This window comes from Liolophura sinensis, chromosome 1 (genome assembly GCF_032854445.1).
Source record: "Liolophura sinensis isolate JHLJ2023 chromosome 1, CUHK_Ljap_v2, whole genome shotgun sequence".
Classification (NCBI taxonomy): domain Eukaryota; kingdom Metazoa; phylum Mollusca; class Polyplacophora; order Chitonida; family Chitonidae; genus Liolophura; species Liolophura sinensis.
Window position 1 is genome coordinate 65,733,889 of NC_088295.1, and position 144,179 is coordinate 65,878,067.

At 38.7% G+C, this 144,179-nt stretch overlaps 4 protein-coding genes across 7 annotated transcripts in view; 3 read left to right on the top strand and 1 right to left on the bottom strand.

Annotated features, from left to right (window-relative positions):
* The first annotated feature begins 4,402 nt into the window (after positions 1 to 4,402).
* LOC135481981 (radixin-like) lies at positions 4,403 to 42,907 on the top strand. 4 transcript variants are annotated; one of them, XM_064761785.1, is made up of 15 exons: positions 4,403 to 4,528; positions 25,719 to 25,803; positions 27,799 to 27,882; positions 29,388 to 29,483; positions 32,620 to 32,724; positions 33,549 to 33,718; positions 34,386 to 34,469; positions 36,915 to 37,061; positions 37,491 to 37,587; positions 37,881 to 38,044; positions 38,418 to 38,527; positions 39,330 to 39,490; positions 40,146 to 40,374; positions 41,206 to 41,306; positions 41,824 to 42,907. In XM_064761785.1, exons 2-15 carry the CDS (start codon positions 25,792 to 25,794, stop codon positions 41,986 to 41,988), a joined length of 1,725 nt encoding a protein of 574 aa, XP_064617855.1. In that variant the 5' UTR covers positions 4,403 to 4,528; positions 25,719 to 25,791; the 3' UTR covers positions 41,989 to 42,907. The 4 variants fall into 4 exon arrangements, with proteins under 4 accessions (XP_064617855.1, XP_064617854.1, XP_064617856.1 ...); XM_064761784.1 differs by lacking the exon at positions 4,403 to 4,528 and adding an exon at positions 20,381 to 20,479; XM_064761786.1 differs by lacking the exon at positions 4,403 to 4,528 and adding an exon at positions 20,444 to 20,464.
* A 4,326-nt stretch (positions 42,908 to 47,233) lies between these two features.
* On the top strand, positions 47,234 to 85,454 carry LOC135481982 (brefeldin A-inhibited guanine nucleotide-exchange protein 3-like). Its single transcript, XM_064761787.1, has 34 exons — positions 47,234 to 47,317; positions 49,705 to 49,885; positions 50,274 to 50,407; positions 51,274 to 51,408; positions 52,020 to 52,088; positions 54,116 to 54,232; positions 55,278 to 55,323; positions 55,716 to 55,806; positions 56,403 to 56,513; positions 58,391 to 58,555; positions 59,030 to 59,162; positions 59,917 to 60,029; positions 61,222 to 61,400; positions 61,882 to 62,457; positions 63,250 to 63,416; positions 64,428 to 64,596; positions 65,039 to 65,143; positions 66,658 to 66,876; positions 67,373 to 67,607; positions 68,491 to 68,589; positions 69,187 to 69,378; positions 69,800 to 70,067; positions 70,374 to 70,553; positions 70,962 to 71,217; positions 72,187 to 72,364; positions 72,905 to 73,392; positions 74,197 to 74,367; positions 76,647 to 76,764; positions 77,701 to 77,929; positions 79,042 to 79,175; positions 80,063 to 80,244; positions 81,090 to 81,653; positions 83,079 to 83,368; positions 83,678 to 85,454. Exons 2-34 carry the CDS (start codon positions 49,801 to 49,803, stop codon positions 83,948 to 83,950), a joined length of 6,471 nt encoding a protein of 2,156 aa, XP_064617857.1. The 5' UTR covers positions 47,234 to 47,317; positions 49,705 to 49,800; the 3' UTR covers positions 83,951 to 85,454.
* A 4,414-nt stretch (positions 85,455 to 89,868) lies between these two features.
* Positions 89,869 to 90,924, bottom strand: LOC135462215 (uncharacterized). Its single transcript, XM_064739628.1, has one exon. The coding sequence runs from the start codon at positions 90,836 to 90,838 to the stop codon at positions 89,951 to 89,953; it is 888 nt and encodes a 295-aa protein (XP_064595698.1). The 5' UTR covers positions 90,839 to 90,924; the 3' UTR covers positions 89,869 to 89,950.
* Positions 90,925 to 98,418: 7,494 nt separating this feature from the next.
* The window catches only part of LOC135481984 (uncharacterized), a 48,886-nt gene continuing 3,125 nt past the window's right edge, over positions 98,419 to 144,179 (top strand). The window contains exons 1-5 of the mRNA XM_064761789.1: positions 98,419 to 98,721; positions 138,724 to 138,995; positions 139,926 to 141,006; positions 141,502 to 141,628; positions 142,222 to 144,179. The exon at positions 142,222 to 144,179 is cut by the window's right edge and continues 3,125 nt beyond it. Coding sequence (XP_064617859.1) covers positions 98,442 to 98,721; positions 138,724 to 138,995; positions 139,926 to 141,006; positions 141,502 to 141,628; positions 142,222 to 144,179 — 3,718 coding nt within the window. The 5' untranslated portion in view covers positions 98,419 to 98,441. The remainder of the gene's footprint in view (positions 98,722 to 138,723; positions 138,996 to 139,925; positions 141,007 to 141,501; positions 141,629 to 142,221) is intronic.

Here is a 144,179-nt window from a genome sequence, read left to right on the forward strand (position 1 = left end):
TATGCATGTCACAAGGTCATTTTAAATTGTGGAGGTGAAATGAAGCTGTTAAAGGACAGATTTTGTTAACCTTACCTTTGCCTGACCATCTTATCATGAAATTTCAATGACTGTAAAATCTCCCCTTTATCTGTGACTACCCTTTTAAGATTGTCATCGTGATAAATTATTAGTTCAGGGATTTAGTCCTGGGTACCAAAAAAAGAAAAAACTTTGGCAGAATATTTTACAGTTGCAGTTACATCTCCAGATATAGGATAGGGGTCTGTCTAAATGAAGTGAGGGTAAATTGGTCAACAAAGTTGGAATTTTGCTCTCATTTGTTTTATCCATCCATGTTGAATCATTTTGAATATCTTTCTCATGTTTGATCATGGAAATGAAGTTTATTTGATATTACCTGAAGGAGTTGGGTTTGTTGTCTCTAAAACAAGGTGTATTGTACCAGGAATTCTGCCAGGCATAGCAATGAGAAAATCGCCACTAGTGTCAGAACTACTATCAAGGAGGAGTTGCAGGACTGGACCCGGTTTCACAAAGCTTTTTAAGTTCAATTAATTGCTTAAGTCGTTACAAGTGTACATTAGAGAACACTTTTGCTTGAGCCAAACGATGTCTGAAGTTTTGAGAAAAGGACCGAGGAGCAAATTCACTCTAGCTATTAGTAACGCTTTAAAGTCCGTTTATCAACAGGGTTGTTCTTGTTTAAGTCATTTCGTGTTGACTTCGCTGAAGGTTGGTTGGTTTGGTACTTCAGAAATGTTTAAGGTTTCCCCGGAGCTCAGGCTGGGTTTTCTCCATTGCTAAACTTAGTATCGTATTTAAGTGAACTTTTCTGGACTACAGATTGAGAAAAAAAAATCCAGTGGATAAATAAATTTTAAATAATTCTGGATTTTCATCCAAAACTCCTTGGTGCGGAGTGAAACACAAGATACCTCACAACGACCACAGGTTATAATGACCAATAAGGAACTGGTTTGTGGAGTACATACGTTGGTCTCCACAGAATGCTATCAAGGGAAACATTATGACAAGAAAGACTGAAGGTACTTTCTCTTGGTGGAATTGTTAGTGACCTGCTATGTTCACCTAAACATGCTTGAAGCTCCATGAAGACTGCCAAACCATGAAGGCTGATTTTGTGCACCATAAGTCTGTACTATCAGCTTAGTACTGACCTTCCTTGGATATTCTCCTGCGGGTGTTTAGGCTGGTATAATCTGTGTTAGGCTTCAGTGCAAAAGTGATTCCAAGCCTATGTAATAATCTCTACCGGGCCCGATAAAGCCGATGCAGTAAGTAATATGCATTATTATATATAATGACATAAGTTATGTTGAAATAATGGCGCAGTTCTTCGCTGAACCGAAACGAAACACCGCTGTGATTTTAAATAAATAAATAATGTAATGAGGCACGTGAAACCAATAATGGGCTTGGTGCATACGAATAGTTGCGTTACTTCTCGGTTAGAACCGGTTCAATACGGCATTTCTAGATAGTCTTAAATCGCCCTACATAGTGTAACGGAAATAAAACTTGAAAGAGAAATTAAAAGTTTTACATACCATGAACCAGAGCTGCGACTTTAAAAGTGCGTCCTATGGACACTCATATCGCCAACAGTGACGGAACGGTCCCGCAAATATGTTTCATTCAAAGAATTGATTGATTGATTGATAACAATAGGATGTCATACATCCTGTAATTTTGGGTGCGCATGACCGTAATGATTTAGTGAGGTGCATATAACCCTTGATGACTCACGTCCCTTTTTTATATCTGGACTGGCGCTTGCACAGCGAACATCCAGTTGTAATACTGCCTGAATTGGCATACGCGTGTGGCAAGGACATACAAGTGTTGAGTTCAATTCCAGGCCCGGGCGTGTTCAGGACCCCCCTCCGATTGCGCTGTTTGTTTGTGTTTTGTTTTTGTGTTTTTTTTTTTAGGGATAATAAGGTTGACAGCTACTTTAGTGTCATATAGGTGGTCTTGCAAAGTTTGTTGGAAGTCACTGTTCTTCCACCAGTATGGCTTGTACCTTGAACTCGCTCTTCGGTTGAAACTCAATGCGTCACATGTCGACATAGCTGGCCTTGCAGGTACTTCCCAAAAGCAGGTTGCTTACTCTGGCAATTCGGTTTTCTCCCGTCATGAAACTGTTCGCCTTCGTTCTTGTCAAACATCTCTGTGGCCGGCGATTAGCGTTATTTGAAATGTCCTTCTTGTGATGATGCCAGACCGAGTATAGTGTCCGATGTATATGATGTATTTATGCTATACAGACTAATTAACGACGGCTACAATTTTAATTTTCTTATGTAGCGAACTACGAGCAAGTAGACCTACATTATTGGTAAATTTACAATCGGATCAGTGGCTTAAGCGCGTGTATTAGGTGTTCTACTGACCGATACATACTGGTATATACTTGGAATGTCAACATGTCCGTGCCTGGTGAAGAGAACAAAAAAAAACAAAGCGTCCTACTATACATGTATACATTTTTGCGTAGAATTTGCATGCATACTCGAAGTCAAGCTCCTTATATAGGCCTTTAGCCTGTTTGTGACTATATATATATATATATATATATATATATATATTTATATATTTATATATATATATATATATATATATATATATATATATATATATATATATATATATATATATATACATATGGATAAAACTATATAGCGGTATAATTATCTCCTTTTTCCGCCAAACAACTCTTTTGTTTTTTTTTTAAATCTGATAGACGCTTGTACATGTAGTCTTGTAAACACAGCTTCTCATGCAGTATGAGAGTACCTTTACATATATACTGGTGAATGCAATTCCTCACCAAATATGTAGGTAAATTTAGTTATATACACATTTTAACTCCTAAAATGCGGATGGTAAAACATCATCATGTTACATGCTATAGACAGACCAGGGACATTTTTGCGGAATTCGATCATCATTGTCTCATCTGTCCCACGCGTTCTTCTCGCTCCTGCGAGAAAAACGGCACTGGACCAATGAGCTCAGATCTAAGGCTCAAATCTAGTTGTCGCTGGTTCGTAGGCAGCTTTATGTCAGGGGTGTTTGTCAGCAGCTTAGCTATAAGGGCGGTTGTTTTCTTTGCATGGGCTCAGCCCGATTTCCTCCTGCCACGCATAACCCTGATCGCCATGCATCAGCTACAACTGAAATATTCTCAAATGCGACGTTAAACCCCAATGAAATGAATACTAATGAGTTAAGGAAAGCGAGCAAGTCACAATGAAAACCAGCGCACGTCACCAGTTAGCTACGGCCAACCTGTATAGTAACAATCAAATACTGAGTTTATAACCGTGAAATGGCATTTCCGCAAATGCCATAAACTATATGCATACCAAATGTCATCCAATGTTCTATGGAGTCATGATATGCCCATTAAGAATGTTATACCCAACACACGCTTTTCTGATCAACTTCATTCCAGGCCCAAGTATTATGTTGTTATAAGTACAGTTGCCAATAAATTGATTCAAAATTTCAGAATAATGTCTCTTCATTGCATGATAAAAATTTATTTCATTCCAGAATAATGTTTATTCATTGCATGAAACTCTGAATCAGTCCTGTTGGACATTGGATAAGCTGTCCTCTGCCCTTTGTTTGCTTCTTTTACAAAATCACGACCCTCTCACCTTGTAGCAGGCTAATCTCAACACCAAAATGTGTCGCAGGAGGTCGTATGCTCGAATCCCGCTTCTTTATTTGATTGGTGTTTTAAGGAGTGCCTTAATGCGTGACATAAATTAATAAACTAATATATTTGTCAAGCAAATATATTTATAGTTTTGCATCACTATAAGACCGTGGCAGCAGTGCTGACGTCACACGGTTACCTGTTTATGTACGTTACACTGGGCCACTAAACGTTCCAATCCATCCTGCCATCGAAATCTCTCAGTGTACACGTACATGTACACGTGATACGTGTTCGTTAATTGCTTTATCTGTCTCAATTACACACTATCTCCGGATGTAAGGCTACATGCTTTGCCACGCCTTAAAATAAAGTCAAATAAGCTACTCCCAAACATGCTCAACCGAGCCATAATTTAAGCCCCTTGGTTAAAAACCACATATATACATATATATACTAACCTTATTACGAAAGATCAATGTCTGCAACGTTGTGTCTGTGGACTCATATTAATGAACACTATATATTGCAATATATTTACATCTAAAGCCGTGATAACGTGTTTTCTAGCATGTCCGGGAATAGCTCGGGTCATGCCAACCGTCAGCCCATGTGGCATTAATCGTTGTGTAGCGGGATATACTGAGCAGGAGCACCGGTTGTGGCGGGAAAACTGTCATTGATATATACCACACATATAGACCGTTATAGCCTAAATTCAGGCCTAACGGTAAACGAAAGAAGACGAGGGACTCTTGCACCCCTCCTCAGACGATTCAGAAAAAACTGGGATGTATTAAGATTGACGTAACTGCTATTGTCAGACCACGTACAAACGTAAGTCGATTACCCCCTGTATCTACATGTGTACACTGTACCTAGACTGCTTGTGGGCAAATTTCGGATATTCCGAATTAAGTATATATATGTACACTGTACCTAGACTGCTTGTGGGCAAATTTCTTTTTTATATATGTGCTTTGAATACAGAACATTAGGTCGTGTGCTATACAGGAGCCGTCTTACAATGAATTACATGCCTCTGGATTGGGATATGGATTTAAAACAGAACGCTGACATAAATGTAAATGTTTTTCTTTATTTACCCTTTATTGTGACTTTGTGTCTTCATGTTCATAAACTGTTAGTGTGAAGGTCTACACCTAACTCCTTAGGCTATTCGTTACGTACTCAACCACGTTCCTCCTAATTAAGCTTGATTAGGATAATAACTAGTATTATTTCTCATGTCCCGCACCCACAAATGATGATTTTTCGCACCCATCGTCTGTGTGTATTAGTGACATTTTGTCATTTCAGCACTTTCACAAATTTCAACACTACCATGCAAAGTCGTGTAACATGAGAATCCGCACTGGGAACCTACTAATTTAAGGTCAAGGTCATCATTCATCTTCCATGACAATTCTATGGTTGGTTTTCAGAAGCCCCATTTGTTGTTCCCTGAAGAGATCCCTCTATTTTGTCCTGTACAAAAGTTCCCATTTGTTGCTTTCTGAGAATTAACTCCCCATTTATTGGTAGGCCTATCTGCTGAAGCCCTCAGTTGTTGTTCCATACAAAAGTTTCCTAAGGGCAATTTCAGAGGGGTCCATTTGCTGTTCCACAAATCCCCATGCATTTGCCCTTTTGTTGTCTCAGACAGAAGCCCTCAATTGTTGTCTCAAACAGAGGCCCCCATTTGTTTTCCCAGGCAGAAGCTCCCATTTGTTGTTCCAGACAGAAGCTCTGATTTGTTGTCTCAAGTATTAGCCCTCTTTTATTGTCCCAGACAAAAGCTCCCATTTGTTGTCCTAGGCAGAAGCCTCTATGTGATGTCCCAGGCAGCAGCCCCCATTTGTTGTCCCAGGCAGAGGCCCACATTTGTTGTCTCAGATAGAAGCCCCCATTTGTTGTTCTTGGCAGAAGCCTTCATGTGTTGTCCCGGACAGAAGTCTCCATTTGTTTTTCCTGGCAGTAATCCCTATTTGTAATTCCAGATGTCTCCATTTGTCCATTAGAAACCCCCAATTGTCGTTTTATAAATCCACAAATCTCGTTCTTGAGATCGCCACTTGTTATTCCAGCCGTCCCAATTTGTCATTCCAGCAGTCCTCATGCATATGCTCAACTCGGTGTCCACATTTGTCTTTCAAGATATCTCCATTAATGGTGGTTAAGAACTCTCCTGTTGTTTAGAAAGAAGGCCTCATTTGAATGTCGAGAAGAGGCCCTGTTAGTGCAGCAAGTACCTTGAGAGTTTCGTGTGGTGTATTTAAGGAAGTTCCTTCGATATTATGTAACACGTTGTGCAATTCGGTCAAATTCCGTTTGGAACATTAGTTGTAACACTGTCAAGTACATTTCCTCCCACCATAATGTTAGTCACCATTGTATAAGTGAAATATTCTTGAGTACGGTGTAAAACACCAATCAAATAAATGAAGTTAACATTGCATCAGAATTGTGCACCGATATGCCTGCTTTGCTGGATTCGTACATAGTAACCTTTCTTGCAGCATCTTCTGTTCAGGCTCGTACTCAGGTACAACCCTATACATGGCTTAAATATCGCGTGGTCCGCATGAATTTGTAATCCCCCCACCCCTTCCCCCATGTATATTCCAATCCGATTACTCTATAGGCAGGTATATAGTGACATTATACAATCGAGCCTGACAGACATGCTTCTTTAAATACACTAGACATGGTATGCATTTACAGGTATACAGGAATATAGTTCAGGGTTACGCTGTTCCAGGTGACATCTTACTTACACCCAGCATTATATTACATTACACTAATGGAAGGTAAATTATAACATTCTCAAACAGCAATATGCTGGGGGCCGACAGCGTGCACGCCATTGTATACATTTGCATGAAGTTACTTCTGTGTGCGCACAATCTTAACCTATTTGTTATACCCATATGTACTATAGATATATCCTTGTTTTATAGCAGGTCTCTGTATATAGCCAGTATTGATCAAACACGCGTTGTTTGAACGAAATTTTATAAAGCGGTCTCCTATGTATGTAAGCTGTCATTGACCATATATAGGCTTAAGAAAAGAGGTAAGTGTACTGGTAGGTCCCGTCTCGTTTTTACGCCTTCGTATATAGTTACACTCCCTAGAGCTTTATTCGCGAGCGACCACAACTATATACGAGGCCATATACCTTGCAAGCAATACAGTCCATTAGATTGTTTCAGTCCAGTTCTGCGTGTCTAGAACCAATTTAAAATAGAGTGAGATTTGCATTAAAACTAAAATTTACTTTCTACATGCAGGCGAATAGGTTGGAATGTCTATACTCGGAGTTGAAAGACTTTTACTAATTAATGAAGTATTTATTTGTTTTAAACACTGTGATGGAATATGCCAGCTTGCACGGCACATGTATATACGCATGCACTCTGTATTTAATACATGTATAGTACATGTACATACCACATCCATATCTTTGTATCACTTGCTCACCGAGGCATGCCGGTATAATCTATAGTAATATCCCAACTGACCTCCGTGACCTATTGTGTATTCCGCCCACAAGGATGTACTGTACGCCATATATAGTCTGTTGAACTCGAATCTCTATAGGGTTGTTGATGTGCATTCAGACTACACTCTATTATGCCTATATAGGAGTGTATAATAAGCACCTCGAAGACAAGCAGATTTCAGCCTACGGACAAAATAAAATGCACGATTTAAGTGTGACACTATTTGGGCTTCTTCACAGCTGACCTCATGGGTACTTCGGATGCTCTACACTGTCAGCAACGCGACATCATGGTGCACAATCGACTTATAAGGAAAGGACTAACAAGTAAATATCGTTGAACCCTATAGATAGATCCAATCTATATTTGTGAACAGTGCATGCGCTCATGGCTTCCGGGTAAAGATCGAGGTATATCCCTATATGATTCTGCTACTCCGGTGCCCATCTTGATGAGTTTTTTTTTACACGGTTCGATAGCAGGACGTTTTAAGCACATAAACGTCTGCGGGATTTAGATTTCTTTTGACTTGTACACCACAACATCGTAGAAACTTGGTTTTAGCCTGCTAAACAACTGGAAAATCTACTTCTTAGGCAAGAGTAGAACTTTCTTACTGCTGTTGTCTTTTCACGTCCGACTAGATGGAAAGTAGGATTAAATTTTGAAGTTACATAGCATATATCGGGTACTTCCCGTATGGAGAATCAAGATAGCCATGTGGAAAGTTGGGGTCGCCGTTGCAACGAAAATTAAGGCAGTCTGGATCAAGCGCCTTAGTTACCAAATACGTTCTGTCCGTTTTCGGTCATCGATGTGAGCGGCACATGCATATTTTATATTATTGCACGTTTTCCTTAATCAAGATTAATTAAGATTAATATACCAGATTATGTTAATACACTATATGGGGTTAACACGGTTTGACATGATGCTTGGTCCTTGTCAAAATCCACCAACCCAACAAGTTTACTTTCATCTGGAACCCATACATACGCATCATATACGTCATGTTCACCCAGAAACTATACATCACTCCACATGCTTCTATTCCACTCCACATCTCCTCGTTTGTTCTTTTCTATAACAAAATTTGTTTCGTTTTCCTGAAACCATATAGGTGTACATTACCCCACAGGATGATTATGGTCTTAGTCCTTTGTTGTTCTCACAAAAAACTCCTGTGCAGATGTGGTATTTAGACCTGTACATTGTATATCAGGGCCTCCGTGGCTAAGGGATTAGTGTGCTAACGCAGCACAGTGTCACCAATGGGTCGCTGTAAGTTTGTCTTTCTCTTGCAGGCTCCCTAGGCGTACGCGACTAGGTCCTCCAGCAACCTGCGGATCGTCGTGTTTCCACCGGGCTCTGCCCAGTTTCCTCTCACTATAATGCTGACCACTGTATATCAGTGAAATACATATATATTTAAGTACGACGTAAAACATCAATCAAACAAATAAATATGTATATCATTCAACGTGATTTGTCCTTTTACAAAACTATTATTCTCTTCTTACGCCAGAGAACGTTTTTCTTCACCAAGACGCTATCTACTTCTACATCATTCGACACGATACTTCTGGCCTTAGTCTCGGAGAATTCTGAAACTATAGCTGTGCATCGTTTGAGATGATGTCTTTGGTTTTAACCATCGTTTGTTCTAACAAAATTTGTAGCGTCTTCCGGAACCTATAAACTTGTACATCATTCGACAGGATGCTGTACCAACTTTATTCTTAGTTTATTTCTTCAAACAAAACCTTGTCCTTCTTCTGGACCATATACGTGTATTGTATAGAAAATAATAATTCTGCATGGTCTTGGATGGTCATCGTTTGCACTTCTCTCGGAGAAACTGTTCTTTCGGAAACTATACGGGTATATTACTTGACAGGATGCTTCTGGTCTTTGTCCTAGCTTGCAAGTAACAAGGCCTGTATCTTCATCTTGAACCTAGACATGTACATTCTGAGAGAGAGTTACTGTTTCATTTGGAGCATGCGTGTACATTGAAATGTGGCACCATGTGGAAGGCTCCAATTTAAATCAATATACATGCGTTGGCAACAAATTTAAATATATGCAGCATGGCATTTAAGACCATCTTGGTAGTTTCCTGTTCAGCCTAAGGTTAGTTAATGTAATGTTTAGTTTATACTTCAATAGTCTAAAATGCCCCCCCCCCCCCCTTCCTTAGATGTCTGTATATTTCTAAGGTACATTTCTAAAGGTGGCTATTATTGAACGAACAATACACTCTCTCTGCTCAATACAAAACACGTCATAAAAGTTAGGAACTCAATACAAAGCGCGTCATAAAAGTTAGGCACTTTGGTTTTGGAGAATCGCTTTAAATTGAAGAAGGTCATCAGAAGTCATTTGTAACAAGCAGCATTAAGTTGGAGTAAAAAAAAAATGTGTTGCAGCACCTGTTCACACAAGTGACGTAAAACTATATCTGTATCAAACGGTTGATGTAAAATCCACGAGTAGCCTATGGCACAACCCGAATTAATGCAATATGTACCTATGCGTGTAAGAGGCCCCTATTTGAAAATCATATAAACGAGCTAATGTATGAGGCAACAGCCCAGGATTTACTTAACATACGTAGCCAGCTATATAATAATAGGTGTTATACTCTATGTACACGGGCTTGGAATAATAGCTGCATTAAAAGACTTGATGTTTCTGTGATAACATGAATACCAGTCAATACAGGACTGTTACTTTGACATGTGTGTATTCTGCGCAGTGTAACACTTTATGTACACAACATATGCAGGACACAGATTGAAGTAGAGACAGCGGAAATGAGTGACTGCTTGATTGGTGTTACTGCCATGTTGAAGAATTTTAAGAATTTGTTTCATTTATACAACATTCTGCTGCTGTACAAGCACTCAGTTGGAGTGTTTATATGTGGAGTAGAAATATGTATTGATTTATTTGATTATCTCTATACTCATGCATATTTAACTTATACGAGCGCAGTCACATTTTCCACATGGGTGCAGGAAACAGAAGTGTTCGAAGTAAACCAGAGGCCCTTTGTCTCCTAACTCACGAACTTTCCTACGAGTGACCGGTTTTCACAGAGCTAATGCAAGTTGTATAAGCCATAATGGAGGAAGTATGCATTCTGCATTGAACTTCGTGTAAGATGTCCTAATCGGTGATATCGACTGGCCGTGACTGTGATTGAACCCATACTTAGCGATTGTAAAACAAACATCTTATTCATTCGGCCAAGACCCACCCCGTGCCCCCAAGTAGAAATAGGATGTGACCATCTTGGTAGTATTACTCTATAAGTGGATTATTTAGGCCGCGGTACACCATGTTGGCCTGTGTATATTTTACCCTCAAAACGCCCAGCGTATGTAGGCCTATACAATGATTTATACCGTGTACCGTGAATACATTTCGCCTGACGAAACCACATGGCCAAGTGTCTACAGATCATAATTAGGGTTAAACAGGTTGCATTCCAACGAAATGGACATCATTAACAGACATGTGAACATCAAAGAGAGCGATGAAATACGGCTAGTAAATGGATAGTTTACTAAACAGACAAATCTCTTGTTGCGGATAACGAATCCGCGCGCTCGCTGAATGCTGTCAGCCACGTCAACCAGGTTTTGTAAAAGGATAGACCAGTCTTTAACTGGAGGGGTACATATTTGAAGGTGTATGCGATGTATACTGTGTTTGCCCTAAAATTCGCCCAAAAAGTACATATCTAGAGGCAAATAAAGTTCATAAAATATTTCCTTTGATGCTGAAACCTATAGTTTTTCGGCAGGACATTGTCCTACCTTCCAAACAAACAACAAAGCGCCTGTTTACGATAAATAGAGCCCTCAGAATCAGGCCAAATGAGTAAATCATGGACGAAATTTTAGGTTAAATATACACTATTCACCGCGTCGACCTGGTCACGCTTCACGAAACTCTGGGACTGATTCACTTTCCCTGCACTACAATGTCTTACTTATTACCTGAATGGATTCACCGAGTTAATATATGCAGGCTGTATATAGGGTTACTCACAGTTAGCGAGCAACATAGGCCCATGTTCTCAACAGCGTTAGTTGATGTGTGTATCGGACTACACCTCCCAAACTAAAACTCCCTAAATAAGACGTTACACCGTGTGTGTGTGTGCATTGAAGTGGGCGGATAACTTCTATTCCTTCTCGGATACTCGCTGTCCGCGCTCACCTGTGTCTATCAATACATCAGTTGCCTGGCTGAAACTTTAGATATACTGCGTTTGATTCACAGGTAAAAATATTTTAATTTATATGATATCCATGTATATATTATCTTCTCCAAATATTCTTAACATGTGGCATACATGCACATTCATTAGCCCTGCATATTTTGTCGACTTTTTATAATGTACTTTGATTTTTTTTCATTAAGCTATAGCTTATGAATTGGTTGATATTGTGTTATACTCATGCACAGTTGATTCCATATAAGGGATATTTTTTGTACAAGCATGTGAATTAGTCGCTATGTATGTATGCACGTATAAATACCACACGTGTAGTCTCAGGCATGCACCATAGGGAATCACCACCAGTCTTTCGTATATGTATATGTGCACGTGTCAAAGGCCATCGCTCATATAGGCCTGCATGTGAGGGTTGCAAGGTTGGGTAGATTAACAGGACGATTATTTCACTCGAAGCCGCTCCCCTCTGATATCGCCATTTCGAATCTGCTCCCTCTGTATAACTCGTATATGCATCGACACGGGGTTAATGTCAGGGGTTGGTTTCACATAACGTCCGTAGCATAATATATATACGTGCGCGTGTCTACCGTTGCGCTAAGTGATCGTATTAAAATACTGTACTCCTATGAGTCGATTTTATGTATAACGGTTTCGGTTTCGGTAAGGAAAAGTTATATCAGATAGAGCGCGTTGCACTCCAGAAGAGTCTAACCTACGATATACGCACGGCAGTGCTACGGGTAATTTAAATTTGTTCGAAATTGCCCCCTTTACACTGCTAATCTGCAGAAACACTCGTATATATGTCCGCTTAGGTATATAGACTTACATGAAGTTCGTCAGATACGTTACTTGCCATGCATCCACAAGTGAAACTGTGCATCATATGTAAGAGACGTCGTTTATTGCTTGCCGCAAAATGTCGTTGCAGGGTTTCCCCTGGATATGCATGCACTATGGTTTGCTCAATGCACCTTGCATAAATCTGACGGTCGTCGTATACCGTACCTCTTACAGCGAATGCGCCTTTGTCTACACTCGGTCCTAAAGTCCAAAAGTCAAGCTTTAGGGTTGGCAGTGATGTAAAGTGAGCGTATATAGAGAGCGGTGCATGCAACGTGAGGAGCAAATGCTCACATATTTTTAAGTGCGGCGTTAAATATCAACTGATTTCATAAATAAGAAAACATAAATATATCGTCATGCATGCAATGAACTGTGGTTACAGTATATTGTGGTTATTCCACGTGGAATCTGCGGATGTATAATTACGCAAATTATATAGTGCTATATAATTTATACAGACAGAGAATTTTATTACGAGGTAGGCTTACATATAAAAAGGGTTTGTCGGGAAGTATAATGTATAATAAGTCTATACATAGTATATAACATATCTATCCATAGAGAAACGTATCCATAGAGCGTTGGTGGGAGAAGCTGTATTAGCTTATTATATTTAACACAGTCTAATAAACATGTAAACACACGTTGCATGTGCATGGTCATTAACTTTATGATAAATATATTTCAATATTTGTGCGAGTGAGATATAATTCTACATTCCTGATAAATACACTATAATCTAACCTATCTGGAAGTAAGATGCTCCCGGAAAATGTCGGGAACATGCGCATACAACGTTGTAGTTTACAATGTGGAACAAATCGTATATTTGACCCTTTCAACAGATCACCTTTGAACAGCTGCATACAAATGACAGAAAGAAATGCTGGCTGGGATTGATGCCTTTGCTATTTGGCTTTACCCCAGTACCAAATTCATGGCGTTTTTGGTCATATGCTGAGCGCATGCTGTTGTTGAGACTTAGGTGGTTTTTGAGAAAGAATAATGTATAATGGCGACATCATTCATGCCAAACATTTCACACAGTCGTATAGAATAGGACTACATATATCTGCTGCATACATACTGTCCACATCTAGACCAATCACTGTTGCCCATATCGCATTACCGCATAGGCTTGTATCACGTGTCATGGTTTTAATTTGGGTAACGAGTGTGACTTAAGTGACCGTGTAATGGCCGTTTGATGACATATCAGCTGATATATATCGCACCTTTATATACTGAATATGGAATGTCATTCTGAGCGATAGTTCTGCAGATCATTAACGTGCTTACCAAATGGTGACGAAAGCCGTACGGTGTCATAGACCTACATGCAGACTTGTACTCTTACATTATACCGCCTATACATGTAAATATGTACAGGTTTTCAGGTGTATCAAATAGGGAAAGGCCAATCTTGTGAAAATCCTTTCAGATGCTCTTTCTCTATTTAAAGGCTACCTTATATAATCTGTCCTTCCATGTACTGTATATATAACCCGCAGGGCATATAGGGAACTCTATCGTTCTGCTCCCATACACGGGAAGGTCTGGCAACAACCTGCGGATGGTCGTGAGCTTCCCCCGGGCTGTGCCCGGTTTCCTCTCACCATAATGCTGGCCGCCGTCGTATAAGTGAAATATTCTTGAGCACGGCGTAAAACACCAATCAAATAAATAAATAAATAAATAAATAAAATATACATTGTATTCTTCAATGTTGCTGCAGATGTACGTACCTTTTACATTGGAATTCATAGATCTTTTGAACTGATACATTCTGACCAAATATTTTGTAACATTAGTCATGAGGTATAAGTCTATACATGGTTTAAAGCATATATCATATTTTATTCTTGAATGATTTTTATGCACTCAGACTATCTGCGCGGTTTCCAATATAAGTTTCGGATTTAATGATAGCCTGCTACTGCAAATGTTCATTTATTTATTTATTTATTTATTTATTTATTTGATTGGCGTTTTACGCTGTACTCAAGAATACTGCATATATAGAAAATACATATACATACCTGTGTATGTACAATTATCAGCAAAAACACTATGTCTAAATGTGTACGCATATGTTTGTTATGAAATGGGAATGCGCGTGTTTTCGATGTGTATAGAGGCATTGTCGTTTGTAGACAGATTTGCTTGCTGACTTCACTAGCTGTGTATTCTTGACTATCACCTCTTAGTATATGGTATGGGTCACGCGGACAACTAACAACTCAGTATCACCTATACATGTATAGCACAATGCCTTCTTCAGTGTTACGTTCCCTGCATTTTTCCTTCCTTGTTATAAAAAGATTTATATATCGTTCAAAGAAAGACGTATTGTTCAAGAAGCAAATGTCGGCCGTTAGGTACGTGTAGAGGCGTACATGAATGCAGGCGGTTGTGCACAAGGCCATGTAGAGGCCTATAGTAACCTATACAATGTGTACCTATAGACCTCCTGTTTAAAAATTGTTCAAAGGTTAAATCGTATGCCTCGGTCAATAACCTGTAAAGTTCACAATAAACTACTAGCACAGCCACACTCCCACACCATCAAACGGAAAGAAAATGAACGCATGTGAGCTTCAAGCATAGAAAACAAGCCATTCCGATATTCCAAATGCGAGTCCCCAAAAGCTTGTACATATCAAATACAACCTATAGTTCTACTTAACGTGTATGCACATATGCGGGTATATGTATGTACGAACTAATCACAAGCAACGGCTACACATGCTTGTAACAGGTGAGCAACCAGAACCAACGTCAACACACGTCCAACAGTTTAATGATCAGGACCTGCATTTACACGCATGAGTTTAATAACCAGAACCAAAACCTACACCTATGTCCAACAGTTTAATGGTCAGAACCAACATTTACACGCATGTTCAACAGCTTAATGACCACAACCAACATCTACATGCATGTCCAACAGTTTAATGGTCAGAACCAACATTTACACGCATGTTCAACAGTTTAATGATCAGAACCAACATCTCCATACATGTCCAACAGTTTAATGATCAGAACCAACATCTACATGCATGTCCAACAGTTTAATGGTCAGAAACAACATCTACATGCATGTCCAACAGTTTAATGATCAAAACCAACATCTACATGCATGTCCAACAGTTTAATGGTCAGAACCAACATCTACACACATGTCCAACAGTTTAATGACCAAAGCCAACATCTGCATGCATGTCCAACAGTTTAATGGTCAGAACCAACATCTACCTGCATATCCAACAGTTTAATGGTCAGAACCAACATCTACACACATGTCCAACAGTTAATGATCAGGACCAACATCTCCATATATGTCCAACAGTTTAATGATCAGAACCAAGATCTACATGCATGTCCAACAGTTTAATGATCAGAAACAACATCTCCATACATGTCCAACAGTTTAATGATCAGAACCAACATCTACATACATGTCCAACAGTTTAATTGTCAGAACCAACATCTACACACATGTCCAACAGTTTAATGATCAGGACCAACATCTCCATACATGTCCAACAGTTTAATGATCAGAACCAAGATCTACATGAATGTGCAACAGTTTAATGGTCAGAACCAACATCTACATCCATGTTCAACAATTTAATGACAAGAACCAACATCTACATCCATGTCCAACAATTTAATGATAAGAACAACATCTACATGCATGTGCAAAAGCTTAATGGTCAGAACCAAGATCTACCTGCATATCCAACAGTTTAATGGTCAGATCTACATGCATGTCCAACAGTTTAAAGACCAAAACCAACATCTGATCAGAATTAACATCTGCAAGTGTATTAAAAGGTTTCATCGATTATAAAACTACATATTCGTAGTTACTACATGTATATGTACCAGAAGCAAATATCTCACGTGGCGCATGTTCAATAGTTACACTACCAGAACCAAGGTTCTCGCGTATGTTCTTTAGTGTAGGGATCGGAACCAAGATTCTCGCGTATGTTTTGTGGATTAAGGATCGGAACAAAGATTCTTACGCATGTCCAATGGTTCATTCATCAGAACCAAGATTCTTGTGTATGTCCAATGACCCAATGAACAGAACCAAGATTCTCGCGTATGTCCAATGATCCATTGAACGGAACCAAGATCCTCAAGCATGCATGTCCAGTGAACAGAACCAAGATTCTCACATCTGTCCAATGGTTCACTGACCACAACCAATATTGTTGCACATGTCCAATGATCCAATGTACAGAACCAAGATTCTCGCGTATGTCCAATGATCCAATGAACACAATAATCCAGTGATCACCAGATTCTCACATATATCCATTGAAAACAAGATATTCGCGTATGTTGAATACTTACAGTGATCAGAATCAAGATTCTCACGTATGTCCAATGGTTCACTCACATGTCCAATAATTACAGTATCAGAATCAAGCTGTTGACGTATATGTTTGTCAATTCATTCATTAGCCGGAGCCAAGATTCTCGCGTGCGCCAAATGGTTCTTTGCGGATCAGAGTAAAGTTTCTCGAGCATTCTGAACAGTTTAGTTATAAGACCCAAGATGCGTTCGCTTAATATGCCAAGTGATTGATTTATCGGAACCAAGATACTCACACATGCTCCGTACACCTCACCGATCAGAACCAAGATTCTTATATGCTTATGCCCGATACTCTTGGGGATGTTCAGTGGTTATACATATCTAAACTTATCAATGCTCACTGATGTCCAGTCCTTACACTTAACCTGTCTTGGAACGCTACGCCAAGCGCGTATATTGAAGAGACAACTACAGTCTCTTCGCTGTATGTGGCACCCGTTGCTACTGATTTGCATATCCCCAGTTGACAAACATATGCATATACCCATCTTGTCAATTCTAGGCACATGCATAAGTATGTCCTGAATTTAACCTTAGACATATCCCAGAATATCTACGCGTACATCCAGTATACATATACCACAGACACACTTTGAGGTAGAGTCTAATAGCTTAATACAATCTCTCTCCAATACAACCAACGAGACTGTAAACTGTTCTGTCAGCGATGCATTTGTATGCGTCAAAGTTACGTGTATTTCCACTATCTCATTAATAAACACATACTTTTAAATTGACAGATACACACAAAAATTATGTAAATTTCATACGTTTTCGAAAAAACACTTACTTAATCTTTTTATTTATTTCACGTAATCAAATGCAGTTAGTTTTTGATTTTAATGTGGATGTTATATGGGCCATTAAGATTATATGTGTCGTTAATGACGTCACGCAACTTTTTTTCTACATCTTTACGTTCAGGTCTGAATAAAATTATTATGAGCTTTACTGGTGTGCGTTAGATGTAAATCTGACATTAAATTCCGGTTTTATGCATTGAGAAATGCGACATCATTGACGATATATATTACATACATTATCGGTAAGGTCCATTATGTATGAAGCAAACCTTACTATTCAAACATTCGGCTGCATTTAACTCAGTGAAAAAGTTCTTCAAAGTTTTAAATGATCTTTCAACTTATGTTTTATTCACTTCTAACGATTGTTTCCCTTCAACGTGCAGTGCATGGATATAATTTCAGTTACATGTGTAACCATGCAGCATCATTAATTAATTAATGTGTGCCTTAATTTGTAGCAAGGCACACAGCTTATGAATCCCACTTTTTACACCGTGCGTAAAAAGACACTCATCTACAAACCTGAAGAGATGATCTGAAGCTTTTTTTTCAAATAAGAAACGTTTGTGCACCATTTAAAATGAATTAACTTCTAGCATGCCAATTTACTGTCATGCAGACAGCCAAATTGAACAAGCATGTCTTTCTATATATGCATATAGTGTCATTATTATATCACTACACTGTTGTCCATCCATACGTATAAGTACGACTTCTCTTGTATCCCACCAAATCGAACATGTGCTATTTATATGAGTATTAACTTAGAAACCTTCTAAGCGGTGACCTAATGGTTAGAGCGTCCTACTCTCAGTCGGGAGATCCCGGGCTCCAACCCGGGTCAGGTCATACCATACTAAAAATGGTACTTGCGGCTGCCTCGCTTGGCGCTCTGCACTGAGAGATTAGAGGACGAAAACATGACTGGCTGGCCCGGTATCTAGTTTAATGTGACTGGGTGGGGTGTCATGTCTGGTGTCTTCGGGGTGACACATCTGTGGCGACAGCACTTTGACGGCATGGAGTCACCCTTGTCACAAGAAGTCACGGTACATGTATACACACGCAATGGCTCCTCGTCGTCATAGGACTGAAAAATTGTCAACTATGACGTTAAACCCCAAGCATACATGTGCATACATATAGTATTTAAACTGCGTTACACTACAGGCATTCTAATCAGTAACAATCCAGTGTATCTTGTTAGCCATCTTTTTCGATACATGATGTGAGAACAATAAACGTTCAGAGCACGGGTTATCAATTCAGATCGCATTAAACTCTCTCGGGAAGTTTGATACAGGGGCATGCAGCTGAGCGCGTGGGAGTACATACACGATGGAGATAACCACGTCAGCTATGACGGTGGCAGTTAACTTTTGTCATCATTTTTGGGGTCACTTCCCTCATGGCTGTCCTATGTTGATTAATTAGTCTCAATTGGCTTGAGGATTATTTTCTCCTGTTAACCCAGCCAGTTCATGGTGATATTAGTCACACGATATATACCTCCATGGTTCACACGCTGGCTGGCTGTACCTGCGCCTTACAGACATCCAGTTGACAGTGTAGGACCAAGGCTATATGTACACTCATATATAACTCTACGAATGCCTAATGGATAAGACTGTGTATAAATAGCTGTTTACTCCTGAATTTCATGGACAATATATGGGCCTATATCATCAGCTGATATACAGATAACTGCATTTGCACATAAGAATGCTTTACAAATGATGCAAGGCAATGTTGTTTCACTTTCTTCCAGCAATTATACATATGATGATGATAGGCATATAGTCGTAAGTCCTTGCACTGCAATAGTGAACACTGTATTGCGTCGTTCCACCTGCACTTGTATAGGTTTTAATACTGTTAGCCTGTGTATACCCTAATTCTTCTGAAATTTGGGACAGATATTAGCAGTGTTGAAAGAAGAATATTACAAGCCTATTGGAAAAGTAAAACAATGAGTATGTTGTTCATTGGTTGGTCTAATCATGTGAGTGAAAAGAAAAAACTCAATATTCCTGCTAGAATTACAGATATATTGGCTAAAATGAGCAGAGGAGGTGTTCCAAATTTTAGAAGAAATATGTTAATATTAAATAGCAGAAATGTTAACCCTACAGTTTTGCTACACATTTTTGTCAACTAATTGCAGGCCTACTTTTAAAGATGTATTCCATAAATAACGCTATGCGATACTTGGCTTAAAATTGGCTGAAGTAATGGAAGAACATGCGTAATTTACTTCTATTTAAGCATTCACGTGGACAGTTAGAATAAAACCATAACACAGGTGTAAATTGACACGTGGTCGCATTTCACCGGTTACGTGTGACCATTTGCCGGCTATTACATTACTGTCGTCGTTGATCAGGTTTTACTCTCTATGCTGTTCGTCTTTCATTATAGTATATGTACTTAGACTACACGAGGCGTGTGCATAATTTCGTATATACACAGGCCTATATAACTGTGTATGTATATAACTATATATGCCTATATGGATCAACATTTAAATGGCTATTCGATGAGCAGGGTATCCCTATGTATGTGTCTTTCACATGTTCGATATTCAGTGTTAGTCCGTGCATGCTCATCTGATAAAGAGTGGACTTCGCCCCGAACTATGACAACTGCGGTGTACTGTACGATAACCCCGCGTACAGCGGCTGGCCACTGCCTGGTCATAAATTGCGTATTCCTGTGAACACTATCACAGGTTGTATGACACACCGATGGGCGTGGCAACCGGTACTCGTAGTGGGCGGTGCTCATTCGCACCACTGTGAATGAACGAGATTAGTAACAGTATATATACTGGCTCATTGCGTGGGGCTGACTAAACCAACAGTAAATGGCGGCATACACACATAAAACTGACTAAACACAGGCAACGTATACCCCAGACGTATTTACCCTAACGTCGCCCTAACTGATGAATCTTCTGAAGGAATTACCCAGGCAGTGAGTAGCTAAAAGGTATATATTTATCTCCTGAGTGTACGATCGTGAACGTACGTCTAGGCACCTTACGATTTCTATCATACGCCTCAGCCAGAAGTATTTCCCCTTAACTGACGAAAGGTAGGTTTCAGCCCAACTCCTTCCATAGCTAGTACATATAATATCTAACATAGTTTGAAATATTCGAAGAATTTGTTTTATCGTCTTTGGCACTCTGCCTTCAAGTGTTTGTGCAAATGAGCATATATCATAAGAATTCAGATCAAATGTTTAAGTGGAATTCCTAATCAGATTAACTCCCGGATATCGAATATATTTTCATGATAAGCACGTTTGTATGTTTGGGTATATCCCGTTCTTTATGTGCCCATACATGGTCATTTTATTCTTTGAGGTTTTTTTTACACCTGGAATTAAACAGGGAGTGCATAGAACATGCATATGTACACCTATACTGATTTTGAGGTATACCAAGACCCCACCCCATCCTCACATAATGCTACCACCTAACGCCCAATGACATTGTTAACCAAATTAATTAATATGAAGGAGATTATTTTGGGCTTTGAAGTAGACCTACACTCTATGCAGGATTGGTACATGTAATCAATATTCTCACCTGCTGCTATTTTGTTGTGAACAGCTAGTGTGATTAAATTATTACTGCCTGCAGTAGGCCTATATGTAAGTATAGTGTTTTTTAAAGATAAATGTTTATTGAAATACAGAGGCCTATTGTGCCTTGTGAAAATTGTTTATGACAGCGGAATTCATAACGGGAAGAGAGTGAAAATATATCCAAAAAAGATATAACGCCCCCCCCCTCTCCACCTTAACTAAAACTAAATATAATCTTTTGATTCTCAGTCAAACAATTAAGCACATGTCGTGCATATGTAAAGGTATAGGCTATGTGACAGGGATGGCACACTAGGCGACTGGCGTTTGGAGCTATGAAGACGCACCTGTACTCCAGCTATATGTGGGCCTAATTTAATTTTTCGGCCGACCCAACCAGACTTTATTATGCGTTCTGATCTACCAATCATTTCCCATCGCCCCGATGTGGCTGCAATATTACCGAGGTTGTGCTAAACCATAATCATTCATGCATTTCTCGTGCAAAAATTAGATTAATATTCTTTTTGATGAAATTGTTCGCAGTGGATACGGATAGGCTATACCCAGCATGAATTTTCACAAATAATCTACGTTTCTTGTATATGCTACAGATTCACATGCCTGCAATGATCACCGCTAAGCATATATGAATACAACGGTATATGGTTGAGAATATTCATGCATACCGGACTCGTACAGCATATAGGCCTACTATGGTATATATACCGCTTACCGGTACATGTAACAGCCTTGGCTACGGAACTCTGTATAATGTTGATTTACAACTGCATTTGTTAATTGATATGAAGATCGTAAAGCAGACAGAGTGCTAGAAATAACCCAAGCGTTAAATATAGTATGATTAATCCTCAGCTATGTGTGTGGATTTTCTTTCGTTGACGAGGCGCATAAACTCGATGCTCCGTGTCGCGGTGAGCCTATTTAAAGATGAGCCTACGCATGTACAGGACATGTGAGTACTGTCATCTGCTAGGGGGCGCTGCTCATCGTCGGAAACTGGCGGAGACGGCCGATGAGTTGTCAATCTGCTCCTAGAGGGGGGTACTGAGATTGCGCTCAAATTGCATTTAGCTAGGCTAAACCCCACCCTTCTAATAACGGCCATATTGCTACCGGTTAGCCGCTAGGAAGTTGTACAGTTGAAGAAGGTAAGTTGTCTGCAAAATCTTAGCTCTTTAAATACGGCATCTGCAGCCATTGTATCCGCACGATTGCGTAAGAAGGATCTGATAATCGGATAAATCTTACCCCGGATATGTTGGAAGCTCGAGTAAGTCGGATGTTCCACAAGAGAACAGGCATGTGATAGCATTAGCAAGCCACTTCGATCGCATCGTCACTGCCCGGTCACTGAACGGAGGGTGTTTCCAGTTGTTAAAAAAAGTTGAACTTTTGAAGCAAACACATATCAAAGATCTGATTTTTGTATTGCTCTGGCTCTTTAGTCCTTGTTTACGTATGCGATTGTACAATCAGATATTATAGGCCTATATGTTAAGACTACATTTTAAAAAAAATCACTCTTTGAGTCAGTCTCTAATGTTTTTTGGGAATCGATGTGTTTTTAAAAAAGGTCACAAGTCAATATTCTTTGTTTCTCATTGTAAAATGAGATTTGTCTTTTTTTCTACATGGGAGGAGTTTAATGTATGGAACATTACCAGTGTCAAATTTTCGTACATACCACCAATAACTGGTTGATTATTTTGACATCAACTTTCTTTTAACTCTTCTGGTGGCTTTTAGGAAAACTTGGAAATGCCATTTAGAGTCGGGAAGAGATTCTTATGGATGTACACTATATATTTGCAGACGACATTTCTATTTTCATACTAATATTGTTATCAAGTCTTACGGCAACTTAATATTGGTTAGTATGTAGCACATATGACGTTTTCTGAACCTGTTTTCAAGATTATTCTGCAACCAAAATTATGTACACCCTTATTTCACTGTCAACTGAGCAGTTAAAAATATATGTATCCCATTTTTAATGCTTATCAAGAAATGAATATTTTCTGAAGTATTGTGGAGCATTCTGACAGAAATCACATCTGTTTTCACAAGTCTTCGTAAGTTAACTAGGATGCTCTGTTACACATATCAGAAGTCTACGCCCAATGGTAGGCTTAACCTCAATTTCGAGAGTGGCTTCACCCTCTACAAGCAAACATTTAAAAAATAAAATTTGTGGATTTTCCTTACATTTCTATAGCTGTACCACTAATTATGTAGTTAACTACATGTGAATGTCAGGTCAGAGTATTTGGTTGAACTCACTGCTCACTGTCAAACACATTCCATTGTACAGCAGGGATAATATGTTGTATGCAACTGCCCTGAAAATCATGAAAATGTAGCCAACACATGATCAGATAAAATTCAGGGAAACCGATTTTCTCCAAAATTTATTACACGTGTGTTGAATTACCTTATTTTACACCTGTGGACTCTGCCGAAAGAGGGATATAGAACAGCTAGTCTTCTGTTTTTAACATGGATGGCTTATACTCTTGCCTGGCTACACAGTAATTGCTAAGTATATCTACAATGTAGCATCGTGGTGTACTACTAAACTGATATACCTGACTGGAAAGTAAAGTGAAAGTGTTTGTACTGATCTGTGGGACTTCAGGCTTCAGTACGTATGTATCATATGACTTCTAATCTTTACATGTACATGTTTTATGTTTTCGTTTCGAAAGCAAATGTCCTTGATCACTCTTATTATCAGCATACCCACCCACCCATTCACTACATGGATTTATATACTCTACAGCCAAAGCTTCATATTGCCCCAGATCATTGAGGTTCCATGCCCAAATCTAGCTCCTGGGTACATGTACATTGCTGTTAGCAGATTTGTCAGGTACTTGCTTAATAGTGGTCAAGTGTCTTGGATTTACCCCACCCTAAAACCTGACACCAGTGATCTATGCGAAAATGCACATAGTCGAGCCCCAATAAAATTTAATCTAAAACAACTCACAACCATTATGAATTCTATAGGAGTGTTCAATCTTGCTCACATATGCATGTGTTGTCTATCAACTAGATACATTAAGCCCCTTGCTCTTCCTGGTTAGGTACTAAGTAGACATGGTAATGCTTCAGGAAACTGGTCACACCCTTTCTGACATATAGCCTTGAAATAGGTGACAGATGGCAAGTCTGCTGACATGAAGTATAATTGATTTGTTTCTACTACATGTGTACAGTAGATCTCACACCAGACCATTCAGTCATATAAGTAAAGTGGTGGTGGAATCCCACTGTAGTCGGGTTAGTTCATATACATGTCCAGTGTACAGTAAGCTGGATCAGTCATTGTGGAGGTCAACCATCAAATGAGGTGATTGATCTGCCTAAATGTAACCCAATCCCCTGTTGTTGCTGAGGTTTATCCAAAAGTAACCCTGATGAAACAGCTATACTTGCTAACTGTACCACATGTACAATGTACATGTTTTATTACACTTCATGATACTTCAGTAAATTTACATGTATATACTATTAGTACTACATGGGATTGTTGATAAGGTGCACATGGTAAAATCTTTCTACAGTTTTGCGTTCAAAATGCCCATTGGTTTGTAAAAATTTATGTAACTAAAATTATATTTGGATTAAAGCGCTAATCATAAAGACACCAGTTGATAAAAGTGTGAGCAATATTGAAGAATTTACCTCCCATTGTTTTGTGGTGTGATATTGTGATGTGAGTTGAGTTCTGCTGATTATAATACACACTCTTTGTGTCATACTCAACATGGGGCCAGGTGCATTTATCTGTATCAAATAAATGATGTTTGGAACTTTTTGCAAACCACAAATACTTGATGTTCTGTAAATTATAAAGGCCAGTTATGGATGTAAAAGTGCTAAGTCACTTAATGTAAGAAATTTTCCATGACGATACATTTACTTCACTTGCATATACATACAAGTATTTTATGTACAGTTGAAATCTGAGAAACTTCAGTTAATTCTTTCCAGGCGTTGTGGGAACATGAGACGGTTAAATCGCTCACTCAGTGCTATCCTTTGGCCCATGTGATTATTAACGACATGCACAGCAAATATTGATAGTCTGTGAAACAATACCTAAATTATTCTGGATTGATGACTCATTCTTAGGATGATGTTTGAATTAATATGGGTGTAGGATCGACCAATTCCTGTTACTGCACATGCTAGTTCAAGGGGGTAATCTATGCTATAACCTATCGTATATTCTTGCATTCAGTGGCTGCAGGTCAAAGTAGTGACCTTCTCACCCTCATGGAACAACTGAATTTACTTGAATCTATGAATGCTCCGTTCAGAAGTACTGATCTGTCATATCAGATAAAGTCAGTAGATAACTACTTGATGGATGAGGAGCTAGTTTTATGCAGGGCTGTTATAATCTGTATCACCTTATAGCTCAATAATTTCAGATCTTCCTGGCTTTAATATAGTTTGTTTAAATTTGTCTGGTGGGCAAGATGTTTGGGAAACATGTATTTTACCCTAAAAGTTGGGCCCCCATTTGTGGCACTGTTTTGCATGTAGTATTTTTGTGGTTCTTGATAGATTTACATGCAATGTGATTTGTTTTTCTCAATTTCAGTTGACTAAAATACCAAAATTTGCTGGCTGCTGACAGAAAATCTATATCGGTGTGACTAAGGGAAACCGCCAAAATGGGTAGACCGGTAAGTTTGTATTTTTAATGATCTTGGATCTTAATATGTCAGTGTCCTGTAAAGTCAATTGCTGCTATTGAGAATTTAGTGAATATCCATTTAACAGTGAAAAACTATTGGAGGCAAAAGTAGTAATGAAGTGTTCAGACATGTTGAAAGTTGCAGCCATACTTGTGTGGGCTTAAACATAACACAGATATCTTTGCTGTGCACTGTTAGCTGACGTCAAAGATAAGCTCATTATAACCATTTGTACCATGTGCAAGACGGCTGATGACTTGTACATGTAGGTCAACATGTTCAGCTAACATGTAATCCACCATGAGTTTCAGAGCGTATTCACATATTAAGAATTGCATTTCTATTTTGACTTAAAATAGTACAGTATTTATACCTTAAATACACTTGAAAGTGTATATGGAAGCTCAGATGTTCAAACAGTTGCAGCGATTCGTACTGACAGTAGGACTAGGTCTGTTAAAACATGATTGTGGGCCTGGAAAAACAGTTGAGGGCTTTTTAGTATAGTATGAATCATATATGCTGGAGACAGGAGGCTAGCCTACTGTGCAGAGCTGTTAGAAAGGCAGCTGTCTGTGATAGACCAGCATAACCCATGTGTTCAGGACTGACTCAGACCCGCCAAAATCTCCCTTTGTTATTCACAAGCCTTCAATTAGTTTGAAAAAATTGTTGTAAAGAGTTGCTGGTCTGGGGGGCAAGAGCTGAGGATGGGCGTGCAGTCTTCATTGTTGCATTGAATGTATCTAAACTGATGGCACTTTAGCTAAGTTTAGGTTGAACTAAAAAAGGATGGTGGGGAGTTTTGTCTGTATTATGTCATTGCCATGGATACGGATGGGAGAGGCCCACCATAACCTTAAGAGTCTTTGAATGCTGTGAAGACCATGAGACCTGACCTTGCCAGTAGTGTCTGTTAACATTACACATGTACTGGATATTTACACTCATCTGTGATCTGCCATACATTGTGGTGTAATTAGGGCTGATCATGACAAGCACACAGAAAACAAAACTATCAAAAATTGTCACTCTGACATAACCTCACACCATATACAAATGGGAGGAATTTGAACAAGGAAGTTAGATGATACATGTACAATTACTTGTCTGTGTTAGGTGACTAGCTCTGCTGTTGAATATTTTATGACCTAGATATCCATGTTTAGATGGTGGAAACCATGTTATAGGCCCATTACATTCAGAAATGCCCTGACAATATACATGTAGACTGTGAAATGAAAAATTTAATTACACTATGTATGCCTGATTTGAATTTTCTTATGGAAGTATCTTAAATTGCACAAATATACTTATACTTAATGTTTTTATAATTGTTGTGAAGTTCATGTGTACCCCAAAGTGAGCAATATCTTTTATTCCTCAAACTTGTATGAGTTATGTTTTCAAATTGTTGGAACAGGGCATTGTTTTTGACTCCATATAATGCTGTTTTATATATTTTTGGGTCTTGTACTTGTGGGATTCACTGAAAGATTGCATGTAGTAATATTGAATATTCAAAAATGTTGATACATTTAAGGGAGTTCTATTTAGGCAATATCAAAGGCTCATCATCGTTCCTTGTGAATAAGGATTGTTACATTTTGCAGCTGTTGTGTTGTTGACTTTGTCATTGTAAACAGATGACATTTGGGTCTCTGTTATTTCGGTATGGTGACCTACCAAAGAGTTTTTACTATTCTTTACTATTCTAACACCACACTAGTGGTCACTGGAAGGGTTTTATTGGTAAACCATCATATTACCTGTACTTGTTAGTTTAACAAGTTTGATTACAGACGAAAGTGCCCAACAATTTGGGAGCCCAAACGTTTCCAGAACTACAATGGCTCTAGATTTGTTATGCTGCAGCTGTGTGTCAAAAAGTTTGCTTGGTGTATGGCCAAAGTATAGCGTTAAACCCAATCAGATGTAGAAACATTATGCCAAGTACTCAGTGAATGTCTCTTTCATTTCCAGCTGAATGTGCGTGTTACCACGATGGATGCGGAGTTGGAATTCGCAATCCAACCCAACACCACTGGTAAACAGTTATTTGATCAGGTAAGTCACATTTTCAGCATTACCTAGACCTGTTCTCAGTTGTTTGTAGAGAAGATCTGGTCCATGAGAACTTGTGGAAGAGCATGTGATAGAAAAACAAGACCTAACCAATGTGTAGGCACAATATACGGTACATGCAGGTTTAAAAAATGTATTTCACATAATAAATAAAAACATCGTCCTCCAAATAGAGCTGCTTGTTGTAGCTTAAAATTTGCCCAAACCATACTTTTTAGGTCTTGATACTTTAAAGTTAAATTGGGTGTACAAAGCTGTTCAGTCATTTTTGGGGGTTTAGGTTAATATAAGTGAAGCATTGGAAGTTAATCCATGAGGTGTCTGATCCACTGTCTGGGGTCCAGGGGTCAGTGCCAGTTTAGCCAGATTTATACCAGTGCATACTGTCAAGTTAACGAACCACAGAATGAGGTGTCGTGATTGTTTAATGTTGTTTTTTTTTTTGGCCAAATTTGTTTCTTATTGGCTGTGTATATTACATATTTGCATGTGGCTGAAAGGTTAGGTTGAGAGAGATGAACAAGTCTTCATAATTGATTGATTTTTCCCATTAATGTGTTAAATGGTTTAGTAATGAACATTAGTGGTGTGCACCACAGACTCTGGAGGGAAAATCTGATCCCTTTGGCACTGGATGTGTGTTTGTGTCTTTAGACCATTGCCTGGTGCATACGTGTATTGAGTTGTTCTTTAACGCTCAGTTCATACATGGGTGCCAGTTAACCTTTTCTTTCACATAGACCTGCATAAAAATTAGCACTGCACTCTGCATGCACATGTACACTAGAATTGCTTACACTCAACAAGGCTGGAGAGCCTGTAGGTGCAGGAAGTGAGTTTACCCTGTGATTGGGGATGTGTACTAGTATCATTACCTCAGCTATAGTAGGCCTTGCCAGGCCCAGGTTACCTCTCTAGGTCACAGTGGGGTAAGTAAACTCATAAATATGATTAAAACAAGGCATGCCCAGGCAAGATGCGCTAGATTTACACTCAGTGAGTTAGGTCTGTAAGTCCTCAAGGAGAAAAAGCGCGGGATATATCATTTTATTGGGTGGAAATTTGTCTTAGCCTCTCGAAAGTTCTTCCCTGTCATTGGTAGACATAAGTTCTTAAGTAGTAGCTTGTAATCAATCAGTACAGCAAGCCATTCATATTTTGCCTTTGCCCACAATAAAACTGTTTCTAATGTTTGTCCATGATGGATATAGATTAGTTTTTAAAATTAGAGAAATAAAAGGGTGTTTAAAATGTGTGGAGAACTATACTAGTTGAAATCTTCCTGCTTGAATTTTGTATGGTGAGAATTTAGCTTAGCATGGGATCAGTAAAGCAAAAGTGTACGTGAATTGTAGCCTTTGTAACACCTGATTTATTTATGAAGATGACGAAAGTACATAATGCAGTGGCCACAAGTGAACAGGAAGACAGTGATGGAAATAGCCCCTCAACAGTTATAACCACTTCTTCTGTCTTTCACTTTCCAGGTGGTCAAAACAATAGGACTGAGAGAAATTTGGTTTTTTGGGCTGAAGTATGTGGACAGTAAGGGATACACAACTTGGCTGAAACTGAACAAGAAGGTGAGTATGCACTGCAGTGATGTCTAAAGCATTCTTTTAGAAATTACTGTGTTGATGTGTTATTTATTTGAAAAAAAGAAAAAGAGAAGCCTTGATTTATTGTGTATAACAACATAACCATGTACGATATGTATGGAATGTTATCTGTATAATAGCTTTAGTTGTCTTCAGCAATACATGAGAAGTACTACTGTAAGAAAGACCTACCAGCTGCAGATTTGTACACCTTTGGTTAATGTACACCAACTTCATCATGCTGTTAGTAGTGATTTCTTTTGGATTATGGCCGGAAACGCCCATGGCCAAGGTGGTTTGTTCGCTGTCAGTGGTCCAGGAGCCTCTCACCAGTGTGTCTGCTTTGAGTTAAGTAAAGCTCCTGGTGGCCGTACTTGGGATGGCCTGACAGCAACCTGCGGATAGTCTTTGGTTTCCCCTGAACACTGCTTAGTTTCCTCTCACCATTGCTGACCACCATTGTATAAATGAGGTAATCCTGAGAGAGTACAGTGCACATTGTAAACAGGAATCAATCAATTGATTATGGCCTGGCTCCAGTAATATTCTGTAAATGTAGGATGTGTTAAGTTGCAAACTATTGACAGTTAAAAACACCTGCTTATCACTAGTATGCGAAACATCCATGCGAATGTTGATTTATACTGTATTTACATATACATGCATTAAATGTTCTAAATGTGTCTAGTGGTGTGATGCTGCAGTGTGAAGTTTAATGTCACAACAGAGTGACTTGATCAAGAGGTTCGGATGTTGCTATCACTATATATACATGTAGCTGTATTTAAGGAAAAAAGATCAAAATAGCTTGATTTTGAGTGATTAAATTGTGGACAGCCTTTTGCTGTAGTTTTGTACAGCCGGAAATCTGTGAGATCCTGTAAATGTACTAGGGTAGTCTTAAAAGATAACACACACATAGTGTAGTCGGTGCCCTTCATGTAGTCTAAGATTGCGTAAATACGAAGCTAAGATGTGACACAATCCTTGTAGTTAACAGCATTGTGAAGATTTGTAGCAGTTGTGATGGGATCGTGCATGTGTTCAGGGGGCTTTCAGTCAAGTGTAGTTTAAGAATATCTATAGCCTAGTTTCAACCTTTATCAGTTAGAGCTCTGAAGTCTGTACAAAAAAAGCTGCCACATACTCAGTGCTATGCTGCCCCCAGTTGGTGTTTACTTAAACTCTTGCCTTTGAAAATGGTAGGAAGTATAAAAAAAAAAAAAAGCCTGTTGAGTGTCCTGCTGATTTTGCCTTTTGGGGTTTAAAATGAAATGGAGAGTGCTTCTTTACCGTCTTGGTTTGTTGAGAGAAATTATCTTGGAAGCTACTTTAAGGGTTCCAATATGTCAGCAGCTGTATAGGATATCTTGCTGAGAGTAATTTCTCTCTCGTTTGTTCATCCATTTGTTTCTGAAGTGTTGATGTGGCGGTCTTTTGTGGTTGTGACAACATATTAGGATCAGTGATTTACACCACTTTCAGTGACAGTTGAAGGCCCGGTTGTACATGTATGCACACTGGATGAATGCCATGCATTGGCTCTGGGCGCAACAGGTATATTGGAATGCCATGTGTAATGGAGTATGTCTGAAATACCTGTGCTGTGCAAACCACATTGTCATGCCTGCATTCAGCACCTAATACATCCAGGCCATGTCTTGCACACTTGACTGATCATAGCCCTGCTGTTATCTTAGACAGAATTCTAATCTACAGGCAAGTCTCATGTCGCCCACCTAGTACACCTTGAAGAATAGTTTCATAATAAGGTTAATAAGTATTGACCAACCGTGTGGTATTTAACGTAAGTCAGGGGTATTTAATATTATCGCAAAGGGATGCTAAGCCTGTATTTACACTTATATTTAGATGTTTAGTTGTCACTCTCATTCACACCCGACGTCCCTTTAAAAAATTCCAAAGTACTAGGTAGAATTGTGTTAAACAGACGTGGTGATTATTACAAGATGATGTTAGCTTAATTACTTAAACATTTACAATTGTTCAGTAGCTACGTTTTATGAATCCTTCGAGGGCCATTTGACAGGACCGGTGTCTCCAGTTAGTCCTTGTAAATGTATATGCTGTAATCTTTGTCGTTCTCTAAATACTTAACCCGTTTAAACTCTGTGGATGGATTTCTGTGTGGTGCAGGTTTACATTTAAAGATAGACCGTCCTTCAAGTAGGAGGGAAAAGGGGTGTGTGACTGTGGCATATCTAAAACTGTATTACTTTCCTTGCGTACAAGGACCACTTGAGTTAAAATACTCATGAATACAAATTCCAGCATCTTGAATGAATTTTGCCGGTGTGCATTTGAAACTGCATGATAGAGCTCAGTTGGAAAATCCAGGTTACTATGGATGAAAGCTATATTTAATTTTCTTCATGAAAGAAAAGCTTGATGGAATGGGTAGTGGGACAGCATGTCTGGAAAGAGAGATTGATATAGACGGGAATGCTCAAGTGTGAGAAACAGGTTCCTGGAGACAGTTCAATGTGGGTCAGCTGGGCTACATTGGCTGTTTACCCATGACTACCTTCTCTCTCTCTCTCTCTCCCAACCCCTCCCCCCCCCCCCCCCAAGTTCCCCACATTCACACATGGGCCCCCCTGCCCCTGTTTCAAATGCTATTCAAATGTTAATAGTCGCCCAGTGGTGGGTAAGGTGGTGTCACAGGTCAGTGAGACTAGAACATGGTAGATGTCCCTTGTTCCTGCCTTGGATGTGTCAGTAGAGATTGTCTTGGAACTAAACACTGAGTGCACATAATGAGTTCACCCCTGACCTGTAGCCAAACACAGGCAATACCTGTAGATGATACTTGAGCCCTCTGTTTGGACCTGCAGGTTGTTTGACGACTCTGTTGATACTGCATAAAGTGGTTTATGGAAAACCTGAGATCATGTCAACATAGCCATGTTTACTCTACCCAGAATTAAAATATACATCCAAACATTAGCCATTACAAAACATATTTTTTTGCTCCCGACTGATGAATTAATTGTAAGTAGATTATATTACAGGTGTTGTGAGAGACACACCAGGGAAGGTGGGGAGACCTATTAAATGTTGATTTTCCTGGAGACCCAAGATTAACCCTTTATTTTCACAGGTTCTGAGCCAAGATGTTCGCAAAGAAACCCCTCTTCAATTCAAATTCCGAGCCAAATTTTTCCCAGAGGATGTCTCTGAAGAATTGATCCAGGAGGTTACCCAGGTAATGCGGGTTGTCGTGGTTACAGTGATGTGGTGGGTGGCGCCAGGAAACAATTAGGTCATTCATTAAACACTCCCATTTACATTCTGTGACTAATACAGCCATCCTATAATACTCAAACATTCGTCAGGCACAATTCAAGCAAATTATTCACTATGTGTTTATTTTATGATAGTTTTCAGGGCAGATAATGATTGTGAAAGTGATAAAAAAAGAAAAAAAGTTAGTATCTCATTATATGTAAGTGAGTTATTTGATGATATCTGCTTCTTGAGGGGGAGGGTCTGATTTCACCCACACAGTTGACAATAAGTAGGTGTTGGCTGAATTTCTGAAGTGTATGAACTAAGGCTCTCAGTAAGTACATGCGTTAAGGGGTGTGTGCTTCCAGATTTCTGTTAAGCCTAGTCATGACATAATAAGTGAACATTGTACAGCTTTGCATGTATGAGGTGGATAGTCACGTCATACATGCACAAATCTAATTATTGAAATGTAATGACTGAAATGCTGATAATTACAGGAAATCAAGTAAATAAAAATTTTCTGCATTTATTTGGTGGCAATCCCTATATGAAACTGAAAAATAATCCACTCACTCAGTACCCTGTTGCAGTCTCACAGGAATTTTTGTGTTTATAAACAATGTTGTTCCAAAGGCCTGCATTTAGTTTTCCGTGGGTTTTGATTGCCTATGTAGTATGCACTAACTTACATCGTTTGACTGGTATTATGTAAATTTTAGGCAGTATTACATGTATGAAGTGCTAATGCATCATCTATGTTTTTCCTTTGTTCCTCTGTAAATGTATTGTTTGTTACAGAGAATGTTCTTCCTTCAAGTCAAAGACGCTATTTTGAGCGATGAAATCTACTGTCCACCAGAAACGTCAGTCTTGTTGGCCTCATATGCTGTCCAGGCTAAATACGGTGACCACGACAAGGGAAATCACCCCGATGGCTTCCTGAAGAACGACAGACTTCTGCCACAGAGGTAAGAGTTAAACACTTAATCCCCTCTCCACTGAAAGCAGGGCATGGAGTAAATGTATATTTAGGTTTTTAGTTCTGAGCATGACACATTACACTGGCACCAATAGCACAGTTGGTAGAGCGTCCGCTTCGGGAGCGGTAGACCCAGGGTCATTCCTGGGTCGAGTCACACCTAAGACCTTAAAAGAGGAAGTTTTAATTCCTTGCTTGGCATTCAGCGTGAAGGGGATAGTGCGACTGGTTGACCCATATCAGTATAATGGCTCGGGCGGGGCGGCTTACTTGCCTTCAGTAAGGCGTCTCAGTGAAGCAGCGCTAGATAAAAGAGAGGTGAAATCCATCCTGCAACAAGGAGGCACATGACATGCACTCTAAGGATTCCTGCATTGTCATATGACTGGAAAATTGTTAAGTACAATTAAACCTCAAACACTCATTTACTCACCTGAGCATTACAAGTGAAGTAAATGATTTTTCAAATCTTGGGTTGAAAAACTCTATGGTCCTCTCCCAAAATCAAATTCATTTTGTGAAGAAGAACCCAGTGTGCCACCTTTGACTGTATAAGACACTTCTTCCATTATGCATTGCACTAAATTATTAACTTGCAAACATTGTTAAGTCTATTTCATGGAGAGTATATTTCATGAAAATATCTTTTCTTGCAGAGTTCTTGAACAACACAAGCTGTCAAAAGAACAGTGGGATGAGAGAATTAGTAATTGGTGGGCAGAACACAAGGGCATGTTAAGGTAAGGAATATACTCCTGATCTTTGACCGAAGAGGTAATGGAAAATCACTTCTATCCCCATGCTAAGTATGTAGGTTTTATGTAATTTTACATGGAGTCCTCATCTTTGCCATTTGCTACCAGCTGAACTATGGATGTGAATGTTTTAAGCATTTTGCGTGAAGTTTTTTTGAAGGTTAATCTCAAGTGGGGATTTCTGTATTTGACCTAAAATTTCAGCTATGACTACTGTATTTCACATGAAGTTTGGTATGTAAAAAGGCACTTTCAGAAGCACATAAAATCCTTCGATTTACACTTTTAATGTCAAAACTTCAGTTTTTCTGATAAGAAATTACCCAAGCTTCACAGAACACTTTTTAAGTGGACCTATAAGATGGATGAATAAACCAGAATGAAGCCAAATGTGTCACTAAAAAGCTTAAGGTGAAATACAGTAATTTACATGTTTTGGAAGGTTTTTTAAGATTTGTTAAGAAGGTAGGATGATATGCTCCTTGACACATTCAAGTTTTATAGCCAAAAGTAGTATTTTATGACCCATATCTGCCTTTATAAATGCCTTTTTATGAGGGCAAAGTTTTAGGTCAAATAAATGAAACTTTAATAAACCAAGAAGTTGTATATCCAAAAGGAACATCGTGTCATTTGTGGATCTTCATATTCAAGTGAAGATCTGCAGGTCAGGCACGGGATAATTTGTTCAGACACTTGACGAATGCTGTTGGTTTACTCCAGCCATTTAGTAGTCCTCCACACAAGACTGAGCGCCGTGGGAGAGCATCAGGGGTGGTCAGGGGATTATACAGACAGTTCAAGAATGTAATAAGTTCACGTTTCATTGAGCAGTTAGTCTATGCTCCTACCCCTAGAGTTCATATTTTCCTCAGTTTTAATCATAATAATTTTAGTGCATGCACTTTGCAACAGGTTGATTGTTTTATTATTGTTATTTTGGTACAAATGGGAATTGGAGAGAAAACTGTGTGGAGATTAAACGTGACTACCCACTACCTTTATGCATGTAGAGCGTCATGTCAGATATCCGTTTTTAAACTGCGGGCTTTCCGTATACAAAGCTGTAACAGAATTTAGCATGCCGTGAATTCATAATTGCAAACTAAGCCTACAAGCAGATGAGATGAAGATATTAAATTGCGATCAATGCCACACCTACTCAGGTGCGTTTGCACCACTATAGCTAAACATTTCTTCTTACCTGCCCGGATAGCACAGTTGGTAGAGCGTCCGCTTCGGGACCGGTAGATCCAGGATCAATCCTTGATCGAGTCACACCTAAGACTTTAAAAGAGGAAGTTGTAACTTCCTCGCTTGGCGTTCAGCATGAAGGGGATAGTGCAACGACTGGTTGACCCGTATCAGTATAATGGCTCGGGCAGGGCAGCTTACTTGCCTGCGGTAAGTCGTCTCAGTGAAGCAGCACTAAATAAAAGAGCGGTGGAAATCCGTCCTGCAACAAGGAGGCACATTACACGTACATGCACCCTAATGATTCCTTCGTCGTCATATGACTGAAAAATTGTTGAGTACGACATTAAACCCCAAGCACTCACTCACTCACATTTCTTCTTCATTCTGGTGTAATTTGAAAGACTGTCTTCTTCCGCCCATATTTCGTAAACATGAATACTTCATCTTTCAGATGAAATTTCAGTCACACAGACTTTTGTTTATAAAGCCAGTGATGGTGTTGTGTGAACCCCTAATGTGATAACTCGAACAAATCATGTCTCCTGACAGCCGGTCTCGCACGCAGTGCTACCGAAAATGGGAAAAGTAAATCATGGAAGTTTTCAGAAATGTGGCGCACAGTTTGTTTTCTGTGTTTAATGTGGGTTCCCGATATAAAAACGTGGGAAAAGGAATTCTTCCGTGATAGGAAGACTGTTTTGCCTGTAAAGAAACATGCGCGTTTATACGGACATACTAAATTGGAATTACGTGGACAAGGGGAAGCTGATGATTTTTCTCGGTGAAACTCGCTTTTAGCGAAAATTCATCTGCACTCATATTTATTGCATAATGAGGGCTCTCAGCAGACAAATGTTCACCAGATAACAATGGGACCAAATAATCGGTGTGCCTGCAGTGTACCGTGTGCATGTACATTCTTTGTTTTGGCGTGGTCATGATTTGAGACAGTGTTAGGAATGTAAAGGTTTCTAATAGACATCGCTTGTCTTAATACTTTCTTAGGTTTCATTCATGGGTATATTTGGAGATGTACATGCAGGCCTCACTGTTAGTGACCTTACACAATGTGGCAAGGATTATCAACCAGAGCTGTTAAGTGCCATGCAGGGTAATGAAACGGGCAGGGAGCTAACCACTCTCTTCTGACATGTGACTGCCAGTAACTCACGCGTGAAACTTTTACCGCATTCTTCATGATATATCAGTCCGTAACTTGTTTTGATTTTTCAGAGAAGATGCCATGATGGAGTACTTGAAAATTGCCCAGGACTTGGAAATGTATGGTGTAAACTATTTTGAGATCAAGAACAAAAAAGGCACAGATCTTTGGCTTGGTGTGGATGCCTTAGGACTGAATGTTTATGAAAAGGATGACAAGTAAGTTTCCTTTTATCTGTTTGATTTTATATGTTTGTTTTCTGATTTTAAAAACTAAATGGAGTTGGGTATGGCATGTAAGGCTGTATGTTGTGTGTATGGTTTAGGGTTTATCAGCATCTTGCCAAAGTAAAAATAAAAAAAGCAATGAAATAAACCTAACTGCTTTCAAAATGGAACTGACTGAAAAGCCTGTGTTTGCATTCCAACAAATTATGTTAGTTGCAGTACACTTCACTTCAGAGATCATATTAATACCCCCTCAGAGGTCTATGGGGACAAAGCTTACCTCCTGTACCGTTGTGGATAAACAGTATTTTAAGTATGTTCTGACTAGGGGTGGTGTGTGTTTGTCAAATGCAATTGTAACAAGTAACTTGTTTTTGTGGATATATATTTCGTTTACACACATTTTTTTTTCTACCACAGACTGACTCCAAAGATTGGCTTCCCATGGAGCGAGATCCGAAACATTTCATTCAACGATAAAAAATTTGTTATTAAGCCAATAGACAAAAAAGCACCTGTAAGTACATGAATGTTGATATTCGTCGATTCAATAAATTGGAAAATTAAAGTGAAAAAAAATAGAATATTTTACAGGAGCTGTGTAATTACTGTCTTACTAATGGGATTAATCCATTATTGTTTCACCTGCAACACCTGACAACATTACACTGAGTGGATTTTCATATTCATAATCATTGTTCTCTCTATCTGTTCACTGTGCAGATATCAGGAACTAAAAATGTAATGGAGAGAAGAAAAAAAAAAAACACTCAAAACACTCTCAAGATTCAACCTTTTGATTTTTGCTAGGACTTTGTATTCTATGCCCCTCGTCTAAGGATAAACAAGCGAATCCTTGCATTGTGTATGGGCAACCATGAGCTGTACATGAGGCGAAGAAAGCCAGACACCATTGAGGTGCAACAGATGAAAGCTCTAGCCAGGGAGGAAAAGCTGAGCAAGCAACAAGAACGGTCAGTGTCACATCAGTGTTACAGTCAAGCTTAGACACAAAGTGGGGGATCAGTATTATTATGATCGCTCAAATGAATGAACGATCATGGCTTTATGTCATTATAATCCATTGACAAAGTGTGCTTAGTTGGATGTTAAAGTTTGTAAAAACCAAGTAACAGTGAAGGGAAAAGTCGGTTCTTGTGACGTATGCCATCTGTAGGTGGTGTTAAAACTTTTCAGTATTTTTTGTTTAAGAGTGTATGTAGAAATTAAGTAACATCCTACTTTTTCTATCTCTACCTCTTTACATGAAAATAAATGGTTTTGTTCCATGACCATGAGAGTAAACTTATAATGCAATTTTTCATTTTTTTATGTTTTGCTGTTTAGTGCTAAGTTGGAGCATGAGAGACAGGCCAGGGAAGATGCTGAGAAACAGAAGGCGGAAATGGAAGAGAGATTAAGAAAGTACGAGGAAGAGCAGAGAAAGATTTTCGAAGGTATGTTTATTATTTTTGTGAGCTGAAAGAGCTTTGTAGTGTCCTGTATTGAATATTCTACAGACTTTGATTCTATAGACTCCATGGCTGAGGGGGTTGGCACGGCGCGGCACAACAACCCAGGAGTCTCTAACCAGTGAGGTTGCTGGCTTCTTCTAAGGCCGTACATGGAAAGGTCTGTCAACAATGGTTATGGATTTCCCCTAGGCTCTGCCCAGTCTCCACCCGCCATAATCCTTGCTGCCATCATATAAAAGAAACATTTTTGAGTACGGCGTAAAACACCGATCAAATAAATAAATTTCAATATATCTCTCAAATTCAAGTGGTAAGTGTTGGGTTAAATGGGACTGCAGTCAAGGATCAGTTGGAGTTTTTTTTTTTTTTTTTTTTACAAAGTACAGTAACTAAAAACAAAATATTTGACTTCAGCAACCACTTTGACAGTTTTTGGTGCTGGTGTTTTTCTTCAAAATTGTGTCATGAGCTTATGTTTTCAAATACATTTTAATGGTTTACTCAGTTTGGATTTATAATTTGAAAATAGCTTTAGTACACACGTCCTTTTATTTTTGCATACTCATCAGTAAGACGGCATTTAAACAATTGAGTGATGTTAATTGGGACATGGAATGCCTGAAAAAGGTCCATCCAAGTAGTGTACTCTTTTGTTAATTTCTGTAATAAATTACAGATTTTGTATACAAGTCATTAGGCTTAAAAAGCAAAAGCCTAGTTCACAAGCACAAACACACAATCATTCTTGTTTGTGCTAACATTCTTTGCTCCTGTGGTGTTATAGAGTTTGAGAAGTCTCAGAAGAGGAGTCAGGAGTTGGAGCAGACGATTGAGCGTGAGGAGCGAGAGAGGCGTGAGCTGGAGGAGAAGAGAAGGCAGGCTGAGGAGGATTACCTGAGGGCTCAGCAGGATGTCAACCTGGAGAAGGAGGAGAGGGAGAGGATTGTGAGTACCTGATGATGGTATAATCTTGGTACATGGTTACTCAGTGATATGGTGTCAGTAACCGTCGTTTTGGCCGAGGCATCAGCAGACACGACATTGCCTGCAGGGTATGGGAATTTACACGTCACCCACATGACCAGTGATGTCCAATGAAAAGCAGAGTATTTTGTCTGCAGGATAAATCACTATACCACTATGTCATGTTGTATTTGGAGGTAGTTTATATGGGGTGTGTATCAGACTAAGCTGGGGAAAATTGGGACCACGACTCTTATGCATTGTGCTGGTGCAGAGGCTTGCATAAAATCTGTAGCAGTAATAATGGAAAATTTTTACTTCACAAAATTTGCAAGCAAGGGTATTTTTCTTCAGTTCCTCCACATATAAACCTAATGATCGTCATTTAAATGAAATATTTTGTAGTACAGTGTTGAATCCTGAGATAAATGCTTTTGTTGGATTACTCAAAACAATATGTCTTGCTGATTTGCTTGGGAAAAAAAGGTTCTTTTTAAAAGTAATTCTTGTATTAGAAGTGAAATTTTATAAACCTAAAGTGTTTATGTCAGGGTAAGGGTATTTCAAGGTGTATTGATAAATACAAGCGTCATAAAGCCTCATTGATTAAGACGTGCTTACACGTGTTTGTGTTCAGGCTGCAGCTAGGGAAGCGGCAGAGCATGAGGCTCAGCGACAGGCTGAAGAGCTGAGGCAGAGGGAAGAAGACCTCCTGTCCCTGCAGGAGAAGCTGGCCCAGGCTCAGAGGGAGGCTGAGGAGAAACAAGCACAATACCTACAGGCCATGGCCACACCCCAGGCTCACCACGTCAAGGAACATGACGACCAGGACGAGTCCGAGGAGACGGAAAACAATCGAGAATATGGTAAGATGATCTGCCATCGGGTATTTTCTGCTGGTCTGGGGTTTCTGTTGTCAACTGAGCACTGGTCTCAGTGGTGTGGTTGTGTCCACGTATCTTTGTAACTCCAAAATGAAACATAACATTTTCATTGATTAATTTCATCCATTCCTTTCATTTGAACATTGCCGCCTGTTTCATGTTTGAATCTTATTCTGGAATATTGTTGAATATTTGTAACTTTGGATGAGATTTGTATCTTTGGAGGTATTTAAGTCTGTAAACAACCTGCTCTTCCTGCTGAGGTAAAGGCTTTGTACAAGCTGATGCTTATTATAAACTTCACCTAGGGATGTTTGTCAGAAAGTTATACAATGACCCAGGAGCCTCACCAATGCGGTGGATGTCGGCTCATGCTCACATAATCTCTGGTCCTAGGTTGGAAGGTCTGAAGCAACCTGCGGATGGTCACAGGTTTCCTCCAGGCTCTGCCCAGTTTCCTCCTACCATAATGCTGGCAGCAGTCATTGAGTACAGCGTAAAACACCCATCAAATAAATAAATAAAAATCGACAAGTTAAGTCTAGGTTGCAAGATAGTTAAAACTCCTACAGAAGTCACATTGGTATATTTGACTGACTTTAAGGCTGAAGAATTGTTTTTTAGTGAAGTTTGATATGTCTGAAATAATGGCATGTGAAATATACGACATCCATAAAATTGTCCTCAGTACCCACACTGTGTGTGTTAATCTGAAATCACTCAGTGACTTTCTGTGTATCCGGGTAACTTGTGTATAAATGGTAGTTCTATAGAGATTATTCAGGTAATATGTGCTCTTTCTGGATTTTTCAGATGCCGATTTACAGGTGAATGAGAATGAGGTGGTTCCCCGTCCCGAGGAGGAGAGGATAACTCAGGCTGAGAAGAACCAGCGGCTACAGGCCCAGTTAAAAGTGAGCACTTCTCTAAATGTTGATATTGGGCCCATGTAACAGGGTAGTTATCTCTTTGTATCCAACGCATTTACCAGGGTGACGAATGTCTCTGCTATGCGTTGTTGTGGACGTTATGACAGCTGTGTAAAATGGGCCCCCTGGAGAGCACTGACCACAGTGCTAATCACCATCTTATATGGGAAAAAGTCTTGAGTATAGTGTAATGCAACAGTCAGTTAATCAGTGAAAACATAAGAGTTATTTTGGAACATACAGTAAGTTAGCTAGTTTTTTAACCCTTGATCCTCGCAACAAAATTAAATTCGTTTTAAAAATTTACTAACAAAGTGTGAAGTTTGTAAACGTCAGAATATTGAATAGAAGGATTTCTGAATCAACACAACATTATTTGTATAAATCTAAATTTTGGAATTTGTTGCATGGTTTGTTGCTTTCTCTTCCTGATTTTAAGAAGAGTTTACAACTACAGACGGAATGTGAACATGATTCTATCCTTATTTTTTCTCCTCCACAGAATCTCAGCTCTGAGCTTCAGGAACAAAAAGATGACCAGAAGATGACTACGAATGATATTCTGCACGCTGAAAATGTGAAGCAAGGCCGCGACAAATATAAAACTCTCAAACAAATTAGACAAGGGAACACACGGAAGAGGGTGGATGAATTTGAGGCATTGTAAAAGAAGGTGTGGCTGTGTGTGTAGATATGTTACTGTTTGCTCCACCAGAGGTCGCCACAAGGTCGCTGAAGCTCTGTACAAACATATTACCAGAGACATTACCAAACTGTGGCAGCCAAAAACTTGATCATCTTGTGTCTGATCTAAGGGACTCCAGCAAGCCCGTCAGTCTGATTCCAACCATCAGCCAAGAGAATGTATCTCCCTCATGGATCGTGTATATAAAGACTATTAGAGTAGGCCTTTTACAGCACTTGAAAAACTAAATTTCAAATTATCATTGTTTATCAAAAAATGTCAAGAGCGGACGCAAAACATGCATACATACTATTTTAGATACCTGAAGCACATTGTAATTGAACAAACTCCTGGTCACGGCGAGTCGGGTGGGGTCTGGTGCACTGGCAGGTCCCCGGCGACCTGTTGTTAGTGCCACATCTCTTACTTCAACCAAACTAGATAGGTGGAAGAATGTTCCATTTTTTTTTTGTTTTTTTTTTGTACAAGGATATTATGTACATGTATTTTGTATGCAGATGATGTATAAATTTGCTTCTATCTATCCAAACACAAGTGTATCTTATATTATTGGATATGTTTTTCTTTTGCCTGCTTCCTATTGTATGATGGTATTGACTGGTCAGTGGTTGGGCCTGGCCTGTTGTGACCCCCTGTAGGTGTGGAGGGGTGTTGTGGGGGGAAGGGGATGAGATGTGTACTCGGATTATTGGTACGAATGATATTCCTTGCCAAGTAAGGTGCTATGTGGGCACCTCAATGGGTCGTCACAAAAATCAGCTTTTTGCAAAATCTGCAGAAAATTTATTATTATTCTACTACGATCAAAATGATACTGATCCCACATATCTTTATAAATGTATAACCATAATTTGATGCAATAAAAGGAAGATTAAAACCACTTCAACTCTCGTGTCTTTAGATCAAGAAATGAAGAAAAAGGGATCGGGGAAATGCAGTGCATACTGTTATAGTCTAAGCTGGCAATTACGTAGGTAAGCTTTTTCAGTTATGAACTATAAGAAAAAATGGTTACGTAAAACTTCATATGTATAAGGTGAAAAATAATATTTCTGTGGAACTTGTGGATCAGTGTTTACGGTCCATGCAGTTGCATTTCGTTGACTGGACAGATTCCCATTTTGGCATCTTCTGAGGAACTTAGAGAATCCTTTGAACTGGGTGTCTAACCATGCTGCAATGTAATATAAATGTCTGGAGGAGAAAATAGATGCCTTTGTCATGAGATTCCGTTATATTGAGTCCTCCGGATTTCCACCAGGATATGATTTGAGAAAGGTCTGTAGCCACTCCTCTTCAGGCACGTAATCAGTAATAAGATGTACTGAACACTGTCGAACTCTGCTGAACTCCGCAGGTAAAAGCTTCTGTAACCAGGGTATCTGGGAAGATGCCAGATGGCGTGCTTCCCTATTCGTTCATCACCTCTTCCTGATAACCGATGGTGGCCAGTTGTCCACAGTTCCACGAGCGCTCCCAATCAATCTAATTCCCTAATACCGCATCAGCATATTTGTACCTGATTCTTCATAGCATCGCACCTAAAATCAATAAATGCCTCAATGCAATGGAGCAGTGGTCGGACTTGGGCATTGCTTTTACCATTCACTATTTGTGGTCAACTGGCGAAGTTTGCAGGTGTACGTTGTAGGGCCTGTATTAGACTATGAACTGGACCTGTAGGCTATACATAATGCAGATATACAGAGGTGTTCAGCACGCCCTGTTGCCAGTGGCAGATGTTAGCCTTGGACTACATATGAATTGTAACTCTACTATAGTTACAGGGTTAATATAGAGCTGCATTATCGTCCTCAAGTGGAAATTCCATTGTTCCAGGCATTAAATCATGCCTGTTTTCACAGTACTATTACTGCAGTACATGTAGGCACATAGCGACCAAGCCTTTAGGAAACAGACGTTAATTAGAATATTTTTGAAGAATTTTACCAATCATTTACTAATGCGAGTTCTTCAATGGGCCAGGCAATGAGGGTTGCACAAATGTCTCCTGCACACACACAACTATATGTATCAAACGTCGAACTGTCGGCTGGATTTCCAGTAGTGAGATAAATTTGTCTATAAAGCATTTGACCCAAACATGAAGTCTAGCATTCGCATACCACTCGTAAACCATGAGGGGGCGTGTCCCATATCGATGATTGCAAGACCCATTTTCGAAACAGCATGAAACAAGGAAAGCAGATTCCCGGAAGTCGTTTTTCCTGCAAGATCATAAACCAAAGACTTGAGATTTGTTGGAATCGAACTATAGTCGTGGGTTGATAGATTAATATCTAAATGCTTTTTGACTGATTGCATGACGTATTAACTATGATGATTTCTACTGCCGTACACTCAGAAAACGCTCTGTTCCAAGTACAATGTAACAATGACACCGAATGCATCACACACAAAAAAAAAACGTCAGCTTTCGTGTCCTCGCAGATTTCACTACAATTTACAGCAGGTGGATAAATTAAGACATAAGTGAGGAAAAAAAAGAATAAAACAGAAGATATAATTCATTAGTTTATATAGGCATACTGCTGGGGGAGCGGTTAGTGGTAGACAAGCATCGCCACAGTGCCTACATGCCTTCCTTCCAATCAATAAGTTATATTCTTGAGTAAATTAAAAAATACGTTACGTACGTGGGAAGGTCAGCAACCTGCGGATGGTCGTGGGTTTCGCCCGTGTTCTCCCCTGTTTCCACCCACCATAATGCTGGCCGCCGTCGTATCAGTGAAATATTCTTGAGTACGGCGTAAAACACCAATCAAATAAATAAATTAAATAAATTAAAATAAATTAACCAAGAGCTAATGGGTTAAACTCCACTCTCAAGAAAAATGAATTTTGAGATTCTCACGCTTTATTGTTTTCGGAGGCCTTTGTGGTAGAACCACTGTCGATGGCGTTTCTGTAAGTCTTACATGTCATGCGTGATTATACATGAAGTTTAAAGGAGATGACAAGCCTTTTACAAGCATGACGTATGTCGTATGCGTGGTGACGTATGTGTCAGAGTGACTTCCAAAAGGTCAGTGGTTTAGGCATTTTGGTTTTCTCCACCCATAACTGGCCGCCATCGTATATCGCGAACACTTCTACAGTAGACATGGCGCTAAACAACATACAAATAAACAAGGATCTTCTCAAGCTCGTTGAAAATCTTTACCTATAATCGTTGCGATCAATAGCAGACACATTCTTCACTCCCAGTTAATTCCTGCTAATAACAAGTGGAATGGATCACATGTAAGTTATCAAACTTGATTTTTTTTTTTTGAGCACCTATTCGGTATACTGGTACTAGGCATTGGAGATACATAAACCTATACATAAACCTATATGTAAAGCAGGTACAAATGTGCAAGGCGATGTATCTCCAAGCATACACCTGTTGCAACAAAATTAAGAATAAGGGTTCGATGACTGAGGTTTTGTATCCTGTTAGAATTCTACAGCACTCGTCGGAAGGTTTGCAGCTTTATTTCAGTAGGACAAAAACTATAACTGTCGCGTCACTGAAGTGGAAGATTCTCTGTTGTACCGTCAAACACAAATCCAATAAATAAATTTTAAAAAATGAAATAAAATAAATATTCTACAGCAGGTTTTACGTCAATATGAACCTCTGTATAACAGTTACACTGCAATTTCGAACACAATATACAAAGGAAAATAATATATTTACACGGATGAATTTACATGAATTCACATGGCTTTACAGGGCTTACACTGAAAAAAAAGCAATCGGTTAATTATAAACAGAAAGTCTGTTGTCTGAATGATGCTATATGCTAAAGCATGTACGTGTAGACCTATACATGTACATTGGTTCATTCATACATTCATGCATTTAATGGAGAGGATTTCATTAAGATAAATAAACTGAAATAGTCTGTTCAGTCTATTGAAACATCCTATTGAAACATTCTGTGAACCCACGCGGCTTTCAAGACAAACCGAGTTACACACACTTAGTTAGCCTATATACCTGTAGGACTGCTCCGGAATTCCATTCAGCGGCAGTCCGTTATATTTTTTTGATGTTATGATTTTTGTGTTGAATTAAAACAACATAAGTTGTAGAGTTAGATTTCAACACAAGTGTTTTTTTTTTGGGAGGGGGGGGGGGGAGGTGTAGTTTCCTTGGGGTTCTAGTTGCATGTTCCGAGTTTTATCAGGTAGCGGACCCATTATACCTAGTGTAATTGAAGGGCACTCCTTTTGTCCTCCATCTATATGAACTTGGTCGCCATGATATATAGACACAAGTGAAAAATCCGTAAGCAAGGCGTTAACCTATTAAATAAATAAATACATGGTGGCTATATGCATTGGGTGTCGATATATATATTTATATATATATATATATATATATATATATATATATATATATATATATATATATATATACACACACACACACACACATATGTGTGTGTGTGTGTGTAAGCCTATTTTATGCTATATAACTGGTTTGGCGTGGAAATGATCAGTGGAATGTTTTACATTTTGCATTGAGCTATGTGCAGATCTATCTCTATTGTTTTCTGGCAATTAAATTTCACAAACATTACAGGTGATGATTAACGAAACCTGATTAACACACTGAACTTAATTACAGAAATTATAGTTGGTCACGTCAGTATGTAGGCTAGCTTGTTTAGTGTAACATGTTTCACATGACAAAAGGAAGTAGGCTTATATATCATGAGAATATCTGGTAACAATTACGCACTGGCTGGTACAGTCATGGAGGTACCCTACAGTACCCTACTCATCCAAGCAGCCTACACATGCAGTACCTGTATGTTACAACATTGGTTGATCAGATGTAGGTCTATATTAAACACACAAAGCAAAGCTTTCATACATTAATTTGTACCGTTACATGTGTAGGGTGCAGCATACTATAAAATGTAGCCTACTGGTTTTGTCACATACAGACACACTATAACGAATGTCTCTGATATTAAAACATTAACACTAATGTATGTATGTAAATTTAAGTATCGAATCTGTATTATATACATGTAACATTTTCGCCACCGCCATGGATAAATAGTATATGTTGGCACCTAAGCCACAGTGAGACTAACTTGTAGTTCAAATGAGACTAGTGTAGAAGGGGACATAACTCTTACATAACCACCAACTGATTTGTTATTGATTGGAGTACGCCATGTTGGCAACAAACGCGAAATCTGACAGGTGGCATATGGGGATTATTTTCTTCGATATTCCACTCGCGACTCCTTCATGAGCAGTGATTATGGTATGTATGTGAATTCTCTAACTCTGTTTTTTAATTGAATCAAAATAGATAGTTTATATTTGCGCCTGAATGGTAGAATCAACGAAACAGTAAACACGATGCTGTCAGTGAATGTTGTTGTTGTTCTCCTCATATGTGGCACAACGGACAGCTGGTGTAGGTCTTTGTTATCTCATCATGTAGTAATGGATTATGACGAATTGTAATGAGGTCACTTTTCAGTGTATTTGAAACACATAGCAGTCCGTGTATGAAAGTTGTGAACACTGAAGATATCATCACAAATGTTAGCTTACTTGTTACTGTACAATGTTAGTGTCAGTCTATCGGTACTGTGTCAGTTCTGGACAATAAGTCCCAGTGAGCCTAGCCACACATGTGTTGCTCAACTGATGTGACGATGTACTGACATACCACACAGTACAGTACTCAAACCTGACAGAAATCAGACGGGACTAAGCATACAGCCCGTTGTCACTCTCACATGACTTCGGGATTCCTATGTGATACATCATCAGTTGTCGGAATAAGTGGGTGGTTTGCACTGTGGCTCATACAGGTAACCCAACAACACAAATTATAAATATGCCCTAAAGGGGTAACACCTTTGTGGATAACTCAGACAATTTAGACGAACATAGCGAACATGATAACTTGTGGATACTAGATGAATACTAGGTGGAGATTTCTACTGTAATGCCCAGCTTCGGTCGTATAGACTTCCACGCAGACAATTTCACAAAAACACACGGCTCAAACCCTACCTTATTTTTGCTATCCACCGATTTCCTAAAGCACCCGAAATGTAATATGTCAAAGCCAGTATTGGTAAGTCATCTTTCAACGATAATCCAGCCATTTAAAGTTTCGAATCAGACAACTTAAATCATTGTCTGCCTTGTTTGGAATTTTTGTTTTCATCTTCAGGCAGGGTGATGGGCCTTGTAAATTTTATCCAACCAAACAATCTGTTTACAGGGCATGGAACATTGGGTAGGATAAAATTTTTGCGATCGCTTAGAGCTGTCAGCAGTTCAACGTTACAATCTCAGTCATTTGCGAACATCTTGTCCCTCAGTGAGTTCTGTGTGCAAAATTAGTCTTGCCCTGTGTGGGAAGACCTATGAGCACGTCACGTGACATAACAGAATATTGTGCAGTTATGTTCCCACTCAGATGGAGACCCTGGCAGTGGAAGCACATGGATTTACTGTATGTATTGACTGGAACCTGCAAAACGAAGACACAGAAACGCTCAGATAGATTTGATCTTGTCATTGACATTAGTGCTTGTTATAATGGATTTTGGAGGATTTCTGGCAGGAAACATGTTTTTGTGCTTCCAACACTGTCGATTTCATCCGAGGAGTGGGTGAAGCTGATGTGCTCAGAACATTAGTACATGTACATTGTTAAATCAGGTGCCAGCTACACTCGTTGAGCTGAGTGAGTCAGGCTATATAGCCTAGCACATTTTTGTATCCATTTCACTTTCAACTGTAATTTCACTTACCTATAAAACCCAACCCATCTTAAAGTATTGTATATCCTAAATCTGGCCTTTCTACGCACTGATCTTACAGTCTTTTTAACATCAGTGTTAGAAGGAATGTCAGAAATTTAAAACAACATACAACACACTTGTCCACCTAGATGGACAAATTCTAAGTCTACAAATTATGCTATGGCTTAAAAGATGTCAAAACCTGCACTGTCCAACCCTCTTGTAGCAATAATCCACATGTTGAAACTTTTGAACCAACGTCTGCCAAGCTTTGCGCTCAAATGACCGGCATCTTCAATATATCCAGTCTACAAGTATCCTGCAAATAAACAGTTGGTCAGAATGCAATTTTAACCTCTTTTTTGCCCATTTTTGACTCAAAACATAACAAAAATCTAGAGTATGCAGAAGCATAGAAGTAAGGTAAGAAGTAACTCTCTGTAATCTTCTTCCATGTACAACATGCTTTTATTGTTCTGGCATTGTGAAGTCAGCCTGATCAAGTCATGAAAAGATTCTGTATTGCTGCTACATGTTCCTTGTTTACAAGACGCAATAGCATTTATTCACTTCCAGTTTGGGAGAGATTTTCGTGTTGGCCACATTTCATGTATTGTAACATTTCTATTTGCTATATTTCTGTATTGCTTCTAAATATACCTTGTTTAATAACAATACATTTAATAGCATGTATTCACTTCCAGTTTGAGATAAATTTTGATGCTGGATACATTTCATGTATTGTAATAGGACAACTGAAGAGTAATATTTATTCTTGAGCTGCAACAGCTTGATTGGTTCTTTGCCTTTAGGGACCTTTGATATTTTCCTCAACTACAAGCAGATTGTTTGCCAGATAACTGGAATGTATGTTTGATTGCAGTGTCCATATGGTTCCATAAAGACTGCCACATGTCACAAAACTACATGTATGCTGATACATAAGTAGAGTGGACCAAGGTCCTTAAAATCAGGGACAATGGAGGACCTTCTGGAGAAGATTCGCAGGGAGACAGGCACCCCAAAGTTTGCTCTCATTAACAAGACTTGTCAGACTGCCATTGGTGAGCTCTGTAGTGGGCATTCTAGTATAGCATGGGCAGTGGTATTGTTAGTTTGTCACTTAAAAACTGTATGCATTGTTGCATAGGAGGATGCTTAGCACTGTCAGGTTCATATCTAGAAAAAATTTATTGCAGATTACCTTAGTTTTGGTGCCCAATACTTTGGGAGCCCAAAAGTTTTTTGGAACTAAAATAGCTTAAGAACATCGATCAAATCAACAGATAAATTGTGAGGTGTACATATTTTGCCTTTTTATTTTTCTTTCCAATTTTTCTTTTCTTATGTGAAAATGCTGTGAAAACTATACAAGCTTTTAGCTAAGGTGTGAAGAATTGTATTTATAAAGGTTGTATATGATGTATCAAGCTGTTGGTTTTACATACACAGACCTTCTAAGGAACAAGGAGGCTGTGAGTCAGACCCCTGTATATGAGCTGAGGGAGAAGTGCCTGGAGGCATTCCAGCTCTCTCTGGAGTCCCACAGTAACAAGCTATCCTCACATGCTGTCACCGGAATCAGGGTAAGGGAGAGCCATTCAGGAGCCTTGCCTGTGGTAAAATAAAAGTTTATTCCATAGCATCTGGGATATACTATGCAAGTACATAATAGCATTTTAAGTGTTGGGGATGCTAAACTTTTAATAACTTAAACTATGATAATTGTCGACATGATGATTTGATCATTATTTTGTAAAACATTGTTACGCTAATTACCCAGGTAAACACAACTATCCAGTCATCTCAAAAGTAACAGTTCTTGTACCTCGGGCACTGACTCTTTCGTTCAGACTTAAACTTTGTGCCTTGACTAACATTCTGCAATCCGAAATTCATTTCTCTGTATTTTGAAGAGAAAAAAAAACAACCAGTCAAAATGTATAGGAAAAGATGAATTCAAAGTACTTTTATCAGTGCTCAAAGCACACAGATAATGTTTTGCATCCTCTAGACTTAGATGCAGTTGCGAAAGAGTGTAGGCATCCTATAGCTGTAAACATTTAGTGAACCAATCACTGTCATGTTCTTGGGGGTTTATGTGTTATTTGTGTGATATTAGTTAGAATGAATTCCAGTCAGTATTTCAACATCCTGTGTAGTATGGCTTTACCCTGTTTTAGCAGGTGTTCGATTTTTGTGCATGGTCTTCTGTTCAGAAAATTGTAGTCCTTACATGCACTGTACCCCAGTTTGTAAAATAGCACTGGCTGAGCACATGAGAGAACAGCGCCCAGAAGTCAATGAAAAGTGTGGTTTTGAAGATAAGGCCCTAGAGTAAGACAGTACAAAAGTCGGCATCAGCATGTTTGTAATTGCTAATTTGGACCCTATTAAATGCCATGTGGTTTCTACCTTGTCTATATTCTTGTGATTTTTGTCTTCTGTTTAGTTATTGCTAAAGGATGAGAGGTTCCAATCTAGTATGGAGAGTGAGAGAGAGAATCGCTGGTTACCTATGCAGGTACTCACAGCAGTGTGGTCCTTACCTTCCCTGGCTGAAGAGGCTCAGGTGGAAATCATGAAGGTAAATTGTCAGACAGTGGTTACCTGTGCAGGTGTCACAGTCTGGCCCTCATCTTCCCTGGCTTGAGAGGCTCAGGTCGAACCATGAAGGTAAGCAGAGAGAACTGCTGGTTACCAAGACAAGTGTCACAGTCTGGTCCTTACCTTCCTTGGCTGAAGAGGCTTGGGTGGAAATCATGAAGGTAAGTAGACGGAGAGAACCTCTGGTTACCATTGTAGGTGTCACAGTCTGGTTCTTACCCTGCCTGGCTTGAGGGGCTCAGGTGGAAATCATGAAGGTAAGCAGAGAAAGAGAGAACCCCTGGTTAGCTATGACAGGCGTCACAGTCTGTCCTTACCTTCCCTGGCTGAAGAGGATCAGGTGAAAATCATGAAGGTAAGCAGACAGAGAGAACTGTTGGTTACCCATGCGGGTGTCACAGTCTGGTCCTTATAAAGGTAAGGTAAGATATAAAAGATCTAAAGAACGTTACATACCATGTATATTTAAACCTACTTTAGAACTGAAGTTCAGTTTTATGTATGTTCAGTTTTTGTATGCTTGTTAGGCTTGTATAATGAATGGTATGTATTTATGGTATTAAATGGTCATCATTGATATTCCAATTACAGGTGTTGCTGAACATGAGTTTTACAACTGTATGGTGTATGAATGCCAAAGTCATCATCAAGATATCTGAGGTACAGCATGTTTTTTTTCTTCAGTACAATACAAAGGTTTTTGAGATGTGACATTTCGACAGCAGAATAACTTGCCTTTGCTTTATAGCACAATATTGTCATTCTGCAAATTTGAACACAAAACTAATTAAACAGGAATGGATTGATCTCTGGAATTGTGTCTGTGGGTGGGTTTGGGTATTGATGATTACAAAAATGATGACATTCTACCAGTGGTTTTATCTAATATCAAATACTGGCATGTTAAAAGATAGCCCTACCACACCTTAAAGCGATGAGGTCATTTTTTGCACTGGGACGTAGATCTGTCGTCGTATTTCGGTAACTCTAAAATTATATGTTACCTGAGCATGTTTGAATGGTGTGGATTGAAATGTGTATCTTCTTTACTGAAGTAATGCTTCGCAGCATCATCTACATACATAGGTTTTATCCTAGTGTCTTTTGGTCTCCTCCATAGTAATACTAATTCTAGAATGAAAAGTATATGTATAATATTAGAAAATGAGGGTTGTATGGATATAGGATAACAGTACCATAGTATTATATCTGCTCTTGAAGTTATAATATGGTAGTAGTTGATTCTGGAGGACAGTACAAGGGTAATGTTTTGGGAGAAATTGAATGAGTATTATCTCTATTACCATTCTGTGACAAATATTCTGAAACAGTTCATGTACATGTCTGGCAGTGTAGTCAGTCTGCCCAGGATAAACCATGAAGAAATAACTTTAAACATTTGTTTGACTTCCACTAGCCTATTCTGCATTTTTCTGAGAAAGAAGCTTTGAGCATTTTCTGTGTGGCCTCTAAATGACAAGGTCACTCTAACACAGTACCCCTCTGACCAAACCAGTTTTGTGTGTTTTAATTTAAAGCAACCCATATGTCTTGAAAAGTAGAGTGCGCTACAGAGCCACTACTGTGAAATCTTTACGTTTACCAACGTCAGGTAAACTATGAATTATAAATAAATACAACTACTGAAAGTTAGAGTTGGGAACACGATGACTGTATGACAGCGTCTTTTTTTAAAACTCACACAATCGAGACTTTGCCGTAACATTTTTTTCAGCTGTGTTTTGAAACTCTGTTGAATGGGGCTAAGCAAGAAGTCCGCAAAGCCTGTGTTAACACTGTTACCCAAACCTTGGGGGTGTTCTACCAGCGACAGCTGATCCAACAGGGATTTGTCTCATCTCCCTGTGGGTCAGGCAAGGTAGAGACTGCCTTATTAACCCTGTGTTTGGATTAGGTGGATATGGTGTTGAATCAATCCCGGGCTAAAAAGGTCTTTATGATTAAATATATCCCTACTCTTGGTATCTGGATGAACTACCCACTGGCACCCACACACATGTCTTTGGTCTTTTTGATCATCATAGTATGAAGGGACACATACAGTATTTTCGCTGTAAACCTCGGTTAGATTGTGTTTGATTTCTCTACCACTAAGGCAAAATCACTTGTGAGGGAAAACTTCGGCTGAGATTTTAAAGAACGGTTGGTCCGACTTTTGCATCCCTTAAAGAAGAATTGATGGAATAATGTTTACTTGTTGGAGAAAGAAATTCTGCACCACTAAGTAATAAATATCTTTTTATAGAATTGAGCACATGGTTTGAAATAAACCAGAGTAACAAATGACAAAGAATAAATTTAAATGAGCAGATATTCAACAATTTGATCACATGCATGCAAAAGTTTTGAAAGAAAACTTTATTAATATCATGATGAAGTCTGTATGAGATCAGAACAACTCCATTCATTGGTTTGTTTTCATGCAGAATTATAAAGTTTTAGCTAAGGACCAAGTTTACATCTAAGGCATTGTTAAAAGGAGCTATTTTTATAAAACATTTTTATGCAAAGTTTTGTCTTCACAAATGATATTGCCTTATAGGCTTATATGAAATCTTAAATTATGTATATTTTTGAAGAAGAAAAAACCTGTGTACAAAGCTATTTTAGTCTGTCTGTCTGTCTTGTCTGTCCTGTCTGACCCAAATTCTACCTGCCTTCCCCAGGTGTTGGTTGACACGTACCCCTGCAGTAGTGCCAGTGTCAGGAGTGCCAGTAAGGCCACTATCACCCAAATGTTAGCTAGTTTTGCTGAGAAGCTCTGCAGCACAGAGGAGAAATGGGTAAGCTCGTTGTATTGTTGTTGCAGACATGTGAAACAGGTGTCTATTATAACCTGTAATGGTTCGAGACTTTTCGTCCTTCAAAAAAAGAAAATCATCCTACCTCCAAACAAGTCTCATTACATACATGAGTTCCTTTAATACTGCTTGAACCAAATATTAGATCATTTACCCTAGCGATATTTGAATACAGAGCACAAACTCTGAATGGTGCTAGATTAATTACATGTAAGCTGACATGCCCACGAAACTTCATTCAAACAAATTCCTTCAAAGATTTATTTAAATTATCGAAAGAAATACATATTTTTGGACAAAATAAAAAGTCAATTTCATTGTTGATTCCTTTAGCACATCAAAACCAATAAAAATAAACATGAGCTTAGTTAATATGTGCTTGAGCCTGTTTTAAATGTAACAAGTACTTTTGTTCAGAGTTTGTGCTGTGTGTGTATAAATTTGGAATTGGGGATGGAATTTCCTATGTTGTTTTTTTTCTTTTTGTTGTTGCTTTTTCATTTTATCACTCTGATATCCAGATTTTATGCTTACTGGGTGGTTGATTTATGTTTTAGGTTAACTATTTTACATTCCCCCATCTCAAAACCTGACCTCCATGGTATGAGAGAAAAATTCTTGAGCATGTCATTTAAACACTAAAACAGATAAATAAATTGTGAGAATGTTCGGTTTGTTTTATTTTTAACTTCAAATGTTAACTATGTATTTGTAAAGTGTGTGATCTTGTGATCAATGTTTTGTTAGAATTAATTGTGCCGGATATTGCTTTTACAAATACATGCAGACTTATCATTTAAATGTCATTACATTTGTAAGCAGTTTTGGTGGACCCATTAAAATTGCAGCCTCTATCACACTTGTACCTTATTTTATTTTAACAAGTTATCGATAGATGCATGTATTCATTATAATAAATTTAAGTAAACCTATGTGAATAAACAATTTGCACTTTTTCATACGGGTCCATGCATTTATATTGATATATTCTTGCTCTTTATAAGAAATAGTCATTCTTACTCTTTAGGTTGGAGATGATGCTGATGACATTTTGGCTGATTTCAAAGCAAAAGGTATTGCACATGTAGTAGTTATCTGTAGAACAGCTGCAACACCAACCTGTTGACTTTTGAGAGACAAATTTGTTTGTTGCTAACAAAATATTAGATAAGCATTAAAATAAGTATGCATAAGTGAATTTTCATACATGATATACAAGTGATACGTTCTGCTTTTTTATGTGAGTGCAGAAAAGCTATAATTTGACTCCAAGCAATGTTGAATTGTCCCTGTGTTTTGTGCATATCTGTATTTTTAGGCAGCTTGCTGGTGGTTTACCCTTGGCACTCTAATTTCTTTCACCCATAAAGTAACCACCAAAATTCTTGAGTATTGTAATAAACAACAATGAAACGAATAAATAGAAAACATTAATTGGAATGTGTTTTGTGTACACTTATCTCAGATGAGAAGGCAGGCGCTGTGATGAGCATCAGACAGGATATCGTGTGTATACTCAAGTTCCTGGTCATAAGGTTGTCGTCCAGTTGGCAGGGGTAAGAAAGTTGTTTTATCATAACTTGATTCTCTGGTGGCTGATTACTGGGAAATCAAAATGAAAGAGTCATTCTGTCTTCCATAATAGTACATACTAGTACAGTGGCGTATAAAAGGTCTTCCACTATTATATCTGCAAACGACAGATTTTTTAACCTGCAAATTTCACTCTAAAGTGAGATTTAGCATTACATGGATGTTATGCCACTGTGGCAGAAATTGAGCCATGTAGATAACCCCCGAGGTTATGTGAAAAGGTGAAAAAAATGTGGCCATCAGTTGACACATACATGTATTCTTCACTTAGTCAGTCATAGCAGCTTTCTTTGCAGTTTGAGTGATATTTGGCTGATTTGCACTTTTGGGGAGAAAACCTTAGGTCATTTACTGCATATGTAAAGCTGACTACCTCCAAAACTTGATCGCGCCAGATTCGTCAGAATTCATTGGTTATCGAGTTACATGTGACTTCTGTCAACATATGTAATTGTATCTCAGTACTGTTCTTTGTCCATTGATGATAGTAAAGATGACAGTGATCCAAGCTCACGTTTAGCTTGAGTCCTAAACTCAGAATGTTTTCTTGTTTTAACAGTGGCCCTCAGAACAAGTTAGTGATACCCCTGCTTCTGGAGGGCATACATGCCATTCTTCATAATGTCCCCTCGTCTCTGGGAGAGTTCACTGACTTCTCAGACCTTGTCTGGTAAGGAACTAACATTGTCACAGAGATTTTCCTATTTTTCTTAATTCTGCAAAGACTACATGAATCTAGCTTTTTCCAAGTGAAATTCATAACTGCTACCTAAACATGTATGTTCGCTTTACACTTTACTGCCATCATTAGCAGATTTTGTACAGATGTGCTAAACAGTGCCAAGGTCACGCCAGTATCGTGGGACACATGATGTCAGAAAGTATGATCATTCCATCTCCACTTTTGTTTGTATTAACACATACAGTTTATGCATACGCATTCACTTTTCATCAAAGCTTGCGCAATAAAAATTCTGCCACCTTAAGCGTTTTAATGGAGGAGGGTTGATTACAGGTCCACACAGGGGTATTCTTGAAAAGCTTTCCATAGCTAATCCTCACCATTCTGCTTATACATTGTACAGATTGTACATGCTATGGGATGGAATATCACGGAATTTAAGGTTGAGAAGTGATGTTCAGTGAGTGTGGAGCACAAGTTAAACATCACTTGTTGAGACTTGAGAACTTGTGATATCCCACGGCATGTGCCAATCATGTTATTATACCAACAAAATAGTGTACCTGCTCACTTTAAATCACTAAATTTGTATGTCAAACTAGGAGAACTAGCCATCATCCATTTGATTACGAAGTAGATGTCAGAGGAAACAAAGGGAGATAACTGCAGTAGAATAGGTGCACATGATTATTGGATGTTAGTGAGAGTTCTTGGCTATTGCCTAGTGAAGGTGGGATATTATTTTGTGAGCTTTATCACGCTTTGCTTCAGTGCCTTATGATTGTACATCATAGTCACATACCATGTGACTACATGTATATCAACCAACTGAAGCCAAAAATCATATATCATATTTCACCTAAAGTTTGATCTGTAAAAATGCACTTTAAAGCAAACAAAGGCTTTAAAGTGATGCTTTTGATGCCAAGGTTTCGTACACAGTTAATCAAACTTTCCCAAAAAACTCTTTAATTGTTCCTGTAAAGTGGATACATGTAAATCCTCAGACTCAAGCAAAAGGAATTCAAGCACTTGAAAAAAGCTAAACTTGGAATGTCATAATAATTATGGATGTCTTGACAAGGCTTCACTGTGAATAATGTTATTCATATTCTACCCCGCTGTGTGCAAATATACATATTAATTAGAGATGACCTTTCAAACAACATTGAGTTTGTCATGCATCACACCGGCTGGTACGTTTACCTCCCCGAGAAACACCATTTCATGCTGTTTATGTTGACAAATAAAAGAATATGAGCTTTTTTAATTTGTGAGATTTGCTACCATCGAAATTTCTTTCAGTGATAGAGTGTTATTTCGCACAGTTTATAAATATCGCTTTTGTTTTTACATTTTTTATATTTTACACCCAGACGGAATGGCGTTGAAAAATGAACATTTGTTTGATGATGCTCTAAACTGAGCTCAGCAGTACGACGTCATGATACATGTACAGTAAACTTTTACATTCGTACATCACGCAACAATAAGACACGACATCATACATACGCAGCTTTGGTGTATCTAGGTCAACTGCCATGACTTAAGCTTGCCGTTGATTGGTCTAAAATGCATGACCTCTGTGAAAGGAGTAAAACAGACTGGCGGCATGAAATATGCAGTTTTGCATTTTCTTCAATTTTTGGGGTAAAATAGACTTTAACCCCTTTGGCTTGGTGTTTGTTGTGTAACCGAACACCAACGTCAAATCCCTCGAACGCTGTGGGAATTCTTGGGATTTGACTCAGTACAAAACAAGGTTCAGCTGTATCAGGTTATACAACAAACATCGCTACAATTGTGTTAAAGCTTTAATCCCATATTTGTGAATAGGTTATACCCTTGATTTGTGTCATTTGCAGGCAACAGCTGTGTCCAGGTATCATCGGGCTTCTGGGCAACCCTAAAGCTGAGGGGACGTTAAGTCAGAAGTCTGGGGGTCAGGTTCATGATGACAGGGGGAGGGGCTCTGGTACCTCTACTGCAGCACCGTCTCTCTCCCTACAGGCTTCTCGTGTGGTCTACAGGTAATCACATCTCACAAACATATTTGCCCGCACTTCTCACCTTTACTTCAGGAGGTTTGTCAGGTACCTGATGGGGCTTTTCTCTCCAGGCTCTACTAAGTTTACTCAACCATGTAATGAGACCGAAGCCTTTCCTCACCACTATCAAGTGATGAAGTGAAAGAGTTACTTTTTTTAAAACAAGCTTTAATGCCAATCAAATTAAGAAGTAAATAAATGTCATCTTTTATTCACATTATGAGAAAACTGTGATTCAGTTTTCTGTGTTTCATTTTTTTATTCCAAATTTCAGTAGTAATGGGCTATTATATTTTGAAACTTCTAAATTGCTTAAAAGTGATAAACATGTCAGAGCTTATTTTTAATTTTAAAGAATGCATCACTTTTCCTTACCTCTTATCAGTAATAAGTTGTTGCACAATTTGTGATATAAATATATATATATGCATACAATGTGTTTTGACATGTTTTCAGTATATCTGTGGAGTTGGTGCGTTTGGTAGGAGGAAAGCTGTCACTGCGACCTGTTCTAGAGTCACTGTTTCATCGTATGTTGTTATTTCCTCCCCCTCAGTACAGACATGAGGCCCTCAAGGCTGTCAGACAGGTGAGTTAGTGGATCAGGTAGGAGGGAAGTTGTCACTGCAACCTGTTCTAGAGTCACTGTGTCACTATATATTGTTATTTCCCCCCCCTCAGTATGGGCATGAGGCCCTGAAGGCCATCAGACAGGTGAGCTTGTTTATACAATCCAGCACTGTCCCAAAAAGCCAGGGATATTAATTTGGGTCCGTCGATTTGTCTGTTTTTCTGGTTTTTTTTAGTATGGTTGCATTTTATCCACGTTTAACTTGCAGGGTCTTAATTAATACTCAAGAATTTATATAATGACAAACAGGTAATGGTGGAGGGAACTGGAGTAACATACAGAGCTACAAAGTCACCTCGATTATAACTAAATCAGCTTTTCTAGTGATACTTAATTTAGATGTGGAAAGAAACATATAATTCAAGGTTGATTGTTGATTACTCTACATCGTGAACCTTTTCTACATTTAAAGAACTTTTTTCAGGGAAATTTTTGCATATAATTACTGTGAAAAAAATGATTACCAAAAATGATTTGTTTGTGTCACTTAAGATGTCAGCTTCATGAAACTGTACAAATTTTTTTTTGTACACCCCATAGTCACGCAATGCTTCAAAATGTTGGTCGCAGTGGTGGTTGAAAAGGTTGAAGAATTAGGGTAAAGACTGCCAAAGCACATTTAAACATTCTCTGTTGTGGAATACTTAAATGCAGGTTTGAATGTTATTGTTATTTTGATCAACAAAAATAATGAGTGACTGTCTGATTTCAGATGGTCAGTAATTTAGACCTTGTGGTCACACTGGTCTTACCAACACTGGACAGTTCAACAGAGAAAGAGAAGCACCCAGGAGGTCACAAGGCAGACATTGGACTCCTCAAACTGTAAATATTGTAGCCTTTTTCTGCATGCATTTTTATTTGGGTGTTTACAAGCCAACGACATGAGACAAGGTGGTCTCAGCTTTTGTGTTATTTTTAAGATATTCAAAAAGGTCATTTACAGTAACTTGTTATTTGGTTGATGCGTTACTTGATAATGATCTGAGAAAATTCATGGTCAACTAGCTTTTTGCTCAGTCATTGTGTTTTTGTTAATGTGATGATCACAGATTAGGGGTAATTAAGAAAATGTGCTGGATATTAATTTGATTCATGAAACAACTTGATTACTTAACATAGTGAATGATATAAGAAGTTTTTGTATGTACTTAAACTTCCTTGTGAAACCAAACGATATTTTGACCCAATGTGAGTGGAATCTATTTTGTAGCTAATATGGAGTGCCAGTCTGTATTTCACAAGTGTAAAAGTAAAAAATACTGGAGTACCTTAATTCTTCTAATTTTTTGCTCTTTTTATCCAAGATACATGTAATTGAAACAGGGATGTTTAGTTTCTTTGTTTTCACATTGTTAGTCCATCTTAGCAACAACATATTCATATCTTTACCTTTCATCACTACTAATATCTGTCCTAAAAATTAGAAAATTAGTGTACGACATTGAACAATCAGCATTCAGTCATTGAGTCTGATAGGTAGCAGGTAGATTTTTTTTTTTCTATCTATTAAGGCCACACTAGTTTTAATTGTTGTTTTGCGGGCAGGATAATTTTTTTTCTAATATTGGTGGAGGAGGGTATAAAAATAGAAATAAATCTTGAAAATCATCTGATTTGTGAAAAATGTGGACTGTCTCAGCAAGTTTTCCTGTTGAAGACATATTTACGTGATCAGAAAGATTTGAAAACAGGAAAAGCATAAAAAACATCAAGATTAGACAAAATGTACATGTAAAGGCTACATTAAAATATCAGTTTAAATTTTTATTCCATTTTTGGATTTTCTATATTGTTGGCTTGCCCATTCCCTTTCCATTTTTCATTAATACATATTATAAGACAATATCAGTTTGATCCAGTCATGTGTGTAGTGTAGTGTGAGATGTTGTCACATGCAGTCATTTGGTATTTCACTGGTTAATTTCTTGGATTTACATGGCTGGTAAAATATTAGTGTGTGAATGCATATTATATGCATTGTTGTAATGTATTAAGAGACGTTTTATTGTTTCAGAATGATTGACTCCCTGAAGGAGTGTTGCCATTGTACAGACTCTGCTGTGTGTATCACCAGTGTGGAGTGCGTCAATCTCCTACTCAGAGGACTTGAACAGCTCTGCGTAGGGGAAGGCTTAACACCAGAAATCACACAGCGCATACTCAGATTGAAGCTTCACATCTATCAACAAATAGGTAAGAAAACAAAACTGGTTTCTGTTTGAACACAACAAAGACCAGTGTGTTCTTCAGATAGGTGCATGTGGACATGTAATGTTATTGATTTTGCAATGCAAAGACAGGCTATATGTGACCAAGCAGTTAAAATGCTTGTTTTTTGCTTTTCTTTCAATGTCTGGGACACTTGAGGTATAGGTCAATCCCGTCATTGGCTGAAATTGTTCTTCCACAACATAGAATCAGTGGTCAAAATTTTATTAATTTGACAGATATATATATATATGTAGGATTTGACGTTGTAACACATGTTTTATCTTTTATAAACGGGCCGATGTTTGTTCTGCTGGTTTATTTAGCTGTGTAAGCCAGAAGGTTTGTCAGGTACCATAATGCTGGCCGCAATTGTATAAGTGACATTTTCTTGAGCATGGTGTAAAACACCAATCAAATAAATAAATAAATAGATACATTCTTAACTGGTAATGTTTGTGATCAGGTCAGAGCGAGCGTATTTCAGTGGGAGACATACCTGTACCACTGATCAGAGTGGAGACTGCCAGCATCAGCGATCAGCCCACGGAAGTTACCTGCCATCCACCTGATCAGACAGATGAGCACAGAGTTAATGATGATAAGGACAGTGACAGCGCCAGGCCTACCCCCACAAGTGAGGACAAGAAGGACCAGGACTCCCCCCGGGGTGGGGATGAGGTACTACCCAATGCTACCTGTCCTCAGACTGTTAACTTACCTATTGATGCAGGAAACAGTATTACAATGACAAAAATAATCGGCGATGTCAGCGACGAGGATCTTGAAGAGACGTCGGATGACAGTTCATTTCAGAACCCGAATGTCCACGAGGCAATACAGCTTCAGCTGGACGAAGAAAGACATCTCCAGATTCAGCTGAGGGCCGAAATGTTCAAAACTAAGTTTGAGGACATGGAACGTCAGAGTGCGAAAGATTTTTCTCAGGTGCTGTCCAAGTTCTTACCTGTCCTGTTACAGGAGTACTCGGTGAGGGATGTGGATAATGCCTTGGTCAAGTTTGCCTCCAACTTCTGCCAGAGTAAGTCCTGTAATACTGATACATGCAAGTTTGTCATTTTGGTTAACTTTCAGGCATATTTGTTTGTCACATGGGAAAAAGTTTGTTTTAACTTTAATACCAAAGTTTGGTGGTTTATCCCAGGCATTCCAGGCAGTTTCCTTTCAGTTCACCAATAAAACTATCAGCCATCTTATATATAAGTAAATAATTCTTTGTTTATGGAGTTTTTGTTAAGCAAGAAATAAACACATGAATAAATAAATTTCTATGCCAGGCATGTGGGAAATTGTGTTAGTTACTTGCCATTGACGAAGTTTACAGGTTTACTTCTAGTATTGCAACTTTCCCAAAGCTAGAAAACTGATGGCCTTCATATACGGGTGAAATATTCTTGAGTATGACATTAAACCTCAAGCAAATGAATAGATTTTAAAAAAAAATAACAACTGATATTCCCATTAAACAGTGCATAAGAAACTTTCCTATTTTGTGTGGGAATAAAAATTAACACTGTAAGCTGTGAAAAATCAAATGACTTTCTATGTGTCTGTGGTCTTGTATATTAAATAATGCAAAATGGCAATAATTTTTCAAATTCTTTTTCTTGCATAGCTTTACACAATTTTCTATAGGTTTTTAATGCTCTGTGAATGTGTCAGAAGTATCATATTTAAAAAAAAAAAATGGCACAAAATTATCCTGGCAAAACAGAGAAACCTTTTCCTTTGTTCATAATGATGAAACTGCATGATCCTAGAGATCTTCATTTTGCTCGATGACGTCTTAATGACAGCATTTTCTCTGTTCTAGATTTATGTTCTCAGCAGTCATGGGAGGAGAACACAGACCAGTCACATGTGATACTGAACGCTGATGGTGTTTACATGGCCACTATATCAGCGTTATGGCTGAACCTTAGACTGTCTCTGTCAGGCTTCTATACTGATACAGAATCCTCCATACCACCGATCAGTGAGGTGAGCTTTATTTATACTTGGCCCTTGTAGCTGCTGTTGCATATTAAATAAGCAGCAAGAATGTTTGATTTTATTTGCCTGCAAAATCGGCGTGGTCAACAAGCTCATCCAATCTGACATTAGGAAAATACATAGAGCCATGGAGTTTCTGATAAACGTCAAATCCTAAGAGTGTCCCCAAACCAGCAGGAGCAAGCTTCAAACATTTGACTCCACTGGACAAGGTTTTGTTCCCTTTTGGATGAACACTAGGGCCACTTTCACAAAACCTCAGAAATCCAATTTCATGTAATTTTTGGAGTATGCCAAGTGAAAACCTTGGTGTAAACAAAATTAAGGTCCTTGGTGTAAGGTAATTGAAGTCTTTGGTGTAAGCTAATGAAGTCTTTGTTGTGAGCTAATTGAAATATTAGTTTATAAAGCTAATTGAAATCTTTGGTGTGAGCCAGTTGAAGTGTTTGGTGTAATCTAAATGAAATCATTCAAGTAAGCTAATTGTAATCTTTAGTGTAAACTAATTGACATCTTTGGTGTAAGGTAATTGACATCTTTGGTGTAATCTTATTGACATCTTTGGTGTAAGATAATTGACATCTTTGGTGTAATGTTATTGACATCTTTGGTGTAAGGTAATTGACATCTTTGGTGTAATGTTATTGACATCTTTGGTGTAAGGTAATTGACATCTTTGGTGTAATCTTATTGACATCTTTGGTGTAAGATAATTGACATCTTGGTGTAAGCTAATAGAGATCCTTGGTGTATTGTACTTAAATTTTTTTGTGTAAGCTAACTTAATTCTTCAACATTTTTCAACCACCTCTATTTTGAAACATTCTGAGAATACTATGGGATGTAGAGAAGTACTTGTTTAATGACACAAACAAATGATTATTTTCATTATGGTAAAAATAAATATCACTGAGAAGAACGGCATAAGAGGTTGAAAGGGTTGAAGATTTGTAGTAATTGAAACCCTTGATGTAAGCTAATTGTTATGTTTCCCCTTAGGATTGGTTTGTGGACAGTGTCCTGGGGACAGGGCTGCTGTTATTCCTCTCCCCCACCTGGCTGTCAGAGCTGTACAGACTGGTCATCACCACAGACTTCCTGGTGGAGGCTGGGTATGTTCCTGACATTGAAGCCACCAGAGACGTACCCCTAATTAGCTTTCTCACAGGTCGGTATTAGTTATGGTTTGGGTTAGACATTTTGAAATGGGGATTTTGGATACAATTGAGAAAATGTGAACCTTGGTATTTCTAGTAGTGAAATTGAAATCTCTCAATTTTAATATTGGAAATTTTATTGAATGAAGATATTAAATTCACTGCCTTGGATCTGTTTCCTGGTTATTTATGCAGAGGTTAAATTAAACCTAACTTGAATCTTGACTCTACTCTTTCTATATTATCATATAAAAAAATGTGGTTATTATTGTAATGTACACTGTAAGAAATCAAAGGAAAATTTCATCTTTTGTTATAGTTCTCATCTTTGCATATGTTAGAATTGTCGTCTTTGTTACTGTGTTAGAAATGAGTCATTACATCTACATGTGTTTCAAAATATATGTATTTGAAACATTTACGTATCAAAGGACATGTGACATACATTTTCAGACTTGGATGGTTTGGGAAGCCATGACAGGGGCAGACAACTGTTGTGTAATGAACAATGTGATGAAATCATCCCACCTGCAGGAGACAAGAGACAGGTAGAAGCAGGTGTGTTCACGATATTGCTTCGTAGGATAACTTGCTTGTGTCAGAAATGTGGAGTGGAAATTTGGCCAAAGATCTCTAGGATCATGCAGTTTCATCATTTTGAACCAGGGAAAAATGCACCTGTGTAAAAACTTCGTGCTAGTGAGGAAACTACTGAAAACATTTTGCCAGAATAATTTTTTGCTTTTTTTTAATGTGATACTTTTGACAAATTCATTTAAAGAGCATTTAAAGTCTTTTGAAATTTGTTTGAAGCTATGCATGAACAAGAAACTGAAGAATTAATGCAGTTTTGAATTATTTAATATACAAGATCACAGACACTTCTTAAGTTGTTTGGTTTTCCACAGGTTACAGTGTTAAGCACATGAAGGTAAACCAAAGTTTTAATGTTAAATGGTAATGAGGGATGACAAGAATAACAGCACATTTCAGGAATTGTAAATTCAAGTTTTTAATGTGGTAGACAGCTCATCCACATGTGCTACAATTATGTGTACATTTAACTTTATAATCATGATACAGAGCCAAATTTTCCAATGCATGAATGGCCCACACAATCTGTGTACTAAACCTTTGTCAGTAGGTCAGGCTTGTAAAACAGTGGTTTGGGGAATGCTGCACTACTTCAACTTAAATATTTATTTATTTGATTGGTGTTTTACGCTGTACTCAAGAATATTTCACTTATACGGCGGCCAGCATTATGGTGGGAAGAAACCCACGACCATCCGCAGGTTGTGGTAAACCTGCCCATGTATGACTTGACAGGAAGCCAGCATGAGCTGACATTGACCGCATTGGTGAGAGGCTCCTGGGTCATTGTGCCGCACTTGCATGCTAACCACCTTGGCCATGGAGGCCCCCTCATCTTAAATAGCCAGCTTTGATATTGAATCTAATACTGTCAAGCTCAAATGTTTGGGTATCCCTCTTAAAAAGAGAAATGGTAACTATTAACCTAACTTATGCATGTAATTATAACTCTTTGACTCAATAAATACTTCAGGATATCTGAGGTATGTTTTGCTGTCACATATTAGAAAATAGACAAATAATTCAAGTAATAACTAATGAAATATTAAATGTATATTTGATGGCAGAAAACACCACCATTATTTATAAAATATTAACCTCTGATGATAATATAGATGTAAACAATGATATTATTTCCAACACTTATACGTGTATATATTTAACAAAATATACATAGACATGTGTATATGTATCGAATCTGTAATATTCTTGAATGCGGCGTAAAACACTGATCAGATGATCAGATATCAAATCCATAATCTGTAAACTGTTACAGGTACTTTAAAGTTTTCTATATGCTTTCTGATATGGTTTGTATTTCAAGTTTAAATCTTGCAGTGAAAATATATGAATGTTTCCAGTTATGAAAATTATATACATATGTGAATTAGATGTAATCGTATATTTTTTGAAAGCTTGAATCGATCAAAGAGCAGTGCAAAAAACATGATTTAAAGCGTTTTTAATATTCCCCACAGGTAAACTGTTGTCACGGTACATCTTGACCTCATGTTGGGATGGTATCTTGGATGTGATGTCTGTTCTGCTGAATGGGGATAGCTCCTGTGGCATCTCCAGTAGCCTCGGATTGATGTTGGGCATTGAAGGCGCTAAGGAGGAAAGTCTCAAGGCTAGGGAGGCCATATGTACCAGCCTGGAGGGTCTACAGAAAGCTGCCAGGCTCTGCTGCTCACTAGGTACAGCTGGTGTTCAAGTTTATGGTTTCAAATACTTAAGTATATGTATATGTTTACCCTTGTTTATTATTCCCTGTGGTTATTTGCAAATGTTTGTTTTCTAACAATTTTGCTGGATACATTGTACAATGTATATTGCATTAGTGCAAATATGAGCTTTGATGCATTCTTTTTTTACCTATGTTTTGTTTTCTTTTCTTTGAAAGTTTGATATTATGTTTTCAACTATTTCCATGTATAGGACATCTTAAAAGAATTCATTGTTAGGCATAATTCATCCCTATTAGAAAAAAATTGATAGATCTGTAGAAAATTGTATTTTTTTTTCAAAATTCTGACCAATGATAAAGGATAGGGATTCTAAAGAAATTAACATTGAGAGAAAAATAAAAATGAAACTTCTATCAAGATCTCAATAATGAAAAATGATCCAGTAAATGAAAAAAGGCAGTTGTTCTTGTTTTATGTTTGCTCATATATATTCTCCTCTGTCCAGGTTTACAGGGTCGATGTGGCAGTGTGTTTGCCCTATTGGCTAACTCCTCATGTGTCATGGACGATATTCTTCAGACACCCCAGGGGGACAGGAAGGGTCCCAAGCCCCCAGGGCTCCCAGTCAAGCCCAAGCTGGTTCGGCTCCATGCAGCACATGTCCTCAGCATGGATGTTGTCATGACCATGGGACTGGAGATGGGCAGTCATTCTGCAGACTGCTGGAGTCATGTCTTTAGGTAAGTCACTCTGCAGACTGCTGGAGTCATGTCTTTAGGTAAGTCACTCTGCAGACTGCTGGAGTCATGTCTTTAGGTATATGTTTACCCTTGTTCATTATTACACCAAGGGGACGGCTGAAGTCATGTCTTCAGGTAAGTTACTTTGCATACTGCTGGAGTCATGTCTTCAGGTAAGTTAGTCTGCATACTGCTGGAGTCATGTCTTCAGGTAAGTTACTCTGCAGACTGCGAGAGTCATGTCTTTAGGTAAGTCACTCTGTAGACTTCTGGAGTCATGTCTTAGGTAAGTCAATCTGCAGACTGCTGGAGTCATATCTTTAGGTAAGTCATTCTGCAGACTGCTTTTGTCATATTTTAGGTAAATCACTGCTAGAGTCATGTTTAGGTAAGCACAATTCAAGTGAAATTTGGAAAGCCTGGAATTTGAAAGTACATGTAACTTTCCCGGGCCTTGGTCATGTCTGAAAATTAGGTTTTTTAACAGTTGGGCCTTGGAAATCCTTGAAATTAGGACACATTGTCTTGTGAAAATTTGGGTATCAAAACATGTTGGAAATGGCTTCATGCACTGCCGTGTATACAATGTATGGGAAAGACTCAAAGTTTACTTAATTATAAAGATTATTTTCATTGTTTTAAGTTTGTCAAGATGTAGAATATTCATTCCAAACAGACTGAAAAATGTGAATTTTGTTCACCAATTTTGACGTATTTAATTTGTATGAACCATGGTGAATCATTCCATAGTTTATACCTGATTTATACATTTTTATGCTATTCTTAATCCACCTGGTGTATTCCAAAATCAGGACTTAGTCCCTGTGTGAGTACTGCTACATGTATTGTGTAGCCATGGTGATAAGTGTTTATTTGGTTTCAGATGCTGTGCTCATATATCTGAGCTAGAACACAAGTATTTCAGTAGCGGTAACAACCAGAGCAATCTGCCCAAAGTGCTACCAGGACAGGTCATTGAGAGGTATGTGTACTGAGTATTCAAAGTTTCTCCGCTGACTGGTATATATGAATAAATGAATGCTTGGGGTTTAACGTCTGTTACCCTAATAGATATTAGTTGTGCTGAAAGCAAAATATTATGTTTCTCTCCCAGTTTTTGGAAAAGTAAAGATATGAAAATTTTGTTCATTAAATGGACTAACCATATGAGAAAAAAGAAACTAAATATTCCTGCTACATGCATGCTGGCTAAAAAGAGCAGACCAGGTGTCCCAAAAATTCAAAGCAATAGGGTATATGTGACTGATAATTTACAAACATACATGATGGAAATTTATACCCTGACATGTTTATTGACTTCATTGATTGCATGTTTTTATTAAAATATTTATTTATTTGCAAGGCATTTTATGCTGTACTCAAGAGTATTTCATTTATATTTCACCGAGAGGTAAACAGACAGAGTGCAGGGGAAACCTACGACCTATTAAAATAAAATAAATATTATTAAAATGGAATGAATCATAATAATGATGAATAATAGTTAATTAGCTACATTTAGGTGACCATGAGCAATAACTGTGGTTTGTGGACTCATGTATAATTTAAATTATTTCAGGGAGCCTGATTTTATGTCAGGTTTTTTGATGCAGACAGTTCCTGTAGCAGTGGCACCCAGAATCAATGTGCCTGAACTCATTAAACAGAGTGGTATAGAGGCAGGTTGGGACAGTGCATTATCAGGTGGAGGGGTGTTGAGTGCTTCCCAGACTGCAAAGGCTCTGTGTGGACTGTCTCAGGAAGTGGACAGGTAGGATCTGGATGCATTACATGGATACATGTGCAAAACATAGATTCTGGCAATAGAAGTTGACATCTCTCACTGTTTGTAGGCTGTTATAGCAATACATTTACATCTCTGTGCTTGACGATGCTTGCGTGACCATTTGTGCAGTCTAATGCCTTGTGAAGACTCTTTCCAAACAAATATGGTGTGTATATATGCATGTCACACATGAGAAAGTTTGTCTTGCCAAAGGTTGGAGATTTACGCGGAGCACCCATGAAACTGGTTGCCATCGTATAAGCGAAACAATCTTGAGCATGCATTGGACAACAATCAGATAAAAAAAATAAATACAGTACACCAAGCACAGATTGTTTCATTTTCGGCTGAGCTTGTTTAAAGGCCGGTTGTGGCGTAAGTTGAAATTTTGTTGTGTATGTTACAGGTTGTTTGAAGATGCTGCCAACAAGTTGAACATGGGAGCTCTGTTGGGATTTCTGGGAGAGCTGTGTGATGCCAGTCAGATCCAGCTCTCTAAATCTCGAAGGCAGGAGGATGGTACTGAGGGGGTGGTCCTAGCTGCCAGTCATCTACCCACCAACGCGCTCCATCTATACCGCCTACAGGATGTGATGATGAGGCTACTTCACAGTGGCAGACCACTACTCCACCTACTGAGGGCTTGGACAGTAGTCTCCCCTTATCTGGCAGAGGTAAATGGATGCAAATTTTGAGGATAACAGAATGTGAAATAGTTAAATTCTTAAAGAAAAGTCTTTAAAACTGATGCTAACTTTTGAATTTCTCATGTGCGTATGTTATTGCTTTTGGTAAGCAAAACTGAAAACTTGTTTTGTTTTGGGTCCTAATGTCTTCATGTGTTTTACCTGTGTGTAAATGTTGACTACCAAGATCATATTAAATCAGTAAGTATGCTACATTTTTTGTGCTTCTTTGGTCAGGATAGTCGGGGGAAAAATTTTGTATATATAGCTTACATTGTGGTTTTTACTTTTCAGGCTGCAGGTCATATCGATAGGAACATATCTAAGATGGCTGTCAGTTGTATCCATGGTTACATCACTGCCATGGTCAGTAACTCTCCAGAATTACCCCATTTCCATGTGAATGAGCTGCTGTGTAAAACACTGGAGACTCTGCTGTGTTTAGATCTGTGTGATGGAGATGTGCAAGACCAGGTGGGTACAGGACAGAGAGTATCCTGAATCTGTTAGTTGTTAAATTGAACTAAATTATAAATGGAATGGAGATAGATGTTTATTCTGATCATATACTTGCTTTGGTAGAAAATATGGGCTTTTGTAATGAGCAGGATATCAAATTTTTTAAATGTTTTTTCTTCTGTTTTTGTTTTTTGTTTTTTTTCGTAAAATAATTCCTTGGCCAGTAGATCACATTTTTCCACTTGGTGTTTGGTCATTTCACTTTAGTACTTAGTGCAGTAATATAAAATACTTCCACATGATCAAAAACATTGAGACCTGCCCTGACTTTGTGTTGATCCATTCCCTGCAGGTGCCGAATTACCAGTGATGTTGCTTCTTATAATAATATAATTGTAGAGCACGTTATATTATTCGTTGCAGGTTGTATGTTCTATATGTGAGTTAGTGGAAGCTTGTACCGCTGAGATACGCTCGGGCTGGCGCCCTTTGTTCGCTGCACTCCGAGCTGTCAAAATCGAGTACACAGCCAACGAGGAGGTGAATGAGGCTCGTCAGCGTCATGTGACTGCAGTGTTGGATGTATTTGATGTGTTCCTGTCGACAGATAACGTGCATGTGTTTGCTAATGCTACTGTCGACTGTATCCTCTGTCTGCTGAAATATGTTAGGGGACCAGGTAGGGCCTGGATCTTGATGTGATTGAATATATACTATAATTCTTATGACAGTTAGGACAGATATTAGAAGTGTGGAAAGTATAGCTATCAAATCAATACAATCAGTACAAATAATTTTCTAAAGTCGGGTAGATTTATTTATTTATTTGATTGGTGTTTTACGCCATACTCAAGAATATTTCACTTATACAACAGCGGCCAGCATTATTGTGGGTGGAAACCGGGCAGAGCCCGAGGGAAACCGATGACCATCTGCGGGTTGATTGGCAGACCTTCCCACGTACGGCCGGAAAGGAAGCCAGCATGAGCTGGACTTGAACTCACAGCGCTAAAGTCTGGTAGACAATCACAGTGTAGTACTGTAATTTAACTTATTTTATGGACATTTTAGAGTATTCAAGTTTTACTTGGCCTAAGACTAACTGGAGTAAATGTACAGATCAACTTCATTTTTACTCGTATTAAACACAGATTTCTTGTGATAATTTTTACACTTGTACGTATGTGGCAACTGTTACAAAATGGTATAATCTTTCCTTGCTGTTATTTCTTATTTGAAGTTATAAATGTGTATGGTGAAATATGTATGGTGTTTATAACTTGAAATGAGAAATAACAGCAAGGAAATATTATCCAATTTTGAAACAGTTGCTAGAATTTTATGTTTGGAATACAAAATACAATGAATATGCTATCTCTGTTAGAGCATGTATTCCTTGGGCTTTCTTTCATTAAACTGCAGGACACAATTTTCCCTGCACATATCTCATAAGTGAATTTTCGATTTAGGATGTCACAACAAAAAGGAAGTTTTGTTAAAAAATATGAAGAATTTATTTCACATATTTTGTGAAGTGATGTTAGGAACATTACAAACTAATCACTTGTAGACTATAATACGTAGTAAACTGACAGTTTTGTGAAATCCTCCTCCTGAAAGCTCCACCTTTTTTCTCCTCCATTTTCAGGAGAGTTCCAGGCTGACCTGGATGATGATTCAGACTCTGGCAGTGATGCTGGGTTAACAGAGCCAGGAGCAGATGAGAACCTGGCAGAACCTGCCCTCAAGTACCTGGAGAAGTGTTGCAGTATTCTGTCCTCTATGTGGAAGATCCCGGTCTGCCCCGCCTTCAGCGGGGCTCACAGGTAAGGCTTCAAATCTCGAGCGTTTGGTTCTCCACATGAACATTAGACCATGGGGAAACAGCATATTTTTTAACCCTGTGAGGTGGCACTAGTTTGCAGCAGGACGTTGAGCTGTAGTAACATCAAGAATGGATTGTTGCATAACGTTTACACCGTTACAGTGTATAAGTTTCAGCTGTAACGTTGTATTGTCTTTAACATGACATCATCATAATGAGACCCACAACCATCCAAAGGTTGCTGGAAGACCTTCCCACGTATGGCTGGAGAGGAAGACAGCCTGAGCGTCCGCATTGATGTGAGACTCCTGGGTCATTGTGCTACCTTGGTGTGCTAACCCCCACAGCCACGGAGGCCCTTGGCTGTGACTTTAAGTTATGAGGTTTGTCAGGTACCTGCATTATTATGTGCACTGGTTTCCCCTTGTTTCTTCCTGGTCATTCCGTACACCTGGTTACCGTTGCAGAAGTGAAATATTCTTCAGGGTGGCATGAAAGCCTAGTCAAATAAACAAATGAATCAATCTTACTTGTTTGACAGAATTCACTCTGGCAGTTCCCCTACATTGGTGGATCCTTCCATCCCCAACATAGACTTTGATGGGTTTAAGAGGGCATTTATAGAGGAGGAGGATGAAGGAGACAGGGATGGTGAAAGAGACAGAGACATGGAAGACTCTGACGAGTCAGGGGAAGGAAACTATCACTCCATCACCATGGCAGAGTTTGAGGCAGCTGAGGACGGCAACCCTGCACCGAAAAGTCCCAAGGACAAGGCACAGCTGGAAGACAAGTCACATCAGAAAGTCTCAGATAGGAATCGTGCAGGGTCTGAGTGTAAAGCCAGCAGTAAGGCAGCAGTCACCCTGGTGAATCTGGATGAGCTGGACAATCCCACGGGGATACTGCATGTGTGGTACCTGGTGCTGGAGGGACTGGCTAGTGCTATAGCTGTCTGCCCCAAGTCTTATCAACCTCAGACACTGGAGATGCTGTTTGAACTGCTGAGGTCAGCAGCCAATGTGCCAGGTTTGTGTACTAGAGGATTTTAGTTTGTTTGGTAGGGGACATTTTACATCCAAAGGTGATTGATATTAAAGTCGCTTTGTAGTGTCGAATGATGCCGTACTTTGGAAATAAACATTTCTTCGTCTTATAATAGAACTTAGAAAGCTAAACATATCACATATTTGACATGCTTAAATGTTTTACTGAATGTTTCGGTACATTTTGTTTTCAGAACTTTTTTCATGCATTGGTAGTACTAGATCATACAATTCTGAAAGATTTTTTTAAAATGGAAGAAAAAAAACAAAAGTTAGTATCAGTTAAAAGAGTATTCTTTTCTTAATTTTCTATGGAGTTATTTTTGACAGAAAGGCAAACAATTAAATGTTTGATATCTGTGGCAGGTTTTATGGATTGTATTGATAATGTTGGAGGCATGTGGTCTGAAGAATAGCAGTTTTTTTTATTCATTCATTTTCACCTTTATAGCGGGAAATTCTGAGGAGTCTTCTTTTGCTATGTCTAGTTTTGCATAGAAATGGCTGTTTTAACTTTGTATTTTAGATACCAAGTTGTGGTGGGTGTGTATTTTAGGTCTAGAGTTTGCCTTGTTTTGTGTGAACCACCGAGTATTACCCATGTTTCTGTGATGTGTGTGTGTGTGTGTGTATTTTAGGTCCAGAGTTTGCCTTTTTTGTGTAAACCACCTGATATTACCCATGTTACAGTGATGTGTATGTATATTTTGGGTCCAGAGTTTGCCTTGATTTGTGTGAACCACCTGGTATTGCCCGTGTTACAGGTGTGTGTGTGTGTGTGTTTTAGGTCCAGAGTTTGCCTTGTTTTGTGTGAACCACCTGGTATTGCCTATGTTACAATCATGGCTCCGCCGCTCCACCAGGCTGTATGGGTACTGGGAAGGACCCGTGGCTAACTTCAAACAGTGTTGTGGGCTGTGCACAGACTTGGTGGTGGAATTTGTTGTGCTGTTCTCAGGTAAGATTTGCAAGAGACATGCATGCACAGGATTCATAGAAGTCCTCTGGACGAGCTTGTACTCGGTCCGTCCTTTGAATAAAAAGCTCAATGACTGGTTATACTTATTCAGTTTGAGGTTGTTTTTTTTTTTCAAAGACATATTAATAATTTTACATAAACTAAATTTGAAGATGTCCAAAGTTCTGCGAAGCAGCGTGTTTGCATTACGAGGTATGTCCCTATTATGAAAATGTTCATAACCCTCTGCAATTGATTAGATTTAAGAAGGGAATTTTTAGAAGTGATATTCCAATTGTTCCGTTTTGACGCTAGTGTAGTGCGAGTGACTGCATGTTAACGCATGCAGAGTGACTGGTTTTCTCCCCCTGACATCAGGTGGCGCTAATATATTCAGCTCCTTTCCAGGCAAGCATGCAGTTTGCCTCAAGGTTTCGTTTTCGCGAGTCTGAACTTTGATGAATGGCTTATAGCTGGGAAATTAAAACCTTATCTGCCAGATATGAACAATTACCTGCAACATCGATTTGCTATGAAAACATGTTTTTTGTTCAATTACTGAACACCAAGTTGTGTGCTGCTTTTTCAGGCCGTTGAAATCCAGCCGTGTTAGTCATGGAAAAAGTGACAATTCATTGATACATAAGCAGTGTATTTTATCTCTCAACATTTCCATTTAAAGATCAGTATAATTAACACTCCATGTTTGTGGAGTTTCTAACTATTTGTGGGTCTCTTAATTTTCTTATTACCTGCGACTGATTTTCATGGTAAATTTCACATTAGTACCCTCTCAGTATGTCAAATCAGACTTCATTTTGAACTGCTTTTGTTGATTGAAATCTTCGTATATTTTCTATAAGTAAGGATAATATTTCAAGAAAATTGAAATAATGCACAGAACATTTATCTTAATGCACTATTCAGATTATTTTCTAGTACACATGTAAGGTGTTATATGTTTTTTAATTTCTCAAATGTGTTTTCTTTTTCTTTAGATGATTTTTGACATTTCCTATTATAGACTGAGTGACAACCACATATTCCATGAGCCATTAATGCATGACCATTCTGAATATTTTTTAAAAGTGATGTCAAGACGAATTGCTCATGTTGCTGAGTTACAGTCAGTCTAGACTTATACTCTAAGTTGTAAGCTTTTTGGGCAGGTCTTCACCTGCACTGGTATCCTGAAATGCATGTAACAATTATCAGTTTGCAGCATCAACTAGGAGGCCAGTCTGAGTCCATATATAGGCAGTGATGAATACTTTAATCAGTGAAGGACAGTAAAGTACAAAAATGTTCAATTTTAGTATCTCGGACGGTTGGTTAAAAGAAAAATAAACTGAATTTGGCCCTGAAAATGGCCGTCGGTATGTGGAAAAATGACTTCTGTGAACACCTGATGCATCTATGTTAGTGCATTCTATCTGTGATAAGATAAGGATTTAGCTCTTTTATACAGGCCTGTGTAAGGCAAGTTGTATTATAGTATTGTGTTCCTTGTTCATCCATCAGTCTGTTCATTCGCAAACTTATTGGTATTACAACTATAGGTACGTATAATAAAATTTGTTTCTTTTTTGTCCCTACCGCCGCAGCGTAAGTGTGTCGAGTAACATCACGTTATGACTTACAGAACTGTGCCCTTTTGTGATGTATTGGTTTTTCGCTGCTTCTTGTTTGATAAAGAGCGATCATTTGTATTTTGATTAGAAACACCAAGCCTGATTATCTGATGTTCATTCTGCCATGACACATATGTTCAGCTTCTGAAAGCCATGTTTAACTTACTTATGACTTGATTGGTATTTACGCTGCACTGAAGTTAATTTAATGTCATGTATATGTAAGTGGAAATAACGTAACTTTGAGTACTGTCTAAATGGCCATTCAGGGCAGGAAACAAATCGATAAGGTTTTGGGTATACTAGTATAAAGAATCAGTTGTACAATTTTGTCATGTAAAAACATCAATACATGTACAAATTATGGGAGGTGGGGGGGCTTCGTGGCTCAGTTGGTTAGCGCAGCGTAATTGCACACGAGCCTCTCACCAATGCAGTCACTGTGAGTTTGAGTCCAGCTCATGCTGGCTTCCTCTCCGGACTTATAGTCATGGGTTCCCGTCGGCTCTGCTCGGTTTCCTTCCACCATAATGCTGGCCACCATCAGATAAGTGAAATATTCTTGAGTACAGCGTAAAACATGCAGTAAAAAAATGAAACAAATTATGTGCCCATACACAAATACATGTATATATAATTTTGTTTCAGACAAAGGGGCTGTAGACATCCAGCTGGACCTGATGTTGAAGCAGCTGTTAGATGTACTGATTGAGTGTGTGGCTTTACCAGTGGAGGTCATCTCCAGGCTTGGCTGCTCCTGTATCAAGTAAGCTCACTAACATTCAAGTGGTATCTTGTGAATCTTAGATGCTTTGTCAGGTAGGCGCAGTAATATGCCAGTGGTATTTTGAGAAACTAAAGGTCTGTAACGAGGTCTGTGTCAGGTAGTGTGAATAACATGGCATTGGTACGGCTCGGTTGCCCAATGGTTAGAGCGTCTGCCTCAGAGACGGGTTATACCAATACTTTAAAAGTGGTATTTGCTGCTGCCTCAATTGGCGCTCAGCACTGAGAGGTTAAAGCAAGGAAACATAACTGGTTGGCATGGTGTCAGTATAATGTGACTGGTGGAATGTCGTGTCTAAATGTCTTTGGCATGATACTTCAATGAAGGCAACACTTTGGTGGCATGGACTCTTCCTGCCACAATATATATACACACTCCTAATGACTCCTCATTGTCACATGACTGAAAAATTGTTAAGTACAATGTTAAAACTCCAGCATACCTACACTCATGGCATTGGTGTCTTGTGAAATTTTTGAGTATGTGTTGATTTAACATGCATGTTTTTTAGTCATGTGGTGTTTATTCAATCCCAGTCTTGGACAGGTACTTTGTGGAGATTCCCAAGTATCCATTGTTCTTCATTCTTTTGAGGTAGTCTTACACAAATTTCCCAAGAGTTTTAAGCATGTTTTGCGAATGAAAGTCGGGTGTGGGAAATTTTGTCATTTCCTTACTATAAAATTTCGTGGTTTGCCCCTGGGTCTGTGGTTTTCTCCACCCATTAAACATAATTTATGCAGTCATAATCTTCTTGAAAATGGTGTTAAACAGCTACCAATTCGCAGTAACTATGCTCTTGAGGAAAAGCTAAAAGCCTGCCAAAAATGTGCTAGTGGTAAACTACCATCTTTTCCTCTGAAAACCTCTACCATTCCAGCACGAGTCATGTTATTTTCCTTTTATATGTGACAGGCATTTGTTACTGAGCAGTGGTCCTATGTTACCTGAGCCCATGTGGCAGATAGCTGCACGGGGGATGGACAGAGCTATTGAGGTGACAACGTACAGGGTGCGCCAGCTCATGCTGCTCTTCCAGGCTAACTCTGAGAACTTCTACGGAGACATTGGACAGGTGAAAGTGGCTACGAGGAAAGACTCAACAGTGATGGAATGCCAGAGATTACGACATCTGGCTCAACAGGTCAATCTTTTTGATGTTTTACAATGTGTTCTGTATTTTCAAAGTTTCGGCTGTGCATGCTTACCATTCTACGTTATATCCCTTTGAAAGAGTAGAATTTTATAACTCCTATCTTTGGACCCCTGCCGAAAATTACCTATAAATCAATCTAAAGATGAAGTAGAAGGAATCAAAATAAAATTAGCAAAGAATCCATTTTAAAAAAAAAATTCCCAATGAAAGTCAACTGCTCTCTCGGCAGGTATTTAAAAAAAAAAAATGAAGTCACTCCGCTCCATTACATAGGCCTACATGTAAGCAAACAGATAGTTTACTCTCTAAATCGGGACCAAAGACTCCTACAGTACTGCTCGACCCTATCCTAAAAATGTATCTGCCACATGTGTGGGTCAGAACATGCACATAAGGAGGGCATAATATTGCTGGAAGATGTTCACATCATGCGCTGATCATACGCCAATCATACGCCGATCATACAGCCACGCCATGACAGGTGAATCATCTGCGTAGGATGGGCACAGGATCTGACCATCATCACCGTAGGGTTTTGCGACATACATTAAGATTTGCACATAAACTCATCTAACTTTTAACAAATGCCACATTCTTTGACACCAAAAGTGAAAGTGCCTTAAAATGGTCTTAACGAGACTTTATGTACCGACTGATCAAGATTCATGTAAGATACGATGAGGAACATGCCAACAGTAGGATGATAGGCGTAGAGTATATCATTAGGATCAGACAGTACTGTATCTTTCCAGTCATGTCATGAAACTGTCAACAGGTGTATTGTCCCATTTAGTTAGTTCACTGTAGGAAATTCACATCTCTGTTAGGTGAATTGCTCTTCTCACCCATTTAACTATCATTGTTCTGTCATTGTGAAAACAGGATGGTAACATTGCAAAACACTCGCATTTAATCACTCATACTGTAAATGTATGTTTTGTCAGGTTGATTTATTTATTGGAAATAGAACAGGAGTAATTAATTCTTTTTACATATTCTTGAAATTTTCTCATGACAACCTTAACTCTGCCATTTATCTGTCTTTCATCTTTGTTAGACGTTGTCTGAATTATCTAAGTGATGTGTGAAATGTTGTGCAGGTGTTTCTGCTGGACAACCAGATGACGTGTGTGGGTCAGATGAGCTATGACCTAGAAACAGACAAATCCTATGTGTTTCTGCTCTACCCTCCCGGCTGTGAGACTAGCCTGAACCCTGATGATATCCTCACCAGGTATGCATCACCTCTCATATTACAAGAGTTTGGCTTTTTGGAGGTCATTTGCTGGGGCAGTCATCTATAGTGTGCTCATTTCCCACCACAAGTCCATGGTTGATCAGATTGTGTGTTTGAATTTAGCGCTGGGCCTTAAGGTTTTCGTCTGGAGGTTTGTCTGATGTCTTCTGAGGCCTTCTGGTTTGTTCCATGCAGTCAAAACAGTAAATTAACAAATAGGATGCCAACATCAATATACCATATAATTTTTGCCTTATTCCACCAGTTTGAAGCACTTTAGCCTTATCAAGACAAGCTGTAGTTGTTTATTTATGTATTTATTTGATTGATGTTTTATGCCGTACTCAAGAATATTTTACTTATACGACGGCGGCCAGCATTATGGTGGGAGGAAACCCGGCAGAGCCCGGGGGAAAGCCCACAACCATCCACAGGTTGCTGGCAGACCTTCCCACATACGGCCGGAGAGGAAGCCCGCATGAGCTGGACTTGAACTTACAGCGACGGCATTGGTGAGAGACTCCTGGGTGATAACGCTGCGCTGGTGCACTAACCAACTGAGCCACGGAGGCCCCCAGCTGTAGTTATGGTAAATGCTTGTAATAGGATGCAGGCAGATGAAAGTGGCAGATGTAATCTATAGAAACTGAGGCTTTTAAACTTAAAGACTTTTACATTTATTAACATAATTGTCAAGTTTTTTGCATTTTTATCAATGCATTTAAATGGACAAAGATTCATTAGGATTGCATAGTTCATTTCCTTTTCCTTCCTGGGGACAGTTGTTTGTATTAGGAGACATTAAAGCCTTATATTAACTGTAGCCCAGATTAAGATGTCTTTTGCTTTGCAATCATATGGGATTGGTATCTGGTGTATTGTAGAGTGCCATTCCACAGTGTGGTGGTAGGCCTGCTGTCTCATCAGCTCTTGCTGCAGACCGTGGGCACAATCCTTCTCCAGGGTTCTACTAACCCTGCCCTGCAGGGACACCTCCAGATTCAGCTCTCCCCCTCCCACACTAAACCTGGCCAGAACAAACTCAAAGACAAGGGGAATATGCCAGGTAAAATATTTGGTGAAAATGAAAGAGGCTTGCAATACTGGAGTGTCCACAGAACATAATCAAGGTGATGTCCCTTTATTCCTTGATGGTGGGGCTGTAGGACATAGCCCTAGACATGTAACATCATGGCACAAAACCACGTCACCATAAAGCATAATGCCAGACGTCTCATAGTTTTTAACTGCTTTTTTTACAGCTTTAATTCCAGTACTTGGAATTTCTTCTCTCTCTAAATTTTTTGTACCTCTAAAATATTGGGGTTTTTTTTTTCAAAATTTTTTTTTATGCAATTTAACTTCATTTCTTATTGATACTACTTTTGAGATGAGAATGTCAGTGTTTTCAATATGCAATCTGGGAATGCCAATTGCATTGTGTAGTAGATGAAGTATCCATCTGATCTGAAATGCTAACTTAATGTTGTGAAAGGGAACTGCACATTTTTGCTTTGGTGTTCACTAGCTGACATCTTTGTACATTGTATCTAGGAAATGCTAGCTCAAAGTTCAGTTTATACATTGAAATAATATATCAGCATGAAAATGCCGTTCGTACTTGAAAGAAAGGTCAAAATGACAGTATGTGTGCATGTATGTGTCAAAAAATCAAGTAAATACAGTAAATGACGTGGAAGTTTGTTCTTGAAAGTGCATTTTTAGAGACAAGTAAATGTTATAAAATTTCACTTTTCATGCTGAAACTAACATTTTTCCAGTGGGTTATCAGCCAACCATCCAAACATACCTTTCTAAGGTCATCAGAACTCTCAGTATCAAACAAAAAGAACAACTTTTAGGTTGAAATTTTAGGTTGTTTACTGTAGGTCATGTTCTGATGTTCTTCAGGTCTGTTACACCACCTCTCCACACGAAATGTCCTACAGCTGCTGGACACTCTCCACTCCTCCTACACGGTGGCACGGGACTTTGACCAACGCCCTGGCCTCAAATTCCTCGTACAGAAGGTGGCCAACACGGACATGGCGGCAAACCTGTACAAACAGGCTGTCACCAGTATGACTTACTACATCAGCACGTTGGTGGAGATCTGCTCTAACCTCCAGGGTGGGACTACGGAATCCACTCGGCTAAGCCTGGATGGAGGGTCTGGCCTCCCGGAGGGGTCACAACTCCAGGGTCCGATAGAGTCCAACCCTGCAGTGTTTTACCAGTATTTGCGCACTGCCTGCGATGATGTGAGTGAGACGTACGTAGCACTGGTGCTGGACAAGGAAGGGACTTCAGCTATGGACAGGATGGCAGAGAAGCCGCTGTTCTTCCTAATAGCCCAGGCAGAAGAGCTGCCAGAATTCAGTAAGGAGAAACGCTGGAGGACTGTCCTGGAGGAAAAGCTGAGGCAGAGAGAGCTTCAGGCGGGATCAGCTTTCTCTGCCCCAGTCCCATTAGAAGGTATGGTGTGTTTATTTATTTGGTTGGTGTTAAACATATTGCTCAGGACATTTTAGCTTGCTTGTTAGTGTCCAAATTACATGCCATACCCTGAGCATTGACATTGGCAGGCAATAACAGGGAAAGTAATGTTAAAGTACATGCAAATGTTAGGGGTGGTAGTGATTGATGCATATTAATTACTGTAAATTACGAGATTCGCAACTTGAAGTATTGTGTATCAGAATCAACGTTAGGTACAGGTAATGTAAATGTTAGGGGTGTTACTACATGTATTGAGCTGAGGGTTTACATACATGTAAAGCACAGCAACACAATTGGAGTGTTCCATTTTTGATGATCTGTGTGCGTGTTTATTACTGCAAATTACAAAAATCACAATTTGATTACTTTATCTATTAAGTTGAAATTTTGTATTCACGTATCATGTACAGGCGAGACCAGTGGTAGCCTAGCTACCAAATCTATGTTCATTTATTTGATTTGTGTTTAAAACCGTGATCAAGAACTTTCGTGTATGTGACAGCAGTCAGGTTGATGTGTGGAGGAACCTAGAGAGTATTTAGACCACAACAGCTGACATTCTGCCTGAAAGATTGTGGCTTTGCACAATGAGATGAGAAGGTTTTCTAGGCGATTTGTCATCATACAAGTGAAATGCTGTTGAGTACGGTATTAAACATTAGCCAAATTAGTAGTTACCTAAATATTCCACTGTATACATGTAGGACCTGTGCTTGCCAAACAAATGTGAAAACTTTATAGTTTGTCACCTGCAAGGTCATTCACGCTGGATGTCCAATTGATAACCAGTTGGGCAAAGGGGAAAGATAAATCCCCAGAATTGAACTGCCCAAAGCTACAAAGGTTTTTCTGGAATTTGTCTTGATAGTTGCAGGAATGCACAAGTTACACATATGCATTCAGTACACAAACAATAAATGTTCTTGTACACTTGTGCAAGGATATTTATTAAAGCAAGTTAAATATTGATATAATTTCATACAGAAATTGATTTGGTGAGGTGTATACAGTTTTGACATCAAGGGACATAATTAATCAAAAATCCACACCAAAATGTAAATGGTTAGAAATATCAGTACTTCTAAAAAACACTTATACCAATATCTCCTTATCTGACATGGAATGCTTGCACCTGTAAGCAGTTGTCACTCTGTAGGGCTTTTGGAATCTCTTTCAATGAAAGGGTAGCTACTTAGCAGAAAATTAAATGAAGTGAAATAGGATCTTTGGTAGAGATAGATATCTAGATATTAAGTAGATATCTACCTGTTCAAAATTTTACTATAGTAGATGGCTACAGGTAACTGGAAGCTGCCTTCTCATAAACCGCCTGTTCTGTTCGCCAAATTGTATTGTTCAGATATTTTCAACTAATAGCTTCATGCACACTGCTTACCACAGAACAAGTAAAGCCAGAGACTGATGAGATGGAAGACCAGAGTTCTCTCCCCTTTGATGCCGAGACGGGAAGTCCTGTGAGAACGAAGAGTAAACGTGAGTCACGGGAAGAGAAGGAGAGTAAGGTGTACACAGTGGCCACGGATCAGACCATTCGCAGTCTCATCACGCAGTACAAGAGGCGCAAACAGCAGAACTCCATGCCTAACCTGGCTAAGGGAGGTAAGCGGAAAAGTGCTGACAAGTCTGTGGAAGAGTTGATTGAAGAGGAACAGCAAACCTCTATCATGAAGGTAAGGGAAAAGAGGAGGATACCAGTGTGAAATTTTTTGCCAAAAAATTTGGGAAGCTTATAAAAAAATTAACATGGGCAGACGATATTTTACTGACCCACTTTCTTGTGGTTATCACTCATTTTGTGTAGATATCATTGTAACTACTTATCCAAATTCACTGGTGGCTCCCCTGGAAGGTATTTGAGTGTGGTTGACGCAAATGAGCTTTGACCTACTTTGCCAGAATAAAGTTCGTGCATGTCTTGTTTCATCCAGTGAGTAAACATATTGTTATCATCGAAACCTCAAATCTGCTTCATTTTGCAGGACAGTGAAGCCCACCTGAAGGCCTGGTCAGAGCTGCTGGTGACTACCCTAAAGTTATTCCAGTCTGTGTCAGATGAGAAATTTCTAGCTCTCCTCCCCAGTGTGTTTAATGCAGTCAACCTGCTGATCTGTCGGGCAGAGGACTCCAACCTGAGAGAGGCCATGGGAGACTGGTTCCACCGTGTCGGCAGTCTCCTACACCTGACCCCCAACAGACCCTCGGCTCATCTGGATTCGGCCAACCAGATCTGCGCAAAACAGGCAGACAGCTGATGTCATCCAAATTCCTGATATTCTGTCACAAGCTGAACATAACACAAAAATCTTTCCACTTTGCTGAAGTTTTATCCTTAAAACTAAACAGAAAAATAAACAAATTGAATTTGTACTTAATTCAGAATATTACTTAATTCAGAACAGTTTTAGCCAGCTTTCAAGCGGATTTATCAGGATGTAAGATGTATTGGGGGCTCACACAACTCATGGGATTCAAAAATAAGCGTTTGAGTGGTTGTTCTAAGATTAACACCGTATGCCAAAATGGCTGTGTGGAACCACCTGTGTCTGACATACAATTCACCGAATGCCAAACTTAAAAAAGATACAGCGTAACAGATACTTGGACAATACTTTGTTCATGTGTCAGATGCAAGGTATTAGGTTATGCAGGTTGAGTTATAGGGACTGGGTGTAACACCCTTCTTTAATGCCTCCCTTGGGGTAAATTTTATGATATTATTCATGTTATTTCATTAAAAAGATATTAAATCTTTCAAGTAACAAGTGCAAGTACACACAAATAAAACTCTGTCTGCAATCCACTCTTCATTTTTGCAATCTGCTTGATATAACCAAAGATGAAGGAGCATAAAATATTTTATGCGCAGAAATCCTCAGCAAGTGAGAGCGGCGTGACAAAGGAATTCCTCATCTTGATTGTTTCTGACCATTCCAAAGTGTCCCTGTGACAAAATATGTCAAAATGTACTATACGTATACAGAGTGTCTATTTTATGGCTTTTGTCCATCTTGTCAACATTCTCCTTCTTGTGTTTTACTTGACTTGTGCAATCATGACTCACGCATATTAAATTATTAGAAATATCAATATATATATATTTTACAATTTTGGCCGCACATTCTGGTCTGGAAAAATGATGTTGTCCTGTTTCTTTGAGCTATCACCTGTTCATTTAACAAGCAGACTATTTTTTTAGGGCTTGAACTGTCTTAGGTCAGTGAATACGGTTATTAATGTACTTAATGGAATTTGAACTGTTCTAGGCATACTCATTTTGTGTCACAATATTTGAAATGTGTTGTGCATGCTTACATTTCAGTGCAAATTGCAGTCTCTCATGGACTATGCTGTATGATGAGTTGTATATGTTCCTTTAAATATAGATCTAGTAAAAATTATTGCCATAAATCTCAATGAAAGTTGAGGTAAATTATGTACTTTTTTGGAGGGCCACTTTATTTATTTATTTAGTACAATTTCATTTTACATATATTGTTTTACAGCTGACTTCTGTCTCAAACCAGCATTTGGATTGAACTTAACACTGAGTTTTACATTTGTAACTGTAAATATGTTTCTGAGGTGTGACCTAGAAATTTGTAGGTCTATACAAGCTGTAGTATATACTTATAAGTTGAAAAGTACATGAAAATTCCCAATGTTAATTGTTCAAGTTTGCCTAAGATGTTTATTACATGAGTGGGTGTTTTTACATCGTTATGGTGCATTATTTTCATCTTGTTGACTTTAATACAGTGATCCTTTTTATTTTATTTTGTTTTATTTTATTTTATTTTGTTTTATTTTATTTTGTTTTATTTTATTTATATTTTATTTATTGCTAAATAAATTTGTAGTTTCCATTTGTTTTATCCTGTATATGTATCATGGCAGTATGACCCTTATTAAATATCTCCTATTGAATGTGTTCAGACTGTATAATCATATGGTAATATGTGTTATGCTCACTCGGTTTTTACTTAAATTTATCTTTGAATGGTTGTTGGTTTTATGGAAGTGTTAGCTGAGAAACTTAACAAGTTTACCCTTGACATTAAACAGAAGTGTATACATATCTTGGTTCTTCTCAACTGTTCAGATTGTATGGGAGTTGTTGTTTGATACAAAGCAGTAGCAGCAAGAGTACTGATAAGTGTGTTTACTTGTTAGCTAGTTACACAAGAGTAATTGTGTTGGCAGACCATGTCTTGATGCACATGACTCTGCAGATCAATTCTTGGTGTACCCAATAGTGAAGATCTCCGCAGATCAAGTCTTGCTGTACACAAGAGTGAAGATCTCTGCAGATCAAGTCTTGGTGTACCCAATAGTGAAGATCTCCGTAGATCAAGCCTTGCTGTACACAAGAGTGAGGATCCTTGCAGATCAAGTCTTGGTGTATACAAGAGTGAATATCTCTGCAGAGCAAGTCTTGATGTACACGAAGGCAAACATTCCTGCTGATCAAGTCTTGGTGTACACAAGAGTGAAGATCCCCTGCCGATCAAATCTTGCTGTACACAAGAGTGAATATCTCTGCAGACCAAGTCTTGATGTACCCAAAAGTGAAGATCTCTGCAGATCAAGACATGGTGTACACAAGGGAGATCTCTGCCGATCAGGTCTTCGTGTACACAAGGGTAAAGGTCTCTGCAGATCAAATCTGGGTGTACACGAGGGTGAAAATATCATGTCTTGATCTGTGTAGGTCAAGTCTTGATTTACACAAGATTGAATGTCTCTGCCTGTCTTGTTATAATCTTGTACTGGTTCTGATTTTTAGATATATTGTTATGAAGTAGTATATACTAGATAGGGTGTTTATGTGCAGTCATCGGCTGCACAAGAAGTTTGTGATCAGAAGATTCATTTGTGTGTCGTATAGCTTTAATTTTATATGCCTGGTCTTCATTGAAGCAGTGTTAGAATTACCGCACTCTGGTTTCATTCACCCATTTAATCTCTGATTAAATATACAAATACTATAAATAAGAGCCTTAGCAACTTTCTCTGGGGTCTTGATGCTTTGGGGCTTAGATAAAGACCAGAAACCTGCCGTGGATGCTGGTCGTTGTAGTAATGAAAGTTTTAGACTGTGACTGTGCTAGGATAACTAGAATGACTGTGCTTGTGGCATAACAACAAGGTGTCATTCTGTTGTTGAACAATGATTTGGAATTCTGGTGCCGTTCAGGTAGTCTTTGTCTGCTGAGGGCACAATTTTGGCTGTAGTTCATGAATATGGTGACCAGCAAACTGGATAATAATAATAATATTATATTATTTGACAGTCATTCCACTGACCACTGACTAGTGGCTCCTTACTAGCAAATTTGTGGCTTATAATGGGCAGGCTAGTGGCTTAATACTGACAGGCTAGTGACTTACTACTAAAAGGCTATTGGCACACTACTGACAGGCTAGTGAGTTGCTACTGACAGATTATTGGCTCACAACTGGCAGACTAGTGGCTCACTGTGGACTGACTAGTAGCTCACTACTGGCAGACTGGTGGCTCCCTACTTACAGACTAGTGGCTCTCTACTGACAGGCTAGTGGCTCACTACTTTCAGGCTAGTGGCTCCCTACTGACAGGCTAATGGTTTGCTACAGGCTTGTACTGGCTGGTACTGTATTGTTACAATTCATCATAGAACCTTTTGTGATTAGGATATTTGCATTCAGTTTACCAGGTGTTGTCTGCCTTGTTAAAGTATACAGAACAGGGTTATTTGCTTGCCAAACCATAGAGTGAAGTTACGGACTATTTATCAGTAAATGTGTTCCCTTTAAAATAAGAGAGTGTGCAATACGCAGATGTATATGTACAATGTATTTATTACATTTTTGAGGTGTGTTTATTTCAACGAATACAGGTGTGTATGTACTTAAATGGTTAATAATAAGTTGACAACCCCTGTCTCTCATTGCCTTGCATGAGTGAGATTGTTTCTGTTCTATATATGTGGTTTTACCCCTGTGTTTGAATGTAATGAGGTACTTCAGGGGTGTGATTTACAGATTAACCCACAGCAAGTAAAGACAGTCTCCCATATTGTGATATTAAATGGTTATTTGTCAGCATGTCAAATTTATGTTGTTCGGTTATTTTTTTTTTTATCAGATGGTTATTAGTCATTTTATACAAAAATAATCATTCTTCGCTTTGATTTATTTCTTTATATTATTTGATTGGTGTTTACGCCGTACTCAAGAATATTTAACTTATACGACGGCGGCCAACATTATGATGGGAGGAAACCGCGCAGAGATCGGGGGAAACCCTCGACCGCCCGCACTTTGTTGGAGGACCTTCCCACGTACGGTCGGAGAGGAAGCCAGCATGGGCTGGACTGGAACTCACAGGGACCGCATTGGTGAGAAGCTCCTGGGTCACTACGCTGCGCTAGCGCGCTAACCAACAGAGCCACGAAGGCCCCGTCTTCACTTTGAACATGAAACGTTTGGCACTCGCTGGCTAAATTGCTCAAGTGTTTATTCTTAACAAAGAAGATTTGTCATTGAACAATGATGTAACAAATCAGAAGTCTTTACCCAGGTCTTGCTGGGTTTTGACAACGCTTTGCGGTTGGGAAGGACTTGGCTAAGAGTGTTGATTTACTCTATGCACTGTCCTCCATCCATTTACCTGAACACTGGCATATAAATAAAACAGTTGTGAACACCACCAAGATAAAGAAATAGATAAAATTGCATTGGGTTTGACACCAGGTTTGTTTCTGTGTCATCATTGTCTTTCACAATACAAATCATTTTTTGAGTTTCTCTTGAATCATTCAAACAATTTGCAACTATAAGCTGTCAACGAAAGAAACAAATAGGTGAATTTTGACAGCATAAATCTACTTTAGTTCAAAGTATAGCATCATTCATTTAATACACTTCGCTTTCAGCCAAGTTACATGATCACAAAATCAGAATGTCAGTTATTCTAAAATAAGCACTGGAAGCTCGTTCAGAAATGAAGCAAGGTCACACGATGACCTTCATCTCAGAATCTGGGGGTCTGGGGATCAACACTACAGGGTATATGCCATCTGAGGGTTCTTTTTTGTTTTAGAAGAGTATACGTATTTACTTACTGTTACCAGCAGTCCCATATAATAAATACAGTACACTTAAGAAGCCATGGCAGTCGAACCTAGATTCTGTCATTTTTCAGAAGATAAAATGTGGTATTTTTATGAATGCATCAATACATAAAGAAGTAAATAGCTCACTTGTGACATTAATGTGCGTAGGTTCGAGATACCGAGTGTTTGTATACATTTATATATAACATTTGGCTTTTGATCTTGAAAGTAAATGCATATTTGTCCAAAAATAATAGGGCTATTCACACCAATTAGCAATTGACAGATTGGTGAAATAGTAAATGTACATCCACCAGTGTAAATAAAAGATAAATTATTAACCTGTCGATTTTGGCATCATTTGCGCAATTGTAGGCCTACAGCCTGTTAAAGTAGTAAAAGCACTAATCAAGAAACAGAAACCTCAAAGATAAAACAGATTAGATAAATCTTGCCCGCACTAACCATTCATATGATTATAATATCATCACACATATTTCATGAATGTTGAATGCTAAGGATTGGGATATGTACAAAAAAGGTTCTCTTTGGTCTTATACTTTCGTTTTGAGGGTTCGTTTGATGGTTACATTGTAAACTGTTTTAATCCTGATAGCAATACTTAAAGTTCATATGAATTATTATTCTTTTTAAGAATAAAATTGATATAACCCAAGATTATGAGATACATTTTTGAAGACCTGCCACTTTGGATCTGGAAACCCATGGTTTGCGAGTTTGTGACAAATTTCTTCTAAATCGATTCTACTGCGCGGAAAAGAACATTAATGGACAGTGATAAAAATAAAATTTCGTAGTAAAAATAAAAGAGGTTTAGCAGAGAACGGGATCCAACGATAACAAGCAAATTCACGGGCACAGTAGTCTGAGGTGTTTTCACCAACGAGTGTTTCACTGCGCAATGGAACTACTGAGAAAATCTTCAAAACCGATATATAGGTGTATCATATCCACTCACTGCACCTCAACGCTTCAATAGTATATTTGGCTTGTCTCTTGCAATGACTTTCTTGAAGAAAACGCATGTTTCCTAATTTAAAAACCTTTACGCCTACACGGTGAGCATGATCGTCGGGTTTCGTTACAGTTCCTCAAGGTCTTTCTGGGATTTCTCTCTTTCTTCACACAAAAAAATATTCACCCAGTTTTGATAAGATTGTTCACCATATGTTTCGGTGCCACTATAACGGCGTTGCATTTCCACAGTTCATGGTGTTCCGATTTTCTGCCAGCTTCAATTAGCTTGTCAATGTCACCTTCCCGTAAGGCTCTCTCCATGCTGACCGTAGGGTCGTACTCCCAGAGTCTGAGTACTGGTCTGGCAGGGTGAAGATGAAGGATTAAGAGAGCTAGTCTTACGTTATTCGGGTCTTCAAGGCCGTTTTGGATTGCCAGCATCTTGAGCAAACATAGGTGTACCACGTCCATTGGCTTTGGGCTGTCCAAGGACGTCGACTTGATGTCCACGATGTAGGTGAAACCGTTCCTGGTGGCCAACATGTCCAGCTGTCCGGAGAGGACACGGACAAAACCTGACACCTTCACATGGCCACTCAGCTTAACGGCCACGGCGTCGAAGGAAGAAAACCAAGTGTCTAGTTTCTTCTCGAACATTCTTGCAAGATGCTTACTGAACGTTCTCGATGGGCCTTTTGTATGCTCCGCAGCGTTATTTGGCGAAATCTGCCTAAAGCAATCCGCTGCTCCTTTGGAATGCAGCAATGTACATATGGCTTCGTGAATCGCTTTGCCAGCATCGTCAATTGGCAGTTTGAAGAAGTTGTCATATTTCTCCTTGAGTTTGTCGTGTCCATTGATGTCCAGACGACAGGCTTCCTTCCTGTCCAGAAACTCTTCCCACAATGCCTTTCTGTCAGCACTATAGTGAGCGTTCACCATGTCTTCCCCGAAACATTCTATCGTTATAAATATCTTCATGGTCAAAGAGTCACAAGTGCGTACTAGTTTCTCCAGTCGTCTCCGTATCATAGATTCTGTCATCCCTTTATCGGTCGTCAAAGACATATTTCAGTAATCTCTAAATAGTAGGCCTATACACGTAACACTCGACACAATTATACCTGTAAGTCTGTAAGCTACGCTGGACTCTACAAGCAGGCATTCGCCCCAGGGGTACATGCCGCAGTGTCACTTAATCTGCCAATTAGTCAGACTCCAGAGCTCTTCAGTTCCTCAACGAAGACACTATTTTTGTTGAAACGTGAACCCTGGTCTTAAACAAACGTGGATTAACCCGCAAAAGACCGCGCGCACAGGTGTGGTGTTTGTCATATATGGGTATACATTGTAAAAACATTGTATATATGACTGAAGCCTGCATGGGCGCGTCCTACACCTTATCGTCGCTTTACCCTGTGAAAGCCTGGCACAGTTTTAACAAATGCCTGCTACACGCTGCAAGGCGCGAAACGTGCCCAAGCCAAACACTTGTAAGCCACTTGACTTCAGTTTATTTATCCTGTTAAATTTGCCCAGTCTTTGAGGTTTCCTGTCAAAACATGATTTATTAAGCATGCTCAAGGAGTTACGATCGTTGATCCGTGTTAAGCCCGTGTCATCCGCAATAATATCTTAATGAGGTCAAAGGCAAAAGCGTAGTTTCGAAGACTTACCTTTGATTGTGAGAATAGAACATTTGGTTGCAGACAAAAAAAAAATTTTGTTTTCTGTTTATAAAAACCAAGATATGCCAAGAGCAGGGGCTCTCCCCAGCTTTTTCACGGAAACTCTCTTTATACTAGTGTTACTATGGTCAATTTATAAAGGATACTTGTGCCACAATCATGGGTGAATATATAAAGTTGACTGTATTTTCAGTCGTGGTATTACTTATATTCTATAACGATGTATACACCTTGAAAAAGAGGGACATGTAGACATATCCTCTCTGAAGCCGGTACTACGTTTCATGTGACAGAAGATATTGCAATGATTATTCATTTAAATTACTTGGTTGCACGTGATGTTCTATACACCCACGTGTAGTCATATATAGGTGTGTCACGGGTATAGAACAGTTCAAGGCGTTTTAAGAATTATTATTTGTAGCAGTTGTAAGAGTCATTCCTAAAGAATTACGGATTTATTGAAGTGTAGAAATGTGTACAAGTGATCATAGCATGAAGCTGACAATTGGATCTTTATATAAAATGAAAATATTATAATGATAATATAGCAGAAAAACAAGATCACTTTGTGTATAGGACTACATGTATTTTTGTGGCAACCGAGTAAAGGTAAGTGCGTATAGTTTATTTATATAAACAACCCCATTGTGATTAGTTATGTTGATTTGCATTCATTTGTAAACAAGAGAGCTGCAGGATGTGACAACTTTCTTAAAATTCCATTCATTGACACAGTACATACAAGCACTTATGTTTCAAAACTCGAAGCGGAAAACTTTGTTGCTTTCATTCTTGTAAATGCAATGTCCAAACCAGTAGCGAGTGTACTCAATTTACCCTAATTCTTCAAACTTTTCAACGAACTTTGTAAGGAATATTTTTAAACATTCTGAGAGAACTACGGGCTGTATACATAGAGAACTAATTTGCACAGTGTCATGAATCTTGCATTTTGATAACAATTGTATGCTTAAATTCCATTGAAAAAAGTGCTTTAGTTGTTGAAAAGGTTGAAGAGTCACAGTAGATATATACTATATATGCGATGCACCATTAACGACAAAAACCGATACAGTTTGAATGTCAAATATATATCGGTTACTGATGTACAATGCACATGCACAAGTTCCCTTTCAGTTTCAGTCTCATGAGAAAGTCAATGCGGATTAAAGGTAAAATGACACTCTGGCAAGTGGAGATTGCTTTGAAACATTTAGTATCGATTTGTGGCTCTCCAGGTGGCCTTTGAAGAGGGGCTGCATGGTGCATGTATACCTTATCGGGCACAAACTGTGCAGTTACAAATCGAGATCGATTATAACATCTGTATGGAGAATTCTGTGTATGATCAATATGCAAAATGAAACGCTAAATGGTCACATCCTGGGTGTCAGTACATACCAAAGCACATCTTGTTTTATCTTTTGAAAGGAGCAGTCGAATACTAAACAAAGTCTTATGCAGATATTAATCTGATAGTATGACGAAAAATGACAATCAGTATATCTAAGCATATATTGTGAATGGACAGCCAGTTATTTTACATACCGGTGTATAAAGTGCCCAGTTTCCACCCACCATAATGCTGGCCGCCGTCGTATAAGTGAAATATTCCTGAGTACGGCGTAAAACACCAATCAAATAAATAAATAAATAAATATTAAGAAGTGAGTGAATTCGGAAAAATGTTCAAGAATTTGTTCACTTGTGTACATGTGACTAACTCTCTACGATGGCGTCGTGTAAACCACCAGTCTTGAATTGGCGAACCATATCCAACCTGCATTAGACGTGTATGTCATACCAGTGGAAGGCGTGAACAGGTATCCATAGAACGTCACGAAAAACCACACAAGAGATAACAATGGTGGCAGGGATATCCTGAAAATTCCCTGTCAGAGTATGGGTAAGTCTCCGAGGACCGTAAATGACCTAAAGTTTCGCGCACAAAAGTGCATTTTTACGGACAAATAAATGTCCGAAAATATTATTTTCAGTGCTGAACAATTTTTCAGTAAAATATCATTCATACAAACCTCAAAACATCTTTCTAAAATCATTACAACTCTCAGAATCAGGAAAAATAGGCAAGTTTGTCATGGATGACATTTTATGGTCATTTAGGGTATTTATATAAACGTGTAAGCCGGTAAAATGCGAACACATCGAAATAACAAAAGAATTGTACATGTATGTTGAGGAAATAATGTGACTTAATTTTCTGATGCACAGTCTCAATTCAAATTACACTAGATTACATGTACCTCATGATGTATGAAAAGAACATGATGAAACCGTTACACGTCCAGTGTAGCATGATTTACATATATCACTTTTGACTGATGTAGCTGTAGCGTAACGTTAAACTTATGTTTACGCGTATAGCTGTTAATTAAGTATAAATCGAACGACATGTGACTATGTGCAGTATATAAGCATTAATTAATTAATTATTTATTTTCTTATTATACTTTTGCATGTGTATCTTTACTTTTCTAAATTAAAAATAAGACCAATATCAATATTCAAGTGTAGATCTAAATAGGCCTAAATAGACGACTGGGCTATTCTAAAATAATAGAAAAAGTTTCACTGAATTTGCGCTGATCGATTTTTTGGAAAAAAATCTCCGGTATAGCCTCTTTAGATGTATGCTAATTTTTCTTTGCATGAACATATATTGTTCTATCCACTTAAGTTTATTCATATGGTTTTTAACGTCTGCATACTCCAAAAATGTTCACTTAAATATGAGTTCGTGATCGGAGGAAACCTGAGTGCCTGACAATCTTCCTGACAAAGTCACGCAAACGACAGCTGGATTCGAACACACGGCCTCGCCGATTGGTCAGCTACGAGGCAGTTGCCCGCAGCAATATCAATACTCTAACCGTACAAGGCAATTAAGGTCCTTATGCATATTATAATGTTAATTACTTCATAGTATCACTTAAAATAATAACTATCAGCTAAAATGATTATCAGTGTCATTACAGTGAAAAACGTGATTTCCGGGCCAGCGTATATAACAATCTCGTTCGTGCACTCCCGTCTCGTGCAGCTCCATGGAATGTGTCATGTGTAGTTCTCCACGCAATAAAACTTAGATATGGTCCATATAACCGCTGATTTCGCCTACGGGCTAATGTCACATAAGGCACTTTTCAGTCGCGCTCTCCACGCGTCCTGAATGCGGGTGTCACTCTCCCACGTGCATATACGGGCAGATGATTCAGCAGGTGTCGATATGGTGAGCAGAAAAAACCGAGTATAGCACAGTTTCGGAATGATTACATTTACACCCATGCATGTTTAACGTTAGCTATCCTGAGTGTTGACGTTTCCAACTTGAATAATGCAATGCTGGAAATGTTCACTTTTAAAATGTTAGACTAGTCTCCTCTTCTGATGAATTCAGAATAAGTGACGTCTGCACTACACTTAAATTATTGTCGATATATATCTCGGTAACTTTTGTTGCGAGCTTTAATACTTGCCCACCACGTGATTCTGACTTTTATTTTTTTTATTATTTATTTGATTTGTGTTTTGCGCTGTATTCAAGAATATTTCGCTTAAAACGACGACGACCAGCATTATGACGGCAGTATAAACCGGGCAGAGCCCGGGGAAAACCCACGATCGTCTCGCAGGTTGCTCGCAGACCTTCTCACTTACGGCCGGAGAGGCAGCCAGCATGATCTGGACTTGAACTAACAGCGCTGGATCATTGAAAGAGTACATAAATACATATATAGGGCCTATAAATAATGCCAGCTTGACTGTTTTGCAAAGATAACTGTTAAGGTATTAAAGGAGATCATATATTCAGGAAATTATCTGAACTCAGTCCATGCGGCCACCATTCACCTGATGCTTTCAAAGTGACTCTGTAAACTTCATTTGCATTTTCTTTCGCTCGGCTATTTTAATAAACAAACAACCATTAGGGTGTGGACTTACACCATCTGTCAGAACATGCACGTGTGGCTTTATTAGAAAAAAAATTCACAGGAGTGACTTCATATTAAAATCATCTATGGATGTATTATTCACGTAATTGGTGACTTCTGCATGAAAAAAAAACAACAAAAAACAATAGCTCGTGACAAAGATAGGAGTGGTGCAAAACCCGTAATCAATCATTAGTTGGCGCGTTTCATTGCATGCATGGTAGATCATATGCGCCAGGTAACAAACCTCATCTGTTGAACACAAAAGGCATTGTAGCATCCAGGAAGTCGTGGTTAGAGTTCGGGCTGTCAGGCAGATGAGTACGGTATCCATCCCTAACTTACAGTTGTGGTTGCACATCATTGATTAAATGTACAAACACTTTCTAGCACTAACTATTGCTCTCTATACCGGTAACTCGTCAAGCGTGTTGTTTCTCACGCTATGTTTACATAGCCAAGGGGGGCCACTCTTGCCGCCTCAGGCGATAACCCATATTGTTTCATGCTTCGCGAATCTCCGCCCATGTACTTGATGGTATCAGTGTTTTCACAAGAAGCAATACGTACATGTGTATATATCTATATGGTTCTGAGACAGCCTGTGTAATAGTAACTGCTAGGGGAGAATGTCACCACGGTCCTATGAGCATTTATTCTGATACGATGATTTCAATTTTTGCTCTGTTAAAATTCCCTGTTTCCAAAAATGAACTTAGTGTTCCCGAAGTGTTCAAAATTATGCTGCAGTTGAAGCAACGGTGTTCATTTTGGTAAAGGAAAGGACCCTCTGCATGAATCGTATACTCGCTTTAAACAAATATACATTGTGTTCAAATCTGCCAAAAATAACATGCAGTGTCTATGCACAAACAACGTAGGCCTAATTAACGTAATTCTCAGCATGGAGTACATGTAGCATGGTGTATATAGGGTTGCACGTGGGCTGGAGACGGTGCACCCTGCATCGCCGTATCATTTAATTAAGGTAACCATACTGAGGAATCCCATATCTGTGTTAAATATATCAGCACGCGCATATAAGTAGTACATGGCAGATTACGTTACGTTGTGGCGATTTTTGTTTGTTTGGGCTTTAAGGGCGAATAATTCCAATATCATTATTTCGGTCTTAACACGACAGTGTCTTCGTACATATACAGAAAGCAGATTCCAATATACCCTCCTATATTTATAACATGCAGCTCTGAAGAAATAGATTCTTTCGTCGTCATATGACTTAAAAATTGCTAAGTACGACATTAAACCCCAAGCTCTCACTCACTCACTCTGAAGAAACAGAACGATATCCCAGTACATGCATCTGCTTGGATGCGTCTTCGAACATGTATCTCCTAAATAAAAGCCAGATATACGGCGTCAGTATTCACCTGTAAATCTATACCATTATCTAACCGTTTATTTTTCTCTGCATGCTCATATTATTGTATCCACTTGATGTGCCAATCAATATAAACATGTCAGTGAAATGTATGTAATATTGATTGACATATAGGCTTCACTAAGGGTGTTGCCAACTGGAAACTTGTGAAATATGGGTATACAGTCAAGACGTGGAAAATCAATCTGCGTAAAGAAAACAATCTTATAGACTGATTTTTGTTTGGAGAAACATATATCTACATGACATGCACGTAAGCTTCTAAAGGGGACATACGCTAAGATATTGGAACAGAGGCAGAGAATTTTTTCCTGGTAGAGGAGGATAAAATTCTTGGAAAATGACCGGTGGAATTTGGAAACGTTGAGGAATACTTCAGAAATAATAAATGCCTGTGAAGAGTGTTTTTGCTCAAAGATATATGTAAATACATCTTCCTTTACACGGACCAATATAAATCTGCATCACTGAAAACTAAATCTCTTTTCTTGTAAAGGTGAAAGAAATTTTCTCGGAAAGAATATCTCCACGTAAACAGAAAGGATTCAACACCAAATGTAAACATGCCTACCTATGTACGCTATCTTAATATTTGAGTTCAGATAAGATGAGTATCACCTTAAAGTATTCATGAATTCTCAGTGTCACACAAAACATAAAAAGGACAGTGTGGAAAGTTCAATAAGTTTGGGTTTATCTTAGAAAACTACTGCTTCCATTTAAGCAAACAATGCCAGGGAACAGATGGAATTCGACACGGAACCATGCTTTCTCTCAAATGTTAGGGTATCACAAGCATATGTCGATCAACGAACCGCAGAATACGATTCTCAACTGTTCGTGTTGAAAACAAAGCCAGAGAGCACGGGCTCGTTAAAAGTGCTCATGACTTGACCAGTGTTCTCTGGGCGGTCCGTGCGCTGGTCAATGATGACAATCGATAGCCCATTCTATTCTCAATGAGTCACTTTCCCACCTTCCACCAGCTCACCGTTGAGCGACACCTGTGCGCATGCGCATTAGGTCGCGACTGCTGATTGGCTGCATGGCCGTGACGTCATCCAGGTGAGACAAAATGTGCCTGTTCAACGTGACGGTTGAAGGCTGTAATATTTACCTTCAATGGGGGCTGGTTTCACCTGGGAGTTGCAATACGCTGGGCTAAGCCCGGCTGGGGAGAGCTTTTTGGAACGGTTCAGGTGGAATGTGTTTTGACAAACAGATCCCATAGCGGTGAGATAGACCTGTGTCAATTTACAGCAGAGGGAATTAATTTGTGACCAGCTGTGGAGTACGAGTCCAGCTGTGTTGAGCGAGGGAGTTGTAAGTTACATGCCGGTGTGACTACAGAGCAAAGCGTGGCTATAGCTATAGCTGGCCAGAAAACACGGCCCCTTCAGGGTTTTTTACTACCCCATCATGGCGTGGGACTCCTGGTCAGCCGTAGACCTGGGTTAGCATACTGAGAACTAACCCACAATCAGAGAGAGAGGGAGTTTTCAGTAAGAAGTTTTGAAAATGTAGTCTTCAACGCGTGTTAGTGATTTTATACCTTGCAGTCGTCGTTAGACGTTATATGTCTATTTTAAAAAGGGGTGTACGTTCCGTGGATTGATTGATTTACCATGCCGTTCGCACTGCGGACAGTGGAACCATCAAGGTACGATATCTTACCAGGGTCGCTTAAAGCCGAGGATCATACCTTAGTTCCTGTGGAAATTGCCAACAAACTCGCGGTCACTGTGCTACAGCAGTTAAAATGCTTGGTGAGACACGCTGATGATGTTTTCTGTGATCTTACCGAAGAGTGTCACAAAGTTGTGGAGAGAACTGAGAAAATTAAGAGTAAAGTGAAATCCTTGAGCGTTGCTGTGGAAAATTTAAATTACAGGGATGTTCCAATACGTAAGTATATTCAATTGCTTAATGTTATGTATACATATACATTTTGACACTGAATATCAGGCTCACAGTGTAATTGCAGTTTTAGGGAAAACTGGTTTTCTATGAGGCACATGCAAATGCATGATGATCATTTAAAAGAGTTATTTCTTTAACAGCTATTAATTGTGGTTATTAAAAGGTTTTAAATTTACACATTGTATATGTAAGTGAAATAGGTAGTTAAGAGTCTTCGTGAATTATTTATGGGAGTTAAACTCATTACACATCCTCCTCCACTTGTGTTAAACATAATGATTGTGTAAAACCCTCATAACTGCCCAGGTAAGCTGTACACACCCAAACTATTTAAGTTCTGGACTGACCCACATTTGTGCCCATAAATCTGGGATTTTACTCCAGTCACACAAAACACAGGAAGTGGCTTAAGAGAGGATAATAAAAGGTAACACTTCAGGACACTTACCTGGTCAGCTTTAGGTAAGGGTGTCTTGGTGTAACAGTCCAGTGTTACGGCTGTCTGTCAAATCTTCGCGTAAAAAAAAAAAAGAAGATTTATAAGCTATATTTACTTCACAGACTCATCCATACATACTAACAAAGCATTTACACTTTGGCCATGTGTATTATAAATGTGTTTTAAACTCTTCCAACAAGTTTTACTATTGTACAGTTTATGCACTTATTTTTGAAAATGATTGTGTTTAAAATGTGTAGCAGGTATATTTATTTAGTATAATTGATTTGCTGCTGTGTTTCAATATGCATTAAATATTCAGATGCCAATAACTGCTGGGGAATCTGTTAATCATGTTTTGCTTTATGGTCATGCAGTAGCAGTAATGCAGTTGTCACTTTTAATAATTGAATTGGATTAGTTAATTACTAGATCCATAAACTATAGGAGGGAGTTGGGGTGGGAGGAAGGTTGAATGTTAATCCCAACCCTTTGTCTCCACCCAGCAGTGTTACACCCCCTCCCCCCACTCCACAACCAACCCCATGGCCTTCTCATTCTGTATGCTCATCAACTACCGTTATTCAATGTTATATGCCCTCCCAACACTGTATTGCTATTTGTAGAATTCCTGTTTGTAGAATCATGCCTGGCCTTTCTGTCTGTAAGTATAGGGCAACGTATAAAAGTGAATATTTGCCCAGGGCAACACTTAATGAAGCTAAATTTCTAGATTCGACATTGTCAGACCTGAAGGTCTGGTAGGCAAGGGATTACATATACGTGTATTATAAAGTTGAAGCTTGTAGAAGATATCATTTTATAATGATTGTTTATGAAACACATGTTTCAACACACCTAATTATACACATACATGTCAGACTAATGTATAGAGAAACAGTTTATTTAAATGTATCTGGTTATATTTGGTACAGCAATATTAGACCTGATAAAAACTATAATATCCAGATATTCTTGAGTACAACATAAAACACCAATTGAATAAATAAATATACATATTGTGGAGAACTGTACAATGTCCTAATACCTAAGGTAGTACATTATAAAACCATCAAATCCATGTATATTATAAAACTAGAGCTTTAAATGGAGTACATATGTGTTGTAAGGTTAATGCTTTATTAGGTAGCACATTATCAAACCACAGTATTTAGTACAGTACAGTTATGTAATTCTTGTAAGATTAATGCTTAAGGTAGGGCATTAAGCAGTCCAATTCATCTCAACAAGTTGTGATATAAATTATAAATGTCTGTGATGTTTAGTTATGTCCACCATTTCATAATATAATGAGCTAAGGTAGCAGATTATGAAACATTATAACTTACATTATGAAGGTATAAATGTATAGTCTTGTACATCTACATTATGTAGTAAGGCTTAAACCCAAGGTACAGTGGGATCTTCATATATATATATATATATATATATATATATATATATATATATATATATATATATATATACATATATATACATATATATATATACACATGTGTGGAACTGCTAAAATTGCTGTCAGCTTAATTTTCACAAGTATCTATTAACTTGACATATGGAATGTAAACATGTCCATTTCATTATTGCAGTCAGGTAGCTGTGGTTTAGGTGGAGGTCACAGGTGTTGGCCTTGCCACCCACCCATCACCCCCCTCCACAGTTTTCACACCTGAGTCTCACCTGTGCCTACCTGGATTGCCTAACACACAGCTTCAGTTTGTCTACTGTTCAATTATTAATAACCCCACTGGCTCTAGTAAACTACAGCTCTTTAGCAGCCACATTGGATGCTGACAGGCTGGCTTTTGTGGCCTTGCTTATTCAAACTGTAACCCTCACATTTATCCACTTTGAAATCAGAGTATTTTAATTGCGCTTTCCTCCCATTTTCTACGTCTTTCCCATGTTTAGTTCATCAGAAAGTGCATTGTGTCTCAAAGACACAATGAGTGACACCCACTGCATGACTCAATGTATGTTGTAACCTTTTTACAAGACTTTATTCCTATCAGTTAATGATAATTATAAGATTTCCATTCTGCTTGCTACATCCTATTCATCTTTGTTGTCATGACGATATGTACATACATGTATGTGTTCACAGGTCTTTGCTCTGAAAAAATGTGTGCGTTTTTTTTTTTCTTTTCTTTTCTTTTTGTTCGTGATTAAAAAAACATCAATTAATTAGTATATACCTGGTGGAAGTCAAACCGGAAGCTGCCTGTACTGTATTCATACTATGGACAGGATAGAAGATGTGATAGATTACAAATAACTAGAATATTTCCGCACGACTTATGTGAATTATTGCCTGAGGGAACTGCATTATCCTTCTGTGGTGTTAATAAGTCCTATAGCATTGAGTGTAAACTTACTCAGTAGGAAGGAGATAGGGATGACTTTCTTCTCAGCACCTATTGATGGAGTAACCACTGGTTACCAGCATGAGTGGGTGGGATATTTAGATCCTCTGTACACCAGATTTTAAAAGCTGGTATAAATAGAGGGACGTGGACACCACAAGGGCAGCAGTAATATTGGGGGATAGTGGGAGTGGTAGCTAGGGAAGTGAATTGGGGCAAGTTTTACCTGTTGTATGAAGGCCCTGGTGTGGGGCAAAGGGCACATTGATTATCATGGTGCGTGCCTGTGGCTGTAAGTGGGCGCACTGCCTTCTGCACCCCTGACAATACCCACTCCCCCACCCTGTAGTGACTAGTGAAGCTATGTACATACCAGACTGGCCTCAGGTAGCTCTTTTGTCATGTGTCTATGTGTACAGCTAAGCTGACCACATTGTCAGATGTCTTTTAGGATTCTCAAGTGTTGGACAAAAGTAAACTGACCCCGCTGTCTTCCATTTCTCCACCCGGTCCTTGTGTCCCTGACAGAGTGAAGTACTCACACACATAGGCCATGGGGTAGTTTTCTCCTGCACTGAACAGCTTGAATATTTGAGTTTAACAGTACTAAACACCTAAACACCCCCATTTGTGAAGAATCTGATTGATTTTTGGGCCACTTAAGAGGTTTTTGTGAAGTTTGATTAATTTCAGAGGAAGTGTGGGTATCAAAAGTACCATGTTAAGGGCTTTATGAGCATTTTTGCATACCACATTTTGGTGAAATTCAGCATTTAAGGCTTTATATGCTTTCTTCTGGAAATTTTTATGTTATCAAATACAAGTTATACGTGAACATTCGTGAAATCAGTGAAAATAAAAGTGTGGATATTTATTTTTGAATGTTAAACTTCATAATGTTTCATATGGAAATATTTCTGTAGTATCAAAATAAAACTGTTGAATGTTTGTTAATTTCCGTAAATTTTTGATATCAGTAAGTATTGCCTAGATTATGTTTTCACAAAATATCACAAATACTGCTTAGACTTAGAGAACCACTTAATGTCCTAACATTTCTGAACATGGATTCCCGAATAGAAGATTTTATATATTTTAAATTGGGGAATATTTATCATAAAAATCATCGTCGTCATATGACTGAAAAGTTAAGTACCACGTTAATCCCCAAGCACTCACTCGTAAAAATCATTGTTTTGAACCTCTTTGATCATATTCCCAAGTTATATTTGATGATATTGTATTTAATATTTGCTTGTTTTAAAGTGTTCATCTTTTCATCACTTGAAATTTTTTCAGTTATTTACCATCTTGCAATCTTAATAACAGCAGCATCTAAATTTATATCTTTTTCCAAGTTGTGCAAATACCTGTGTGCAGTTTCCTGTGTTACAGTCCTGGTCGAGGTTGTGATCTTGGCATTAGCTTTATGGTCCGCAATTTAAAGGCTGAATTTTTTGGTTGTTTCAGGCAGCTGTGTTTTAGACATTGTACTATGATGGTTAGTCGGTCAGCCTTTTGGCATCCCATACATTTAATCTTAACCTTGGTTTTTCATTTAACTAATCATGAATTCGTGTGCAAGACAAGATGTACACTCTTATACTCTTGTTGATATAGGGATGTTGTGGTGCTTGTTTGGCTAAGCAAATAGGCAAAGAGAAAGTAGGTATGTTTTAAACCACTATTCCTGTCATTGAATTTAAAGATTTTATCAGATGTGCACACCCTTCCGGTCTGCTTCTGTTTATTTATTTATTGGTCAATGCTGTACTGACCTCTGGAGTTCTAAGTGCTTAAGCTGATAAACCAAATTTCAACGAATCCTCTGGGTGTACAGACAAGTGCATAGCAAAGTACCCTTAGAGATAATCTTTCACAGGGTAGATGTCTGCATTTCCCCACATTAGCTCCCCCCCTCACCCCACCCCACCACTTTCTCCCAGCCCCTCACCTTACTTGTACAACACATGTATTACTAACAGATAGTCCTTGTGCCCCTGGTGTAAGGGACAGAGATAGCAAGGTGTAGCAGATGATAGTACTGTGATATGCTACATCTAAACCCTGTCTGTCTGTCTACCCCTGACCAGATGGTTTTACTCAGTCAGTCCAGGTTGATATGTCATCAGCAGATGGTAGGCTAAGGGAGACACAGATACCAGAGTTAGTGCCTTTGGGGCAGGGTCATCTGGGAGTGGGGTGGGGGTGTGTGTAGTGATGTTAACTCACTTTGAAGTTTATTAGAACTATAAACCAGCCTGGTAATAAAATATGAGCAACATACAAGGACTATGGTACTATTCTTATGTCAAGATGGGTGTACATGTAGATTTATACAAACCACAGATGGACCCTTACTAACATCCCATACCCCCATCCTGCACACCTCATATCACCACACTTTTCCTTTAGGATAAAGTACAACAAACTCTTCACAACATGGTAACATGGCAGATCTTGGTCGTACATCAAATACCCTCACTGAACTGATGTCATTTGTCAACTCAGATTGCAAAATCCCAGCCTGGCTACATGCATTGCAGACATACATGTGCTGATATATAGGGGAGTGGTGGGGCTACCTGGACAGAAAGGCTTCCCTGATGGCCTCACAATGGTTAAGACAGTATTAGCTCATTTCCACCAGCTTCTATCCCCAGGGTGCACAGATAATAGTACATAGGATGTGTGGGTCCCTTTGTGGATCCCAAAGGGACAGGCTGGATTTCAGGGGAGGATCAAATGCTGTCTGTGTGGAGGAGATGGCTTTCTCAGGGTCTTTCATTTGCATGACTGTATAGTCATTTTAACATAGCATTAAACTAAGCTATCAACTCTGATACAGAAATTTATTCAACAAAGTTTCACAGTATATATGAAAAACTTGTAGAAAGTTATGATTTTGTGATGGAGGAAGATGGATTGTATGGTACAGGCTGAGTTGTAGATTGCTGTATCTCTGTCAGTGGAGTTAGGAAGTAGGATAAGATTAGCTTTGTGTCATTTCCTGATCATGATGCCTTGAGCATTCAGATTTTTTTACAGATTTCATTCACAAAATATGTATAGCAGTGATGGCTGTGTGATGTGTATTTTTATCACATTTCAACCAATACAGACATATAGTCTTAAAAGGCAACAGCTGATTCCATACCTGTCATGATGCAGTGATGACCACTGGCATGCGTGGATTTCCCATGAAATTTACAGATGATATTTCTGAGCAACATAAAATAGACCTGAAGATTTTGTTAAAGGAAACGGTACAAGAGCCTTGCGGACCTGCAACTTTGCTGAAAGAATGCATTTAATCTAATCTCCATAAAATATGTGTTTCTGTATCTGTCTCTGTGTGTGTTATCAACTTCTAGATGCTATCCAAAGCTACATACATGAAGGTGATTATGTCTATCACAGTTTGCATAAGCAACACATAGGTGTTAATGGAGGTGGATGATGGAGGTGCTGCCAGTGTTTGTGGGTGGTGAGATGACTTGAGAGCAGCAGGGGGGGTGGGGGTGGTTGTCTGTAAACCTCACCAGGTGATGATGAGGCTAGATCATTATCAGACCTCACAGACAGGCTTCAACCATCTTGGTTATCCATCATTTCACAATTCTCCCCCCCCCCCCCCACCAAATCTGCTAAAGCACCCCCACCCCTCACTCCATCATTTCTCACTGTGGTCATTAGAAAGCAGCTGGATAATCAGGCTAGGGCAGTGTTTAAACATGAAAACTACACCAGTGTGAAGATAGGGTTAAAATATTTTCCTCATGTGGGGTGAATTAAGGCAAAGTGTGGGCACCTATTTATAGATGTAATTTAGTGTTGCCAACTTTTTTTATTCTTTCACTTTCACATTCATGATTTGTTTATTTCAATTTACAGCCACATCTAACTGTGGGAGATCCTTCTTAAAATAGCTGACACCTTATTAAAAGCACAGCATTTAGTTATTCATGTTTAACGCGATTTTATAAATCATGATTTTGCTTTCAATGCTGTTTTAATTGTATGATTTACATGTATACACATGTAGTGTTCATGATTTCTTTCTTAACAGTATTTGTTAGCAATGTATTTAAGAAGTGTTGTGCTGTAAAACACAAAATGATTTTCACATTCGAAAGTCCAAACATTTTTTTAAATTTTAGATCCTAATTATACCACAAATGTACCACACATGATTCAAATAAACCAAACTAAAATGTGCTAACATCTGCAGAAGACACATCATCTCTGGAAGCTGGACTACTTCACATGTTCTAATAAGAGTTAGGTCTTTTCAGAACAAAACTAGGGTGTTGATGTATTGGTAATTTTATCTGCATGGTTTGAACCTCTGTGAAGAAGACCATCACCTAATCAATCTTAGATGGAAATGTTTATAAACAAAATGTGCAGCATAAACATTGGAGGGTATAGGTACAAGTGTAGGCTGTTTTGGTTGGATTCCCTATCCAGCAACCATGCATGGTTTCTATACTCCCAATATGCAACTGTCCTGGCCCTCAACCTGCAGTGGTACAGGAGAAATGCTAGAGTGTGCCATGCTATAGGCTGTTTATTGTTTCGTCAGTGGTAATTCAGTACGAGGTACTGGATACATAAATACATTAGGGTGATGTGGGAAATGTCACTCAGTACCCATTTAGGTGAAAGACAAGATGATTCATAAAGAAACTCCTTGTGAGATTTGCCTTGTTCAACTTGACAGGAACTGAGTCTAAGAGAAGCTATATATGTGGGTACTGGGTATATTCGAGGCTTAGTGAAGCTTTATATGTGGGTACCGGACATAGTCGAGGCTTAGTGAGGCTATATATTTGGGTACGGGGCATAGTCAGGGCTATATATTTGGGTACTGGGCATAGTCGAGGCTTAGTGAAGCTATATATGTGGGTACTGGGCATAGTCGAGGCTTAGTGAAGCTATATATGTGGGTACTGGGCATAGTCGAGGCTTCGTGAGGCTATATATTTGGGTACTGGACATTGTCGAGGCTTTGTGAGGCTATATATGTGGGTACTGGACATTGTCGAGGCTTTGTAAGGCTATATATTTGGGTACTGGGCATAGTCAAGGCTTAGTGAGGCTATATATTTGGGTAATGGGCATAGTCGAGGCTTAGTGAAGCTATATATGTGGGTACTGGACATAGTTGAGGCTTTGTGAGGCTATATATGTGGGTACTGGGCATAGTCAAGGCTTAGTGAGGCTATATATTTGGGTACTGGGCATAGTCAGGGCTATATATGTGGGTACTGGGCATAGTTGAGGCTTAGTGAAGCTATATATGTGGGTACTGGGCATAGTCGAGGCTTAGTGAAGCTATATATGTGGGTACTGGGCATAGTCGAGGCTTCGTGAGGCTATATATTTGGGTACTGGACATTGTCGAGGCTTTGTGAGGCTATATATTTGGGTACTGGGCATAGTCAAGGCTTAGTGAGGCTATATATTTGGGTAATGGGCATAGTCGAGGCTTAGTGAAGCTATATATGTGGGTACTGGACATAGTTGAGGCTTCGCGAGGCTATATATGTGGGTACTGGGCATAGTCAAGGCTTAGTGAGGCTATATATTTGGGTTCTGGACTTAGTCGAGGCTTAGTGAAGCTATATATTTGGGTACTGGGCACAGTTGTCAAGTGTAGGTTTGAATTTGTGATTACGACTCCTGTTCTTCATGACCAGTAAAAATTTTTCTTAGTGCAACAAAGATATGATTTTTTTTTTCAGATTAGAAAAGAATACCAGACACTGTTGATGAACTTTAAACTATTGTAGGCCATAGCTGACCATGCCCCCTCCCCACCTTCCTTCCTTCCTTCATACATTTATTTTAATAATAAGGTAGGATTGAAATGAGACCTCTTTTATAGAGTTGACAAACAATACAACAGTTTCCAGTTAAAGAACATAAGTGATTTTTGTCCTGTTACATTTACAGCATGAGATTGGCCAGTTGTATGTATTTCAACATAATTTTGAGACTTTGATGATAACCTTGTAAATCTGTGAGCCCTGGGAGCCTGTGAGAAGAAGGCGTACATGAAGCAGTTGGAAGCTTCGCTGACTCGGCATCTCATTGATGGATTGTGTCAATTCTTTTATCTCCAGGCTGTTTATAGACTGTAGCAAAAAATAGAAACATTTGGGAACAATAGAATCAATTGTTAAAACAAAGTTACAGATTTTTCTTAAACAGGGTGATTGTTACTTCATGATGTCATCATTACCTCAATGTTTGTCGAAAATCTATACATAGTACCACTGAGTGCAACTTTGTTTGGGGATATTTGTGAAATAAATGTCTTTTCATCCAATTTCTTTTTAAAGAAATGTCAGGATGCACATTTAAGAGATATAAGGAGATTTGTCAAACAATATAGGGCAGTTTTTTTGGTTAAATTAATGGCCTTGTGTAAGATAGTTATAAATGTTACACAAGCAGATTTCAATTATGATGGATAAACTTCACAGTATTGTGCAATAAGGACTTGGGTACTGTATAGTTTATTCTTACTTTCCTGCGAAGGTTTTCATCAAACAGGGCACCCATTGAACTTTATTTGATAAGAACACATCTTGACATGTATGTGTATAATTAAATTGCACTGAGATAGGATCTACATGTATGTTTACAATATTGCATGTTCTGTGTGTGGCTATATACTACATACCTCAAACTTTTTATCCTTTTTAATAAAAAAAATGCGTGCTGTATCATCAGGGACCATTTAAAGTCTTGCTCTTTATTCAATACATCGATGATTTAACAGGACGTGTTTGAGTTTTATCCCCATTTTTTAGTTTCTATTGCAAAGCACGGGCCAGTTTTTAGCGACATCCTCTCACCATACATAGAGCCCCATTAGCTTACTCTGCTTAAGTAACAGGTCTCAGATTATGTTCAGATTTCTCAGTTACACTCATAACTGGTAAATTACACAGGCATTTTCTTATCCATCTCCACTGTGTTACTGATAGGTGTTTTGATCGATTGGCATTCAGAGCTGCAAGTGGTTGAAGTTGCTGTTGTCACGCATATCACGTTTCCATCCTTATTTCCCCTGTCCGCGTGGGTGATAAATCAGGACTGGGGTTTCGCCAAGAATCTGTACCACCCATGACACAGGTGGAATTATCAGATAAATCGCACAGTGTAATTTCCACTCAGATTTTGAACACGGGACACATCCTAATATACAGGAAATAATTACATTTGCTTAGTTGAAAAAATAACACAGCTCACCCACTGACCTTGTCGTTTTAAGTTCTTCATTTTTTCCTCATTAATAACTGTTCTACGCATGGATATACATTATGCACGAAGAAGAAAATGCTCATTTGAGTATGTGGTACTGTATTTTACGTAAAGTTTTGTCCATGACTAAAGTTACTCTTTTTGGCTGATTCTGAGAGCACTGATGGTCTTAGGAAAGTGCTTTGAGTTTTCATTGGAATTAGAGTTATATGGAACCTATATGGAGTAAATATAACATTTAGCTTGAATAGTAAGTGCTTTAATTGCCTCAAGAAATGAACTTTATGTGACAAAATTTTAGGTCGCATGTACATGTAAACGGTTATTTATTAGCAAATCATCTTGTGCAAGAAAAACTGATTTGTAAATTATGGCTGATTGGAAAAATTTTTTACGTGTATACAACTCCTTAAATAAATGTCCTTAGCCAGTTGTTGACCTAATTCTTTCATGATTCTCAGGTTAATAAATGTTCAGGCACACAAGCAAGCCATTGTTCTGTTGAGTTGTGCCTATCAGGTTACCCCTGATAATTGCTGAAGTCCAGCAGCTAACCATTGTAACATTAAAGTAGCAGATCTGATGTGGAATAAGTAACAGTATCAGATGGGTTAATATCTTTATTCATTGGTTGTATCAACATATAACATAATGTAAGCCCTGTGTGTGTGGTCTATAGCTTACAAAATAAATCTTTAAAGAGCTACTTCAGTGTGAGCACTTATGTGTTTTCAAAGGCAGATAAAACAGTAAATATTGAGACGGTCTGAATTGCTCTCTTTAATAGTAAAACATACTGCAATGTACTAATATTGCTTCGTTTCAGGCAAAAATACAGAAACAAAAATTTTCTGGATATTCCACTTAAGCCTTGTGTGAACGAATGAACTCCAGGTGTCTGCCATACATGGTGTATATCCACAAATGATGCTGTACATAAAATTTCCTTCATATTATTTTAATATTTCAACTTAGTTTCTTTTTGAAATGGGGCAGCATGGAGATATTTATTTTAAACTTCACCGTCTGATTTATCAAAATACGTGTACACCTTTTATGTGCATCTGTCAGAATAGCAGCATTTTCCAGTTGAGAAATGTTTCAGATTTTTAATTTTTACTTGTTTCTAATTTCTTTAATTAATTTTTATTTCTATTTGAATTTTTTTTTATTCTCACCACAACAATGATGACTGGCAGGGTGACTTGTTTTCTATATAATGTAATTTTTGTGCTGTTACTTGTGAATTGCAGCCCGTTTGTGCCCATTTTCCATCCAGGTAGAATCTCCATGTTTGCCTCAGGTGTTCGTTTCAGGAGAGGTGTAGGCTTTGATTTCAAATGGAATAAAACCCCCATAAATACAGTGTAGCTCTTTGACAAGTCTGTTAGCCTTTCCTTTGAACTTAAGAAGGTTGTTGATAATGGTGGAAGACTTCACAGGAAGGTGCTCAAGATTGAACTGTCGGCTTTCACCTATAGCTGTTGTATAATGCATGATGCAATTGTACACCTGTGGTACAAGAAAGCCCTAAGAAACTCGGGTGGTGGGAGAGAGGGAAAAAAGAAAAAGGATTAGGATATATATAGCTGGTGTCTAGCCTTTTCCCTGCATGCCCAGGTGGTAGCAATTAAGGATTTCAGATTTGTTTTCATCCTCACTATTAACACATTCCTGTGTGGCTGGGCAGACTATTCCGCTGTTGTACTTTGACATTTGTCCTTTGTGGTACATGCCTTGTTCTCTACTTCTGTGAGTGAAAGATTTAAGCCCTGGCCATGTGTATACTTGCCGCAGTTATTGTGGGGGGAGTTTCGTGTCTCAAGAAAAGGCCTGGTAAAATGATCAATATGGCTTGCATGGAGATTGTGGCTAAGTGTGACGCCCCCCCCCCCCCCACTTATATTTTCGTTCACCGCTAGAACCGACCCACAAAGCCCAGATATTGATTGTCAATTGATATCTCTCTTACAAAATCTCGCACTATTTCTCACTCACCTGTTACAGATTAAGGTCAACTGTTGTTGAAGGTGATATTGGAGTACCTGTGTTTTTACCTGTGCCAGGTGGATTGAACTTGAATCACCTGTATTCAACTTTTGATGTTATGGTTTATTTTTGATTATAAATCATGTTGACTGAAGATATCCCTAATGTTTTCTATGCCCTTTGTACAAACAAAAAAGTGTTAGTTTACTAGATGCCTTTTAACACAGTTATAGGCTTTTAAAGGCTTCGGTATGTGAAGTTTACTGAAACATGAGATTACAGGTATATAGAATTCTACAAATTGAATTCATGTGAAAGACACTTGTAGACATATACTTCGCCACAGCGATAACTTGTGCCCTGCAAATCTAGTTCCTGACGAGGGAATTATCTGCTAAACAACAGATTTATTCACTTATTTATTTATTTGATTTGTGTTTTATGCTGCACTGAAGAATATTTCACTTATACGATGACGGCCAGCATTATGGTGGGAGGAAACCCACAACCATCCTCAGATTGCTATAGACCTTCCCACTTATGGCCGGAGAGGAAGCCAGCACGAGCTGGACTTGAACTGCCAGCGGTCGCATTGGTGAGAGGCTTCTGAGTCATTACACTGCGCTAGCATGCTAACAGAAGAATTTTCCACAACTATGTGAGCTGGTGTAATGTGTGATTCCTACTTCACACACAGCACAGGTATGGATGAACACCTGTATAGATCTGTCATATAGCTTTGGTAACCTTCTGAGGTGCTAAGATACCTATGGCCTTGAGAGCTTATTATATACATGTGAAGGGAACTAGAGGGAGAAAGTCCTACCCATCTGTAATGAAGTGATACCTGGATCTTCCCACAATTATGGACATCCTTGTACAGCATATCTGATTCCAAACTTTAACTCGTTTTCCCATCATTACCAGATGGGCAACGTATGATACATGAACTATATGCAGATCATGGGCCAGTGTTGAATTGCTCTCATGATTTTGGTTATCACGCGAATGGTGGTAGGATCCAGACCACCAGATTTACCTTGGCTCCGCTATCAGTATAAAACTGGTGTAGTCAGAGAGTAATTGTAAAGGTGTGGCAGGTGTGGCTGTATGTGGAATCATCAGAATGTCAAACACACCAAATGCCACGATGACCTTGTAACTCTCTACTGACAATCACGCCATTTCATTGTCGGCCATTCATCTGGGCTCTTAGGTAAAGCCAATCATCAAACCAGTGCTGTTTGCTCTCAGAGAACTAGGTCTGCTGGCGAACGTCGGGAGTTTTATTGAGTTTAGGAGAGAGAGTTTGCAGAGTGGGTGTATGTGACCGCAGTATGATGAGTCTGTTTGTAATGTCCAACGGCACTGGGTCAGTATCAGAACTATACAACCTTCGTGCTCGAGTATTTAAGTGGTCTAATGAGGTACTTTTATGTGGTGCAAAGGAGGAACAAACAAACTTGATGTAACTTGATTGATGTTTTCACAGTAATAAAATTTGATTGTGTCAAGTTTCTAAATATTGCGTCATTTTTTTATAATGTAATGTAAAGCTGTTACAACTATTTTCAGAACTTGCCAAACTACTTATCACTCTAGCCATAAATTTTGAATCGAAGATTAATTGCCACATACGGGAAATTTAAGATACAAATTGATTTTAAGAGCACCTTGCCACTTTTGTAATGGCTGCTGTTGGCTTTGTTCCATTGATATAGTTTAGTCAGCTGAGTTCTGGAGGCCTTTATTGACATGTTTGACAGTTTGTTTATTCCAATCCCACGCTATTGTTTTTTTACATTTGTTGTATAATCTTTTCTGACCTGGTTGTTCATTGTCTCTGTTTTGTCTGGCGCAACAAAGTGGGTTCCAGAAACTTCAACATTTTTGTTTAATATTTGTATTTTACGAGTGGTGTACTTCATAATTTTAAGAGAGGTTTATATACAGTGAATAATTCCAGCTCTGTTTTAAAACTATATGAAGGTGTGAAAAATCTTGGGTACAGACTGACATCTCTATTTATAACTTATACATGTTTTCGTGTAGGTTAACAGAAAAGCGAAACTTTTGAAATAGAATTCTGACCAATTAAGTACCTTGTACAGGTGTTTTGCCTTAAGTTTGATATATTAACATGCACTTTCAGAGGTACATGTACAGAGAGGCCTCAGATTGATACTTTGATGCCAATACAAGTGTTGATAAGAAAGTAACTAGTCGTCACAAAAAAGGCGTGAAATGACCCTACCTTCTGCAGCAATCAGGTAAAACTTGGAAAAAGTCTAAACCTTAGGTGAAATACAGTCATCTGCTTATATTTTTCACACTGTGAATCCTCTTCTAAAGTGGCATATCACTGTGACACTATTATCTTGCTCCCATCATCAAAGCCATTAAGGCAGATGGTCAGGTGTAAACTGATAGTGTTGACAGGTACCTGGGCATTCTTCAGTGATTGCTGATGTGGTTAGAGATAATACCCCAGCCAGGCCTGGACTCAAACTGACCACCGCTTTCCCTGGAGGGAAATAAAAAAATTAGGAACAGCCACTGTGCTGACTTATAATTCTTCTTAGTCCTTGACCTTGATGAACATGGGGAAACATGTGTGCAGTCTCACTTAGAAAAAAGTTGCAAGTTCAAATCTAGCTAGTGCTGAATTGTCATGTCTACAGAAAATGGATTCCTGTATGTGGCTAGGAAATGTTGTTTCTTCTTGACCAATAGCTATGTGTATGGTACGTATCTGTCACCCTCGATCGGTGTGATGAATTATAGTCTTAATAAGGTCAGTATTAAATCTGATCGAAATAAAATGTATCCACCATAGCGGGGTGAGGCATCTATAGGCTTTGAACTTAAAGAGAGAAAGAAGGAAAGAAAGAAAGAAAGAAAGTAGTCCAGTATCCTGCTAGAGTAATATCTAACTGTATAACTAGTTAGTGGTGTAAGTCAACACCTGCAAGCTGCAGTATCCTAGTTACGCCAGGATTAATGGACTTACTCCTTTGTTGTGGTAACCAAAACTTTTTTTTATCCGTTGACATAATGGTAAAGTGTTTTCTCTCCTCCAAAGTTAGCACAGTGTATCATGTATATGCTAACTTGAGGGACTGGATTCTTACTTCTGTTGAACAAAGCCTTCATTTTGGATTAATTGTCAAAACATTCAGGTTTAGGTGCCAATTGCTAGGCTGTTTAACAAAGTGTATTTGATGAGAGGCATGTCTTGAGTGATGTGAGAAAACAAAAAGTGTGGCATGTTGTCAGCGAATGTAAAGATGAACAGCACAAAGCTGTGTGTAAAGAACATTGTGTAGTTGGCTGAGAGGAAGAGAGTTGTCATAACTACCGTTTGTGTGGGTGACAAAATGAAATGACGGAAAACATTGTCGGCGAAGTGGAATAAACTGATGTATCTCACTCCCACCTGTGTGTGTTTGTGGTCTGGGATGTAATATATTGTACAAGCCCTGTCTCCATCATTGTAAAATCCAGTAGGATTTGATCTGAGATATAACATATTGTACAAGCCCTATCTCCATCATTGTAAAATCCAGTAGGATTTGATCTGAGATAAAACATATTGTACAAGCTTTATCTCCATCATTGTAAAATCCAGTAGGATTTGATCTGAGATATAACATATTGTACAAGCCCTATCTCCATCATTGTAAAATCCAGTAGGATTTGGTCTGAGATATAACATATTGTACAAGCCCTATCTCCATCATTGTAAAATCCAGCAGGATTTTGTCTGAGATATAATATATTGTACAAGCCCTATCTCCATCATTGTAAAATCCAGTAGAATTTGATCTGAGATATTGGAATATTGTGTTTCACATGAAATTTGGTGTGTAGAAATTGACCAATATTTCACCAAAAAACATGTAAGTGCATGGTCCAGTTAAAATCAATCAGAAGCAAAGAAAGCAAAATGTGCCACTTAAAACTTGCCAAACTTTAGATGAAATATGGTATTACAGTCTACATGTGATTGCTAGTCTACGTTTAGTTATATTTTGGTCTTGGGGTGTCCCATAGAGACCTGGATAAGTGTCCTATAGGCCTGGCTAGTGTACATGTAGTTATGTTTTGATCTTGGGCTGTCCCATAGAGAACTGGATAACTGTTCTGTAGGCCTGGCTAGTGTAGATGTAGTTATATTTTGATCTTGGGCTGTCCCATAGAGAACAGGATAACTGTTCTATAGGCCTGGCTAGTGTAGATGTAGTTATATTTTGATCTTGGGCTGTCCCATAGAGAACAGGATAACTGTTCTATAGGCCTGGCTAGTGTACATGTAGTTATATTTTGGTCTTGGGGTGTCCCACAGAGAAAAGGATGACTGTTCTATAGGCCTGGCCAGTGTACATGTAGTTGTATTTTGGTCTTGGGCTGTCCCATAGAGAACAGGATAACTGTTCTATAGGCCTGGCTAGTGTACATGTAGTTGTATTTTGGTCTTGGGGTGTCCCACAGAGAAAAGGATGACTGTTCTATAGGCCTGGCCAGTGTACATGTAGTTGTATTTTGGTCTTGGGCTGTCCCATAGAGAACAGGATAACTGTTCTGTAGGCCTGGCCAGTGTACATGTAGTTGTATTTTGGTCTTGGGGTGTCCCATAGAGACCTGGATAACTGTTCTATAGGCCTGGCCAGTGTACATGTAGTTGTGTTTTGGTCTTGGGCTGTCCCATAGAGAACAGGATAACTGTTCTGTAGGCCTGGCTAGTGTACATGTAGTTATATTTTGGTCTTGGGGTGTCCCATAGAGACCTGGATAAGTGTCCTATAGGCCTGGCTAGTGTACATGTAGTCATAATTTGGTCTTGGGCTGTCCCATAGAGAACAGGATAACTGTTCTGTAGGCCTGGCTAGTGTACATGTAGTTATGTTTTGATCTTGGGCTGTCCCATTCAGACCTGGATAAGTGTTCTGTAGGCCTGGCTAGTGTACATGTAGTTATATTTTGACCTTGGGCCGTCCCATAGAGAACAGGATAACTGTTTGGAGGCCTGGCTAGTGTACATGTAGTTATATTTTGGTCTTGGGCTGTCCCTAGAGACCTGGATAAGTGTCCTATAGGCCTGGCTAGTGTACATGTAGTTATGTTTTGATCTTGGGCTGTCCCATAGAGACCTGGATAACTGTTCTATAGGCCTGGCTAGTGTACATGTAGTCATAATTTGGTCTTGGGCTGTCCCATAGAGAACAGGATAACTGTTTGGAGGCCTGGCTAGTGTGTGTGTAAGAGCCAGCTATGGGCCTTGGACATGGCAGAAGGTAGGCCGGTGGACTGAATCACCAGCTCCTTGAAGATTAATAGAGAGAAGTGACCAAACATCCTGAGATGAATAAGGCTCAGTGAGGCCAGCTTTGTTAGTGCAGGGACAGGATTGTGAGGGGTCTGGGCCTCCTGTGTGTACCCTCAGGGCTACAGCTTCCCTCAGGTGAGAGGCAGTGTAAAGGTCACCAGGTAGGGCAGGCTATATTGACCACATATAAAATGTCAGATTGGCTTTTTGAGTGGTGACCCATGGCTCAGTCAAGAAGTTAACATGTAGCCACACCTTGGGGGAAGAAGTTAAGGGCTGAGAAAAGATATGGAATCTTTAAGTTTGGTCAAAGCCCTATTTGGTTTTTTGTGTTGTTTTTACATCTCAATGTTTGGCTAACAACATTTTCTGCTGTCTGGAAGACCTAAAATTTAGGGAATATGATTGACCAAAAATTAGGCATCAGATGAGGCATATAGCAGTTGACATTTTAATGGTTCTCCAGTATACATAGGCCTATTGTTCCAAAACGGATTGTCAATTTATTACTGGTCATAAGACTCCATTTTTCGACAAACAGAAGACGATATGCTCTTTCATTAATAACACAGACAAAGTCCTTTAGTCACTTTTGACTGAAGTAGAAAATAAATATGTTTTTCTGTTCACATTATTTATGTTAGAATACTTCACTCATAAATAGTGACACTGATGAGCACATAGAACATTGTCAGATGGTTTACTTATTTGTTAGTACTTAATACTTAGCCCATTCTGGTTGTGTTGCATATGTGAAAAATAAAGTTTTTCTCTACCCTGCAACTAAAACATTTTCAGGAACATTCCTGATTTTAGGATTGGACAAGAAGCATGTAAAAGCATTTGATATCACCTGTACCTTTATCGCCTGAGTGTGCGGCAGTTTAAAGGACACATGAAATGCTTTGGTTTTATTTCTTAATGTGCAGATTATCATTTGTAATAACAATTAACGGTACAAACAAAATTATCAGCTATCATTTTGGAGGGTAAAAATGGCTTCAAAATACAGCGGACACTCTGGAAATTACCTTGCTTGCAGTGATGACATCAACGATGATCCCTGTTTAAAAACAACTCTGTTAGGAACAGACCGAACAGGTCTGGGGAGATAGGGGCGGGGGGAGGGGGGGGGGGGGTTGTTTGGTGAACAGGCTAAATGGGCGCGGGTGTAGGGTGCGGAGAGGCGCTAAGCTGACCCGAAGAAGTCATGCAGTATCTGTGTACACGTCACCATGCCCACACTGTAGCCACGGTTCACCTGGTTTGGGGTACATCGGTGGTGTTCACCGAGTTCCGAGGAAGATCAACAATGACGTTACGTCTGAAAAAATCTAACCGTTGACGGAAAATAGGAATAATATAGAGTGGTAATTAACAGGTATAAAAATATCCCCAAAATGAATTTTTTTAAACTAAAATTTCGGGGCATAGTTTTTCTTCATTTGACATATAAACATAATTTTTGTTTCATGCCCCCTTTTTATGTATCCTTTAAGTACAGTTAATCTTCTCATATGCCTGGTGTTTTTGTGCTGGTAACAGAGGTCCTGCTATTGATGTAAGTTCAGATTTGCATATGATCTACTTGATCTGTCATATCGAATGACAGTGACTTTGAACATATGAATATGTGCATACTGAAAATGAAAGATGCATGCAACAACCCTTTTTCAGTTAGTTTCAAGGTCATCACACGGCTTAGCTGCAAGTTTGTTGAATGGAATGTAAGTACAGACATGAACATTTGGGTGTCCACTATTGCCACATTTACATGTGTGTATAATTTGTAGGGACTTTTACAACATTCCTCAACCTTTTTGCATATGAAAGAGCAAACTTCAGTGCAAGTTATGCGCATTTTGAATTTGGTTTTTGAGACAAAACTACATTGGTTTGATTGCCCAGTTTCTGGGCTTCACACAAAGTACAGTTTTACCAGTCAACACAGAATAATGCCTTTAGAATATTTTTGAATAAACACCTTGCACACATGTGAAAAGGTGGAAGAATTACAGTAGTCCACAAGAAAAATTTATTATTAAATCTGGTCAACTAATTTAAAATTGGATGTGGTGGAAATATATGCACACTTATAGATTTATGAAGTTCATATTCATTTCCCTTATAAATTATTATAATTTAGTAAAGCTTAATTCATAATGTATATAGCTAGCAACATATAAGAACAGTATAGGGACTGAAGTTTATCAAGACAACTTGCTATAGTTATAGTGCCTGGGACTGACATGTACAGTAAAAAAACAGCGTCCTTCTGATACAACAGGTGTTTTTTTGCATGTTGTTGTTTACAAGTCCTCTCAGTTAGAAAGATTTACAGCCATGGACATACGCATTCTTATAATACCGACCAGGCTGTTAAATTCAAGTGTAAGTGATTTGAATAGCTGTCAGCGTCTAGGTATACATTGGATTGTTAAGGATTTGCCCAGTGCTATGGAACTATCTTTTCAAAAGAGGCATCAGGTATTCAAACAGACATTGACCAGGACTTAAATGCACTTCGTATAAGTTGTTGTATAATATTCATACATATAAATGCTTGTTCATTTATAAATACTTACATGTACAAATTGTGTGTTTACATCTGAAACTGGACCTACATAGATGTGCCTCTTATGAAAGTGAATTCATGCGCCATTGTAAGCACCAGTGTATCTGTCCTAATGTCTGTACCTGCCCTAATGTACACCTGTGTTTACCTGTGCAAACGTGCAAGTGTTTGTTCCTGCCTGACCAAATGTAGACCTGTTTTTACTTGTCCAAATGTACACCAGTTTTTACTTGTCCTAATGTACACCTGTTTGTACCTGACCTATTGTACAGCTGCTTGTACCTGACCTACTGTACACTTGTTTATACCTGACCTATTGTAGAGCTGTTTGTACCTGACCTAGTGTACACCTGTTTGTACCTGTCTTAATGTGCACCTGTTTGTACCTCACCTGCTTGTACCTAATGTAGTATACACCTGTTTGTGCCTGCCCTAATGTATACCTGTTTGTACCTGGCCTAATGTACACCTGTTTGTACCTCACCTGTTTGTACCTGCCCTAATGTACACCTGTTTGTTCCTGCCCTAATGTACACCTGTTTGTTCCTGCCCTAATGTACACCTGTTTGTGCCTGACCTATTGTACACCTGTTTGTATCTGACCTAATTTACATCTGTACACTTTGTACCAGTCATCCTCAACTTTACATCCATCACCTCACTGACCCCAACAACTCCTCCCCCCCAACTCCCCATCACTTCTCTACTTATATCAGTGTGTTACTGCACACTTATTGACTTCACCACCTCTGTTGTATCAGTGACAGACCCCTATCTACCTGTTGCTGGCTATCCAGGTATGCCGACTCATCTATCTTCTACTTAACGCTCTGATTTACACATAGATGGGTCAGTTGACACTATCAGCTGTCAAGTCGGCAAATCAATAAAACTCCACGTAAAATATTCATGTATTCATGTAGGTTCATGCTATATATATATATATATATATATATATATGTATATATATACATCTGACATACATGGGCATACAACATAGCCTGCAACTTTCCTATACATACCTAACATTATATAAACGAGGCTGTGTGTCAATAAACATTATAAAGTAATAATTTATTCGTGGGATTGTGGTTATGCTGTCACTGGTGAAACAGGTTATGCTAATGTCTTTACAGAAGTATCGTGTAATTGAACACTTCTGAACATGTCTAGGTATATACATGGGGTACGTGTATAAACAATTGTGCACATGTCTGTAGAACTGGATATGGACTGTTTTAACCAACTTATTCAGAATTCAAGATTTGCATTATAGGAAATGATAATATATGTGTAAATTATGATACAGGGGCCTCCGTGGCTCATTTGGTTAGCGCTAGTGCAGCGTGATGACCCAGTATCCTCTCACCGATGCGGGCGCTGTGAGTTCAAGTCCAGCTCATGCTGGCTTCCTCTCCGGCCATACGTGGAAAGGTCTGTCAGGAAGCTGCAGATGGTCGTGGGTTTGACCAAGCCCGTTTTCACCCACCATAATGCTGGCCACTGTCGTATAAATGAAATGTTCTTGAGTACGGCGTAAAACACCAATCCAGTAAATGAATAAATAAATTATGATAAGTTATTTTGTAACTTTAAATTTGATTGGTGACCTATTAAACAATGTTGTTGTTTTTCTATTTTCTAGCTAAATCAACTATTTGAGGGAATTCCAATCCTAGTGACAAATTAGGCTATAGAGGCTACTTAAAATAACAGTACAGAAGATCCAAATTGTGGGACAAATTTTACACACGATCCTCACAGCATGGGGTTAGCCAGCTACCCGTCCACCTGCCCAAGTGGACGGTTGAAATAGAAAATTGGTGCCATTTGGACACCCTGTTTTCAGCACTTTTAACATGGGAGAGATAAGGGAAAAATAAATTTTGACACCCTGTTTTAACAAAATGGTCTCAAAGAGGGATGCTTGGACACCCTCTTTTCCATTTCTGGCTAACCCCCTGCCTCACGGATGGAGTGGAGGATTCATGCTCTCTGCATGCATTGTCAGTAGGTTTGTCATTTATTAGTATCTAAATACAGTGGTTACCCCAGTTTCCTTCCCCCAAACACCCCACTGCTACATTTTGTGCTAGTTAAAGATTCGCCAATGCAGCATTAAGCATCGAAATGTTGAAATCTTACTCTACAGTTTCACATCTTTCACACGTCTGTCTTATGTTGTATTATTTTATATGACATAAGTACTTTTCTTTATGTCATAAGAAAGCCTAAATTATTATTACTGTAATGCTTCAACCTTTTCGCAGGTTTGCAAGGTGTTTATTCAGTCATATTCTGAAGGCATTGTTCAGTGCAGACTGATAAAATTGTACTTTTTTTGAAGCCCTGGAATTTATCAATCCAACCAGTGTAGTTTTGTCTCCAAAATCAACTTAAAAGTGATCTTACAATTGCACTGAACGGTGCTCTTTCATATGCGAAAAGACTGAGGCATTAGGATGTTATGTAACCATAGAATTTGCTTCAGGTCCAGATTGTGAATGTGTAAAGAGTTAAGACTGAGGTCGAGCTGGAGTAGGTAGGTAGGTGATAAGTCAGTGGGTTAGTGTTGGTTGTTTGTGTGAGCAGTAATACATGTTACCTCAGTACTGAGGGCCATGTGTCAGCATCTCCTGTCTAAACAGCCCCTGACATTTTCAAACTCCTAGCTTACATGTGGTACAGCAGGATTTTCCCACTGCACGATTTATAGTCGGCTGAAATGCAGTTTCCAGACATGACAATCTAATCAACATGATTTGATTTACACTTTTTAATGTTTATTTTCTTGGAAATTTTAGGGCCTGGTGGTTTGTAGTCCTATCTTATTTATATCATAATGTCAGGAATGATTGATATGAGTGTTGGGTTATAATAGAACACTGGCAATATTTCAGCCATATTGTGGCGGTGATGACGTTTAGCCAATCTGTTAAATATTTCTTAACGAATAACAAAATTAGATTTTCATGTGACTGCCCGTCTGTAATTGTTTGGATTATGGCATAAGCAGTGTTTAATAACTCACTGGTTTAATTTATGAGTTTAAGTTAATTTTTAATACAAGTGCAGGCATGGTTGTCACAAAATTACTGCTGCCAGTACTTAAATTCATGAAACAGGCCCTTGAGGCATTTAATATCCATTGTTACATTTGATGGCAGTTTATGTACAGTCTCTGGTTACATTCCCAACAACATGTGTTTTTTTCCCCCCACAAATTGTCATGTACATATGCACAATACACAATGTTATAGGTGATAGGTGTGTTTGATTGTCATGGCTGTATGTCAGTCTGGAACCTGATGCTGATGAGTCACCGGAAGAAAGGGGAATAACCCTAACATATGTTCTCTACGTGTGGCAATTAATATGTAATCTTCTCTTCAGACTTGGCTTAAAAGAGAGAGAGAGAGAGATTTATCAGAAGGGATCATGTATCAGCATATCACTTGATTTCCATATTATTGAGTGCATCCTGATCAATTTACATTCAGCTTCCTCAGTCTTTCTGTCTAGGAAAGAGCAACTTTCAGTGCAATTTATGCACCTTAATTATTTTTCATTTGGCTTTGAAGACAAAACTACATTGGTTGGATTGACCAATTCCAGGGCTTCACAACAAAGTATAATTTTGCCAGTCTACACAGAATAATGGCCTCAGAATATGCTTAAATAAACACCTTGCAATCATGCAAAAAGATTGAAGAATTACAGTAGGTGTGTTATGGTCAGATATCCGCTCATCATGGGAGTGCAATTATCAAAAGTGTAGATGAGTAGAATTATCAAAAGATTCCACCTTCATGCACCTTTTGTACTGAATCTTTTCCTACAGTGTCATCAGTAATTTCCTAGTTCTCACAGTGTATATCTACCCTATTTCTTCTAATTCTTAGGGCACCTGGTCTGCTCATTTTAGCCAATATATATGTACAATTCTAGCAGGAATATTGAGTTTCTTTTTTTTCACGTGGTGAGACCATCTAATTAACAACGTACTCATATCTTTACTTTTCCAAAAGGCTTTCAAAGAAATGTAGTATTCTACTTTCAACACTACTAATATCTGTCCCACATTTTAGAAGAATTCGGGTATGTAGCAGCCAGAGCCTCAGCTGAGCAGCCAAGTTGAGTGCTAGTCTTCAGTAGGGTGTTGCACAGGCACACGTCTGACACAGTATTAGGGCTATTTACTCATCTTACACGCAATGTGTTTGACAGGTAGGTGATTGATTTTGGATGTGAGCTATGCAGCTTTTGGACATATACGTTCAGTCACATACATATTTAATACATCTATGTCACTCTGGATACAGTTCTCATTTCTGGTTTACTGTATTAATAAAGAACCTTTGATCGAATCTGACACTTTTACTGAAGATTTTTGGGAAAAAAATCAATCATTGCTAACCCATTCAAATCATATGTAAAGAAACATGTGATTGGCAATCAGTGTGTAAAGCCTGTACCTGTTTATGGGTGGTTATTGGCTATGTAGGCATACTATGCTAGTATGTACAGTACTCAACATGAATACGGGTCAGAGACTTTGTTCTGGGGCTCTTAGGTGAAGCTGAGGCTTTAAGTCGGGCGGTTTGTTAAGTATGCCTGTCAGCAGGCAGTTGTTTACCCTGGCACAACAAAGGCTATTGCATAGACCTGTAGTTGATAATTTTTTTCTTAATTTTGGCCTCAAACATGAATCAAGGAAATCAGGTAATATAGGGATATGGGTGTGTGTATCAGAAGCTGTCCATCCCTACACATGCTAATATATACACACGTGTACACATTTCTGCAACTGCGCCACTTCATTGACTACTGATATCATAGTGCATTAAGTGCAACTTTTATTACGTCCTGCTTAAATGCCAAGGTTGGCATTGACTGATAGTTTAATTAAAGAGGACACATACATCAAGAGTAATATCTAGGTTTAAAAGTTAATAATTTGAATATGAATTCTTCTGGATGGCTTGTGTGATTCTGTGTAATATTTCTCTTTTTTGTTCACTTTGTACCATATTGACACGTACATCTACAGGAATGCCAAATACGTGTGCCAGAGGAACAAATGTATACAGGTTAATGAATAATAAATGATCATCACAGCAGTCATTCAGGGTAGCTAGACAAAGTTACAATGTTGCTCAAAACAGTATTAAAATTTCATTGTAGTCATGCTATCTATAATAGGATAAACATTTGCAAAAAAAAAAAAACAGACATGGAGTTTACTTTAAGAAGATTTAATGGTAGATTATTTATTGCTAGGGAATGTGTTTCCTATAATTTTTAAAAATAATTGAACAAAGTTTTGTAACTTTACCCAAAGAATTTTAGCGTTGCATTACAGGAAAATATAGGATTCACATAATTTGAAAGAGATATCTACAAGTTACAAACCATGCTTGTCTTTGTATACTGCTTGAGAAAATTTAGCTTGATGATCAAACAAGTGTGATATAAAGCATATTAATTAATGGAGTAAAATGTGTTAGTGAATTAAAATTCCAATTGTTGGAGTGGAGGGCTTCATCTTGTAAATGGTGCCCACTAGCCAGTGTCATGTTTTTCGGAAGTTGGATGCAGATTTTTGGTGCAATATGGGAGCAGATGTTTTCACAAGTCTGTCTTGACATGGTCCCATTGTAGAGGGGTCTAAACACAAGGATTCAAGCTATCCTGTCATCAGCCTTTAAGCTTTAGAAAATGTGCGGTTACCACGGTAACAGCTTCCCTTCAAAGTAGATATGAAGCAGGTCAATATTTGAACAATGGGAAGGGGGAGTTAGAAACAAAGCCTGTTTTACTTGTGGAGGTTGTGACCCCTGAATTTGTACATGCGTTTCTGCAACATCAGTCTTTGAACTCTTCAAAAGTTTGTTTCCAGCTGAATCATTAGACACCATTATGGCAACAAGGGGCAATAATTGATGGCATATATTACAGTGAGTCATGCCTGATTTTATTGCCAACTTTTGGTGAAAAAAAAAATATCAGCTATTATGGTAATTAATACACTGTATCCACTTTGTGGTTAATTGAATTTTCCCAGATTGCCCTACATATATTTCTAGGCATGTGCACTATTTGCACCTGGTATGACCATGTCAACGATATGACCACTTAGCCTCGTAGTTGTTTTTATTGCCAAATACATGCATAGCAATGCCAACACATGTATAAACAAATTGAGAGAAGTGTCAATTTATTAGCTGTTGTGAAAATATTTATTTATTTATTTTATTGGTGTTTTATGCCTGACTCAGGTTATTTCACTTATACAACTTATGGGGGGAAACTGGGCAGAGCCCTGGGGAAACATACGCCCATCCGCAGGTTTCTGGCAGACCTTCCCAAGTATGGCCGGAGACTCGGAGGAAGCCAGCATCCTGTGAAAATTTGTTAAAGTATTGATGATTTACGTTTTAGCTGAAACAGGTCATTGTTGCTGACAAACTACTGTGACTGTTTGCATATATTTCTTAGACCGGATATACATGTACATTTTTATTCCTGGTAAAAAGTCAATCAGTAATGCTGTGAAAGAGTTACAGTATTTGCTCTAAATATTTGCACAAAAAGTGCTAATAAAGGCCATAAAATATTAAGTTTGGTATTGACACTTACATTTTTTCTGTTGGATGTCATTCTACCTAGGGGCCTCCGTGGCTCAGTCGGTTAGCGCGCTAGCGCAGCGTAATGACCCAGAAGCCTCTCACCAATGCGGTCGCTGTGAGTTCAAGTCCAGATCATGCTGGCTTCCTCTCCGGCTGTAAGTGGGAAGGTCTGGCAGCAACCTGCGGATGGTCGTGGGTTTCCCCCAGGCTGTGCCCGGTTTCCTCCCACCATAATGCTGGCCGCCGTCGTATAAGTGAAATATTCTTGAGTACGGCGCAAAACACCAATCAAATAAATAAATAAATAAATCATTCTACCTATACACCTGGACAAACCTCAAAACACCTTTCTATTAAAATCAACAGAACTCTCAGAATAAGGCTTAATAACTTAAATAGAAACAGTCATGGATGACGTTTTAGGTCAACTGCAGAATTTAACGGTTTTTAAGGGTAATTTAAGGGCAATCAGGAAGCAAACACAAAGTAAAAACTGTGTTCACTGTTAGTATTTATGACATTAGTTGGCAAGAATCATCAGTCAAGAGATAAGCAAAATTAAGTTTTGTTTTCCCTCAACCTGACCAGTGCTGATTGACTGTAGCTAGCTGTATATTAAAAGACAGATTTAGTTGTCAGAAGACAGGAAGTCTGGCTTTAGTTGATGTTTTGGTGAGTTTGAAGTTGAGAGGTTTGTGGTGAAGCTGTGAAAGATGTCTAGCTGTCACTTGAGGGAAAGTCTGGCAAAATAACCAGTGGAGTGCAGTGCTTCAAATTGTACTTGTTACTAGCAGTGGGTAGTGGGTGGGGGAGGACTTAGGCTTTTTCCAACTGACTAGGGGTTTGAAATAATACTCAAAGAGCCAAAGAAACCAGAAGCACAAAATGTGCCGAGTTGAGGAGCTTTTGTGTAAAGGTAAACAAAGCAGGGATATTTGCCATGTTTTTTATGTAGTTGTAATGCCTTTAGCTTCTCCCAACTTTGACATTTGGTATGGAGACAGGGTGAAAAAGCCTGGCATGAAAGGCCTGTCTTTAACATGCTAAATTGTTTAAGCAGAGCCTTCAGAATGTGCTTTGTCGGCAGTTTTAATCAGTTTTAGAGGCCCTTAGCCTGATGCTTCGTAAATGCATGGCATGTGACCAGAAGGGCAGAAAAAAAATTATGCCGGTCTTGTGGATACTAAAGAAAATGAAAATGTATATCACTACTGTGCTTTAAACAGTATAGGTAAGTTTTTGTAACCTGGCAGTTTTAATCCCAAATTTCTTAATCAGAACTTCACTTGAACAGTAGCATGCACATATGAAGTCAGTGATAAAGTTTTTTTTGCAAAATATTGTTTACTTGTAATTTGTTTTCAAAGTGTTGCTGGAGTTAAACTCAAATCAAATTCATCATTGTTCAGACTGTCCAGAAAATATAACTACAGCTTCGACAATTAATTCATGGATTAGGCTTTTTACAGTCCCACATCATATTTCCTGTGATTGCATAAAAATGTAATAATACCACAATGAAATGCACTAATAATATAAGTAGTTTTTAACTTTTGGATCAGTAAAGATTTGCATCCATTAAAACCGCAATAAGTTTACTATCTTGAAACCATCCACATACATGTGGCTGTTTTTGTTCAGCCAGCCATAGTATATTGTGTGTACCGGTACCTATTAATATTATAATTAAAACTGTGTGCCATGTATTGAAAATTAGTGACAATTGATTTGCATCTAGAAGGCATGGAGTGGTTGCTACATGTTTAATTGCAATGTACTTTATACACTGATCTCCCCCCCCCCCCACACACTTCTGTCTTCTTTTAATTAAGCACACCTCCCCCCCCCTAACTGTATCCACTGATCTCTTCAATTGACTGTCTACCTAATTGAGATGCTGTGTTTTAAGTCTTAAGGAGGATATGTGTATCAGGCAGATTTATAGGAGCCTGTCAGTTGAGTGGACAAACCATTGATCATGTCTGGATGTTGTCTACCAATCACTTCATTTACCCTGTCACTTTATTGCTTCTCTGGTTATCATCACTTCTATTCTGGCAGACTATACCCTTGTCTGATTTAGTCACAAAGTCTGGAGAAAAGGATAAAAGATGTGTTTCTTCTTCAGTTAATAATGACAACAAAGGCATATATATGTATTTCAAACCTCACTAATAGGGGTCGTTCATGTGAAATATTTTTCAGTACACCAGGTAACACCAGTCAGTCAACCAGTCTGCATGGCAATTAAGCACCTTTACTGCAGTCTTGTAGAGCATATAACATGTAGATGTTTATTATTGGTAATGTGAAAGTTAATACTGGTATAAAGGTTTAGAACTAGATGATGTGATGTAGCCGTTGTTATAGCATAAATATTCACATCTGCTCTATTTTAACCGTAAATCGAAACATGGAGTTAGTTACTGTAGTTCTTAAACCTTTTCGCTTGTTTATATTAAGGATTAAGGAAATTCAAGCACATTGTGAATGCATTATTCTGTGATGACTGATAAAATTAGACTTTTTGTGAAGCCCTAAACCTGGCCAATCCAACCGATGTAGTCTTGACTTAAAAAAAATTATAAGTGTGCTTAACTTGCCCTGAAAGTTGCTCTTTCATACGTGACAAGGTTGAGGAATTAGAGTAAGTAGGCTTGGTTATCTAATTGCAGTGTGTTATTTTGATGTGCTCTATGCGATCTATTGCTGGTATATATACATAAATAGATGTGAAGTTGTTTTGTGTATCAGTATATATGCAAAAGAGCAGTCATCTTATATTAAGTGTAACAGTGTTTGAAAAGGTAATTTCAACCTTGGAAAATCTTATAAAAGACTTTCTGGTCTGTTGCGTATGAGTGTGTATTGTAGAAGTACATGTAATTACAAGGTCACCGTGTAATTATGAGGCACTATGAGTGAACATCATGGGTGCAAGTACTGGTCTGTATTCAGTGACAGTAATTATGTTTTTTATCTATTGTCAGTGATGCATTTTTTTCCCCAAACATGTGTCTACTTCCCAGTTCTTAAGGGCTCGCTAACTCAATCGCTCAATGGAAAAAATGCCAGATACATTTACATGTAATGAACATAAAATGGCTCTTCATGGCCATTTGGTATATTGTCACAGTCTTGTACTAGAATGCTAAAGTCCAAGGTCAGCGCCTTAATTTTCTGAGTTTTGCGATATTTAACCTTTTACTATGCTTCCAATGAAGTTTAAGTCCATTGTGGCAAATTTGAATGAAGTGATATGCATTCAAGCTATTGACATTTTAACTCTATTAGTATGCTGATTAATAATATGGGCACAGCTCGAGAAAATTGGAATTTAAGGTTGTAATTTTTTATAATGATATAAGAGTTACATGTAGGTCATTTGTAATGTGTAATTAGACGTACATGTATATCTTTAGGCTATAAGTCTCTCAGAAACAAAGTCTTGAAGAGAATTAAAACATTATTAAACATGCCTGACTGAATTGTTTGCAAAGTAATCTCTCAGATACATAGAAAAGTAAACAAACAACTTCTGTACCTGTGGAAGTCATCAAGAGGTGAGACACATGAGGAGGTTTGTTTGTGCATATGTTCTAGCCTTCTTGCAATTTTTGTTGATAGAATTAAAAGATAAGTGGTTAAACAAGGACTGGCATGTAATATTATATTATATTAAGGTTATATCTCCATTGACCCCAATGTAAAACAGCCATGTTATTAAAATAAAACTTTTTCAATAGCAGCGCAGTAAAAATGTGAAAGCATTAAAGGAATATGTAGTGTGGATAATACTTCAGTAATCTTATGTTTAATGTTTGTTTGAATTCATGTATTGATATGTTATTTTCATATGTATAAGGCTTTCATTACATAGGTGGTTTCAAAATTGATAAACCCAAACCCAAAACACCAAGACATTTAACAGGTAATACTAACTTTTCATGGTTGATTTATGTAGGTTGAAGACTTTCTTTGATGTTAAAACTCAAGCCTTGCAAACTATGATCAATGACCAGTATAACACCTGTGGCACCTGTATTAGCATTCATATCCACACAGCCTCCTTTCTCAGGCAGTATTATAGGACTGGTGTACTTTACAGTAGCTTGTCTGTGTGAATGCTAAACAGGCCCTCTAATTAAACAGGCCTGATAAGAGTAGTCTGCCATCTTATAGGTCCCTGATGTGCTGGAGGGGGGGGGGGATGGTCAAGATTTGTTGGGGCAAGAGAAGCAATTTGGGGTGAGGGATGGAGGGAGGAGGGGAGAGGTACCATAAATTCTCTAAGGTTTAAAGGCCATCAAGCACTGTGCCTGTGCATAAAAAAGTAAATCTGTATAGGTTTATTGAACAGTACAAGTCCAGCCTCAAGCTGGCTTTCTCTCCGACTGTATGTGGGAAGGTCTGCCAGCAACCTGCGGGTGACCATGGGTTATGCACAGGCTTTATGCACTCATATTTATAAGTGAAATACACGTATACTTAAGTACAGTGTAAACACCAGTCAAATAAATAAATAAATAAATAAAGTGAACAGTACTATGGTTACCTGAAAGAATTGAGCAATGTCACAAATTCTCTTTAGTTGTATACCACATGTATGACTATAACTCTACAAATATTAATAAATATAAAGAATTTTATATTAAAGGGTCTCACCATCTTTTATATTCATGACCTTGATAGCATGATATTTGGAATGAAGAAGTACATGTATTGCAGCCATATCATCACATTATGTAGAAGATTTACGGTATGTCTGTCCATGTACCTACATGTGTATAAAGGTAGCTGATGGCCTTGGGAGTGTGAGAATTAGCCTAGCTGACCTGAGCTTTTCCCTGGAGATGTTTGGACAAAGCTTTGTCTGAGAGCAAACCTGATATGACTGAGCAAATGTCAGAGTGGACTGGTCAGTTCTATATCCATGTTCCCTTGTCACACAGACTACACTGCTATCTGGTTACCTTAAGACAACAAACACAGACATGCCCAGATGGTCAGATGGGCCCCAGTAGACCTGGATCCTGTGACTGAGGAAGAGGTAGTAATGTTAGACACTTCCTGACCAGCCTTTTGATCCTAGTCCTCAGTCTTTGTGCCCCAGGTGTGGTGCAGGCAGTTAATACAGGGTATATGTCTAAGGCCAGGATTTCAGGATTCATTTGAGAATTTTTAGTATCAACTGCTAGTTTTAAATTTGAAAAATAAAAATGGTAGTAAAATGTCATTGACACAGTATAAGTACTAGCAGTTCAATTTTTTTAAAACAGCATTATTCGGTTTTTGGACAAAGCTGTAAGTTTCGGCATTAGCAAGCTGAAAACCAGTCAAACATCTGGCTGAGAAAACAGAGATGTGTACATATGTGTAGGGCATGAGGGTGAACTTTTAATCACAGGAGCTTTGTTAAGCCTAGTGGTGGAAAATTGCATTCTGAGGTTGAAAATTAATGCCCAAGGTAGAAATTTTGTTGTTCAGGATATACATGCTCAGGCTGTCTGGTGTAGCTAGAATGTATGATATAATGAATATGTTCATATATAGAAATTACACATTTATTATGAACAATATGGAATAGAATTTTTTTTTATGCCATTGTTTACTGTGAGACTTGGGTATACTCTCTTAGCTTGACTTAATGATTGCAGAGAAATACAACAAAAAATAAAAAACAAAACAATGGGGAGCATATATGGTTATGGCCATGAGTAAAAATTAATTAACATTTTTTGTAGGTTTAATAAATCGTTTTATCAATAGGTTACGTTAAACATAATTTTTTTCCAATGTATATATGTTAATACATATGTACTATAGGTTACTATTTATAGTAGTGTGTGAAAATTCATGAAGTTGTGAAGGATTAGAATTGTACAGTTGAACTCTCACAGGTGATATATGTAAACATTAATATGTGTGAATTGAGCCCTTGCATTTTTATGTGTTGTAATGTATGGTGTGGTATACAGGTCATAATTGCTACTAAAAATCTGTTGATTCTTTTGCATCATCAAAACTGAGTGAACTATATAAATGGAAGAATTCCAATTTTGGATTCGCTCCTAAATTATAAGTATGTGTCGCAATAGTACAAAACTTTCCCAGAGAAATATGAGTATGATTTCCCTGGGAATGTGTATAAGTTTGTAGAATTAATCATATTCAAGTGATGAGCATATTTGTCATTAAAAGCCATGTGGGTGAGCCTCACTAAGCACTCTGCCTCTTTGCCCATGGTTCACCGAGCATGAAACTATCGACAGATTCAGTGGAGGTAACACATGCAGAGAAAGGCTGCACCTCGTGCATTGAGGGCACACATCATGCATCGCATGTCAGGGTATTGTTTGCTGTTCTCTTGGCCTCACCTTGAACCTGAGGGACGTTGTTCCTGTATCTTGTTCATTGTTACCTGTCTGACGTGGCTCTGATGGGTGGGGGAGACACAGCTGATTAATCAGGTGTCCATTCATGCTTCATATTATCACACAGATTTTATGAAAATGAAAAACTGAAAATAAGACAATGTAACAATGAGATTAGAATATTGCACTGTGTTCTAAACCCTGCAGAAGTTGTCATGCAAAACTAGTATGTGTATATAAAAATTGGAATGGAGAATTGTACTGCTAATTACGATGATCACTTGAAACCTCTATATGTTCATGTCTGTAACCATGGTGCATTAATCCTTGTTACACAAGAGTACACACCTTGAAGCTTGGGAATTCGTTCAGGAATAACCCAATTAGAATATTACAGAGGGGGGAAAAGGAACAAAGGCTATATAAAAGGAACATAAGCAATCTTATAAGAAGGGAACAGGAATAGGCAAACATACGTGGGGATAAAGGAAAGCTTATATGGAAGGGAAAAGGAACAAAGGCTTTAAAGAACCAATATAAGCAATCTTGCAGGAAATAGGAAGGGAACAAGAACACGCAATCTTACTTGGGGGTAAAGACACTCTTTATTAGGAACAAAGGCTAATCCAACAGCTAGATAAATAGGAAGATAAGCAATCTTACTGGAAGGGAACATGAACATAAGCAATTTCACAGTGAACTTACAGGGAGGGAAAGGGACACAGGAAGTGTTACAGGGAAGGAAAAGAAACACAAGCAATCTTTTATGGAAGGAAAGGAAATGAAAGTGATCTTATATGAAGTGAGCAGAAACACAGTCATATGGAAGGGGAGAGATACACAAGCAGTTTTATAGGAGGGGAAAGAAGCACAAGCAGTTTTACAGGAAGGGAAAAGGAACACAAGCAGTTTTATAGGAGGGGAAAGGAACACAAGCAGTTTCATAGGAGAGGGAAATGAACACAAGCAGTTTTATAGGAAGGGGAAGGAACACAAGCAGTTTTTTAGGAGGGAGGAAGGAACATAAGGAAAACGGAACAAACGTGGAAAGAATTTTAAATGAAGGAAAAATGATATTACATATCCGGTCTTGATAGAGAGTTGGGGAGTGTCCAGAGAAAGTTCAGGGAGATATTTAATACCCGATAAGTAAAAAAAAATAAAATAAAAGGAAAATTGCTATTGTTTTATCGTGCTCATGATATGGAAAAGCATGCGCACCTTATAACATAAAGCTCTGGTGGGTTGTGTGGGGTAAGGAATAACACTGTACATCAGTATAAGCACTGATGCATTCAGTGGAACAGGTACATGGATTCATTAGTCTCTTTCTCCATGTATGTAGAAAGATTAATCTTAATTTACAATTGACTACTTGCATATTTTATGGTATACATTTATGATATTAAATTTAATTTTTGTATGATTAATCTTGCTTTGACAGTTTGTTCGTTAATGTTCGTTCACCTGCCAGATGACTGTGTACTGTACAGTACTACTGTGTGAGTCAGTGCGCAACATGTGGCCCCTCTCTCTTCTAATAACTCACTCCATTGCTGTGACACCTTCTGTCACAGCAATGGTTTAACACAGGTAAAGTGACTCTATTCACCGCCATGCAGCTGCTGATGCCGATCGTAGTCAGATGGTGATTGTGTACTAGTTAGTAGCTGTACCAGAACTAAACACTATAAGTACTCACTTGTCAGTCACTTTGTTGTCATGTGTGCAGCAGTTACGCCAGGTCAAATTGATGACACAGTATGGCATGAACATGCAGTTTTTTTTTTTACAACTGACAGTGTCACTGATACACATGTATGCTTGAAATGTACATACAGGTGCACAGTATGTATTTTACAGGGACACTAAACTTTAAGTGCATTTCATTTTGTACAAATCATCCTGCATATATGCACCCGTTATATTGAAACCTGCAAGAATGCACTTGAAACACTTGCAAATATGAGGAGGCAAAGTTCAATTAACTTTTTCAAATACAAAATTTCAGCTAACAAGCACATGAATGCAGCTTTGTATTCAAAACTAATATGAAAACATTTAGCTTAACCCACATTTCTACTCCAAACTGAAACATTTCCTAGTTGTAAACAATACATGTTTGTACCTTTGCTGGACTACTGTATTTCACCTAACATTTGGCGTGCAAAAATGCACTTTCATATGCATATAAAAGCCTTAAAATGATACTCCTGACACCGACACTTTGGTTTTTCTGATAAAAAGATATTCCAACTAAGGAAAAAGCTTTTTAGTGGCCCTGTTATAGGTGAATGAATCCATTAGAATCAAGTAAAATTTATCAGTTGAAAAATGATAAACTTTACAGCTATTACTAACACAACACAATAGGGACCTCTGTAGCTCAGTTGGTTAGCACGCTAGCGCAGCGTAATGACCCAGGAGCCTCTCACCAATGCAGTCACTGTGAGTTCAAGTCCTGCTCCTGCTGTCTTAATCTCTGGCCGTATGTTGGAAGGTCTTCTATTAACCTGCGGATGGTTATGGGTTTCCCCTGGGCTCTGCCCCGGTTTCCTCCCACCATAATGTTGGTTGCCATCGTATAAGTGAAGTAATCTTGAGTACAGCGTAAAACACCAATCCAAATAAATAAATAAAACACAACACGGCACATGTAATCTGCACTATTATGAAGCTGTATTCATTGTATAATGTATTAACGGTGTAGCTGGTTGCCACAAGTAAATATTCTATGATCAGTAGGATATGAATATGAATCTATAAGCGTATGCATGTATGCTAATTAATCTAACCAAGTGCAATCATCTAAGATATACAAGTATGTGTATATTTCTTGCTTTTTTCTTCATGTGGAATGTACATGTCATGTACACATCAAATAAGAAAATAAAGCTGTTCAGCCAGGTAAATTGTTTTCTGAGTAAGTACAACTTAATGACTGAGTGGATTATTAAAGCATGCATGAAAAAAAAAAGGGAAAGGTTCATGGGGTTTTTCATATAATATAGCTGTGCGTGACAATACAGCAGGGTAGGGGAAGGGGGCGGAAGCTGGCCACATGAAGCCGGAGTTAATTGTATGAGTGTGACAGAGTTAAATGAAGCAGGACTAGGAGACCCCGCCCTGGTTATCTGTCTTATCAGATACTGGGCCTTGATGGATTGCACCAGGGAGCCTGAACAGTGAATCACTCAGTTTAATGCCAGTAAGTTTATGATTGGATGTCCCTTCTACAGGCTCTGGTTTAGCTCAGCTGTCTATGGCTGGACATAAAACAAACCTGGTTTTAACAGTGACCTCAGGAGTGTTTGCTGCTTTAATTAACGGCTACAACAATTGAAGCACTTTTTGAATTATTTTGTTCATGGTGGAATGTCTCAACTAGGTCCTAGATGAATGAACTGACAACCTGTAAACCTGAATATTTGGGGAGGAGCAGGCAAGGTGCTGTTACAACAGTGACATAACCTCCACTTCTCTTAATATCTCACTCAGTTTAGAAATTCTTGAACTCTCCCCCAGATGAAAGCCCTTATTATGCTTTGTTACCTGTTCCAGTTTACAACAAGGTAATAATGAAGATATATCACAGTGACAAACAATTTCAGAGATATGGTACATACATGATGCCTTGAAAATTTATTTATTTTTTGTAGAAACAGATCAATACTTCAAAGCCATGTAAGGCTATTATAGTTTTGAGCCATAGAAATAGACACCCTTTCCCCATGCAGGTACTTACACCAGTATTTTTTGAGCGGCCAGAGCTGGATTTGAACCCACTCATGACCTCAATCAGTTGGTCAGGGGCTGTGTAGTTGGCTACAGCAAGAAAAACCGTTTCTCCAGATGTTGATCTCCGAGGACGTTGGGTGTAAGGTTTTGTGTGTATAAATATGGTATACCGAGGGATGTTAATATATGCTTTACATGACTCTAAATCCTGTTTGAGGCACACCCTTGGCGTCACAGTTGACTGCATGAAGCACACAGCTAAACCTGCTCAGTTGTATTGTGCACAATGTCACCTTCAGTGACGATTCATTAAAAACCAGGGTTAAACTTGTAAGCTGTGTTCACAGGTGCTGTAGTACAGGTTTTTTCGAGAGTAGGAGTTTTCAATTAAAGTTAGGCGTATGTTTCGTCCTTTGAGTAAGACCTATGTAATGGGTTCGTTGATGAGATCAGTGGGAGGTAGACAGATAAACTGAGGGAAGCTTGTCACTTCACTCAGGTATGCTGATGACCTGTTCAGGTAAAATAAAAACTGTTTGAACACCCTGGGAATGCTTGTTAGGGTGAGATGTTAAATTACAGTTCTGAACAAAGGTACATGTCATATCATATAAACAAAATCAAAGGTACAATTTAACACACAAAACTATCGAACCAAAGCTTGTTTACAGGTACATTGACCCACTTCTTTCTGGTTCAGGAAATTTGTAAAATTAACGAATGAAGTGAATAATAGTAAAATGCCATAAATATTTATATTTATATTTTTGTTTGTTATTTGAATATAAGGGTTGAAGTCATCTTTGCATCAGTTTATTAGCAAACTTTATTTTACTATATCTAGACAGCTTTATGTATATGTGCACATGCTTGCATCGTATTAAATTGACCGCTTAAAAATGAAGCAGTATAGGTTTTATCGAGGAACTTGCCTGAGTTCAGTGTGGGATTGGCCACACTTTTTGAAGTCTAAGTGGATCTCCTTGTAATATTTACACATGTAATTCGACCCTGGTGTTGGACATGTGTACATTACTTTATGTACAAAGAATTTAGATGGGAAAAACTGATGCCTGTATACAAAACCAGGAACCTTTCTCCTACATCTAACACACTGACTTTGACTTGAAATGTATGTGTAAGTCCATAGTACCATTCTATAAACTTGAATGTCTGCCAAATGTTTGAGCTAGTCATATTTGGGCAAGGTGTTTTCATGTTGACATGGTCTACTGACCCTGTTTTTTTGTGCTATTTGCCCCTGGTCAAAACTGCGGAGTAATTATCCTGATTACAAGAAGGATATTTGGGTAAACATTTTTTTAGGAGCTTACATTTCATTGACTTGCCTGAAGAAAGAATGTAGGAAGTCTGTGAGGGGGTTGTACATGTAAGTCTATGCCTACTTATACACTTAACATTCCAGTCTAGGATTACCAGTCACCTGTGTATTGTAAGCTATTATAACCTAATTCGATAGATGCAAACATTCAGATATATGATACTGCCCTAATTTCTCAACCTTTAATTTTCATATATGAAAGAAAAAAATTCTGTGCAATTTATGCAGATTTGTAATTTGAAACAAAACTACATTGGTTGGATTGGTCAATTTGAAGGCTTCACAAAAAGTATAGTTTCATCAGTCAAAACAGAATAATGCCTTCAGAATGTGCTTGAACGAACACCTTTGCAAACACCCGGAGAGGTTGAAGAATTACAGTGTATCTAATATATGTGTACCTTTTTGTTGCAAAATGTGACAGTTATTTTTTCCTCATTGAGTTTTCATGTTGAGGATGATCTTCATAGAAAATGTTAATTATAAACTGTGATTTTGAATTCAAAAAGGTATAAGTAGAAATCGTAGAAGCGTATCTTCATGTACTGTTTTCTATAAATGCCAGGTTTTTTTTTTATCAATAAACACTGATAATATGTATAACATACAAATTACAGATTTATTTTTTTTACAATTAGATCTTCATGTGTTACTTCATAAGTACATGCGCTTAATTTGGTAACATATTAATATGCCAATATTCTTGAGTACGGCGTAAAACACAAATCAAATAAATAAATAAATATTAATATGCCTGACTAAAATGTGGCAGTTTTCAGTCTATGACATGTCCGTGTTTGCAGGGGAAGGGGGAAGGGGGTAGGGGGTAGGGGGTAATTGATTTGCATAACTGTCAACTTCCAGTAACACATTATTTAAACATTAAAGTGTCATTTGGTTTCAGAATTACGTGGATATGAATGCTTCCTGTCAGACTCTTTGAACACCAAGACTGGAGTGAATTTAGGGATACTGTACGCCTCATTGAATGTTTAATGTTCCAAACTGTCCGTGTAGATTTTCCCAGTGATCTATACACTTCAGTATTTTATCAGATGTAATGGAACTGCATGATCGATCAAAACCTATTTGCTAGTAATGACTTGGATAGAGTAATACACATGTGGTGTATAACTCCAACACTGCGTTTGTGACAAAAAACATCTGGTATAATGCATCATGTATAATAGCATGAGATTTAAATAGGGATTTCATTTAGACATCAAATGTAATTAACTCATAGGGAAGTTTTAGCGTAGAGTAAATCTGTTGTGAATGTCTTGTTTACCATGAGGAGAATTAAGTAAAGTACTAGGGTGCTAACTTTTAGGACACCTGGTCTGCTGTTTTTAGCCAATGTGCATGTAATTGTAGCAGGAATATTTAGTTTCTCAATTTTTCGCATGGTTAGTCCATCTGACGAACAATATATTCAAGTCTTCACTTCCCCCCCCCCCCCCACAAAAAAAACAACAAAAAAACAAAACAAAACAAAACCCCGTAAACTGGGAGATAAATGTAATTCTTTGCTTTCAGCACTACTAATATCTGCCCTAAAATTAGATGAAATAGGGTAGTAAAAGTGGAGACAACATTCAGAACACGTTGTGGTGTATATGATTATTGGATGTGGAAAGGGCAGACCTTGATATAGAACAGTTTTCTGGGTTATTAAAATGTGCTGACTAAGTAGTCTTTTCTTTATTTACATCGACCAGAACTTAACATGTGGATCAGCCTTTAGGGCCAATGGGTGGCTTCATTTTTTGATGCATTTAATGTGAAAAACTCACTCTACATGTAGCTGTGATGACTTTCATAAGGTTTATTTTAAACAATTTGTTTATATTCTATTATTTTCCCAAATCAAATATTAAAATATTTTAAATAAAGTTGACATTTTCCCTGTTTTGCAGCTGTTGGAGACCTGAAGGTATTCTGTCAGAAGGAGAATGGTATTGACCACTTCACAGCGCGCCATGGCTTCGAGTGTCTCCTGTTCGCCCCGGACACACGTCCCCAGTGCCTCAAGGACCAGTACAGTATGGCCATGCTTAACCCTGTCCAGATTATCCGCAAGTGTGATGAGTACAGGAGAGATGGGGTCAAGGGCTCCATGCTCTTCAGGCAATGGCCGGTGTTCGTCAAACAGCCAAAATCCAAGACACCAGATCTCTCCATCAGAAGGGTAAGCGTTTCTATTCAGCTTCAACCAAGGAGTTGGTTATTAGTTGGTCGATATGTCAGTCAGTTTTTGACATGTTATCGTTTAGGCTTCTACCTTTTAGACATGGTCCATTCACTTTATAATGAGGTACATGAGTATAGGACGGCATGCAATCGTACATGTGGGATGATGGAGCTAGTCGACAATTTGTGCTTGTTCTTTGGACAGTTAAAAATGTTAAAAATGACCTCATGGTGTCATGATCAGACAAAGATAACGTTAATAGTAAAAGTGCACTCTGCTTCATGACTGTGTGACATTGCTTAACCTGGGGTTATAATGGTTATATATCTGTTGTGTTGAATTAGATCAGCCACATCGGGTTCAAGTCCAGCTCATGCTGGCTTCAGGCTGTACGTGGGAAGGTCAGCCAACAACCTGCGGATGGTCGTGGGTTTCCCCCGGGCTCTGCCAGGTTTCCTCCCACCACAATGCTGACTGCCATCATATAAGTGAAATATTCTTGAGTACGGCGTAAAACACAAATCAAATAAATAAAAAAAATAAATCGGCCATGTTAGATATATGAACAGTTGAAGTTGAAGAACACTTATCCACAATTATCCACAATTTATAAACTTACATGGTACATGATTTGGATGCTGATTAAGTTCATTTTCATCGTTGAGAACTGTTGACTGCATCTCTTAATTCCTCTTAATTTCATACTTTGTAGTATACTTTCTTAGTTCTTAAGTCGTTTGTGTTGAACATTGAGGAATGGACCTTACGATTATCGACCAGGAACGTCCATTTTGGCGGATATATGACTGTTTGTTATGATGTCTAGATCGTAACTTAGTTCTTTCTAGAACTTTTATGTCTATGGCATTTTATTATTCTCTGCATAAGGAGCAAATGCAATATTTTGTTATCTTCATTTTGCTTCAGTTACCTCTGGTTGTATCATTTGAGAAAGAGTACAAACCGTTGAAGCTGAGGAACATTATCATTCAACGTTCAGACTCTGGTGAGAAGGAAGATGAAGAGGACACCAAATTGGACACTGCCGTCATCCCAATTGATACTTCAGGGGTGGCTTTCCAGCGAATGTGTTCCTTCAGACAGTCTTTGCGCAGTGTAGATGAGGTGGAAGGAGAAGTGGCTGACAAGAGTCTCAAGAAGAAACGAAGACAGACATTTTCTGGTGTACCGCAGAACATCTGGAAGGAAATACGCGCTTTCGAGAACAGTAAAGTTGGTGAGAATAAAAGGAACAGTATTCAGGATAAGTTAAAATCCTACAGCTTTGATGACTTGGATTCTGCCCCTGGTGGCACGGTAGAAGAAGGGGAGTTAATCAAGTACCTCAATGCAGTAGAGGACAGAATTGAAGAACGCGAGGAGCTGGAACAAAGTTTGCAAGAGAACAAGTTCTTAAGACTCATACCTTGCCGGCGGTCTTGTTCTTTGCCCAGATCTGCCAAACTTCATGCTAACAGGACTAAGCACCTTCAGTCTCGTCCACTAAGTAAATGTGAGGCAAAGTCTGAAACCACCTTGGCCACATTAAGAGGCAGTGTTACTGCGTTAGCAAGCAAGAGATGTAGTAGCATAGGTAGCACGTTAAGCCTTCATTCGGCAGGTTCTGCGGCATCCAGTAGACAGTCACGCTCCAGTAAGAGGTCCAGTATTGTGGGCGTCCAGAGGATCAAATCCATGCTCAAAGGTGGGCCTAAGGCTCAGAAGGAGGTGCGCCCCAAATCCCTCGACCTGGATGCCCTCGACACTGAACCTGAGGAAGAATCACCCACCGCTACTAACCTCAGCCGAACCCCCAGCATGCCCGAAGGGATGCACAGAAATGTGGGTCCAGGGTCTTTCTACTCCTTTGAGAATAACACCTTACCAAAGATGTTGGCCAAGAAGTATGACTTCCCATGGGAGAGCCTACCCAAAGACTGGACTACCTCAGTGAAGTTAAGAGAAATTTCCAAGAGGAGAATCAGAGAGGAGAGAAATTCATCTTCAGGTAATAGGCCACAATTTTGCTAATAAATTAGACTTTAATCTAATTTTCCAGTTACTGTTTTGAATGATTACTTTTGAAAGTCTTGATATGAATGATGTGAACACATTTGTTAATGTGGTAATGCTGTTGAACTCAGAGTGTTAATAAAATCCAGCAAGCTACGTTTGTGTGTACATGGTTTAGCCCATCAAATTATTTTGGCTTATAAATCTGATTCCTCCACCCATAAACATGGTCGTTGGATTCACCCAGGGCTCTGCCTGGTTTCCTCCCACCATAATGCGGGCTGTCAAAAGTGAAATATTTTTGAGTACGATGTAAGACACCACTCAAATAAATAAAATCAACACCAATAAAATAAGTATATATAAACCTCTGATTGATTTTGTTTACTTGTCTGATTTTGCCGGGACATCAATGTTATCTGTATACTATGACAACATGGAACATGCAGAGTTTTGTACAGCTCCACAAGTTATCATTTTTCTCCAACAGGAAACTGGAGTGGAAGCAGTGCGCGGCACTCCATGGAGTCTGAGAGGGCTAAGTCTCTGGGAGCTCTGTCCCAGAGGTCAGTGGGCACAGATTCAGGCCGAGAGTCACCTACTCCAACCGCTGATGAGTAAGTTCATCAAAGTTAACTAGAACTCTTAGAAATGTTGTCTAACATTGAAAGAAGATGCAACATTACCTCCCCAACTTAAGGCTAACAATAAATAACTTGTTAATACTGGTCATGTTTATAATTTGTCCAGGCTCTGCCCGGTTTCCTTCCACCATTATGTGGGCTTAAAATACCAATTTATAAATAAATAAATAAAATTTGCCCTCTGCAAGTTTACAAGAAAAAAGTTCTTGCATGGTTTTATAATCAGGTTATTAATTCGGAATTAAGCTTAGAAATACCCAATAAAGTCTGGGTACATCTGTTAGAAGTCTGTTGCTTCAAAAGTTTGCAGGGACCATTGTGGTCATTTGTTGGAATCCAGCTAACTTTGGTCTGGTTGCAGCTGTGAGTCAGGAAGTATGTCAAGCACTTAACTAAAGACGAATGGTTTACTCTAGACACTCCAGTTTCCTTCCTTACCAGTAAACCTGCTCATTATCAGACAAGTGAAAACTTCTTGAGTGGAGCATTAAATACCAGCCAGATAAATCAATCAATCATTCCAAAGGTAGCTTCAAAATCTGATTGGATAACTCTGGTAATTTCAGGACAACAACAGACACTGCAGGAGAAGCTGGCGATGAGGGCAGTGTGGTAACAGGTGACACAGGAAAGTCCTGTGTGGACAGTAGGACAAAGTCTCGGCTAGACACAGAAGCCTGGCTACGTAACCTCAGTATCAGGGCAGCTGCCAGAGATGACTCATCCAGTAGCTCTGAAACTCTTGCCTCCCTCACCAAACAGAATGTGGCATCCTTGGAAGACTTCACTGGGGACATCCTGGAACGGTATCGGCTTATGGATGACGATGCATCATCAGTTTATTCTTTAGATCAAGAAGGGTTTTACACCTCATTCCACAATGACAGTGGCCTGCGACGAAGCACAACGACTCTATGGGAAGAGGAAGAAGCCACGTCTCCTGTAGATGGCAAGTCTTGCAGTGTCCACAGTGTCTCTAGTAACCTTTCTGTGGACAGTGTAATCTATAATCCGCTTTTAAAAACTGTTCCCTCACCTGTCATCATGAGACCGCCACCCAAAAGGCAGGTTTCTAGTGGAGGAGATAGTGATGGCAGTGCAATTTTCAATCTGCCAGCACCAACACCCCAACCCTCCCTGAACCCAACAGTAGACTTCTCTTTCTCTGAATCTGACCAAGAACTTATCTATGCAAGAGTAAAACAGAAGACAAGAATTTCGACGACAATGTATCCCTCCCTTTGTGATGTGTCTTCTTCAGACAGCGATGGAGAAGGCACGAGAACTAAGACAATTGGCACGGACAGACTTCACCAGCAGAAGCCCCTCTTTGATCCAGAGTCTGTGGAAGTGGTTGAACTTTTGCCTGGACTTAAGTCCAGTTTAGGAGCAGTTAAAGTTAATGATTTGCACAATGGTTTAGATAACAAAGGTAATCAAACTTCCAAAGTCCTTTCAACCTTTTCGTCCTCGGGAAGTAATGATTCATCTACCTTTGAAACCACAGGCAAGGTGGCTCCTCAAGCTAGCATGGCACAAAATGCATCAGAGTCAAACTTGGACAGGTCTACAGGATCTTCTTTCCAAAGCTTTTCGAGTGTTTCATCATTGGAAAGAAGGCCCTCGGCGGCCAAAGGGCAACCGAAACTTAAGCATTCGGGTTCCTTGGACGATTCTAATTTATTAGGGTCATCATCAGAGGATAAACCATGTAAGAAGCAAGTTTTCAATTCACTACCTCGCCATTACCATGTTTACAAGCGTAACAGTTTCGGGCCAGAATACACTAACTCGTGGCCCAGGTCTCATAATTCGGCTGACCATTTGTCAACCATTCCTCAGCCAGCCACTGGAATCTTGAAATCCACAAACAAGCCATCCAGTGTAACCAAGGCCCCAAAAACATTGAACTTTGCACCGGTGGTGAACATGTTCGATCCAGGGACCCCCGAAGCTGTCCAAGTTTTACTCACAAGTTCTGGAGAGTCTCCAGTTAGAGAAGTGAACAGAACAAAGCTGCCACAGACTAACTCTTTCACAGCGCCTGCAGGTAAAGCTGTGAAGCTTGAGAATGCCCGACCATTATCCTCAGGCTCTGAGTCTGAATGTACCATTGATGGTGAATTACCTGTTAAATACAGACCCACGCTCATTGTACGACCTGGTAAACGTCCTTCAAGTCGCTCTTCAGATGTTAATCCCTATGCCACTTCTCCACTGACGAAAAGCAGTGTGAAAAAGAGCACAGGAAGCTCTCTAAGCAGTAATGACAATGGAGAGTTAGGGGTGTACAGAAAATCCCTGGTGACATCTCCTACTGTGGACAGTGGCATTGGGTCTGTGGGTGACCTTAGCCCATCAACACCAACGTCGAGCCTCGGGGCAGATGAGGATTTTGAACATGAGGATTCAAGACAAAAGGTCAACAGTCCTGGCCAAGATAATGTGTTCACGAACAGCCTGACTCAACAGAAAGCACAACTGAATATAAACAATCCTCCCCCTAGTGGGTCAAATGTGGGTG

Bases quoted from the DNA above. Each gene is read 5' to 3' on its own strand.
- LOC135481981 (XM_064761785.1), top strand. The intron at 32,725-33,548 runs GTAATGCGGGTT...TGTTTGTTACAG, and splicing joins TGATCCAGGAGGTTACCCAG to AGAATGTTCTTCCTTCAAGT. The intron at 40,375-41,205 runs GTAAGATGATCT...TGGATTTTTCAG, and splicing joins GGAAAACAATCGAGAATATG to ATGCCGATTTACAGGTGAAT.
- LOC135481982 (XM_064761787.1), top strand. From the start codon at position 49,801: ATGGAGGACCTTCTGGAGAAGATTCGCAGGGAGACAGGCACCCCAAAG. The intron at 65,144-66,657 runs GTGTGTTCACGA...TATTCCCCACAG, and splicing joins CAAGAGACAGGTAGAAGCAG to GTAAACTGTTGTCACGGTAC. The intron at 70,554-70,961 runs GTGGGTACAGGA...TATTCGTTGCAG, and splicing joins ATGGAGATGTGCAAGACCAG to GTTGTATGTTCTATATGTGA.
- LOC135462215 (XM_064739628.1), bottom strand. From the start codon at position 90,838: ATGTCTTTGACGACCGATAAAGGGATGACAGAATCTATGATACGGAGA.